A 144,179-nucleotide genomic window follows, 5' to 3' on the forward strand; every position below is an offset into this window, starting at 1 on the left:
GGAGTTATCTTTACGTTCCTTTTCAGACTCTCTAAAATTGAAAAGGACCAAGTTGTCTTTGTCGTTAAACTCGTTAAAAAGATTAATAGCGACATACTTGTCTATAGACGAGAACGAGTTTCACTATCGCTAGGCTCGTTAAAACATAGCGATGGGTTTGCCCGAAGGGCAAATTATAGAACAAGCATATGTTATCCTCCATAATGACTGGGGAAAATTGGGAACGAAACTTAAAGAAACTTTGTTGGTAGCAAGTCGCTCTTGAACATGACACTTCCACTCCGTGTCTGAGTCGGGTTGGGTTGTTTCATTCACCAGTCACATCACCATGGTCACGCCATACCATCCACATTTGGGGTTAATGCTACCAATCCATCACATCAGTGTCGCCAATATGTTCAAGAGAAGTCATTCAGAGAGTCCACCTGTGTCTCACCCACTACCATACATTATACTCCATTCTTTCATGACCGCCACCCTGAACCTTATATCACCAGATCGTTTTCACTTCCATTAAAATCATTTGCTCCGTTCCGTGTCATTGATGTGGGATTCATTAAGGCCCTCTTGTGACAGATCACTTCTTGTCGACATCAGCTCATTATCCAAGAAGTTGATCTAGGAACACCCCATTCAGTACTTTGAAGCTTGCATGCCTCAATGGCAGGTTTCTCACTTCCGACGACAGGTTTACATCAATGGCCTTCGACCGAAAGATTTTGCATGGTGTTCGACGCCAAGTCCTTTATTCACACCACATGGATTGTACTGCAGTACCTTGAGGGTCATTATCATTATCGGTGATTCCTCTCGTGCTTGTTAACAGTTTACATCATTGACTGGTAATCAAGCGATGTCTTTCCATGTTCGACTTCAGAACATTTCTCACATGGATCGACTTGTACTTCGAGCGAAGATCGGACGAGATTGAAGACCCCGGATCTAGTTTCATCCATCTGGGCTGCGATATATATTCAGGGAAATAAAGACATTAAATGTACATCATTGCTGCATAGATAATCATCCACTCAAAAGGATGATGGCTATATCAGAATCATCACTCTACACTCAGACGATTTTCTGTCCTATGTACATGAAAATGAATTTATAAAGCTGAGCATGGGAATTCCTACCTCAGCCAGATCACGAAAATATTATGAAGATAATGTTTTGTATTGTATCTTATTACAGGTCTCCTCCCATCATTGAAAGAACTTCAGATCCTGATAATAAAGCATTTCACCCGACATCAAAAGATTAACGGCCTCATGCTTTAGGGGGCAACTGTTATAGACATTTTTGGGCCCTACAACCCCAAGCATGAAATGTCCATAAACCAAGGGCTCCTAAGTCCCTAAAAGTGTTGTTCTAACCCCTAAAGGAACAAGGTCAACAGATTACAACTTCTCCCAGAAGTTCTCCATGAGAAACTGCTCAGAATTGGTCAAAACAGGATCATTGCAGTTGCTCTACTAGCTAGGTGCGTTGCATCTCACCCAAATACACTTTGAGGGTGTGTTGCATTTCAAAAGTCCATTTTGTGGGGTGCAATGGGCGAGAAATGACAAATGGCAGTATCATTCCGCGAGGTGGAGAGGCAATGGATGCTCCCAGAATCTTCTCCTATGACACTTGCCTCACTGAATTCGACCAAGGATGAGTAAGAGGCCATCAGTCTCCAAGTGGAAGCAAGAACTATCAGAGAGAAGACACTAATCAAACCACAAGCTGACTCATCTCCCTTACAGATATCTATATATGGATCCCTCATCCCAGAGATCCAGAGGCTGGAATTTTGCATATTGTAAGGAATTGTTGTTAGTTTCTTGAGACAAACATCAGATTGTTGGGTGATCTAAACTTTGTTTGAGGTGAAGAGGGGCTTCTTTGTTGGGAGGTTGATGTTGGGTCAGAACAACTGGTTTTAATTCCTCTCATCTCTTTTCTTGTTTATCAATAAAATCTATTTGAGTTTTCCTCCATGCTTTTGTGTAATTGATGCTTGTTACATTTGTATGGTCAATTTACATCTGATCCTAAATTGTTTATGATTATAGACCTATGTCTTTGTATAGTGCTATGCTTCTGTGATCTTACAGGCACTTTGTGAAGCTGGGCGTGCAAGGGAGCAGGTAGCTGAGGACTATCAAATAAGAGAGGGATCAAATCAGGAGATTAGCGCAAGACAGAGATTGGTCTTTCTATTCCTCTCTATCTATAATTCATAAAGGAAAAACAAGAGTAGATTTTCTTTGTTTGTTTCTAAGGCAGCTGTCACACCTTAGTGGGATAGAGCAGTTCTATATAGACACTTTTCCCTGTAGCAACAGGGACATCGAGTGACATATCAAAATGAAACACTTTCAGATATAGTCTGGAGGTATCCCACTTATGATAGAGAGATGTATTCCGTTTTGCAGACTTGCCATCAATGGAAGCATTAACTTTTGGGGAAGGAAACGGTCATCCACACAAACCACTGACCCCTGCAGTTTATATAGATGCAAGGGAAGTTACAGAATTTTTGGCATCAGAAGTGGTCCACAGACCTACAAAAGTTCCATTTAAATATCAAGTATAAGAAGCGAAACACCAATAATGTTGCATATTTCCTCAGCTGACCACCGATTGAGGTGTTAAATACCACTCTCAACTCTTATGGGCACAAGACATATGATTGGCCGCATCTCTACAAAAGTGACTCAGAATTCAGCCACACATAACAGTTCATATTGGAGGTTCCGTAAGTTCTAGATTTTCACCTCCAAGATGCACTGTTATGCCACCTAGGACACCTTTGTGTTCCTTCAAGTGAGTGTTCCAAGATGATCTGGGAAGCGCACTACAGTAGAGTCGCTGGGCATTTCGGGGTCAAGAATTTAGTGGGAGTACAATAGAAGTAAATATATTGGCCGAATCTTCGATAGCATGTTAGGAATTACGTAAAATCATGCACTTCCTACTCCATTACCAAACCAACCATCAAGAACTAAGGCCTTTATACTCCGCTGCCTACCCCTAGTCAACCTTGGGAATCCATTTCCGTGGATTACATGTTGGGCCTTTCTTTTACTAAGCATGGAAATGACTGTGTTTTAGTTGTCATGGACAGATTATTGAAGATGTCCATTATGGTGGATTTCAAGAAGAGTATCACAACAAAATCCACTACTAAACTCTTGTTTGAATGAGTGTGGGTACACTTTTGGATCCCCCGGTCTATCATCTCAGATCGAGTGATTAGGGATCAATATTTTAGCTAAAAAATGAAAGTGCTCAGAATTGCATCAGACCTAAATAAATGGATAGAGTTCTTCTCTAGCTTTCTAATGCCAAAAATAGTTCCAAAAACTAACATCGTATGCAAATGTTGGAGCTTCTACAAGTTTGGTAAAAAAACAAGCCCCAGGACTAGCATCCACCCCATGTGACCAAGTGCCCAAACCAGGAGCTAGGAGCCAATTGTTAAGCGGGATTAGCATGCCACTAATTAGTTTATCATTTAATTAATCCATAATTACGTTTGTAGAATTTATGGCTGATCCACTAAATCCTAAATGGCCACCAAACTTGGCGGACTTAATTGGCAGTTCTCCAGATTTAGAGGAGGTTTTCTAGGAAAAATTGTTTGAGCCATAACTTACTCAATTCGGAACCAAATTTCAAAAATGAATAGTCGTTTCTAGCTAACTGGCATGCTAGAAATTCATTGCACTAGGTTTCAGAGGAAGAGGAGGTCATATATAGGTGGTTTTGTTCACTTGAATATTTTTTAAGCCAAAGGCCACCAGGTGTTAGAGGCCATTCCCAGAGCATTTAGTAACCAAATTGAGTAAAAAAATAGTCATTTATAATAGAATTAAATGTTTTAAACTCATTGGAATAGGTACTAATAGCATTAGATGCTTGTAACAACAATTTGAGCACTATTGAATATAATACAAATGACCACACTATCAAGATGGACGGAGGAGATGTAGCCCAGAAGGGGTGAATTCCTTCAACAAAAAATTGTGTATTGAGCTCTATTTTTTGTGCTTACTTTTTTTTAATATGCTTATGTTCATACATTTAAATACATTCTTTCACAAACACTAAATTTCACCAAGTTAGATGAATTGACAATCACATGCTCATGGATAAACTCTTTATGGATAAGCAAACCAAAGCAATGAAAATTTTATATATTGAAATGATACTAGCATAGAATTAACTAGAAATCAATTTTTGATCAAGTTGGTATTGGAGCACAAGGTTGCTTTTTTCATTTGCTTGAAGGGTTTGATAGTTGCAATTGTTGTTATGATTACAAAGTTGAAGTTGCAGAGAGGAGAAGGGAAGATACGAATAGCTTGTCTTGATATTAGGACAAGAAGGAAGAAGGTTGAGAAGGCACCATCCTCACCCAAAGGACCACTCAGGGCAACACCTAAATCATCTCAAGTTCCATCTCCATCATTTGAGATTGAAGAGGCACAAATTGCACAAGAGGCTGAAGTGATTAAAGAGGTACAATCAGTATAAGTTTTTGAGCCTGAATCCATAGCCATTATGTCTAAAGAAATCTAGCATTAAGGTTCCTCTTCAGAAGAGGAATAATTCAAGAAAGATTTCTACACTTTGACTGAGATGGTTAAAGTCCTATATGAAGAGAGGAACACTAGAATGGTTGGAGAGAGTTCTAAAACTCCACATGGAGAAGGAAGCTCAGAGAACAAAAAAGATGAAAAGAAGGATTCGGAAGGGAATGGTGGAACTCCACCTCAATATCCACCATCCTCATCATCTTCCTCATCATATTCACCATCTCACATGACATCATCTTGCACAAACACCACTGCCCATAATCATTCCCAAACCCCAAAAGGAAAAACTCCATTACTAAAATTGGACATGAAATTCAAACTTCCCATGTACAATGGAGAAGTGAATGCAAAAAAGTTGGACAATTGGATTTGACAGTTGGAGATATACTATAGAATTCAAAACCTTTAAGATGATGACATAATGATTTAGTTGAGGCTAGAAGAAGATACACAAGTTTGGTGGGAAGAAAGTACTCAAGAGGAAATGCGAATCCATGGTAAGATCTCCATTTCTTGGGTTGAATTTGTTTCTGCTATTAAAATAAAGCTTTATCGTTTAGCCTATATGCAAAAAGGCATCATGAGTTGGAAAAAATTTAGGCAGATTAAAGGCCGAACAGTCCAAGATTATACACAGGAGTTTAGGAAAAAGGCTTTGTTATTAGGAGTAAACTTGAATTCACAAGGCACACTCTTGAAATATATTGGAGGTTTACATTCATATTTGTAGCATGCTATCCTTATGTTTAACCCAAGCAACTTAGATGAAGTATGTCTGAAAGACACACCTCTTGAGACAAGGGGAAAACAAAACATAGAGGAGAAAGGTGAAAGCGAGGGTAAGGGAAAAGAGAAGGGAGGAAAATGGAAGGGAAAGAAGAATGCAAGTATAAAACAAGAGAAGGAAAAACTCACATGAAAAAATTGTTCAAATACTAGCCATGATGAAGACATTGTTGGAAACTTCATTGAGAATTAAATCTAGATAGATTGAAAGCCAAAGAGAAGGGAAAAATTGTTTCTATAGCTGAAAAATATTTGGGGTCAAATTCAGGAGATAAGACAAAAATTACAGCTATGGGTTTGAAAGGTCAGCATGTTGAAAGTACTAGTTCCTCAAATAGTCACAACAACACTCCAAATGAAGAAAAAAGGGAAGAGCTGTTCACTATCAGAGTAATATCAAATCATACCAAGATTGATGCACTCTTTGATAGTGGATAAAAACCAAACCTGCTTTCAGAAGACTTAGTTAAAGAGATTAAACTTGAAACCGTACCACACCATAAACCAAGGATAATTTTAGGGGCGAATGTTCGCCCTTTGGCGAAATTAAGGGGTTTTAAATTTTTAGTGGGTGAATAGTTTGTATCATAGTACATTTTTACAAATCACCTCAAATAGCCCACCTTATTTTAAGGGAGAGGGTAAAAAAGGTAAATTTAGCCCTTGAAATTAGGACTTACAACCTTCCATTCGCCCATTTTCAAGAATAGGTTTTATTTAAGTTAATCCATTCGCCCATTTTCAAGAATAGGTTTTATTTAAGTGAATCCTATGGGCCAAATACCATATTTATAAAAGAGGTATGGTAAATTAATAAAAATATAAATAAATGAGAGGTATGGTAAATAAATAAAACATTTTTTTATATTTACTCCATAAGTCACCTTATATACATGTAAGGGTGTAAACAAATAAAAATATAAGTAAAGTGGAGGTATGGTAAATAAATAAAACTCATTTTTATACTTACTCAAAAGGTATGGTAAATAAATAAATAAACTAGACGTATCGTAAATAAATAAAACCTATTTTTATATTTAGTCCATAACCCTTGTTCTATTATGAAGGCTCAAGAAAGAGGTTTTACTTAAGTGAATCCTATGGGCCAAATACCATATTTGTAAAAGAGGTATGGTAAATTAATAAAAATATAAATAAATGAGAGGTATGGTAAACAAATAAAACATTTTTTTTATATTTACTCCATAAGTCACGTTATATTTACGAACACTAAAAAAATGGGTTATATTTAGGTGAAACCTATGGCCAAAATACTATGGGACAAATACCATGGACTAGATTGTTATTAATACCATGCAAAAAACCATTATTAATAAAAATAAAAATGGCACATGGTATTTACCCATGGTATTGACCCATGGTATTGACCCATGGTATTCACTTGGAATGTAGCCTATTTAAATGGGGGAATTAAACCAGCACGTAGCCTATGCTAAGATTCACTAGGACTTTAAAAAGTTTTATTATTTAGTGAAAGACTCGCCAAGATCTTACAAGATTTTATAATTGAGTAAAATATTCTAATAAAAATAAAAATGGCACATGGTATTGACCCATGGTATTCGTCTCGAATGTAGCCTATTTAAATGGGGGAATTAAACCAGCATGTAGCCTATGCTAAGATTCACTAGGACTTTACAAAGTTTTATTATTTAGTGAAAGACTCGCCAATATCTTACAAGATTTTATAATTGAGTAAAACATTCGCCATTCCTGGTGAGAGATTCGCCAAAACATTATATATACATATTATATTATTGATAAAATCGCCTTCCATTTTTCCTATATACCATGGAGATTCGCCCATTTATTATATTTATAAATTTATGGGGGGTTCTTAAAATTTTCCTTGCCATAAACCATATCCTTTGGGCTGGAGAGTTAAGGATGCCAATTTACAAGTTTCAAGGAAATGCATTTTTAGATTTACTATTACTACAAAATTTGTTGATGAAGTTGAGTTAGACGTGGTTCCACATGACATTTTTGGAATTATCTTCGGAATTCCATATTTGTATGATAGGAAAGTAGTGTTTCATCACTATGAGAACAAATATCATTTGTTTGAAGATGGGTTGAAGTATATTATGAGGGCTCATTGCAAGAAACTAAACATTTCTTTAGTTAATTCAAGGAAAATGAAGAGGCTAGTGAATGCAAGTCATAACTTGACATTGTTGATGATCAAAAAAGAGATGTTTTGAATCATATTTTTCATAAATATTCTTATATTTACAATGAGTTGTTTCAGAATGATAACAGGTTGCCTTTGAAAGAAGGTGAGAAACTTTTGCAGCAACCAACATTGGTGTTGAGAGATGTTGAAAACAATGTGTCAGTGTAAGAAGTTGCAAAGGCACAAGAGAAGAGGAAAAATTAGATTGGAAAAGAAGGCATGTGTTTCACAAATGTTCATTGGTGGTTTCCAAAAGGCACATTACAATGGTAGAGAAACTTGCGCAAAAGTCAACTCAAGTACAAGGCAAAAGCACCGAAAAATCACCATAGAGACAAAGTGCAAGGGAAGAAAGGTTCCAAGTTTCCTTTGATTGTTGACCAAGGTAGGAACAATATGTTTTCTGCAAAATTAGATTGTTGTTCTACAAATTTAGAAATATTGCAGCATGACGGTATCAAAGACAACAATAGATGGTTGTCAGAATCAAGGAAAATTTGACTTTCTATGAAAAGCTCCAAATGATAAAATTAGGAAAATTTCAACGGTTAAATACTGGAAGGATGAGGGAGTAGTCCCCTCATCAACATAATCAGTGATCAAGAGAGTTTTTGGGGTCTAGAAGGCTTCTAGTGGGGAGGAATGATCAGGGACTAGTATTTTAGCTAAAAAATGAAAGTGCTCAGAATTTCGTCATACCTAAATCAATTGATAGATTTCATATCCATCTTTCCAACACCAAAAATAGTTTGAAATATTGACATCATTTGAAAACATTAGAGCTTCTGCATGTTTGGTAAAAAATAAGCCCCCGGGGCCAACGCCCACCCCATGTAACCAAGCGCCTGAACTAGGAGTCAGGGGTCAACTATTAAGCGGGATTATTGTTCCACTAATCAGTCTATCATTTTAATAATCCATAATTAAGTTGATGAAATTTATGGCAGAGCCACTAAATCTGGAACAACCACCAAATTTGGCAGACTTAATTGGTAGTTCTCCAGATTTAGACGAGGTTTTCTAGGAAAATTGTTTGAGCCATAACTTACTCAATTCTCAACCAAATTTCGAAAATTAATAGTCATTTCTGGCTAATTGGCATGCTAGAAATTCATTGGAGTAGGTTCTTGAGGCATAAGAGGTAATCTATAGGTCTTTTTGTTCACTCAAATATTTTTGAAGCTCGAGGCCACAAAGTGTTGGAGGTCATGACAGAGTAGTCGACAACCAAATTGATTAAAAAAATAGTCGTTTATGATAGATTTGAATGTTTCAAAATCATTGGAGAAGGTACCAAGAAAATTGGATGAATGTAACAACAATTTGAGAACTATTGAAGCTAATACAAAGGCCCACACTATGAAGTTGGAGCAAGGAGATGTAGCCCAGGAGGGGTGAAATCCAACAAAAATTTGTGTATTGAGCTTTGTAATTTGTGCTTACTATTTTTTTATATGCTTCTATTCCACCATTTAAATTCATGCTTTCATGTTCATGCAAAACAATAAATTTCACTAAGTTATATGAATTGACAATCACATGCTCATGGATAAACTCGCAATGGACAAGGAAACCAAAACAAAGAAAATTTTATATATGGAAATGATACTAGAATAGCATTAACTAGCAATAAATTTCAGATCATCGGGATAGGAGGTTCCTTAGTACATTTTGGTCAAGTCTTTGGTCTATGTTCGACACCAAGCTCATTAAGTCCACATATTTCCATCCCCAAACTGATGACTAGACAAAGGTCGTCAACAGGATGATCATACAGATTCTATGCATGTACAACTCCAAGCATCCACGAACATGGAATGAGAGCCTCCCTTATTTCCAATAAAACTATAATCTAGATCTCCATAGCTCGACTGGCCACAACAATTTCAGGTGGGCTTGGGATTCCATATGCTATGTCCCATTGATGTGGTCATATATTTGCAACTACTCAGGAAGATTCGACTCATGTCCAATATGAAGTCGACAAGAAAAACAATTTCATTTAGCACATTCAACACATCTTCCAATAGGTCCTTGACATTTTGGAGAAATCAAATATCAAGTACAAGTAACGACATGATCAACATTAGGTGCTACATAAGTTTCAGGTGGGTAGCAAAGTATGGTTTCATTTGAAAAAGGAGTGCCTTACCGAAGCTTATCAGAAACTCGGACCACTCTAATATGATCCTTGCACCATTACCAAGGTTGTGGGGGACAATCCATTTAAGCTCAAAATTCCCCCATTCCTTGGCCTACATCTAGTGTTCAATGTGGACCACGTTCGACCATACTACCCATCATTGTTGGACACCTCAAACATTACAGAACAAATCACACTTATAGAGTTAAATCCATACTGCAAGGAACGAGCCACAACTGATGGGACCTTGGACACAAAGAAAAAAACACCCGACAACAAAGAATCCAACTATATTGAGTTGTCAAAGTAGGCCAACTCCTTCATCAGGGCAAGTGGCTCACTAGGGACCAAGTTCAGGAAAAGTTTCCTCATCTCATGGAGGAACTCAATGAAATGGGGACCATTACTTCCTAAGCGAGGAGGAATGATCCAGGTTCATATTGGTGGCCACCCGCCTATTGAACTTGGACCCCCACCATTGTTTCATTTAGTTTTATGGTCTCCTTAACTGTAGCACGATTTACTATTTTTGGCAGTTTTTCAAGTCCTGAACTTCCAGAGATGTTTTAAGGCCCTAAATGACTTTTTTTGGGAAAATCATGTGTAATGATGATAATTTTTGAACTTAATATTTAATGTCAAAAATTTTAGTCATGAGATAGATCTTTCTAACGAGGTATCATACACATCAAATGGAGATCATATCCCAAAGAAGGGCCTTGGTTGCTTAGGCATATAGGGAGAAGAGTCAATTTCACCAACTACGATGGTGAATGATATTTGTAAAGACTTTATCATTTTGTCTAGAATTAATAAGATGATACATAATCTTCCTACAACATGGTACTAGATCAAATATCATTTACTCGTGGTCATAAAAAATATAAAAATGTCCCCTAACTATCAATAGTTGAATGGGATAAGATTGCTAAGGTAAGGAAGAATTTGAAAGAAATTCTTACTATGGAATTCATCAACAACTCAAGCAATCCATCCTATTCAACCAGTGCAATCTGTAACAAATCAACCAAAATATTAGAGTGAGGTACCCTTGATCAGAACTCAAATGCCAGTGGTGAGGATGTGTGGGGCCCATAGTCCTTCTCATACAGGAACATTAAATAAAGTTAAAACTTCAAATTCGTGAAGCTGACAATGATTTTTATGTGATAAATCTGAAATTAAGTTGTTTAGTTTTAATTTTTTTAAGTTTAAGATAGTTATTTACCAAATTACTATTTAAAACCTTGTTTCTCGTGGGGGGGTTGTTGAGAGAAGATAAATTCTTGATTTTTCAGAAATGATTGTACATGTTACATAGACTTTTTACCTTGTGAATGAAGTTACTTTGAATTTTTTACAAACCGTTATGTGTAGGTGTTTGTATATGACAATTAAAATGATGAATCAGGGACTTGTTCCTGTTTAGTATTCCTTTCTATTTAGTAGTTTCATGTTCTGTTATCTATTTTATCGAATTGAATGATTGAATAGTAGGCATTTGATTGACACTAATTTTAGAAGTCTACCTCTAAGATTAACGATTTTTTTTTTTCTTATTTTATCCATGATTTTTACCCTATTTAAATGCTCTATAATTTGCTTGTTTCTGAGATATTAGTTAAACTCTGAAATCTACATGTTTCTCATTTGTCTCCATGATTTTAGAGTCTCAATATTTAATATTGAATTCGCCCATCATAGGAGAATTCAATCGATAAATTAAGTAATATTTGTACCTATTGCAATAATCTTACGTTATTATTCAATTTACTTATCATCCCCCATACATGTATTTGTTTTATTTATTTTATGTTCTCTATTAGGTTCTATTCATTTTATTTTAGTTTAAATGTTTGGGGTTTAGCGTACATGCATGACTTGTATCGTTCAACAATTGCTATTGGCTATTATTCCTTTTGTTAATGCGATGATATTACTATGACATTTCAAACTACTATTATCTGACCTTATTATATTTTCTTTATTGAAAAGCATATAAGAATTGTTAGGGTTATCCCCTGTGGCATACTAGTGGTCAACCTAGAGTGCCTAGAGCAGAAGGGCTTCTAAGTTCTCATTGAATGTGTCCTTAAGTTGTTCAATTGTTGGAAAAAATTGAGCACCAACAACAAGAAATTAGCTAATAAAATTTTTACCAAATTATCTCAGAAAGATGGCTCTAGTATCATTTCTCATAATAAGCAAAATGAATAATAGCAAACAAGATGTGGTCTTCCTATTTTCTTATTTGAACATGAAGAGGAATGGTGCATAGATAGCGGATGCTCTCATCACATAGCCGGATATAAAGACAAGTTTTAGTTTCTCAAGAAAAACAAAGATGGTAAGGTGATTCTTGGAAATAGTTCTCCAACAAAAGTTATGGGAAAAGGTAGAATCAATCTTGAGAAGTATGCAAAAGTAGTTGATTCATTATTAGTTGAAGGGCTAAAGTAGAATATTCTAAGTGTAGGTCAAACAGATAACAAAGGATGAATAATTGTATTTACATAAACTAAATGCAAAGTTATAGATGAGGAAACTAGAAAGGCTATAGTAAAAGGATGCATAAATCTGGACAAATTATATGTGTTAACAAAGAATAATTCAGGCATGAGGTATAGTTCCTCTTCCTCTTGAGATTGAAAATAAAAGAAGATAGTTACCATTCCAGTATATTTTATGACTATAGAAGTGATGTGAGGCACATCACCTCATGAATATCTTGGTGATAATTCTCTATCTTGGTTTGATATTCATTTGATGATGATTATACTACTAACATTGCATTGATGAGATAACAGTGAACACGAATAAGTATGATCAGGGAAGATTTTAGGGGTTAATATTCTCAGGTGGGTTAATTTTCTATGCTTTTTTCCTAACACTGATTCGCCCAAAATTTATATCATAACATTATTTTACCTTAAAAATCACTAAGGTGTTATAGAAACTAAATAAATTCATTATAAATTTGATTATTTTTACAAATATATCACAAGACCTTTTATAGTTTGCATTTAGGGACTAGTAAGATTCGCCAAGGTTTTTAAACTTTAAGATAAATTTCCATCCTTAGTATTTTCCATGAGTATGATATATTCAGGGGGATTTGTTCGCATGAAAGCTTCAACATTTTACTTTTTGTATGAGGATACTATGAAAGATAGTCACGTATATATGTGAGTATTGACCTAGAAAGACATGTATGTTTCTATGAGATGAATAAACAGTGGGATAGACTCAGGGGTGTTTCCGATATGCTTCAAATAAGTTATTATTTGGCTTTCTGGTTTTGATATTGACCTTTTGTAGAATGTCAATAATGCTTAGGAATGATGGTTGGTTCATGTTGGTTCATGACATGTTGCAAAATGTTATTTTTGTTGTCATTCTATGATGAATTTGTTGATTGATGAGTTGGATATGATGGCATGGGTTCAGGGGGAGCATCTGCTATGCTCCTAATAGTGCATTATTGGCATTATGATGTCTAAAGCATTTCTTATTACATAATGGCTTATGATTGGTGATGTATATTTGATGTTGCTAAAGACACATATGTTGTTGAAATCCTAGATGATGACTATATATTGCTTAAGTTGCACTTAGTGAAGACGATCTTACATGATACACTTGATTAACAAGATGTGCATGCTATGGTTGATGATTCACTCACTACTTTTTTACATTTATATTTTTTTGTGACTTTGTCTTCAAATATGCATGGGTTACATGTGGTGAAGTTATATGTGATTCCTATATATTAGATGAGCTACATTTAGAAAACTTTTCGCTGTAAAAAATTGATTAAAAAAAAGATACATATGTGATGTCCATTGTGTATACGACAATGGTTACCGATGTTGTGATGGAATTTATAATGATTGAAGGTTCTCATTTTTCACACATGATTTTGATACATATGGTGATGTATATACTCCTTATGGATTGTGACTCTTCTTATATGTGAAGAGAGAATGCTGATATTGATGATATGAGATCAATGATATGAGTTACTAAGATAAATTGATTTCTCAATCTTATGCTATGATTGGTTTATGATGAGTTCATGATTTAACCATTATTCTTGGTATCTCTCATTCATGAGAAGATATATACAAATTGTTGTCAGTATGTCATGGGTTATCAATGATGGATGGATTCCATATAGGGATCTTACAGATAATTACTTGATTTGAATTTTGATGAATTTGCTTATGGTGTGATAATTCTACTTGATACCCTTGATGAAGTATATGCTATGATGATCATTGATGTTGAAGGTTCTCATTGTCTTGGATGGATGCTTGAAGAAAAATATCGATATTGCTACCTATGGACTATAGCTCTTCCTGTATGTGGAAAAATCACATTAAATGAAGTCAAGAGGATGTTTATTGATATGTTGTTACCCTAGAACTTGATTGGTGATGCTTGGAGACAATGCACTTTCTGTCACACGTTAATGATATTGGAGCTACATTATCATATCTTAAATATTGGTGATGAAGATGTTCATTCTTCCATCTATGTTGTTGAAATTAGAGGTTTATGTTCTAGGCTCCTATATGTTGTACGATGGTTACTGATGACTATAATAGTGTTTCTACCTCATGATGGAGGTTAATTTCTTTGGTTAAAAATGCCATCTGTGTCTCTTGATGTAAAGGCCATATAAAGGCCCATGTTGTAAATCATTGTACAATTCAGTCATGTATGGGATATTGAGGTCAAGTCATGTAATCATATTATGTTGGGACATTGGTGTAATGTTCGGTCAAATATGTAACCTAATTATGTTGGGTTATTTATGTAATCATGAGTCATTCATGTTAACAAAATTCATATTTGATTGAGTCGTAAAATATTGTGCTTTTATTGTATATGTTCAGAGCTTTCAGGATATTCCTAAGGGGAGCATGGTCAATATACAACTTCTATGTTCAACATATCAGCCTTAGAAGTGATCCTCTCTACAAAGGGGAAAATAAGCCTTCATTCGACATTGGCCAACCCTTTGCCCTTAATGTCAAAGGGGGAGAGAAGCTTGGTGTTTGGAAAAAAATTCTTCATAAATAATCGTGGAAAATAAGGCTGGTGTGTTTTTAGATGTGTTTGTAGTTATTTATAGGTGGTGAACGAACACCAAAATTCTTTCCATTAGGTCCAAAGGGGGAGATTGTTGGCATTATGGCTAATGTGTTGTCCTTGATTTCAAACTACTTGATAAAGATGTCAACATTATGGTAATAGGATCGTTATGCCGGATGGTATAGGTGTCATAATTGATATGGAAAAAGGAATGTAAGTTTACAGCCAAATGGTTGTAGGGGTAAAGTTTGAGAAAGTATACATAGGTCTTGTGAAGCAAGGTCACATACATGCTCATGTATTAAGAATCAAATTTTCCCACATACTTTGAACCATGGTAATTTGAATACCAAGGATCTCTACCATGGTATTGGCCCATAATAATAGGTGTGTCAATGATTATTTAATCTTGTCAAAGAATACTTACAAAATAACAAAGGTATTTACCTAAGGTATTTCCTAATGCTAATGCTATATAAGGAGATGGATATTAAAGCATTAAATGTGCAACTGATGGATTGTTTATGAATGGTTTGATATGAAACAAGTGTGCACCAAGGAAAATGGAGATGGATATGATCTAATAAATCTGAAATAAATACATATTGCTTAATATGTTTATGGTTTGATCAATCTATGATGATCTTATAATGATGTGTGACTATAATAGTGTATATGGTAGGAATTTGTGTTTTACAGATGTTTTGTTGTGCAGCAAAAGTATAATTTAGTGATTTCATATTTGTGTGCTAGTTTTACTCAGGTTAGTAGGGTACATACATAGATATGCTTTTTCATATCCACATATATATTTTGTGAAGTATTTTCAGTATGTACAAATCTATACGTGGGTGTTGTGAATCGAAAGCACATACATACATTGATGTGTTTTGTGAGGTAACATACATTTTCTAGGGTTTTGTAATATGGATTGTTGATGATATTTGATCAATTCTATTCTGATTGCTGCTTTTTTTTTATGATGTCTCTATCATGATAATCTAATTTTGACAGTACTGGTTGGGTTGATTTTGTTATCGAATGGAATGTTTATTAGTAAATATGCTACTCTGTTGTGATGTGTAATTGGCTCAGTGATCTATGATTGATTCAGTATAATAGTGTCTGAGATTCAACTCTCTATATATTGAGATTTGTACACGGGTCTTCTTCATAGGAATCATGTGCATATGCAGGTGTGCTTCATAGAAGTAGCGTATACATTTTCACATGTGTTTGATTAGGGTCTACAATGACAACACTGGGCTTCTGTGATGAGAAGCATATGGTCTACTATAATTATCAGTGATAATGCACTGATATGATATGATATGATTTGGTTGGATCTAGATGCATTGGTTGACTAAGATTTAATGATTGATTTGATGATTCAGTTGGTTAAATGATTGTATTCTTTGATTGAGTGATTGGTTTCAGAATTGTTACCTGGTTTGAACTTAATGATGGAAGTGGGTCCATTCTAAAAAATGATGAAAGGTGGCCTAGAGGTTTTATGTTTTCAGTCAGTTGGATCTAGTATGAAATATTATGAAACATGGTCCACAAGAGGTACTGAGGGTTGGAGCCTTCACTAAGGCGGCCTAATCTTTCTTCCAGTAGTAGGTGGATAATTTATTTAGGGGGTAGGATCTCCCTTCCGGTAGGATACAGTAAATGAAACTACAGGGTTGGAGCTCCCTTCCAATGAGTGCTAGAGAATAAGAGAAGGTAGTATCCTTCTGCAGGTGTGTTCCTGCGTACTAGTAAGTGTTTGTGCCAATACAATCTTGTAAGACTATTTTTTTTTATATAATAAAAAATAATATAGGAACAACAACAACAATGGTTTTCTCCCACATTGTGTTTCCACCTAAAATATTGGTGGTCATGTGGGCTGATATGTTTCTTATGTGTTGGTGATCTATCTTCTCTTTATTATTTCTTACTGAATGAATAATGAAGTAATGATGCACTAATAAACATGAACATTTAATTAAATAAATGATAAATTAGTTAATTGGATATACTCATTTTCTTTTATCAAAATAACGCACATACACTGGTTTCCTAAATGATATCTTCATACATAAATTGGAATGAGAAATTGAAAAGTTGAAGTATGTTTAAAATACTGATTCACCCCGCCCCCCCCCCTCTTAGTATTCCTTCCCAATGCCTACTTAGATACTATGTCAACTATTGACCCAAATAAGCTCCACGTATATGCCTTGAATCCTTAGGTGAAACAAACCATGAAATTGAATTTAGAACTTGGTCTCTTTCAATTGCACTAGTACCAATGTTATGTCATTCCAATGCTACATAATTATTTTCCCATTACAATAAGATAGTACAATTTGAATTTTGTATTGATGTATGTCATCTAGGCTTCTTTTTTCCTTCCTTTCTAGAGCCACTGGATTGACTTACAAATGATTCATTTATTGTGTAGTTAATTGTTGTTTCAAAGGAGGCAAAGATTCAGAAAGCACTAGTTATCTCACATACCTTGAATAGGAAAACAAATGTATGAAAGGAACTATAGAAGACAACAGTCTAAGAGTAATAGTAAATGTTCAAACCACCCATTTGATTTATCAATGCTCCATGTACCTTAAATGTACTAGTCTCAAGAGGAAAACCACTGAGACGTGAAACATATTGACATAGATGAAGTTTTTCACTACACAAAGGACAATCCCATTGCAAGTGAATGTGAAGCATTTTGCTCATATACTTCTTCATGCACTTGAGGCTTCAATAGCTCATTGTGATGTGCCACGAAAACTAATATTGATGGGTGCGGCGAAAAATTTGTAGTAGTCAACATGTTGACTACTAATGAAAATTGCACACATGCTATAATGCATCCTCTTCCTATATTTTCTATCGTTCATGATTTCACATCACTTTCATCTCCATCAATGGATGCCTCGGTCATAAACAACTTGTTACAGTGGTAGTGTAAATTGTTTCTTGAATTGCCTTGAGAAACTATGGACATTTCAAAATGTTTTTTTGTCATTGTATCCCAATTTTGAAGAATTCCTACAAAGCCCCTTACCATTAGGAATATAGCACATTCTGGGTGTTGGTGTCTTATACTCTAAAGTTCCATCATAATACTTATCTGAATCATTGCAATAATGAATGGGAGTGACCTGATCAATGAATAATGATTTTCCTACCTAATTGGTTGTAGCCATGACAATATTGAGAACGTCACCATTATTAACGGTTTTTTGTGCCTCTGAAGTTGAAGGACCATATAAGTTAAGTTGTTCCAAATGGTATTTGGCATCAAAATTAACCACTTATTCATCCTCTTCCACATTTTCAGTAGGAATGTGAGGTTCATTTATTTTAATGTCATGTTCTTGTAAAAAATCAAGTTCATCAAAGAAAAAGTATGAACAGTTCTCCAATGTGTATCCTTATTAACACGCTGTTGTCCTTTTGGACTTGCATGGATCTTAACAAAGTGAGAATCAAATTAGTTTTCAAGAGTGTTTCCAGAATTGATGAATTGAAAGAGTAATAACCAACATGCAACGTATATTTCTTTCATATTATTTTAGAGATAATGCTAGGAAACTTCTATAAAAAAATGTAGCTATCTCCACTTCCATATATCACTTGTTTTAGGTTGGCCATAAATATTTCTTTTGTATTCACTTCTGCATGCCTTGAAGCATGACGTACAATTTATGCACTTGCAAATTCATAAATAAGAAAGAATTTTTTTTGAGTAAGAAAAAATAGTATAGCTTCCACTTTCATCCATAGCATAGGGAAAACTGAAAGGAAAAACTCGCTCAATCATAGCCCAAAGAAAAATATTTATAGGCACTGTGAAATATTTTCATAACACTTCTAGAAACTATGATTTCATATCTTTGAAAGGTGAAGCAACTTAACTCTCTGCCAAAATAGTCTTTCACTGTATTAACATGTCTGCAACGTTCAAGGAATGATATCCCTCATCTTGTGTTGGCTTAGGGGGTCCTGACCCAGGTTTCTAGTTAGCTACACCAAACATTAAAACTCTACACTACTGGACCTCTCAGCAATAACCCATGTAGCAGAGGTTGCAGTCTCACTCGAAGTAGTATGGGTGGATGAGAGAACCAAGTTTCTATAGCTGGAGACTAGTGTAATGTCTTCGAGTGCCTGAGATCTGCCTTCACACAGGTCGATAAATACATAGGCTTGCTGCAACTCTGTTAGAACAACCTTCAGACCTTCACGAAGGTCTATGATCAGTCCTTGTGGACCTTTAACAGTCGATTTTCCTAACGCGCATCAGAGAGCGGTCCTAAATTAGTGTTCACACAGATTTACTTAAGTCATTAGTAAAGATAAGAGAAATTACCAAAGTCATCATGAAAGTGTTTAAACATATACTCCATACATTATTAAGACATATTCAGCAGAATAATGTAACATTCAATCAATATCTCATAAAACAAATCATTCATCAACATCATATAACATTAACAGAGATAAAAGGAAGTACTCAGGAATTCTTCAGAAAACTGTCTTTATTGATATTCAATTGAGGATTACAGACTCAAACTTTCCTGTGCACATAGCTACAAGGTTCCACACACTTAGTTATAGACTCCACCTAGGCCTCTACACGCTGAGGCGCAAAGCCTTTATTTCCCTATCTAAGTGCAAGAAGCAGAGCCTTCCTACCCTAGATTGTGTCCTACATTCTTCGATTGATCCAATTCTCTATCTTCTTTTGATATCATTCTTCTTACTCGTTCACTAATACTCACTATTTATAGACTTTTCATACAATGCCATGGTCTGTAGACCATGGGTGAATCTCAAAACTGACTCAAAGATTTACATGAAATAAGGGGCTAAGCCCCTTTGACTCCTATAGAATTATGCGCTCTGCATCCACAAATCATAGAGACCTTGCATTATTTACAAAATTGTACCAAATTTTGGGTTATCTTAACTGCAAACTAACCCAAGGGACCCCATCCCAACATGCCCCCAATAAAAATATCGTGATTTTCCCTAGAGTGAATTTGTTGGCACCACGATCTTACTGTGAAGATCCCCCAGCTCCATCTAGATTACTGCAACTTCAACAATTCTCTTTGCCACTTCCTGTTGAACCTCCTCAATGAATTTTTCAGTGGCTCGTGCTTCTACTGCTAGTCTCATCATTTATTTTGTCTGTTGCAGTCGCTTAAGCTTGTCTTGAATGGAAGTTGTGACCTCATAAGCCTCCTCCAACCAAGGTTGTAAACTAGCTTTTAGCAAGGCCTCCTTCTTCTTAGCTTGCTCTATTAAAGCCAGTAGTTGTTTTCCTTCTTATAAAGTGGCAAGGAGTTGTGTTGGTACTAAGGTATGGGTAGTCATCCTGACCTCATCATATTAGCGCTACATCTCCCTTACCTCCGTGTTCAATGTTTGTAGGTTTAGATCCTACTGCAGATTGGTCTATAGCTCCATGGCATGCTTTAGGAGTGTCACACAGTCAGTGACTGTGAAATCCAAGGTAGCCATGCCATCCTTTATAGTGATTTCGTGCTTCTCCTAGACCTCGGGTTGAGTCATGGGCTACAACTTCAATTGCAGCTCAGGAATCTTCATGTTGAACTCAAAAGTTACTCATCCAACTTTTGCTCTAGACTCACACATACCAACACTAACATTGTGACTTTAGATTTTGGTTGTGCCTCTTGCAAGATGTGAAGCTCGGGAACTATCTTGCATTCCTTTTCTACCACTGAATCCAGATGTGAATTACTCACCTCAAGTGCCTCCTTTTCCTTCAGAGCCTGCATCTTTTCAACAAACATTTCTTCATTGTTGACTTTGTACTCACTGAGGAGGTTGAGGACGCATTGCTCCTTGGTTCTCAGTTCATCTACCACCCCATTATGTAGTGAGTGGAGGGTTTCGTTGGAGATCGTTGCTATATTCAGTCCTATGTCCTTGATTGTACTAAGTATAATAAAATCCTCAATGAACTCTGCGTCAATGGACCCATTTGGAAATGGTATAGTTCTGAGATCCAGGGTCCTTACTTGCTCTATTTTTTGGCTTCTCTCGAGTGTCAAGCTCGCTTTCTCCATGGTAACTTTTCCAATGCCCACCTTTATTCTTCTTGTTTGGATCTGCAGCTCGCATACATCCTTCTGCATGTATTGTTGCTCAAACTACTACAACACTTCTGTCGTTGTATCCCTGACTCTATCACCAATCTCATCAAGGTAGCCTTCTGTCAAAACCATGGAAGCAGGTTGTGTTTTATCATATTTCTACCTTTTTCATGTTCCACCCTTCTACTCCTTGGCACATCTTTTCAAAATAAATGGGGTTCTCTACCCCTCATCACCTCCATCGCCTTGTCTTCAAAGCTCTTCTTCCTCTGTCTCCACTGAAGGTGACTTATCACCTTTCTGTGACATGTGTTTTTCTTCCTCTTCCTGCTCCTTAGTAGCGCGTTCTTGCTCTATTCAGTCCTACTCTACAACTTCCCTATTTTTCTATTCTACTAGGGTACAAAGAGCTTTCTTAGTGGGCTCCTTTCTTTTCTATGCAGTAGAATTTTCTCCACCCATGCCTGTTCCAACCTCTAATTCTGACGAGGCATGCCACTCCGTATGCCATGTCACTACGATCTCCTACACGTTTGTTTCTGACACCAAATAGGGAAACTGGTGCCATTTCTGCTCTGGATCCTTCCGTGCTTGGATATAAACTCTGTGAAAGTCAGCCTTGAATATCTCGTAGGATAACAGCTGCGTGAACGAGGTTGGGGAAAATAAGAAACGTTGATTGATTACCATATGAAGATCCATTTCCACAAGAATCCTAGATATATTTGTCTCTGTAATCCACATGGAATCCTTTGTAGACCATAAGGAGGTGAATTGCACTACCTCTGGTAATCCTTCCTCGAGAGAAGGAAATTGGCTATCCTCGAGCAATCTCCATGCAATGAGAACAATTCACAGTAAAAACGAAGCATAGTGGAACAACTTTGTTTCATATTGGGCTTCTCGGCAGTTCGCTAGAAACTCCTGACAGAGATGGCTTGCCCAATTAAATTGTGTGCCTTTACCACACTATGCAGCAACGGAAGCACTAGTGCCAAAAGTTGCTTGTGCGACATTTTCTCATAACCTTCCCTTCTATAATATGGGCAGTGAATTAAACTACCTGGTGTTAGGGTCCTATAATAATAGGATTCATAATTTTGAATTGACTATGGTTAGTATTGTAATATTGTACATACTTTTTATTTTTCAAAATGTTTTCCATATTAAAAATTATAAAATGTGAAGCGGGTATGTCCTAAAAGAATAATCAAAGGACAAAAAGAAAGAAAAAAGATAAAAAAAAAAAAGTGAAAAAGATGTACCCCAAAAAGAGATAAAAATAGATCATGAAGTGTGCAAATTCAAATTCGACTACCTTTTTACTTTACATTGCAAAATAAGATTGTGTGCAGCTTGTCCAAAATGACACAATCGATGGTGGTCAAATAGTTTAATCTTGACTCGTTCATGCTTTAAATTTCATGTTGATAGCTAGAGAATAAAGATCTAGCCAAACTATTTAATCTTGGCATATCAGTAGTTAGGTAGAGTATAATAATGAGCTCATCTATTCAATCTGAGCCATTGGAAGTTATAAGGTTAGAATTAGATAGTTTTCTTATTAAAAGAAAAGGAAATAAAGGGTCAGCAAGCTCAAATGCATGAATTGAGATGAAGAGAAAATGTTAGGGTAAATAAAGGGTAGGTAGAAGAAGTTTTGTAAAGTGCACAAGGTTGCTAAGTCAAAAGCACATTCATTATGCTTAATCCTACTTTTTAGGTGCAGGAGGAATTGTGAAAAAGAAAGGGTATTCACCAAAGCTTAATTTACTAATTTCCCCTCATTTTACTAGACCCCCCACATACTTATTTCCTAATTTCCCCTCATTATCCCTTCATTACCTGTAAATAACATTTCCCCTCATTTTGGCCTTTTACTGCTTGGTTTCACACGTTTCCCTAGATATTAGCCTTCAAAAAATCATCCCCCTTTTCCAAAACCTCTTTCCCTGGTGTGAAACTCATTCCCATTACAAATACTACATTCCCCCCTTATTAATTTCCCTTTTTCCCCTTAAAAATCCACACAATCCCTTTATCCTAAGTTTTTCCTAAAGTCTCGCTTAATAAATCCCCCATGTTATAAATTCCTCGACACCCTTTTTGACCCACCAACCCTTATTGCAGTTAGAAATCCCCACCATATAACGTATAGTCGCTCCTTATTAACCTACAACTTATATTAAATCCTGACATTGTTTATTAATTAATTACAAGTCTTTGTACCCCAGGCCCCGCGAACCAATTTCCCAACTCCATCTGTGCAACTCAACTACGTGATATCCCTCTAATCTTCCATCCCCAAATCCAATGGCGCACAGCCATATCACACGAATTCATTGTCTGATAGTTTACGGCTCGAGAGAACGCGAGATTTGCAGTTCTGGCCAAACATTGTTGTGATACGTGGTAGCACAAGGTTATATCGCGTGCTCGTGAAAAATATTGGTCGCCATCCAAAAGCGGTATGATATTGCACAAAACCACCTCCCTGCCTAAACCAAAAAATACCCATTGTTTGTTCAATAAATTCCATGCCAAAATGTAATGGTTATCCGTCAAATGGCCGAAAATGCCCCATTTTACTTTTTTTACTCGTTTTTGTTGTAAAACTCTACTAAGCCAATTGTGATAGCTAGAACCTTTGAGCTACCAATTTAGCCACCTATCTCCACCTGAAGACATTGCAAACAACAAATTGAAGCAACAAATACCTAATTCAAACTTCAGTACCCTCTGCAGCTACCACATAACCCCATCTTCGCACCAAATCGCCAATTTCCAGGTATTCTTGGAAAAACTAGAATGAGTAATTCAATTCAACACACCAAATTATGGCTTCCCAAACCTCTCCAGATGTAAGACCAAAGAAAACGCCTCATTTGGATATTGACCACCTTGCATTAGTCAACAAATAATTTCAAATCAAGGACACTGCTTGCCCTGTCTACCTACCAAAACTTTACTGCTGGAGTAAAGAAATTTTTTTGAACCAGAATGATCACATTCACCTATGGGAGTCCACTTTTCCCAAGTACTTTTTCCCAGAATTACACCCATTCCATAAATCGTCCACTTCTACCAAGTTTACTACATTCCCAGTCAAAAGAGCCATGGTCACCACTAAAAAATAAGTTTCATTGACCATCATTGTAGAATCCATTAATCAAATGTTGCAAATCTAACTAAGCCCAAATGAGACTGCACATTCAATTGAAGGATTACTTGACCTCTATACCAAGTTATACCTTCCCAAGATGGCCTAGATTTTTCAAACTTTCATCATAGAGGAGTCTCAAACTCCTACAACAAGCCCTGCATATGATGGCACCATTTTTTCTGAGAGAGGTAGAGAAATCATTACCATGCTCTCTTGCATTATAGGGTATACGTCTGATGAACATGTGGATGAGGTTGTCCTTTCTTTTGTTTCTATATTTTTCCCAGGCAAGCCTCCTGCTACCATTTACAACTATGCTTAGATTATAGTAGATATAATCCATTAGCTATTTATCAGACTACCAAATGAGAGTCTCTTCAAATACTCTTCAGTTTTGTTTCAAATGTTCCTATATTATCAGCCAGATAAACTTCCAATCAACATTCATAAGTTAGACACCAAAGGAAATAAAATATTAGTCATCTATTGGACAACATTGATAAAAAAATACTCCACTATTTTTTCCTATAAAGATTTCATTGATTCATTTGTCCGTCCAATTATAAATATTCTAACTAGTAGATATCAACCCAGGATCAATCGGAAGATTAAATTTTCTTTACTGTTGACAAAGAACAGTAGAGTGGGAGACTAGCATCTATACCAGGACCACACAGAGATAAGGATATATGGATGCCAACAAGCTCCCTACAAACTGCTCAAACACCTCCCCATGATGATATTTGCATTAGAATACATTAGGAAGATTATAAAATCTGATGAAGTCAATTTCCTATCAGCTAGGAAGAAGACCCAGTTCAAAATGGAAATTCAATTGGGCCCCTTTATTTGTAATACTAGGGAAGTTGGACTAGAGGCAGACAAGATTTTACAGCAGATGGATTTCAAGAATAGTTTTACAGGGCAATATGACCCTCATGGAGTCATAAATAAACTAAGGTTCAACCTCAAATTAGGTCCTTTCATACATCATCCCAGGCTAGACATTTTGAGATTTTCCAACTAGTGAAAATGGTTTGAAAAAACTTTGATAGATATGGACAAAACTGTAGTAGATGTGGAGACTACGTTATTACATGTGGAAAATCAAACTGATACTAGTTCCTTTCTGCAAGTTCCAGAACTACAGCAACAAATGACTATCACTCCCCTCCTATAGACTCCAACAAATGAAGAAAGGAATGCAAAAAGAACTAGGGAAGAAGGTTCTAGTTTAGCCATGGAAACTAGAGATGATCAATTTGAGATCAGTTACAGGAAAAGGCCCAAGCTTAATCTTGTCATTGAACAAGAAGTCACCATTAGCACATTGGAAATCACTGACAATGAATTAAAGGTCTGAAGGAATAAAGGCCCAGAAGCTTCAGAAGAAACACACTGAGTTTCTACCTCAAACACCCAACTTATTGAGAAACAACTCAGCATTGAAGTCTCTTCATCCAATAAACCAGTGGATAAAGAGAAAGATATTAAGGAGAAATACAAAGAAATTAACTTCAGTAATGACGCACTGAAGGCTAAGACTTATGCCTAGTACTTCAAGTAGAAACCTGCAAATTAAAACAGATTAATGTAAGCCTTTGACATTAGAACATGTAAAATGAAAATGACATTCACATAGCCTATAGTCTAGTAGCCCAGACCTTCAGCAGACTACAGGAAAACAAATGTTGAGGTTTTGGCGAGAGATGTTCACTCCATTGACCAAATTGAGTTCCACAAGCAAGTAGGTGAGATGATACATTCCACATGACAAATAAAGCTATGGCTACATACAAAATTCAATGTTTATTGAATAATATCACTGCATAGTACAAGCTAGAAAAAGCCTCCTCACAGGCCAAGGACAGCAAAACCAAGTCACTTGAAGACTTGGCGATTCAGCTTGGGTATAATTCCATTGATGTCAAAGATGCAGAGAAATTAATAAAGAAAAAGAATGAGGATATTGATACAATAAAGAAACAGTTCAGGTTGCCTCATTTAGAGCATCCACAAACTGAGGAGGTCCTTGAAAGTCAAACTGAGCAGGAGGAGATGATGGACCTCATTCTTCAATTGAATGATCTATTGAAAGAAATGGAGAAGCAGTTGGACAACTTAATACAAATGAAATAGGCTAGCCTTGAGACTGATGCTGCCACTACCATTCCAACAATCACTAAAACAATATCATCTACCTTGGTAGCTTCATTGGTGCCCATAGCACCATCGGCTACAACACTTCGAGTTGCACCAACATATACATCAGCAATAGGTTCCACAACAACATCAACTCAGCCAATTAATGAAGCTAGAAAGTTGGTCAAAGCAATGGAGGACATGTCCATTCAGACCTCTAAGATAAATCGAGTCAAATTATAACAGTTAAGGAGTCTAGAGGATGAGAAAAAAATTTCCGAAATTATGAACAAGGATGAAGTTCAGAAGTCAACCAGTTTGACTGAAAGAATGAAGAGCTTGGAAAAAGAATTGACATTAAAGGAGCCACTTGGTCAAGCTAAACAATATTTATGGGTGAAAATCATTGACTTTGTCAATGATATTTGGCCATCTATACAAGTCATCTTTGAACAAAATGACTTAGTCAAATAGGCTACATAAGCAATTCAAAGAGTTAAGGCTAAACTTGGAGACATGCCCGAAGAAGCCACTAGATTAATCCACTTCCTTAACTCTAAAAACAAATATGAATCGTAGGAGCTAAAGATAGATGACAGGACTACAACCATACTAGAGGTGAAAAACTTGCTCACCAAGAGGAATTTGATGATGAAACTTGAGGACAAATTTCAAACCATGCAGCTGCCTATAGACAGGTTCATGGTAAAGTTGGATGTCTTAAGGTAAAAAGGTCTGCCGAATCCTTTGGTTATAAATGACAAATTGATGCCACCAAAAGACTGCAATAGGATAATCAGAGAGGTGGCAAGAGATGAAGCCAATAATTCCTCTATGAAGGGAATGCCTACATGAAAGGTTCTGTAACAAACATTTGAGATCCTATTTTACCTCCAGCATGAGGTAAAACACCATTTTTTAAATAAACCCACCTTTGCCAAGTACACAGAAACAGATGAAATCTATAGGAGGATGGTAGATATTCAATTACCAGATGCAGACACATGGGAAAAGTTAAATGACTTACTGTAAAAATGCATAATAGAAGTGAAAACAACACAGCGAAAGAAAAGTGATAGATCAGCTAGATGAAATATTATCAGGTGAAAGTGTAGGGCAGAGTAAAAAGAATAGCTAGCATGAATACCAACAATAAGGTATAGAATAAATAGGACAAGATTAAACCATAAAGACAACACAACTAAATAAACAGGGACAATATACATCAACTAAACATATGTCTCTATCTTCTTGCATGAAGATATTTCTTTTCCTAGATTAATTACCAAGAAATAATTCATAATTCAAAGTATTGGGTGTGGATTGCTAGACATTTCTATAGTTGTACTAATCTAAAACCTAAGGGTTCACTGTACCATTTTTCAAGTCAGTAGACTGGACTAAATAATAAAGAGATTGCATTACAGGATTCATGTGTTGAGATACTTCAGTGAAGTATTTTCTTTTTCAAATTGTTATTTTCTTATGTATTTCAAAAACATTCATGTTATCCAAATTGAATGAACTAATTGGAAATTTATTTCATAATTTGTTTAAGTACACTATGTCTTCAATAGTTAATCATTTTAATTCTTTCTTTTGATATCTGGATCTGAGAATCCTTAATTTCTCTCCCATCCTGATTGACCTATTTCACTTCCTTCATTATCTGGTTTAAAGAACCCTTAATTTCTCCTTGGATCCGACTGAAATCCATTTCACCATCTAGCCTTAAGATGTGAATTTACTCAACTACTGTGCCCTATAAACATTATCTTCAGAACTTAATCTAGTCCTATTTGCTTGACATTTGACCCCATATCCCATTGGTAAAAGACATCCCTTTATCCATCTAAGTTAGTGATCTCACCACCAAAAATAAATCAAAACCCAAGCACAATCATAACTATCCTAAAATCAACTAACTAAACAATGTTAAATCATAAAGAGAGAGCTCTCTTCGAGCATTAGGAAGGCTAGATCCTAATCTCAAAAATAGGTTTGTGGTTACCTCTATCATTTATTTCATAACAACTCTAGAGAAATGTTGGAGTGGTAACATATTGGTGACCATACTGGGGACCAGTCCTCAGTGTAATAAAACTTTAAAGAAATCTTAAATCTTCCCTTTTGCACCTTAAGGTCATTTTAGAGTTGTTAAAAAGTTTCACAAAACAATTAAAAAATTAAAAGTCTGCCTTCTAGGAGAACACAATATACCAGGGCAAATCCAGATCCAAACCCTACCACAATAGTCAATGACCCTGATAGAATTTTAAGAAAATCAAAAAAGATAGATACTCTTGGAAATAGTAGTCAGTTAGTTAAAGAAAATTCACTCCCCAAAGAATTATCAAGTTTAGATGATATTCAGTTTGATATATCATTTGATCTTTCTTTGTTTAGAACAAAATCAGAAAATTCAATTCATGAAACTCTTATAGACCCTAATTTTATTCAATTTATTGAGTCAAAAAATGTGCCTATACATCCTGATTTAGATCAAATTGTTTTAGATACTTTTGATAAACTAGAAGCTTTAAGCTCAGCCTTGATAAGCCATATAGACGATCCCTATCTTCAACAATCAGTTGAATTAGCTTCCCACACTACTGCTGCCTCTGAACTTTCTACAAAGTCTTCAAAAATTGTAAATACAATTTCATTTACTACCACCTCACCTATAATATCTACCACAGTTCATTCCCCTAAACCATTCATACTTCAGATTCCTCTCTAGCCAAACATTTCAACTCCATCTAGTTCATCTACAACCACCTCAAGTCCTTCTTCAAGCACCACTACATTGCCCCACAGTGAAACCAAAATCTCAGCCATGGCAGACAGATATGCACCTTTGGTTTTACCAGCTCAAGTAAATGCCATGCCCCAAGATTACCAAAAAAAATATTTTTATTTGATGCTACTAGTTAGCATACTGTCCAACAGCATGTGAATAAAATGACTGATTATTTTGAATTACATGAGATTAATGAATTTGAAGTCCAAATGAGGTTATTTGCCCAAACATTGACAGGAATGTTAAAAAATGGTTCAAAGGTTTACCTACTAATCATATTGCATATTTATATTATTTTCATAAATTGTTTATTGATATATGGGAAAGAAAGAAAAACCCTCTGCAAATACTATCTGAATATGAGAACATTAGAAGAGCTCCTAATGAGTCTATTCAGGACTATTGCACTAGGTTTAATAATATCTACAATGCAATCCCTACTAATTTTAAACCTCCACCAAACCTAGCATTAATCAAATTTCCTGATGGTTTTGACACTGACATGTCTTACCAGTTGAGGGAAAGAAACCCAGAAACATTGGAACAAATGAAAAGTAATGTTGTTAGTGTAGAAGCATATTTATTAGCTAAGAGAACTAGGATGAGAAATGAGAAAAGAGTTGTCATTAAAGAGGAAACCTCCACTTTAGATGGTAAAATAGATAGTCTAGCTAAAAGTGTAGTAAGGATAAATGATAGATTAGAAAAAATGAAAAGAAAAACTCAGTGGGAAAATCAACAAGCACCCCCAATTAGAAACCCCAAATTTAGGAAAAATCCTAACACTGGAAAAAATTCTATACCTAATTAATAGATTATACCTCCTTTCTAGGAAAACTATGATGAGGGTTCACAAAACCATGAAGAAGAGGAGGATACCTAGATAAATCTATTAGGAATTAAAAATGAAGATATTATTTTTCTTACTCAGGAAGAACGGGAAATTTACATGTTACAACAATTGAAATTAGAATGTGGGGTGTCCTTTGACTACAAACAAGGCTATGAATCTACTAATTATGATGTCCACAAACTGATTCAAATTGGATCCATAAAAGACTATTGAGGACCTTGACTTTATCGAGTTGAACAAATCCTTGAAAATTCCAAAACATGGATCAAAAACGCCTTAAACCAGTGGCAATGTCTGCCAACGTAGAATGACGAGGACCTCGGTCAAAGTGCACTGATCGAGGTTGATAGAGGTTGCGCAGGAGGTCAAAGCAGCCCCTGGGAGCCCCGAATCAGGAAAAGGAGGCGATTTTGATGCGCGATTCGCTGGGAAAATAGGGACAAAGTGGAAGAGCCTTAAGCACCTGGTCGTGTTGGGAGACGGAGAACCGTGGGCGGAGAAACAAAAAAATACTAAAGGACAAAGGCAAGGCGTGCGCTATGGAAAATTGGTGGTATTGATCGGGGCGCCTTGAACGGTAAGAGGTTTTGGAGGAGAGTGGAGTGATCCCACTCAGTGATCGACACGTGGCAGTGGAGGTGAGAGAAAAACCATCATTGATCGCGCGCTATCGGTCGAGCAAGTCAACCGCGCTCGACGTGCATATGACGTTGGATCTAGAGGACCCCAGATCGGACAGCTGAGATTGCGCCCGATGAAGGAAGCTGAATTGACAGGGATTAATGTTACACTAAAAAATGTCACCATGACTATTTACAGTTAGGATGACTCTATCAACAGTCATACTACCCTCTTAGGCAAGTCTTATGCCTCTGCTCTTCATGTCAAACTCCAAAAAAGAGAGAAAGTCTTTCTAAATGTATTTATCTCTGGGGACGCAGGTTCTCTTAACCTTACATGCGGGGACGCACCCAAGGTTCACAAAAGCTGCGTCTTTGGACGCTCTGTATGTAAAGGTGCAGGTGCGTCCCCCTGAAAAGGTTAAAATGCACAAGTTTCATCTTTAAAAAGTCACTTGTGGTCATTTCTAGAGCATTCTAGAAGGTTGTTCGACGTGTATTAAGCGCCTCCAGATGGTTCATGCACTCCTACCAAAGAGGAACTTATCCCATCAATAGGGGAGCTATCCCAACCAGAGAGGGGGTTATCCCATTGATGGTGGACCTGATTAACTTCCTCTTGAGCACTATAAGTACAGGCATTGGGTCAGAAGAAGAGAGGTTGAAAGCTATACATTTCTAAGGGTAAATGCTGCAGGAATTAGGACTCCCATTTAGAAGCTTGTGAGGAGAGATTGCCATCTTTACTTGTTCTATTTGGAAGTGGGTGAGCTTTGTCAGAGTAAAGGAGAACTCTTGTGGACCCTGGAAGGAGCTTGCACAACACCAAGGCGCAGGTTGTAATGGTTCCTTTTGATTACCTTTAATGCAAATTAGTCCATTCTTCTCAATAACTTGTTGTTTATGAGTTATTTCATGTACTCCTTGGTCTATATGTTGAATATGCTTTGTTTTATGTTATAATCAGGTGCTATTTAATGGTTTGACTATTGGTGATTGCAGGTTTTGGAGAAAGGGAGGAGCTCATCCAGATCAACAAAGCTTGGACTTCTACAACAGTGTTTGGACAAAGGTAAGAGCCACGTACTTGATTTCTCATATAATAATGCATGTTTAGAGAAGGATAGCTCTACTTTGTTTTGTTTGTCATTAGAATGTCTTAGACTTCTAGGAAGGTCGGTTGTGTCCGCACTATTGACTGATTCCGTGTGACAAATTGGCACTCTAGCAGTTACGCTTAGGGGGCATCAAGCACAGTTTTCTCTTTGTTTCAAGCTTGTGTAAGAATGAAACTACTTTGAAGCATAGTTTTTCTCTGTTTCAAGCTTTTGTAAAAATGAAACCTATCTCGAGTCAATTTTAGTTATTTTCAAGACTCGTTAAAGTCATGAAAATCCCGAGATTATTTTTCTATCTTTCATTCTCGTAAAACAAATGAAAATGCCGAGTTCTTTCCGTCTTTTCCTGCTCGTAAATTAAATTGAAAGTCGGCCATATGAGCACATTTTTATCATTTTTTCGAACTCATTAAAATTTACGAAAAAGTGAAAACCATCAGTACATTTTTATCCCTTTTTCGAACTCGTTAAAACTTACAAAAAAGTGAAACCTCAGAGTCATCTTTTAAGCCCTTTTCTGACTCCTAAAAAATGAAAAGATTACCGAGTGTTTCTTTTACACTCGTTAAAACGGAATTAAAAGACGGTCCCCTTATAGCTCTTTTCTGACCGTAAAATCAGGAAAAGATTGCCGGGTTTTTGTCTTTTCAAACTCGATACGGAAATAAAACGACGTGTTCTTGATCGCTTTTTACTTTTCAGGTCAGTGGCACTAATTATGAAAGTACTCCTTGGTCGCAAGATCAAGCGGTTCCCCCAGGTATTATTTTATACTTTTTCGGGCTTGAGGGACACAAATCTACGAAAAAGTTCAACTTGGAGTCTTCTTAAGTTTTTCAGACTCTCTAAAATTGAAAAACGCCGAGATTCTCCTATACTGGGCTCGTTAAACATTTCACAGTAAAGGACCTGTTCAATTACAAACAGGAACGAACCACTCCTTCCTAGGGTTCGAATCAAAACTAGGTTGGACTCGTCCGAAGGATGAGCTTATAATCAAGCATATGTTATCCTCCTCAAGCTTGTTAAAAATAAAGAGGTACTTGCCAGAAATGGTGGGGGAAAAGAGAGAAGAATGAGCCTATTTGTTACCTTTTGTCTCAGAAGAAACTTTATTACCACTCTTGAACACGACACTTTTCATTCACTTGGGTTGGGAAATCCTTTACCTCACAGTTGATCAAACCACTTTGAAAGTCTTCAGCCGGGTTCCGGGGATTAACTTTGAGTCGTTTATCACCAAGCCATCTGTTGTTTCGTTATGTGTTCAAGAGGTCTGCAAGCAAAACTTTCATCTGCAAAATACTTGTCATCCATTTGACCATCCCTGAGTCAGTCCTTACAACAACATTTCTTCAACTTGAACAATGATTTCGTGTTGCGGGCTTGCCTGCAACGAGTCGCTTTCTATCGACATCAGCACATTATCTAGAGAGATGACTTAGAAATCGTCAGTACCTTGAAGTCTGCATGCATCAATGGCAGGTTTCTCGCCTTTGACGTCAGTTTACATCATTGACTTTCGATCAAAGGATTCCATGAAATGTTCGACATCAACTCATTCATTCACATCTCATGGATTGTACTGGGTACTTTGAGAACCATTGACATTACTGGTGGTCTCTCTCACGCTTGTTAACATTTACATCATCGATTGGTAATCAAGTGGTTTCTACCATGTTCGACATCAACTCATTTATTCGCATGGCTAGAATCGTACCAATTCGAGAAGTAGAAATGAAGACCCTGGATCTAGTTTCCACCATCCAGGCTGCGAGGAAGTTTTGTATTCATTATCTAAGTAGACTAATCATAAACAGATGGCTGCGCCCATACTGTGTCTACAAAAGTCTATGATTATGATGTACTGCAAGATCATTCCTGTATCAGAGTAGTTAGTCTGTTAGTTAAGGTTTTAATCTGAGTATGGGAATGCCTACCTCAGTGATGATATAATCTTATACATGTATTTTGTGTTGAAAATTGCAGGTTCTGACCAGGCTCTCCACGAGATAATCCTTGAAATGATAAAGCGCTTCACCCTTCCTAGATAATACAAAACCCTAATCTATTTCAGGCTTCGCACTTTAGGGGGCAATCTGTTACACTAAAAAATGTCACCATGACTATTTACAGTTAGGATGACTCTATCAACAGTCATACTACCCTCTTAGGAAAGTCTTATGCCTCTGCTCTTCATGTCAAACTCCAAAAAAGAGAGAAAGTCTTTCTAAATGTATTTATATCTGGGGACGCAGGTTCTCTCAACCTTACCTACGGGGACGCACCCAAGGTTCATAAAAGCTGCGTCTTTGGATGCTCTGTATGTAAAGGTGCAGGTGCGTCCCCCTGAAAAGGTTAAAATGCGCAAGTTTCATCTTTAAAAAGTCACTTGTGGTCATTTCTAGAGCATTCTAGAAGGTTGTTCGACGTGTATTGAGCGCCTCCAGATGGTTCATGCACTCCTACCAAAGAGGAACTTATCCCATCAATAGGGGAGCTATCCCAACCAAAGAGGGGGTTATCCCATTGATGGTGGACCTGATTAACTTCCTCTTGAGCACTATAAGTACAGTCATTGGGCCAGAAGAAGAGAGGTTGAAAGCTATACATTTCTAAGGGTAAATGCTGCAGGAATTAGGACTCCCATTTAGAAGCTTGTGAGGAGAGATTGCCATCTTTACTTCTTCTATTTGGAAGTGGGTGAGCTTTGTCAGAGTAAAGGAGAACTCTTGTGGACCCTGGAAGGAGCTTGCACAACACCAAGGCTCAGGTTGTAATGGTTCCTTTTGATTACCTTTAATGCAAATTAGTCCATTCTTCTCAATAACTTGTTGTTTATGAGTTATTTCATGTACTCCTTGGTCTATATGTTGAATATGCTTTGTTTTATGTTATAATCAGGTGCTATTTAATGGTTTGACTGTTGGTGATTGCAGGTTTTGGAGAAAGGGAGGAGCTCATCCAGATCAACAAAGCTTGGACTTCTACAACAGTGTTTGGACAAAGGTAAGAGCCACGTACTTGATTTATCATATAATAATGCATGTTTAGAGAAGGATAGCTCTACTTTGTTTTGTTTGTCATTAGAATGTCTTAGACTTCTAGGAAGGTCGGTTGTGTCCACACTATTGACTGATTCCGTGTGACAATTAAGCAGAGTTTTAAAGAGATTTGGAGTCCATTTGACCACCACGATGGAGAAAGAATTCATACATGACGTAACAGAAGAAATGAACAGATGGAGCATGCTGGCACCAGTTAGATGGAGACATAGGCCACTACCAGAGCATTTGTGCTAACGCCGAACAAGGGAATTCCAGGCACAACTTCAGAAGGTGAATTGCCGCAGGCAGGAGAGGAACTAAACAGGCATAGGGATCGAATTACTAAAGCCATGAGTAGAGACAGTCATAACAAAGATAGAAAGGGAGAGACAGAGAGAAGATAAGAGTTAATTAGAAACCCGAATTGAGAGGAGTCGAAGCAACTAAGGGAGATAGTGAACAAAGAGAGTAGTAAAGCCAAGAGGAGGAAACAGATGGCCGAGCTAACCACAAGCAACGTCGAGCACCAGAGAGCTTTAAGATTCAAGCCTTCCCATAGAGGAATCTATCTGGATCGAGCATCATAGTTGGCTTTTTCTACTATAGACGAAGGGTCACAGAGTTGTTAGGAAGAACAAGAGTTTGGGTAGTCCGAGAGGCTTGGGCAATCCAAGAACCACCCTGCCAAGGAAACCTGCTTCAGGAGAACTCGCATTGTGTCCCTGTATTTGTAATTCTCTACTTAAAGAAACATTAAAACAAGGCCACCACTGAGAGCTGGATCGAAGATGTAGCCCTCGAGAATAGGGTGAACTCCTTATTAAAAATTCTTGTGTCTTTGTGTTGCTTACTGTGTTTCTCTACTATCTTTCCACTTATTTTCTGTGTATTGGCAATCTGATCGATCTGTTGTTTCAATAACACAAAACACACACACCAACACATGAGTCTGTAATACCTTTTCTTTAATAAATTTTCAAACTTAGGTCACTCATAGGCTGATTATCAGATCAAGTGGTATTAGAGCTCTAGGATGTAAGGTTAGACAAGCTTGTGTTGGTTTAGCTGTGAATGCTCACTAGATCAAAGCTCACATTAGGGACAACAGAGTTGGTGGAAACTAATCCTGAAATTGGGAGGGTCTCATTCTCAGAAGACAATGTCAGAGGAAGGTTCTATAGGGCCATAACTTCAATTCATAAAGAGTTTCCTAGCTATAAAGTCTATGGTAGAAGAAATGTATAGGGACTTTAGAATGCATAGGGATCAAGATTCATCAGGCTCTAAACAAGATAAAGAAAAAGTTGAGTCTCATTTCCATGACCACTCCAAAGGAAAGGGGAAAGGGGAAAGCTTTCTCACACCTCCTAATAGCCCTGTGCATAATAAGAAAGCATCTTTGATTAATTTAGATGTTAAATTTTATTTTCCTATATATGATGGAGAGCTAAATGGTAAAAATTTGGACAATTGGATAAGACAAATTGTTGTGTATTGCAGGGTACAAAACATAGACTCAGGCAAGAGTAAGATTCAGCTGGCAAGCCTACGCTTAGGAGGCACTGCCTTGGTTTGGTAGGAAGGTAGAACCCAAGCTGATATGAAGAAGCATGGTAAGACCATCTCTGTCTGGAGTGAATTTGTTGTTGCAATCAAAAAGTAGTTCTATCCATTGGCCTACATGCAACAAGCCATGATGAGTTGGCAAACTCTTCGGTAGTTGAAAGGGAAAAGTGTACAAGGCTATACTCAAGAGTTCAAAAATAGAGCCTTGATGTTGGGTATCTCATTAGACTCACCAGAGACTCTTCTGAATTACATTGGTGGTCTACATAGCTACATGAGTGTTGTGAGGAAAAATGCCTATGCAGGACGATCCTATCCACCTAAGGTGTGACAGTGCCTTAGCAACAAACAGAAACAGCTATTCTAGTATTCTTCTTTTATGAATTAAGAATAAAGAGAGATAGATGGACTAATCGGTGTCTTCCGTTTGTCCCTCGATCCGATCTCTCTTCTCTTTGCGGGTTCCCAGCTACTTGCCTTCTCACTCACCCAGCTTCAAGAGGTTTCTGCAAGATCACAAGAAGAGAACACTACACAAGACATGGATTCATATTCATAACTAGTTCAGGATTAGAAATAAACTAAACATAATAATGCAATCATACATCAAAGATAAACCAGTATATAGGAGAAACCAAGATAGCTTTATTGATGAATAACAAGGTTCAGGAAGAGATACAACCCAGAGGGTTCCAATCCAGCATCTCCTTCCCAGCAAATTAAATTCCTATCTTCACCCCCTTCAAAGCATTAAGCACCCAATAATTCCGGTCTCAAACCAACAACAATTCTTTGCAATAACAAAATTCCAGCCCCCAGATCTCATGGAGGAGAGATCCATATATAGATTTTTGGAGAGAGGATGAGTCAGCTTGAGATCTGACTAGTGTCCTCTCCCTCTGTTAGTTCTTGATTCCACTTGGAGTTTCTTGCTTCCACTTGGAGATTGGGAACCCCTTACTCATCATAGTCGAATTCACTGAGGCAAGTGTCATTGAGGAAGATTCTGGAAGCTTCCTCGGTCTTGACACCTGTTTAGTCAATTTAATGTCTTAAATTTCTCTACATAAATTATCAATCCGGGGATCGTAAACTGATGAAGTGTGGTGCACTATATGTGCTTAGTTAACCTTTCTCTTACTTCGTTGTTTTATAGTTTATGTTGTTTTTGGGGTTTTGTTCTTGTTAGTTTCCTAAAGTGTCTAATGCAAATGGAAATCCTATTCTAAGGTCTTAAGAATACTTTTAAAGGACAAGTATGGATAAAGATTTCAAGACAAGGCCTATGTCCCTAATGGTAATTTCCAAAACTTAGCACTTCAAAAGAACTTAAAACATGTTATTGATGGAGTTAGTATTTAAACAAAAGTGTAAATATACAACTAGTTCAATCAAAATAAAATGCAATAATCAATTAATGAGAGAATGACTATGAGACCCAGTATCCTTGCTGCTTCAGCAAAAGGACAAGATGATTCTATCATGTCATTAGTTCATTAAAAGGCTATGTGCATCACTAATCTACAATCAACTTGAAAGCAATTTATGTACAGCTAATATACATGAGAAAAATGTAAAACAACAATAATAAAAAATCCTTGTTATGTACAGCTAATATACATGGTAAAATAAAATGCAAAATTAAATGACAACTATACAAGGAAGGGGCCCGCTACTACCTATGAAATCAAATGCTTAAAGGAAAATAAAGACATCAAATAAAGGACTAATGACATCGACCCAGTATCTCTGCTGCTGATTTAAAAAGAAAATGAAATCTAAGTGACACTACATAAAGGAGACAAATCACACTACTTTAACCTTTTCTTAACCTTTTTTCCTTTCAGCTAGATTTATCATGTGAGAACAGTTATGAACAAGTCAGCAATGTGAGTCTTAAAGCAAACTAAACCAAGCTGTACTAAGTGATATTTTGGCTCCAATAAAGTTATTTGATTATGGAAAAAGAACCATCAATAGATGAACAACTTGATATCTAAGAGCAAAAGTAAAGTGCAAGTTAAAGAAATGATACTAATAAAAATCAAACTACAGAAAAATAAAGGTCAGCAACATAGACAAGATGATCACACATGCCACTAGTCATGAAATCAAAGCAAATTTTAACACACTTGCATGAATTAAAATTGCATGAATGAAAAATCTAATCTACCTTACATTCTACAAAGCAATATTTACAAAATGAAATCTACTCTACCTTACATCCTAATGTGCTCCATGACATCTACTTCACATCTCCTTCCATGTTGAGAACATCAAAGCTTTATTCAACTTCTTCAAAAGTACAAAGTACAACAAAGTTCTCCAAAGCTTTCAAAAGCCATCAAGGAAGAACTACAAAACAAGCTTAAGCTAAAATAGACTAAGAAGACTAACAAATGAAGGAGAGAGATATCCTATTTATACAAAACGATGAGAGCCATCTCATTAATGAGAATCCATGAATCTCTCCCTCTACCTCTAGAGTCCTAATCATAATAGGAACTGATAAGAGTCTTTTTAAAGTTACAATACAATTAGGAGATGTGACACATATCCTCATGATCCCATGATTCTTTCCACTCAAATTCGAATTTGGCCTTGGGGTGCCACATAAGGGTCTTCTAGAAGTCTCTTTTCAACCTACACATGTCAACAACCTCAACCCATTTGTTAGGTATAAGCATATGCACATTATTTTCTAATGTTTAACCAAAAATTCACTTAAAAGGCTTAGAAATAATAAATATTGGAAAAACATAAAGGTGGCCCAATGATAATGAAAGTGGGATGAATGTGGTGACATAGTAGTGAAATGGAGGTGAAATGGAGGTGATATAATGGACATAATAGTGAAAGTATAATGCAAATGAATGACATTTTCAAGACTCAACATACCCCCCAACTGAAGCTATTGCATGTCCTCATGCAATATATATTACATTAACTCTTTTGATCCTTGAGCTTTGGCTTAACTTTGCATGATATCATTTGATAACTTCATATTTCTGCAAAGTGTTTCACTTGAATTGCAACATGGTTGGTTCTTGTGTTACAACCAATTTTTTTTTTTTTTTTTTTTTTGTTGCCTTCTATTTTGATCTTTGAACTTTGCATAATTATATTTTGATTATTGTTGCAAATTATATCTTTATTGGATTGCATGATGGTTGGTTCTTATGTGACAACCATGATTTTGTTTGTATCCAATTTATCCTTTAAGCACTTTTTCAAAAGCCATTGTATGCTCATAATAGCAATGTAATAATTAATATATGTTGGAAGTATGTGAACTCTTGAATATGATATGGAAATGGCAAGATATGAATATGAATGTATCCCCCCCCCCCAACTGATGATATTGGCAATTTTATGAAATGAGGAAGAGAAATGTTTTTTCAACAATTATCATTCTAGCTTTTTATGGAATTCTATGGTCAAAAGTTAGAAAATGACGTACCTTCACTTACCCTTTGGAATGGATGAGTTGTATGTGTGGTGGCTGAAAAATTCTGATCATATTCTTCTTCAAGTGGCTGAACAAAAGGAGTCATGGATAGAGAGATAAGATGGCTTTTTATTGCTTCTACTAAAACTTGTTGAATCTACTCCAAAATGCTAAAAATAATAGTCTTCATGTCTTCAAAACTCATTGGCACAATTCCTACTATGTGAAAGGATGTTCTGATGTCAAACATAGTAGGAAATTGTTGGCTTAGTGGCCATTAATGGATGCCACTAGTCAACACGAGAACTCTCACAATTGATGACAATGAGAGTCAAGATTCCTAAACACATCTTGCTAGGTACGAATGAATTCGCTGATGTCGAGTCACCTAGAAGATCTAACGAACAAGGGACATTAATGTATTCCCATTGTTTGTCAGCATGAGGACTTGCCATTAAGGCATGCAAGCCTCAAGGTGTTTTTACAAAGAACTTAGACTCAAAGGACTATGGACTCAATAATTTGCATTGAAGCAGGGCTTATTTGCTGAATGAAAATGACAAGGAATGGAAAATGAAAATGGAAAATGGCAATGGAGAGTAGCAATGGAAATGGGCAATAAGCATATGAATGAGCCTCTTGCTTTTATTTGTGGGTTATGAATGGACAAAAAGAGATGGAAAGTGTATGTGAATGGAAAATATGGAGTGAAATGAGATGAATGGTTTATTATGAAGTATGGATGTGATGGATGGATGTGATGGAGACAATAGTATCTGAAAGTTTTTCAATTGTTTGGATCTGATTTTGCATCAACATGTTTCCACTTTGTTTCTGATCATCCTCTTATGAAACAAATTGGTCTCTTAGAGAGACACCATTCTCTTGTAGTCATTTGTCCTTCCTCCTGAAACCTGCAAAAAAACTAATACTTCTTCTGCAATGGAATGTAAGATTATCAAAGGAGAGAGGTGATCAATCTCTCTAGTTATGATATTTACACACAAAACTAAGAATTTGTATTAATGAAACAAGTTTTCAAAGGAAAAATCAAAACAATTTATACCTGCTTTGGAATTGATTCCTCAAGTTGATGTTGTTTCTTTTCAGCAATTTATTTCATTATTTGCTATTTCAAACTCTAGTGATAGATTTCTCATTATATAGATCTTGTTGAGATCTTTCCAACGATACTTAAATCATCAAAATCTGATTTTGTATGAGAAAGATAGGCTGATTTGAACAATGAGGTCTTTCTGGCTGCGGAATTGGACTTTAGCTACGGAATGTGCACAGTTCTGTAGCTAAAAATCTTGGATACAAAGTTAGCCATTCATTTTTCAACATCAATCCAAAATTAATAAATACCTTCAGAAAAGTGAGAAAATAACTTGTTCATTTCATTGATTCAAAATTATTATTTTTTTCTTGACATGCAGTGACTCAGTGTGGCGACTCAGTGTGGCGACTTTGTGATAACACACAATTTGACTTCCCTTTGACCGGGGTCTTTTTCATCAAATTTGATTGAATGAATAGGACACCATCCATGTACCAACATTCCCCCAGCTACCCATGTAACTTGTTTTTCTTGATGACACCTGCAACCTAGAGTTTAACAAAACAGCTGCGGAAAGTTTGAGCTGGCTGCGGAAAGCAGTTTGATCAATTTTTTTTATTTTTTATTTTATTGTCTGCAGAGCAAAATAGTTTTATTGGTGAAAAAAAAATAGTCTATAACCATTATCATGACTATTTGACCCTTTCATAGACTTAAGCCCTTCTGGTTCTGGTTTAGTTCAGTTTGACCGTATTTGCCTCTTCGTTGACCACGGGTTTTGATGACCGGTTTAGATGAGCTGCAAGGACACACACCATGTCCTTGATCCCAAAAACTTGCCCATGTGGCTCTTCTACCCAGAGGACACCTGGAACATAACATTTAAGAAAACAGCTGCGGAATCTGAGGTTGGCTGCGGAAACTCGGATCAGCTGCGGAAACTGGTGCGAGCTGCGGAAACTGGTGCGAGCTGCGGAAACTGGGGCTGGCTGCGGAAAGTGGGGCTGGCTACGGAAAGTGGCTAAAACAGAGTGTAGAAAGTACTGTGAAATGGAGTGGCTATGCGTGGAAGAGGAAAAAAAAATGTGCCCCTTTAAGACAACTAACTTAACTAGTGCAATTCACGATTCAGCTCTGCCAAGCTTTGTTTGGAAAACTGCCATGTTTTGTTGAGTCTTCAATCTTGGAACCTTCAACTCCTTTGTACCCGATAAATAGCTTGTACCAGGAACTTCTGAGGCCTTAGTGGTTTTGGCATCCATTGGCAAGCTACTGCAACAAGTTGGTTCTTCTTTCGCTAGTAGTAATGATCTTGTACCATGTCATTGGATGGTGATTGGCTGCCTTCACCGATAAACATTGTTGAACTATGCAATTTACACGTTTGAGCTGCAATTAACTGATTTGACTTTCACTTCAAATAAATCACTTGAGTTTGACGAATTTTCAGCAAAGCATGTGAGGTGTATGGTATGGGTAGAGTAACGGCGGGAACCTTCCAGATCTGATGACTGTGTACACATCTCATCAAACGGTTGCAGATATTACGGTCACGTCTCAAGAGTAAAATGAATAAGACTATAATTAGGCTTGAATAACAGCACATAGATGACTCCTATTTGTATTTCTCCTCCTCAGACACGCGGAGTTAATCAATTAATCAAACTATCAGTTAATCAATTCAAATCCAGTTTTTTTTTTCACGCGGTGGCAAAAAAGAGGCTCTAGAGAACCGAAGATTTCTCCCTGACCGCCACAAATTTCTTCGAACGTTTTCTGGGTTATCTAACTAACCCACCTGGCAAGAAAACCTATGTTTTAGTTTTTTGAAATTCGTCTCCATTTGCGCAAATCAAACGTTTGAAGTTTGACGTTTTTTCTGTGTTTACGTTTTTCTGAGTTTACTGTTCTCTGTTCTGCATTCTTTCTGAGTTGATGTTTTTATTGCTTCATTCGTTGTTTTTGTTTGATCTACTGTTTTGCAGGTGTGTTACACAGGTTCAAAACATCCAAATCATCCAAATCATTCAACCCCCTGCATCTCTATACTTCACAATCCGTACTGTTTGCACACATGTCTTCTGCAAATCCGATAATCAGCTAATCATGAGTTTCATGACTCCAACTTTGAAAAAGGCCCTAGTTGACTTGTATGTCATTGATAAACAGTACGAGAAAGCTTTTGCAATATATGCAGATCTAAGGAAACCTGGCATATTTGAATTTATTGAGGATCATAATCTACATGATGCTTTGCAAGATAAGGCATTGGCACTCATGACTTAGATCCAAAAAGGGCAGTTGCCTTACTAGTCCAACAAAGAGAGTTTATTAAACCATCTGAAGTGGTCTCACAGTTGTGGAAGGCTGGGAATAATAGCACCTACAGATATTTATTGCATGAATATTTGCATGCACTGTTTGAAACAGATCCTCATGCAGGCAAAGACTTTCACGGCCTCCAGGTGGAGCTTTATGCAGAATATGAACCCAGGGTGCTTCTCCCTTTCCTACGCAACAGCCAACATTACTCTCTTATGCACAAGACACCTCGTCTAATTGACTTTGACAACAAGCGATCATTTTTCCGCTCTCGGATTAGACAACAGTAAAGGCAATAGTCCATTCATGAAGATTTTGGGAAAGCCTTTGGGATACATGACAACAGATGAACAACATCGAGTTATGAATATATCTTGGATGCCTCTTCGCCACTCCCCCATGACAATGAAAATATCCTCAGTATGGTTTGGGGGCTCAATTTGCATAGTATGTATTTCAATTCTATCAGAAATAACGGATCCCTCTTCTTGCACATTTGAATCATGCACAGAGGCCACAGCGAAAACTAGGAATGGAGATAGCCATAGATTGCTTTTCTTCTTCTTCTTTTTTTTTCTTCTCTCTCTTTTTTTTTTTCTTGAATCAATTGAAGTGATGAAGTTTATTTTGTCTCCTATTTTTTCTTAACAATTCTTTTTCTGATCCTCCAGATCACACAAAGTGCAGGAGGAGAGCATACTCAAGAATTTTTTTTTTTTTTTTTTTTTTACTCAACAATCCTTTTTCTCATCCTCTAGATCACACAAAGTGCAAGAGGAGAGCATACTCAAGAATTATTAATCTTTTTTTTTTTCAGATGTAAGAAATAAGGTCTCCTAATTACACTTCCCCGGCAACAACGCCAAAATGTTTAGTCAATTTAATGTCTTCAATTGCTCTACATAAATTATCAATCCGAAGTGTGGTGCACTATATGTGCTTAGTTAACCTTTCTCTTACTTCATTGTTTTATAGTTTATGTTGTTTTGGGGTTTTGTTCTTGTTAGTTTCCTAAAGTGTCTAATGCAAATGGAAATCCTATTCTAAGGTCTTAAGAATACTTTTAAAGGACAAGTATGGATAAAGATTTCAAGACAAGGCCTATGTCCCTAATGGTAATTTCCAAAACTTAGCACTTCAAAAGAACTTAAAACATGTTATTGATGGAGTTAGTATTTAAACAAAAGTGTAAATATACAACTAGTTCAATCAAAATAAAATGCAATAATCAATTAATGAGAGAATGACTATGAGACCCAGTATCCTTGCTGCTTCAGCAAAAGGACAAGATGATTCTATCATGTCATTAGTTCATTAAAAGGCTATGTGCATCACTAATCTACAATCAACTTGAAAGAAATTTATGTACAACTAATATACATGAGAAAAATGTAAAACAACAATAATCAAAAAGCTTTGTTATGTACAGCTAATATACATGGTGAAATAAAATGCAAAATTAAATGACAACTATACAAGGCAGGGGCCCCCTACTACCTATGAAATCAAATGCTTAAAGGAAAATAAAGACATCAAATAAAGGACTAATGACATCGGCCCAATATCTCTGCTGCTGATTTAAAATGAAAATGAAATCTAAGTGACACTACATAAAGGAGACAAATCACACTACTTTAACCTTTTCTTAACCTTTTTGCCTTTCAGCTAGATTTATCATGTGAGAACAGTTATGAACAAGTCAACAATGTGAGTCTTAAAGAAAACTAAACCAAGCTATACAAAGTGATATTTTGGCTCCAATAAAGTTATTTGATTATGGAAAAAGAACCATCAATAGATGAACAACTTGATATCTAAGAGCAAAAATAAAGTGCAAGTTAAAGAAATGATACTAATGAAAATCAAACTACAGAAAAATAAAGGTCAGCAACATAGACAAGATGATCACACATGCCACTAGTCATGAAATCAAAGCAAAATTAAACACACTTGCATGAATTAAAATTGCATGAATGAAAAATCTGATCTACCTTACATTCTACAAAGCAATATTTACAAAATCAAATCTACTCTACCTTACATCCTAATGTGCTCCATGACATCTACTTCACATCTTCTTCCATGTTGAGAACATCAAAGCTTTATTCAACTACTTCAAAAGTATAAAGTACAACAAAGTTCTCCAAAGCTTTCAAAAGCCATCAAGGAAGAACTACAAAACAAGTTAAAGCTAAAATAGACTAAGAAGACTAACAAATGAAGGAGAGAGATCTCCTATTTATACAAAAAGATGAGAGCCATCTCATTAATGAGAATCCATGAATCTCTCCCTCTACCTCTAGAGTCCTAATCAGAATAGGAACTGATAAGACACATGTCTTTTTAGAGTTACAATACAATTAGGAGATGTGACACATATCCTCATGATCCCATGATTCTTTCCACTCAAATTCGAATTTGGCCTTGGGGTGCCACATAAGGGTCTTCTAGAAGTCTCCTTTCAATCTACACATGTCAACAACCTCAACCCATTTGTTAGGTATAAGCATATGCACATTATTTTCTAATGTTTAACCACAAATTCACTTAAAAGGCTTAGAAATAATAAAGATTGGAAAAACATAAAGGTGGCCCAATGATAATGAAAGTGGGATGAATGTGGTGACATAGTAGTGAAATGGAGGTGAAATGGAGGTGATATAATGGACATAATAGTGAAAGTATAATGCAAATGGATGACATTTTCAAGACTCAAAAACACCTTGCTGAATGAACTTGCCATTTCTCAATTCTCGCTCAGCGCACCCTGGTAGTGCTTCTACCTACGTTGCAGTGCATGTAGCCAGTGTTGACTTTGCATTTCATCGCAGACAGCTAGTGGAGCCTCTGAATTGATCCTGAATTGACTTGTTTTTGAGCAGTTTCTGGTGGAGAACTTCTGTGAATTGCTGTGGTTTGTTAGCCTTGTTCCTCTAGGGGTAGGAACAACATGTTTAGGGAGTTTGGATCCCTTAGATTATGGACATTTCATGCTTATAGCTGTAAGGCACAAAAATGTCTATAACAGTTGCCCCCTAAAGTATGAGGCCGTTTATCGGGTGAAATGCTTTATCAGGAGGATCCGAAGTTCATTCATTGCTGGGAGGAGACCTGTAATATAATACAATACAATACATTATTTTTCATACTGCTTTCATGATCTAGCCGAGGCGGGCATTCCCATGCTCGGGTTTATAAATTCATTTTTCTGTACATAGAACAGACAATCGTCTGATGGTAGACTGATAATTTTGATGAAATTATCATCCTTTGGGTAGGATGATTATCTGCTGCAACGATGTACATGTTAATGTCTTTATCTTTCCTGAATATATATCGCAACCCGGATGGATGAAACTAGATCCGGGGTCTTCAAACTCGTTCGATCTTCATTCTAAGTAAAAGTCGATCCATGTGAGAAATGTTCTGAAGTCGAACATGGAAAGACATCGCTTGATTACCGGTCAATGAGGTAAACCGTTAACAAGCGCGAGAGGAATCACCGATAATGATAATGACCCTCAAGGTACTGCAGTACAATTCACGTGGTGTGAATAAATGACTTGGCATCGAACACCACGCAAAATCTTTCAGTCGAAGGTCATTGATGTATACCTGTCACCGGAAGTGAGAAACTTGCCATTGAGGCATGCAAGCTTCAAAGTACTGAAGGGGTTGTTCCTAGATCAACTTCTTGGATAATGAGCTGATGTTGACAAGAAGCAATCTGTCAAAGGAGGGCCTTAATGAATCCCACATCAATGACATGGAACGGAGCTAATGATTTTGATGCAGGTGAAAACGATCTATGACATATGATTCAGGGTGGCGGTCATGAAAGGATGAAGGATAATGTACGGCAGTGGATGAGACACGGTTGACTTTTCTGAACGACCTCTCTTGAACATATGGCGACACCGATGTGATGGATCGGTAGCATTACCCCAAATATGGATGGTATGGCGAGACCATGGTGATGTGACCGGTGAATGAAACAACCCAACCCGATTGTGGTACGGAAGAAAAGTGTCATGTTCAAGAGCGACTTGCTACCATCAAAGTTTTCTTGAGTTTCTCCCAATTTTCCCCAGTCATTGCTGACCGGTACCTCTTTATTTTTGTCAAGCTTGAGGAGGATAACATATGCTTGTTCTATAACTTGCCCTTCGGGCAAGCCCATCGCTATGTTTTAACGAGCCTAGTGATAGTGAAACTCGTTCTCGTCTAAAGACAAGTTTGTCGCTATTTAATGCTTTTAACGAGTCTAACGACAAAGATAACTCGGTCCTTTTCATTTTTAGAGAGTCTGAAAATGTACGTAAAGTCGACTCCGGAAGTCCTTTTTCGTCATATAATCCCTTAAGTCCGAAAATGTATAAAACAATACAGAAGGGATGAGTTTTCGATAGTTTTAACGAGCCGAATAAAACAAGCGCTCGATCGTTTTGTGCAATAATCCCTCAGGTCCAAAAAGATTAAAATCTAGAGGAGGGATAGCTCTTCCAGTCGCTTTAATGAGCTAGAAGGCCAAAACTCGGCAATCTTTTCATATTTTACAAGTCAGATGAAAAGAGCTTAAAGAAGACTCGTCTTTTGAGGAACGAGTGATAAAACGGGTTAGCAGCTGATTCCAGGTACGGGTTGGAATTTTCCAATCACGGCAGTGTCACAAGGATGGCTAGTGAAATCACTCTTCGCAGCTGTTCCTCAAAATGGGTAAACAATCAAATGGAGGTGAATGATCGGCCAATGGAAAAGTGTAGGTGATGGTGCAAACACGACCAAGGCTTTAATGGCTGATAATGTTACATTCATGGTGGTTATTTACCGGAAGATAGTTCATTTTTTAACGAGCTTAAACGTGGAAAAACACTGCTCAGTCTTATGTTTATTTTTAACGAGCATGAACTATGTGCTAAAACTGCTCAATGCGGGTTTATTTTTTAACGAGCTTGAACCCTACGGTAACACTGCTCATGATAAGTTTGCACGCCCCCAGCATAATAACGCAAATCGAGGTGCATGCCCCCAAGCTTCATTGCATTCAACTCGGTGGTTGGAATGAAGGTTTACCTTTGAGATTTGAAAAGGGGATTTGTTTCATTTTTTAATGAGGTTGACACAGTAAAAGAACTATCCTCATGACTCCTTGTTTCATTTTTTAACGAGGTTGACACGAGATAAGAACCGTCCTCGGAGTCCAAATCCATTAGATATAGAAGGTTTCATATTCCACTGTGGCTACTTCTACCAGATTACTTGGAGGCGGTAGGGCAAAAGTACCCATTAAGGCAGGGGATTTTAGGAGACCTACTCCGATATTTTGGACCGAATGATTGCTTCCATGGATCATTGGAATGCTTCCAGTAACTTGAGAACCATTGGGGAGGAAGTTTTGTTGATCGACGATTGTAATCCCTCCTTGGAAAGGGAATGCAATATTTCTAAAATAGGTCGACACAACAGCTGCCATGGCATATATCCATGGTCTTCCTAGTAGGATGTTGTAATCAAGATTTCCATCAATGACTTCAACATCAATTTCTATTGTTTTTCCCCCTAGTTCAACTTTCAAGTTATTTAGGATACCATATGGGGTATATTTCCTTCCGTCGAATGCTTTTAACTTCGTCGAAGATGGCGACAAGGTCGGAGATCCTAAAGTTTTCCAGCAACTCATCGACATAATACATGTAGATTCCCCCTCATAAATAATTGTTCGATGAACAATTTTGTTGAGGGCTTTCACTTGAATAAGGAAAGCTAGTTGGGGTGGTAACTGAGGATCATATCCTCTATGATTAAAGGCCACAAGATTGGAATCTATTGGGTCAATTTCACCTATTTCTCATAATAAAGCTTGCTCTTGGGAGAGGCAATTTTGCGGTACCTCAAGCGTCGACATACCGGACGACGATTGGGCCAGGTCCTCTATTATATTATAATTCTGTGCTATTTTTGCATGAGGATTAAATGTCGACTTGTATACTACTCCCTTTGGCGACTTTATCATTTTTTCAGGAATGGTGGGTGGCACAACTTTGGTCAAAGTTGTTGTCGAACTACTAGGTTGTTCATTAGCCTTTTTATTCGACACTTGTGGATTCCCGTAATCTTTATTCCTCGTCAAAGCATCATTTTTCTGCTTTGATACAGACAACATAAGCACTTGGGATCGGGAAGCATTTTGATTAGCAACCAGTTCGGTTCCCAGGCTTGGAAACGGATCAGTCAACACAGCTGAGGTTTTCGAACTCTTAAAGTATCTTTTAAGCTCAGCTTTGTATGGACAATCTGCTGTCCAATGATCCTCATCGCATATATGACACCCCGCAGGGGGTTCCTTTTTCTCCCTTTCTTTTTCTTCTTGCCCCCTGGTTGCTTCAGTTGTTTGCCCTTGTCGTCCGACACGACACATACTTCCGAGGCAAGAAGTTCCTCATTTGCATTTTGACCGGAAATCTTACGGTCCTTTTTAGATATAGCCTTTGTCGATTTCATGTCTGTTGCGCCAATCACGCCATCGCCGGCATAAGAGTCATTGTTTGATTTAGGAGGAGGAGGAATTGAGAATTCCGGTCTAGGGGCGTCAGGTATTTTGTCGTAGAGCGTGCCAGACTGAGTATAGACCAAGTCCAAATATTGCGCACGAGCGATGACTTGCTCTTCCGTTACAACTCCCCCCTTTGCCACATCTTTCGTGATTGTAGGAAGTAAGGATTTGATAAACCATTCAGCTAATAGCTGATCGGGAACGTATGTTCTTACCATCCTACGATGACGTCGCCACTCATGTATATGATCAGATATGTGAGTGGCCGTTGTCTGTTTGAAGTTGGTTAGGAGTGTCGTTCCCGTTTCATACCTTATCGGTAATTGAAAATGGGTTAAGAAAGTCGTGGCTAAGGTGCTGAAGTTGTCGAATGAAGCTCTAGGCAATTCAATATACCATTTTGCCACTGTACCAGTTAACGTCCTCTGAAAAAGGCGAAGCCTAATCGAATCATCGTTTAGGGTGTTTGATGAACACCACAGATGAAATGTCATCACATGATTCGACGGATCTTCACCCGGATTTCCATTAAATTTAGGAATATCTGACGGAAGTTTATGCGGAATCGCTGGCCAACAAGGGGCATAAGCAATTGGATCATTCGTCAGCCGGTTTAAATCTGGTAATTCTAGAGTTGCTACAAAGGGCAACTGTTGATTCAGGTTAGGCGGAGCATACCCAGGATAAGATGGAATCGCCTGAGCAGTGGGTCTTTGCATACCATCATAATGTATTTGATGCTGGCAACTTTGACAAGGTTGATGGGCATAACCATTATAATATGGTTGTTGATAACCGCTTTGGAAATGCGATTGCCCATTACTTACAAAGACTTGTTGCTTAGGTCCTTGATATGATTGCTGGAATGGGGGTTGTTGAGTTTGAACCCGCTCTGGTTGTTGAACCATTTGCGGTTGACCAATACTGGATGATTGACCAAGATGAGGAGTCACAATACTTGTTTGATCCTGAGTCGCTTCAGATAAGGAGGCACTAACCTGAGGTTGTGATTGAGTCGTTGAGACAAGATGCTGTTGTATTGCAACCTGAGAAACTTGTGGTTGACATACAACAGGTAACGCTTGTACTTGAGATGCAGTCACCATAGCAGGTATAGTGGGAGTATTCGACACAGGGTGGACTGGTTGCATTGAATATACAACCCTTGGTTGCTGAGGCAGTATTGGTACCCAACCGCTGGATGTAATTCCAGTTTGACCTGAACTTTGTTGTAAACTCTCATATGGTTGTTCTCTGGGAGGGAACAATGAAAAGGCATACTGCCCTCCATATGGTGGCAATCCAGTACTTAGAGGGTAGATTGGCCTTTGAAGACACATTGGATCGATTTGTTGAGTTTCAACATAAGAAATACCAGATGATAATCCGGATGAAGAAATAGGAACTAACCATGTCGTCGAAGCAGTCCCTGATGGGACTTCGGCTTGTTGTTGATAACTTGCCGGGACAGATGGTATACCATTGAACATCATTGGAGTAGCATTAGGAGGTTGTGCCACTGCTGTGTCGGACGACACAGTCCTGGATGTCGACGGTTGTTCAAACATATCTAGTCTATCCAAAAGATTTTCTAGCGATTCTACAAGAACTTACGATGAAAAGAGACTAACTTCGAAGATCAACGAGGGAATGGTGATGATTATTCCGTTTAAAATAAATTTTAACGACGCTTGGACACAACTTGCTTTTTCAATTTTAAAGAGTCGAGAAAAAGCTAAAGATGACTCTAGTCTCCTTCGATGTTTTAACGAGCCCGAAGTGACAAATGCTCGGATGGACATTTTCCGTTATAGAGTCTGAAAAAGGCCAAAAGGAACTGCTCTGGAATTCTAGGTAGAGGGTGTGCCAAACTTTTCGCAAAACTGCAGAATACTTTTTAAGGTACGGGCAGTCAATCTTCCTGAATTCTGTGTTCAGTGCATTGCGATCAGTAGGGTGGCCGACACGGCTTCCTAAGGATAAAGGTTTTATAACTATAGGGGTCTCCCAATATATACTCGACGGTAGGTGGGAGCACAATCTGTACTGGCGCTATCGTCCCTCAGGAGGAATCACCCACCATCAACGAGATCGACAGTCACCAGGCTTTACGACGCCAGAACACGTCTCTAGCCTAGACCTCTATGTTGTGCATTAAGTTACAAAGCATTGTTAAGTTCATTCAATTTATTTTAGGTTGATCTTTCTTAGAAGTTTGCCTTTTTGGATCAGCACGAGATGTATGATACAATTACTAAATGCAGTCTAAAGATGATAAGCAAATTTTATCTCTTTTTCAACTATGAAAATCCTAGCTACAAAGGGAAAAGAAAGACACCATCTTTTCTCAAAGAGCAATCAGCACACTCTAATGCACTTTTCCTAAATCAAGCATGCAAACTATCAAGATGCAAATGCACAATGCAGGTGTTTGTTTTCCGCTTTCTTAATATTGATGCCTAAAAAGAAAGCTTTTTGTACAACTTTGAATTTGCTTTTAAATGACAAATACAAACAAGTTTACTTTTTCGAAATCAGAAAGGGTAGAAGAGATTACAACACTTAACGATTTTTGAAATGAATACTTGTTTCGACACTTAAAAGAGACAAACTCAAACCAAAAGCAAAAGTAAATGTATAATCAACTCCAAACAGCCAATGAACTCTCTCCTAAGATCACAATCAATAGATCTGAATCAAGGGCTACAGGATGATTATTTCACTCTTGCAAATGAAAACTGTAAATGATGCCACAAACACATAAAAACACTCATAGTCTTTTTGTACAAAAGGAGGCTGAATTTAAGCAGAGAAAAGGAGCTATCAGACAGGTACCTATGCTGGTTACAGGCTGCAAAAAACAGAGATCAAAATAGGGCAAAACAGAGCAGAGAACCCCAGCTGCACAAGGCCTAACTGGATCAACGCACCCTCAACACAGGGGTTTTGACATTCAGCGCAGGTAGCCTTCACGGGACCTGCGTTGAAATACAGAACCGCTTCACAGGGTCTGCGCTGAAGGAGAAACGAGAGTTTCTCACTGGGTTCTGGGTCACAGTTTGCTGATTAATCTACGGTTTCAGGCCAAATAAAAGCAACAAGCAAGGTACAATCAAAGGGATGCTTTGAGGAAGGGCTAAGATCTATCACAAAGGATCATCAAATCATTTGTGAGTCCATTATTCAGGTCACAGACAAATCCAGTGATTGGATCCAAGCAGCAGCTGTCTACTTTGCATCTGAGAATAACAGATGCAGTTCGATTGTAGCTGTTGAGTCTATGAAACAAACAATGATAGAAACACAAATAAAATGACTAAACAGATCTCCCCAGTGGAGTCGCCAATTTGTTGTGGGGAAAAATGCCTATGCAAGACGATCCTATCCACCTAAGGTGTGACAGTGCCTTAGCAACAAACAAAAACAGCTATTCTAGTATTCTTCCTTTATGAATTAAGAATAAAGAGAGATAGATGGACTAACCGGTGTCTTCCGTTTGTCCCTCGATCCGATCTCTCTTCTCTTTGCAGGTTCCCAGCTACTTGCCTTCTCACTCGCCCAGCTTCAGAGGTTTTTGCAAGATCACAAGAAGAGAACACTACACAAGACATGGATTCATATTCATAACTAGTTCAGGATTAGAAATAAACTAAACATACTAATGCAATCATACATCAAAGATACACCAGTATATAGGAGAAACCAAGATAGCTTTATTGATGAATAACAAGGTTCAGGAAGAGATACAACCCAGAGGGCTCCAATCCAACATCTCCTTCCCAGCAAATGAAATTCCTATCTTCACCCCCTTCAAAGCATTAAGCACCCAATAATTCCAGTCTCAAACCAACAACAATTCTTTGCAATAACAAAATTCCAGGCCCCAGATCTCATGGAGGAGAGATCCATATATAGATGTTTGGAGAGAGGATGAGTCAGCTTGAGATCTGACTAGTGTCCTCTCCCTCTCTCAGTTCATGATTCCACTTGGAGGTTCTTGCTTCCACTTGGAGATTGGGAACCCCTTACTCATCATAGTCAAATTCAGTGAGGCAAGTGTCATTGAGGAAGATTCTGGAAGCTTCCTGGGTCTTGACACCTTGCTGGATGAACTTGCCATTTGTCAATTCTCGCTCAGCGTGCCCTGGTAGTGCTTCTACCTGCATTGCAGTGCAGGTAGCCAGTGTTGACTTTGCATTTCAGCGTAGACAACTAGTGGAGCCTCTGAATTGATCCTGAATTGACTTGTTTTTGAGCAGTTTCTGGTGGAGAACTTCTGTGAATTGCTGTGGTTTGTTAGCCTTGTTCCTCTAGGGGTAGGAACAACATGTTTAGGGACTTTGGATCCCTTAGATTATGGACATTTCATGCTTATAGCTGTAAGGCACAAAAATGTCTATAACAATGAGGCATACCATCTTCATGTTTAATCCCACTAGTACAGATGAGGTATTTATACAAGCTACTCATCTAGAAGCTAGAGGAAGGAATGGAAATCCAGAAGTTGGGGGACCATCCCAACCCATTGTAAGCAAGAGCAAGGAGAAAAGGAAGTAGAAGTGGAAAGCAAGGAAGGCTAACACTGCACAAAAAGGCAAAGATTCATGCACTCGCTGTAAAAAGGAGGGGCATGATGATGAGCACTGTTGGACTCTACATCCAAAGTTGAGACCTAAGAAGTCCAAGGGTAAGAAGAAGAATACTGCTGCAACTATTCAAAAAGATTTGGGGTCAAACTCGGGAGATGAAACAATCATTGCAGCCACAGGTATAAAAGGTTCTTTGCTTTAGAGAATATTGAAACCAAGAAGCAGGTGCAGGAGTTGCTCGAGAAAGGATTCATCAGGCCTAGCACATCACCATGTAGGTCACCCATCATCTTGGTGAGAAAGAAAGATGGCTTTTGGAGAATGTGCATTGACTACTGAGCACTAAATAAGATAACAATCAAAAATCATTATCCCCTTCCTCGCATAGATGATCCTTTAGATCAATTGAAGGAAATTGTTTATTTCACCAACATGGATTTGCACAGTGGATACCATCAGGTCAGAGTTGCAGAGCAAGATGCATGGAAGACTGCTTTCAAAATAAAGCAGGGATTATATGAATGGCTAGTTATGCCTTTTGGCCTAACTAATGCTCCTGCTACTTTCATGAGATTAATGAATGATGTACTCAAACCTTTTTATAATGATTTTGTTATTGTGTATCTGGATGAAATTGTGAATTTTAATAAAACATGGGAAGAACATTTAAAGCATTTTAAGCAGACATTAGATGTTTTCAGAAGAGATAAACTTTATGTTAAACTCTCCAAATGTGAATTTGGCAAAACCTTTCTAAATTATTTGGGTCACATAGTAGGGGGAGGTAAATTGAAAATAAATCCCTCTAAACTGGCAGTCATTGTAAACTGGCCTAAACCCCAGTCTACTGCAGAAGTGATAAGCTTCTTAGGATCAGCACAATATTGGAGGAAGTTCCTTTCAAATTTTTCCTCAATTGCAGCTCCCTTACATGATTTGATAGGATTGAACAAGGTGTTCTAGTGCGGAGGCAAACAGCAAAAAGCCTTCGACACCTTGGAAGAAAAGATTAGTACATCACCTGTACTAGCATTGCCAAACCTACAAAGACCATTTGAGGTCCAAATTGATGCCAGTGACTATGCCAAGGGAGCAATGTTGACAAACCACGGTAAACCCATATGTTATCATTCTTAGACTTTTAATTCTACAGTAGTTAACTATGCTACCTATGATAAAGAATTGTATGCATTAGTTCAGAGTGTGAAAAAGTGGAAACATTACTTAATGGGGAAAGAAACAGTAATATACGCTGATCATTAGCCACTTCAATATCTACACTCGCAAACTAAGTTGCAACAATCAATACATTACAGATCGATGGGTTTTCTACAATAGCTTAATTTAGTCATCATATATAAAAAGGGCATACATAACAATGTTCCAGGTATGTTATCGAGACCCATTATAAATGCATTTACCATACTTAAGCATAATTCTGTGCTGCATGAAAGCTACATAGAACAGTATGCTCAGGACACGGACTTTCAAGATGTATATGCAACTTTGTGTCAAGGCAAAAGAGTAGAAGAATTGGACTATCATGTGAAATATCGACTCTTATATCATTATGGGAAACTCTACATTCCACAAACTGAGAGAGTAAAGATAATTAGGGTAAGTAAAACAGTTGCACAACTGCAAAGGTTTTGCTATTGGCCGAAAATGAATGAAACAGTTTCTAGATATGTAAACGGGTGGGCTATGTGTGCAAAAAGCAAGCCCAACAATAGAAAACTAGGGTTATACACTCCATTACAAGTTCCTTCTCAGACTTGGGAAAGCATTTCCATGGATTTTGTTGGAGGACTGCCCAAATCTAGGAAAGGTCATGATTATCTGTATGTTGTTGTGGATAGATTCAGTAAAATGTGTATTTTGATACCCTGTAGTAAACTGATTACAGCTGAACAAACTGCAAAATTATTTTTTGAACATGTATGGGTTCATTTCGGATTGCCCACTTCTATTGTATCTAATCGAGACACCCAATTTATGGGAAAGTTTTGGTCAAGTCTATGGGAACTCATGGACACCAAGTTAAAGAAAAGCACAACTTTTCATCCACAAACAGATGGCTAGACAGAAGTAGTTAACAGGACGGTGATCTAGTTACTGAGAGGATATTACAGCAAACACCCTAAGCTTTGGGATGAACACTTGTGCTATGTGCAACATGCTTACAATAGAGCCAAACACTCTTCTACACAGAGATATCCTTTTGAGACCTACTTTGGCTTCATACCGAGGTCTCCTTTGGATTTTGTCTTTGGTAAAGTACCATGGTTGATAGACATAGTGATGTGGAAAGGGAAACTAGGTTCATTGAACAGATCCATGAGATCCACCAAGCAGTACAGGAATAGCTGGAAAAGAGCCAGGCAAAGTACAAGGCTAAGCATGATAAGCATCAGATGGAGAATAGTTTTCATGTTGGAGACCAAGTCTGGCTGTATATCAACAAGGACAGGATGCAAGGTGAAGGTAAAGAGCTAAAACCTATCAGGTATGGACCCTTCAGGATACTTGAGAAAGTTGGTGAAAATGACTTCTGCCTTGAGCTACCAGCTTACATGCACATCTACTTAGTCGTAAATGCAGACTGTTTGAGGTTGTTTGAACCTTCAATGGTTGAGGACCCTGAAGAGCCGAGTCAATTACCTTCTGTTGACGACCTGCTACCATAATATCTTAATGAGTTGCAGGAAGATACAGTGTTGGATAGGAAGGTAAGGATCACACGCAGTGGACAAGTGGAATACCTCAAGATTGGGCTTAATGGTTCGAAGCCGAGTAGTGTGAAGTGGATTGAGAATGGACAAGTGAGACAATAGTTTCCTCACTTAGTCGATGCTTGAAGAAAACCAACTTTTGGTGGTCCAAAAGCTTTTTCAGTGAGAAGGTCGTGATCCGAATTAGATCCACAAAATACTGTCGAGGACCTTCACTATATCAAGTTGAACAAATCCTTGAAAATTTCAAAACAATGATCAAAAGCACCTTGAACCAGTGGCAATGGCCGCCAACGTAGAACGAAGAGGACCTCGGTCAAAGCGCGCTAACCGAGGCCCATGGAGACTGCACAGGAGTTCAAAGCAGCCCCTGGGAGCCTCGTATCGGGAAAAGGAGGCGATTTTGATGCATGATTAGCGCTGCACTAAGGGAAAATAGGGCCAAAGTCGAAGAGCCTTAAGCACTCGGTCGCATTGGGAGCCGGAGAACTGCGGGCAGAGAAACAAAAAAGTGCTAAGGACAAAGGAAGGACCCGCGCTCTGGAAAACTGATGCTATTGATCGGGGTGCCCTTGAATGATAAGAGGTTTTGGAGGAAAGTAGAGTGATCCCACTCAACGATCGACATGTGGCAGCAGAGGTGAGAGAAAAACCACCGTTAATCATGTGCTATCGGTCGAGCAAGTGAACCGCACTTGACGTGCGTATGATGTTGGATCTGAAGGAGCCCAGATCGGATGACCAAGATTGCACTTGATGAAGGAAGTGGAATTGATAGGTATTAAGTTGAGTTCTGAAGAGATTTGGAGTTCGTTTGACTTCCACGGTGGAGAAAGAATGGATACACGATGTAACGGAAGAAACGAACGACAGAACATGCTGGCACTAGTTAGATGGAGGTACGTGGCTACTACCAGAGTGTTCGTGCTGATGTTGAACAAGGGAATTCCAAGCATAGTTGCAGAAGCTAAATCGCCACAAGCGGGGAGGAACCGAATAGGCATAGGGATCGAATGACTAAAGCCATGAATAGAGATAGTAGGAATAGAGACAAAAAGGGAGAGATAGAGAGAAGAGAAGAGTTAATTGGAAACCTGAATTGAGAGGAGTCCAAGCAAATATTGGAGACAGTGAACATAGAGAGCAATAAAGCCAAGCAGAGGAGACAGAGGGCCGATCTAACCATAGGCAGCATCGAGCACTAGAGAGCTTGAATATTCGAGCCTTCCCATAGAGGAATCTTTCCGGATTGAGCATCACAGTTGGCTCTTTCCACTTTAGACCAAGGGTCACAGAGCTGGTAGGAAGAACAAGAGTCTGTGTACTCCGAGTGGCTTGGGGAATCCAAGAACCACCCTGCCAAGAAAACCTGCTTCAAGAGAACTCGCATTAAGTCCATGTATTTGTAATTCTCTACTTAAAGACACAATAAAATAAGGCCATCACTGAGAGTTGGACCAAAGATGCAGCCCTCGAGAATAGGGTGAACTCCATATTAAACATTCTTGTGTCTTTTTGTTGCTTACTGTGTTTCTTTGTTGTCTTTCCACTTATTTTCTGTGTATTGGCAATCTGATCGATCCATTGTTTCAATAACATAGAACAAACACACCAACACATGAGTCTGTAATACCTTTTGTTTAATAAATTTTCAAACTGAGGTCACTCATAGGGTGATTATCAGATCACAAACAATATAGACTTAGAAGCAAAAAGAATAATGAAATTCCCATTAACAAATCAATCCAAACCCAAACTAAGAAGATAAGAGAAGCTCCTGTGATAAAAGTTTTGCATATTCTCCCTAGAGGAACTCAGGAGCCTTCCAACCCAAAAATTGTAGATATAACTTCAATTGAAACTCAAATTGAGACTGTTACTCAGACCATTCGAAATAAGAGAATTCAAAACAAAAGTGCTGAAACACAAATTGAATTACCAAATGCTGAAAAAGAAGATATAACTACACATACCACATTTTCTAAGGAAGATCTCATACAATCAAGCAAAACTCAATTTCCATTTAACATTAAGATTGAGATAGCCAAATTTAAAATATTTGTTCCTTTGACCGAGCTATTGAAAAATGAATCATACAGGACACAAATGACAGAAACATTAAACATAGGTGGAGGAGAAGATGTTGTAAAACTTAATGATGATCAACCTGAGTTGTTATTTTGTCCAGAAGTAAATGAAAAACACAAACAGCGGGGTATCCCTCTATTCTACATTGGCTTGAATGTTCATGATAAAATCTTACATAATGTTATGCTAGATTCATCGACATCACATAACTTAATGCCTAAAGCAATCATGGAGAGACTAAACTTTGATATCACTAAACCATACAAGGACCTCCTTTCCTTTAATTCTAACCAAGTCAGATGCCATGGCATGATTAAATATCTTTTTGTGACTTTAGTCCAATGCCCAACAAAGAGTATTGTCATGGACATAGTAGTTGCTAATATCCCACCCAAGTAGGTAATGTTGTTATGTCGCTCACGGGGTGAAAAATTACAGGGATCTATCCAATTGGATATGTCATATGCCACCATATATGTGTTTGGTCAACAAAGAAAACTTTACAGAGAAACATTAACGAAGTGTGTGGTAAGTAGTTCAGAAAAACCATAGAATTGCCCAATTTACTTCATGCATTTTGATATGGACTCATTTATCCCATGTTGTAATTCAGACAATAACAAAAATGAGATCACAACTGTAGAAGAAAAGGCACCTGATAGTGAGAACATTTTTCATGAGTCTCTATGGCAGCTAGATTTTGATGGTTCTGTAAATAGATTAGGAGCAGGTGTAGGAGATTGGATTCAAAACATGGAAAATGATAATTTTGAAGGCCATGCCTTTAGATTAAAATTTAAATGCACAAGAAACATGGTATAATATGAAGTTTTAATCTTAGGACTACAAATTGTTAGAAATCTTGGAGCCAAGAGAGTTTATATCACAAGAGACTCATAATTGATTATAAAAAAAATTAAAGTAGAATACCTCCATGAATAATTGCAAACTTATCCAATAGAGAGAGATTGTCCTAGAATTGATTAAGGACCTTCTTGAAACTAATTTTTCTGCCATTCCTAAGAAACAGAACATTCAAGCTCATAGTCTAGCCACTTTTTCTAGTACCTACAAATCACCTTTTCAACCCAACCACAAGTACACTACAGAAGTGAGACATAGGCCTGTTATTCTTGACAATTTGAAATATTCGCAGATTTTCTCACAAGATTCCCAAATCTATGATTTCATGAATTCTGAAGGAGAGTTTCAAATCTGTAACATAGATACTGATTGTATAGTAGATAATAACATAGATAGTGAGACAGATATAAATGCTTTAGACACAGATAAATCCACTAGTTCCACTAAATTAGAAATAGATAACTTAAAAAAGGTAGAAATAAAATAAATAATGAATGATGATCGTGAAATTTTAAACCTTAAAAATAACTTTTTTCCTAAGGGATTAGTCCCATTAGAACATTTGTTTGATTCAAATGATGTAGCTAGGAAACCAAAAATGGAGCCTCTAAGAGCAGACATAAAAGAATGTAACATAGGAATTGAAGAAAAACACAATCTTATCAAAATATCCAAAGAATTACCTTCAGATGAAACCCTTAAATACATAAATTTGTTCAAAGAGTTTCAAGATGTCTTTTCCTCGAGTTATGAAGACCTTAAGTCTTATGATACCATCATTATTCAACATAAGATACCCCTCAAACATGATCAGAAACCCTTTAAACTAAAGCTTAGGAGAATTAATCTGGGTCTTATGCCACTAATTGAAAAAGAAGTGAAAAGGATGTATGATGCACAAATCATAGCACCAATTAGATATTCTAATTGGGTCTCTACTTTAGTCACTACTAGGAAGATAAAATGAGAAATTATAGTGTGTGCTGATTTTAGGAACTTGAACAAAGTGTCATTAAAAGATAACCACCCTCTCCCTAAAATGGATCACATTCTCTAGAGGGTAGTAGACTCATCCAAAATTTCACTGCTTGATGGATTTTATGGATACAACCAAATCATAGCTCAACCAGAGGATCAAGCAAACACTGCATTATTGGGTTGTGTTATATTCTTTCCACCACTAGACCACGTAGTTAACCATGGGTTAGAGGGGGGGAGATCACAGGGGGTTTGAGGGGCACCCGTAACCCAACTTTATGGGGTTCGTGCAAACGTCACAGAAAATTTTGGTTTTGGACCCTATGTTAGGTTGGACAGACCCACCTATGGTTTTGTGCATGATTTTTGCACATGTTTTTGGATGCAATGGTTTTCGGTCCATGGCTTTGGACGCGATGGTTTTTCGGTCCATGGTATTGGATGCTTCGGCATGTATAAATATGTACTATAACATTGAAAGGAACATAATGAGAAATCGAGATGGTAGTCCTCATTTTGGGATCAACAGAAAAATCTTTGTGTATATGTGTTTTATGTGTTATGCTCTCGCATTGTTTATTTTCTGTGTTTTAGAATTCATATGCAGGTAATTTTTGTACAGGGTTAAAACTGAAATTTGGTATCAAAGACAAGTGTCAATATTGGGACACCTTTGTTGCTGAGGGGTTTTTCTTGGGCTTGTGGTAGACCCTGTTCAGTGGGATATCTTCAAGATTCATTCTGGTGGTAAAAGAAGGTGGTGAGCAGTGGAAAGATAGAGATCAAGAAATTTAATGGTCAAGGTTTTGAATTGTGGAAACTAAAGATGGAGGATCTATTGGTGCATAAACATCAATGGATCAGGGTAGATAAAGGTACTAAACCAATGGGAGTGTCTGATGAAGAATGGAAGAAGTTGGATCAGAAGGCAAAGAGCACAATATGATTGTGTGTCTCAAATTTGGTATTGCTAAATGTATCAGGGGAAGCTACACCAAAGGCTTTGTGGGACAAGTTAGGGACTTTGTACCAATCTAAGTCTTTAGTGAATAAACTGTTCCTGCGGAAAAGCTGTATAACCTGAGGATGAAAGATGGAGACTCAGCAACAGAGCATCTAAATGAATTTAATACTGTGATAAGTCAGCCAACATTTGAGCCCCGAGGGATAGCTCAAATGGTCGAGTTCCCGTTGCAAGTACTCTCCCGGATTGGGAGGTCACGGGGTCAAATCTCCTTGACACCCACGGGGTTAGGCCTGATATGGCCGACCGGCAGATCCCTTCGGGTGGAGCTGCCCCGCTTCTCTATGTGGACATAGTGGCCACTCCGATGCCCGTGAACCATAGTTAAAAAAAAAGAAAAAAAAATTCTGTCAACATTTGTTGATATTAAAATTTCAAATGAAAATAAGTGCATCAGTTTGTTGCGTTCTCTACCAGATTCGTGGGATTATCTAGTTATTACAATAGGTAGCAATGCAAATGCCTTGCATTTTGATGAAATATACTAATCCTTGGTGATGGAGGAGATGAGACTGAAAAATATGGAGAGTCAGAATGGTGATGCCTTGTCTATATGAGGATAGTCCCAGAACAGAAACAAAAATATGTCATCAAGTGGGATATCCAAATCTAGAGGGAGATCTAAATCTCCAAGAAAACCTATAAAGGTGGTGTGCTGGAAATGCAGAAAGGAAGGGTACTACAAAAGGGACTGTAAATCTAAAGCTCCTGATAAAGGAAAGGGACGTGATGATGCTCCTTCTATAGAGGTGAGAACCACCTCAGATGAAGGTGGGGATGTGTACTTGGCCTCTTCAAGTACACATGTCGATCATGAGGCATGGTTGATTGACTCAGGTGCATCCTTTCACTTCACTCCCCATAGAGAGTGGTTTTGCGAGTATTAGAAATACGTTGGTGGTAATGTCTTATTAGGGGATGATAGGAAGGCTAGAATCATTGGTCGTAGAAAAGTGAAGTTGAAGTTGCAAGGTGGAAGGGTTAGAACACTTCCAGGTGTTTTGGATATTCCTGCATTTGCTAGAAATCTGATTTCTGTAAGCAAGTTGGATGATGCAAGTGTGAAAATAGTTTTCGAGAAGGATACCTACAAAATGGTTCGAGGAGCATTGTTATTGATGGGTGCAACAGTTCTCTGGTTCCTGAAGTGGAGCAGAAAATCAGTGGTCTCTGGAGAGAAGACCATGTTGTGGCATCAAAGGCTTTGACATATTGGAGAGAAGGGCCTTCGAATACTTCATGGTAAATGTATGGTATAAGGTATGAGTCATAGCTCTCTGGAGTTTGATTTCTATGAAAATTGTGTATATGGGAAGCAGAATCGGGTGAGTTTCCCCTCTGGTAGTAAGAGGGTGAAAAAAATACTAGTGCTTGTGCAAAGTGATGTGTTTGGACCTGTGAAGGTTCCATCATTGGTTAATTCTGTGTACTATGTATCATTTATAGATGACTTCTCAAGGAATACATGGATATATTTCCTTAAGAAGAAATATGAAGTCTTTGACAGGTTTAATGAATTTAAGGCTCTCATGGAAAATAAAACAGAGAAGAAGAGAAAGGTGTTGAGGACATATAATGGTGGAGAGTTTTGCACCAGGGAATTTAAAGAATTTTGTAAGAAGTGTGGTATAGCATGGTAGAAGACTACTCCATATAGACCTCAGCAAAATGGAGTTGCAGAAAGAATGAAAAAGATGTTGATGGAAAGGGCAAGAAGCATGCCTAGTGCTGTTGGGTTAGGATAGGAATTCTAGGCAGAGGCAGTGGATACTGCATGTTACCTGGTCAATAGGTCACCTTCATCATTGTTGGAGGATAAGACTCTACAAGAGGTATGGACTGGTAAGAAACCCTCTCTTTCACATCTAAGGGTATTTGGATGTGATGCATATGTACATGTTCCAAAGGAGGAATGAACCAAGTTGGATAGTAAATTTGAAAAGTGCATCTTTATTAGGTATAAGGATGGTTTAAAGGGTTATAAGCTTTGGAACCCAGTAACAAGGAAGGTTGTGTACAACTGACATGTGGTGTTAAGAAAGGTGAAAGATGTACCAAAGGAACCTGAGAAGATAGAGTTTGAGCTAAAGGAGGAAGAATCAGACTCTACAATAGAGGAGGAATCAGAAGATGAAGAGCCAAAAACTTCGGTTGTGAGAAGATCAGTTCGAGTAAGAAGGCCGCCAGAGAGGTATAGTCCATCTGATTTCTATTCAGATTTTTCTTTGTCTGTTACTGATGATGATCCCAGAACTGTGAAGGAAGCAATGGACACAGAGGATGGAAAACTATAGACGGAGGCCATGGTTGATGAAATGACATCTTTGTACAAAAATAAGGCTTGGGATCTGGTGGATTTGCTGACTGGAAGGAAATCCATTGGCAGCAATTTCTCAAGAAGGTAAAAAAGTATTACAAAATATGCAAAATGAAATTGACAAAATCAACTATTGACAAAAATGAAGAAGTTTCTCGACTTAAAAACCATAGTGAAAAATTTCTGATGCAAATTAAGATACTAAGGAAGGATAAGAAGTCATTAGAAAACCAGGTGAAACAACTTATCAAGAAGGAAGCATCAAATGTAGGAATTCAAGTTGATCACAAAACAACACATACCGATTCAGTGAATGTCACGACTCAAGAAGAAGACAAGCAAGTTGAAGAAAAGATGCGCGTGGATGTTGCAATTCAAACGATGAACATCCCCAATGAATGTTTCATAACAAACTCAACATCTTCGCCAGAAGAAAATATAAAAATTGTCGCATGGCCAGTAAGGGAAAATCAAACAAAAAAGGCTCCATATCAACATCTGAATCATGAGAACAGAAGAATCAACCATGCTACATATTTGAACAAGGCAGAACCGAAACAACAAACTGATGTTCCGGATAATAGTGATGTAATCTCAATCTAGTGTTATGCTAACAAGTCGTCCCAAAATTCCAGTGATCAGATTGCTATACAGAAGATTAATCTGGGATGGTCTGATCCCTTCTCAGTTCGACAATTTTGTTTGTCACTTAGAAGATCATATCAACTTGTATCGATGAGGATGACTATTCCAAAACAGAAAGACTTTCAACGCCGAAAAAGAGATCAAGCTTTTTTCATCAACAAGCTTTGAGGACAAAGCTTTTTGAGGAAGGAGGCAATGTAACGAATAAAATATATAAATGTAATGTAAAAGATAATAATTATAAATAATAATTAAGTTAAGCTAATAATTAGGTTGAAGATGCATGTCTAATAGGACATGACTCTTCATGAAGAGACGCTTGCGTGATATATAAGCAAGCCTCTTGTTCTCATTGTAAATCATTATCATTATCATTCTTATTCTTATTCACATATTTAATATAATATTTATATCCTTAATGGATAATTTGATATTCCAAGTCTTTTGCAGTAATTAATCTTAAGAAGGAACTTTGTTCGCTTCATGTTCAAAGAGAAGACAAATGCAAAAGGAATATTGGAGAAATACAAATCTCAGTTTGTAGTAAAAGGTTAGTCCCAGGTGCTAGGAATTGATTTTGATGATATTTTTTCTCCTATTTCCAACGTAACTTCTATTAGATTACTTTTATCTGTTGTTGTTGATTTTGATTTTGAGGTAGAACAGATGGATATGAAGACATCATTTCTTCATGGGGATCTAGAAGAGGACATCTACATGAAGAAACCTAAAGGCTTTGTGGTGAAGGGTAAGAAAGAACTGGTATGCAAGTTAAGGAAGTCTCTGTATCGGTTAAAAAAGTCACGAACGATGTGGTATCAAAAATTTGATAAATTTATATGCGGACTTGGCTTCATGAAAAGCAAAGCATATCAATGTGTGTATTTTAAATTAATTGGTGACCGTGTTATTTATTTGGTCTTGTATACGGATGATATGTTGGTAGCTGCAAATGACAAAGAAGTTATCGAGGATTTGAAGACCCAATTGTCCTCCAAATTCGACATGAAAGATCTTGGTGCTCCAAAATATATTTTGGGCATGGGAATTAAAAGAGATCGGGCAAAGAGAAAGCTCTGGTTAAACTAGAGGAAGTATGTCGAGACAATATTGCAAAGGTTTAATATGTAGGATAGTAAGTTGGTGAAGATTCCTATTCCTATAGGTGTGAGGTTATCTACTAAACAGTGTCCCAAGACACAAGAAAAGGAAGAGAACATGTCCCATGTTCCATATGCAAGTGTAATTAGTAGCCTGATGTATGCAATGGTCTGTACTAGAGCAGACATTGCACATGAAGTGGGATTATTGAGTAGGTTTATGTCAAAACCAGGGAAGGAGCACTGGATAGTAGTGAAGCGGGTTTTCATGTATTTGCGTGGCAGTACTGATTATGGTTTGTGCTACCAAGGAAGACTAGGATTGGACAGAATGTTGAATATTCATGGCTTTGTTGATGCAAACTGGGTTGGAGATCAGGATTTATGTGTATAGCCTATTTGGAGGTGCAGTCAATTGGATGAGTAAGAAACAATTTGTAGTGGCACCATAAACTACAAAGGCAGAATACATGGAAGCCACTCATGCAAGCAAGGAAGCAGTTTGGTTGCAGAGATTGTGTTCAAGTATGGGGTTAGTACAAGAAGCTATAAGGATAGACTGTGACGGCCAAAGTGAAATTTTCTTAGCAAAGAACCCTTCATATCATTCAAAGACAGAGCACATTGATGTTAATTATCACTTTGTGATGGATATGATAGAATACAAAAAGGTGTTGCTGGTAAAGGTGCACACTTTGAAGAATACTGCAGATGCATTGACAAAATCCTTGAGCTCTTAGAAGTTCTTTTGGTGTAGAGAAATAATGGGTATTGTAGGGTTGGATAAACAAGCTCTCTTATGGCCCCCTATGGAAAGAAAACAACAAATGGGAGAATGTTGGGCTGTGTTAAGCCCTGAAAAAATTTGGTTTTGGACCCTATGTTGGGTTGGACGGACCCACCTATGATTTTGTGCATGATTTTTGCACATGTTTTTGGACGTGATGGTTTTCAATCCATGGTTTTGGACACGATGGTTTTTCAGTCCATGGTATTGCATGCTTTGCCATGTATAAATATGTATTATAACATTGAAAGGAACATAATGAAAAATCAAGCTAGTAGTCCTGGTTTTGGGTTCCAGGGGAAAATCTCTGTTTATATGTGTTTTATGTGTTATGCTCTTGCATTGTTTATTTTCTGTGTTTTAGAATTCGTATGCAGGTAATTTCTGTACGGGATTAAAATTGATATGCATTTACTACTCCTTGGGGTACATTTGAAAGTGCAATGGACATAAATTTTGCAAAATAAATCCATGACCTTCTAGTTGTTTACCAAGATGACATCACAATGTTTTCAAAATCAGATAATGAACATCTAGACCACCAAAGAAGAGTTTTCATTAAATGTAGGAAATTTTGGATTTCCTTGTATCCCAAAAATACAAACTTTGGTTTAGAAGAAGGTGAACTCTTGGGACACATTTTATCAAAAGATGGAATTAGAATATATCTAGCTATAATAGAGGCAATCCTGAACATTACTCATGCTAGAAACATCAAAGAATTACAATGCTTTCTAGGAAAAATAAAATTTCTTAGGAGATTCATTTCAAACTTAACAGAATTAATCAGAGAATTAAATAACATGTTAAAGGAAGATTCAACACTTAAGTGGACAATAGAGGCTAAACAAAATTTTGAGGCAATCAAAGAATCCCTTACTAAAACACGAGTCCTCATATGTTCTGATTTCCAAAAGGATTTTATATTTTTTTCTTTTGTTTCAGAACATACTATTGCAGCAGTCTTCTTGCAAAATAATGATCAAGGTTATGAGCAACCTATTGCATTTTTCAATAAGTCTTTGACAGATGCTACACTAAAGTACAACATAATGGAAAAATTAGCACTTGCTTTAGTAAAAGCTATTAAATATTTCAAAGTGTACATCTTGTAATCACATATCATTGCTTATGTTTCAAATTCAGTAGTAAAGGACATTCTAATACATAATGGTCCTCAAGGAAAGAGAGGCAAATGGATTGTTACTATTTTGGAATATGACATAGAAATAAGGCCTACAAAACTTATCAAAGGCCAAGGTTTAACCAAACTCATGGCTGAATCGAACTGTCAGGCCTTACATATAAATTTTGCTGGTGCCCTAGATGATCAGGAAGAGATGGCAAATCCATAGATTAGTGAAGCTTCCATATATTCATATTGGTATGATGATATTATATTTGTTTTACTAAACATACAAGCTCCTACTAGTTTATCTAGAACTAAAAGTAGATTTTTGAAAATGAAATCAATGAAATATTCTATCATAGATAATGACTTATTTTGGAAAGATAATGGTGGCATTTTATTGAATTGTTTATTGAAAGATGAAGTTGACAAAGTTATGCAACAATTTCATGCATGATATTGTGGAAGACGCCTATATTGGAAAACTAGTGTTGATAAGATTTTAAGGGAAGGTGTTGGGTCCCTATAATACTAGTGATTACCCCATTACTATTATAGTTATACTCCTTATTTATATTGTTGTGCCCCTATTACCCCCATATTGTTATTCTTGTGCCCCATAGAATCCCTCTATTGTTATTTTTGTGGCTTTATATTATTATTGTTAGGTCGGCTGGATTATATTGTGACTCCTTAAACTTCTATATATAGAAAGGAGGTTTTGTCATTTGAATCATCCAAGAATTGTTCATTTATGTAATGTAAAGGAGGTTTCCCCCTCGAAGAGGCTGAATTCTAAGGCGTGGATTTATCTTTTCTATCTTTTCTTGAGCTGGTTTCATAACATTTGGTATCAGAGCTTTGGATTCTAGGGTTTCGCTGCTCCAAACAGGTCATCGTGGTATTTTCGCTATAATTTTTTTTCTGTGACGTTTTAGAAGTCGCAAAAAAAACCCATTTGAGAATAAATCGTGCAAAACCTTGGATCTGAATTTCAGAGATTTGTGCATGATATTTTCGGAGATATGATCTGAGGAAGTTGGTCTTTTTGCAGACTCCTGAATTACATTCAAAACAGGTGACCCGGGGAAAATTGTCATAACTTTCTCTCTGGGAATCAGATTGAAATTTCGTAAGAAGGTACAGAAAGAGGATGGACTTTAGTTTCTTTTATATCTTTTTTAGAACCAAATATCGAAAATTGTACACGTGGCACTTCATACAACTTCTCTCTTCTGGAAAGGTCTATAATCAGGTCATCTTGGGAGATTGTGCATAAATGTTTCTTGGAGAATCCAATTTGGATCAGACTGGTGGCATTGGAAAGAGGACACAGAGAGCTACTAGAGGTCAGAAATTTAGAACTAGATGATTGGAAAGTACAGAGATACATCAGAGGCAATACCAAGCTCCTACAAAGTGAAAAAAGGTGTGTATATTTTTTTAAATTTTTGGTTAAGCTTGGTTTGAAAATTTATTTTGAAAGAATTCAAAGGGCATAGTAGAGAATTATTATCGGTAACTGATGCCCTGAGGAAAGAAAATGAAAACACCTAGTAAGGAACCTGAAAGCTCTAGCATGACTCATGAAGAAGAGGAAGAAATGCTACATGATATATCAAAATTACAAGAACAAGTGCAACAAATGTCAAGCTCACAAAAGTTAACAGATGCTAAGATAAATGGCATGGAAGCTAAGATAAATGGCGTGGAATCTAAGATGGACAATTTGAAGATAGATTTGAACACAAATTTGAAGACAGGCATGGCAGATTTGAAGACAGATTTGACAAATTTTCTACAAGAAATACTTACTAATGGTGAAAAGGTAGTAAAGGGAACTCATGATGAGAACAAAAGAAATGTTAATCATGATTCCATAGATGCTAATGTTGGATCGAAGAATCACCATATTCCAAAAATCGATATGAGGAAGTTTGATGGCAAGGATCCCGCCACATGGATATTACAGATGGAGCAATTCTTCGATCTCAATAATGTGAAAAACGCACAAAAGGTACGTATGGCAACTGTATATTTGGAACCAAATCAGTTTGTATGGTATTAATGACTTTGTTCTCGTAAACAATTTATCACTTGGGCAATTTTTACAGAAGAATTGATAGCACATTATGAGGATACAAAAAGCAACACTTTTTTTAGCCAATTGATAAGTCTCAAACAAAAGGGTTGAATAATGGAGCACATTGAGGAGTTCCAAAAATTGAACATAAGGGTAAAAGATATTCCAGAGGAGCATAGGATTGATGTGTTCATAGGGTCTTTAAAGGATAATATCCAACATGATGTTCACCTTTGGGAACCTGATTCATTAGAGAAGGCATTCAGGTTAGCAAGAAAAATGGAAAGCAAAATTATGGCAACTAAGAAGCATACCACTCACAAATATAAAGACGGAAGTGTTGTTGCCCATAGTCTCCCACAACCTACAAGGTTGACACCACAACAATTGGAAGAAAAAAGAGCAAAAGGGATTTCTTACAAGTGTGATAGCAAATACACAAAAGGTCATAAGTGTGTTGAGAAGAAATTATTCTACATAGATTGTGAAGAGGAAGAAGAAAAGGAGCAAGAAAGGTCAAAAGAAGAGGATATATTCCAGGAATAAAGCCTAGATGAAGAACAAATAAATCCGACCATATCTTGTAATGCATTGGCAGCAATTACCACTCCTCAAACCATCAAGATAGAAGGACAAATCAAGAAGAAAAAGGTAATAGTGTTGATTGATTCAGGAAGCACCCACAATTTTATTCATTGTAGGGTAGCAAAAGAATTGAATTGCTTCCTATATCCAGCACCAGAGTGTCAAGTGATGATTGCAAATGGAGGAATAGTAAATTTCTCTGGAAAGAGCCATAATATCAAGCTATCCATGGGAGAATATGTTTTGACTAGCCCAATGCTTTCCATTCCAATGGGAGGTGCCGATGTTGTACTAGGAGTCCAATGGCTACAATCCTTGGGTACAATAACTTTCAATTTTCAAGAACTTTTCATCAAATTTTCTATGGAAGGAAAGGAAGTTGAATTAAGGGGTATTGCAGGGAAACCAGGAAAGGTAATCAGCTCTAATGGCATGACAAAGCTTCTAAAAAAGGAGCAAAGAGGTGTAATTGCACAATTATGTTCGCTAGATGTTTCCACATTGGAATCATCTATTTCTCCAGATCTCCAAAAAGTCCTGGACAATCATTCCAAGGTATTTGAGACTCCCAAAGGTCTCCCACCTATGCGTGATCATGATCATGCTATTCATCTGATTCCAGGAAGTGTTCCTCCAAACATCAGGCCGTACAGATATCCCTATGTCCAAAAAAGTGAAATTGAACGTATGGTTGCAGAAATGCTAGAGGCTGGTATAATTCAACCGAGTCAAAGTTCTTTCTCAGCTCCAGTAGTATTGGTGCACAAGAAGGATGGATCATGGCGCATGTGTCCGGATTATAGGGAGCTCAACAAGCTCACTATTAAAGATAAGTTCCCCATTCCTATCATTGATGAATTACTGGATGAATTGCATGGATCAATTTACTTCACCAAGTTGGATCTTCGTTCGGGATATCATCAAATCAGAATGAAGATTAAAGACATTCCGAAAACAACATTTAGAACTCATGAGGGTCATTATGAATTTTTGGTCATGCCTTTTGGCCTTACCAATGCACCTTCAACATTTCAAGGTTTGATGAATTCAATTTTCAAACCATTCCTTAGAAAATTTGTGTTAGTATTTTTTGATGATATACTAATCTACAGCAAGTCTTGGAAGGATCATGTTGAACATGTTGACAAGGTGCTACAACTATTGGAGGAGAAACAATTATATGCAAAAAGATCCAAATGTTTCTTTGGAGTCCAGGAGGTGGAATATTTGGGTCATATTGTATCTCATGAAGGAGTTAAGGTAGACCCTAGCAAAATTAAAGCCATTAAGGAATGGAAAATCCCCACATCCATAAAGCATCTGCGAGGATTTCTTGGGTTGACAGGGTATTATCGCAAGTTTGTTAAGAATTATGGGAGAATAGCAGCACCTCTAACAACATTATTGAAGAAAGATTCATTTTCATGGACTCCAGAAGCAACAAAGGCCTTTGAACATCTTAAAGAGGCAATGTGCCAAGCACCGGTCTTAGCTACACCGGACTTCACAAAAACCTTTATTGTGGAATGTGATGCTTCGGGAAATGGAATTGTTCTAATGCAAGATGAAAGACCCATTGCTTTTGAAAGTCGTCCAATCAAGGGAAAGTTTTTAAGCAAAGCTATTTATGAGAAGGAAATGTTGGCAATACTCCATGCACTTAAGAAATGGCGACCCTACCTAATGGGAAGACACTTCAAGTTAAAAACGGATCATGATAGCGTTAAAAACGGATCATGATAGCGTTAAAGTGGGTCACAAAGATGTTGGGTTATGACTTTGAAATCATCTACAAAAAAGGGAAGCAAAATGTGGTGGCAGATGCACTCTCAAGAAAGGATGAGGATGTGGAAGCATTGTTGTGTGCCATTTCTATTATCCAACCAGATTGGATAAATGAAGCAAGGGAGGAATGGAAGAATGACGAAGAAGTGTGGGCACTTATTCGAAAGCTACAACAAGATTCCAGTACTTCTGATACATTTAGCTGGCAAAATGATTCGTTATGGTACAAAGATCGCTTATACCTCTGTAAGAATTCCCAACTAAAACAAAAGATTCTTATGGAATTGCACACTTCTCCCTTAGGAGGGCACTCGGAATTTTTAAAAACTTACCACAGGGTTAAGGAGGAATTTTTTTGGAATGGCCTTAAATCAAATATTCAAAAGTTTGTGGCGGAATGTTTGGTTTGCCAACAAAATAAAGTTGAAAAAATTAAGACACCGGGTCTATTACAACCTTTATCCATTCCAAGCCAACGTTGGGAGGAGGTTTCAATGGATTTTATCACAGGTTTACCCAAGTCTGAGGGAAAGAGTGTCATCATGGTGGTAGTTGACAGAATTACCAAGTATGCACACTTTTGTGCATTATCACATCCATTTAAAGCCAGTACAGTTTCTACTGCATTTATGGAAACAGTTCAAAAGCTACATGGAAACCCAAAGATTATTGTAAGTGACAGAGATCCCATTTTCACTGAAATTTTTGGAAAGAATTATTTTCTTGTCTTGGTACTCAGTTAGCTCATAGCTCATCTTATCATCCTCAATCTGATGGGCAAACTGAGATAGTAAACAAATGTTTGGAAGGATATCTTCGTTGCTTTGTATCTGATAAACAAACACAATGGGTCAAATGGTTGCCTCTGGCTGAATGGTGGTATAACACTTCCTTCCATACAGCAACAAAAATGACCCCATTTATGGCACTTTATGGGTATCAACCACCATCCATCACATCATATTTAAGAGAAAATTCTAAGGTTCAGGCAGTGGAACATCACATCGAACATCAACAACAAGTCCTCCAACTCTTAAAGCATAACCTCGTGTTGGCACAAAATAGAATGAAACAACAGGCAGATCAACATCGCAGTGAAAGAAGTTTTGATGTAGGTGATTGGGTATTCCTACGGCTACAACCATATAAGAAAATGTCCCTAAAGCAAGCTAAGAAGGATAATAAATTATCACCAAAGTATTATGGTCCATACAAGGTGTTGCAAAAGATTGGTACTATGGCATACAAATTGGAGCTTCCTGCAGCTTCTCGATTGCACCCAGTTTTCCATGTTTCATGTTTAAAGAAGGTTATAGGCGACAAGCTCCCAGTTCAAACAATATTGCCAGAACTTGACGAGGAAGGAAAAATTATATTGGAACCGGAAGCAGTCACAGAAACAAGAACTCGACAGCTACGAAATCGATCAATTTCAGAGTATCTTATCAAGTGGAAGAACTTATCCGCTGAAGATTCCACATGGGAGGTGAGAATTTTATGCAGAAGTATCCATAATTACTCAAACGTTGAGGACAACACTTTTTTGAAGGAGAGGGGCATGTTGGGTACCTATAATACTAGTGATTACCCCATTACTATTATAGTTATACCCCTTATTTATATTGTTGTGCCCCTATTACCCCCATATTGTTATTTCTGTGCCCCATAGAATCTCTCTATTGTTATTTTTGTGGCTTTATATTATTATTGTTAGGTCAGCTAGATTATATTGTGACTCCTTAGACTCCTATATATAGAAAGGAGGTTTTGTCATTTGAATCATCCAAGAATTGTTCATTTATGTAATGTAAAGGAGGTTGCCCCCTCGAAGAGGCTAAATTCTAAGGCGTGGATTTATCTTTTCTATCTTTTCTTGAGCTGGTTTCATAACAGAAGGTTTCTACTAGCCCACCCTTTTTGCAGATATCAAGAAACATTTGACTTCCTATCACAAGTGCCAAATATTTAAAGGCATAAGGAAACTCTTACCATTACTTCTCAAACCCATCTCCACAGAAATGCATTTCTAACAATGGGGTTTAGACTTCATTGGGGAAATTCACCCATCCTCCTCAGCCCAGCATAAATGGATTTTAACATCCACTGATTACTTTACTAAATGGATAGAAGCCATCCCTTCTAGACAATCTATAGACTCTGTCATCATTTCTCTCCTTGAGAACAATATCCTGTCAAGGTTTGGATACCCACAAAAGCTCATTACTGATAATGCAGATGCTTTCAAATCCAAGAAAATGGTAGACTTTTGTAACTAATATCACGGGCTTCTGGTTTCAGATTTTATAAAAAACTCTGAAGAATGCGCAAACAGTATAAGTCAATACCTGTTACTCGGTGCATATCCAAGTTCAATCCAAATCGTTGGCAAAACCAGCATCGGAAAAGGCGGTGATAGCTGCTGTGTAAAATTAAAGGAAGTAAACCCTGGAAATTACGCAGGTGCTACTCCTTCTTCACAAGCAATGAGCGAGATATACCACGCAGATTGTTCAAACGTTGTAAACCTAAAAAACTGCGCAAGTATGTCAAACAACGCTGGTTATTCAAGTAATGAAAGCCGTGGAGACTGCGCAGATTACTCAAGCACCCCCAGAAACTGCGCAGACCCTTTGGATAACAGTGGTATCAGCCACCGAGTTAGCAATCATGAGAGTTCAAATAAAGATAGTGATGGTGATAATAAATACGCAGAGGTGATTATAAATGGTGAGATATCTAAACCAGAAACGTTGAATAATATTGACACAGGTAATGATAACTCATCGGGCAGGGCGCAAAAGAATGAGAACGATTTCAGCACAGTTGGCTCGGATTCTATCGATAGGATGCAGGTTCCCAGAGAAAGTGCGCATGACCGAGTCAACGATTTCTATGATGGTGAGAAAAGTCAAAAATTAAACATTAAAATTGACAGTTTTATCCAACAAGAAATGGTAAAATGTAATGGGCTTAGCAAGGGTGACCAGGAGGTTTGTGTTGACGTGGAATGCAAAAATAATACCCCAGATAACAGAAGCAATCAAGATTCAGTGAACTCCAAAGACAGCAAAGAAGGAAAAAGTATGTCTTCAGTAAACACATGTGAGTCAATATCAAAAAGAAAAGTGGTCAACCTGTCTTCCCAGGAACTTGACCCGGTAGCCGTTAATGTTCTCGGCAAGGGTATGGGGTTTGCAATGCCCCCTAAAAACCTCCCCATTGAAAAGATGATTTGTAGCATAGAAGATGGGATTAGAAACCTCCCTCTGGAAGACAAAGAAACATTAAGGCAAGAGTTTTCTCTCATCATGAGAAAAGCCAAAACTCCCAAAAGCAACCTGAGTAAGGAAGAGCAAAAAGCTTTCTGGTCCTTGCGGAATAATGACAAGATAGTAGTTCTTAAAGCAGATAAAGGAGGAGCAGCGGTTATCTTGGATAAAGAAGACTATGTACAGAAAATGAATGATCACCTAAATTGTGGCAGTTATAAGAAGCTAAGCATTAATCCCATGCCCAAAATCATGAAGGATGTAAAAAAGATAATCTCAGATTCCAACCTTGACGAAAAATTGAAGAAGAAATTAACCCCCTCCTGTGAAACCATCCCTAGAATCTATGGATTACCCAAGATCCATAAGGAAGGGGTCCCCCTTAGACCGATAGTTAATACTATTGGCTCCCCAACCTATGAGCTTGCTAAATATGTCGCTAAAATTCTAAAACCCCTTGTTGGAAATACTGATTCCTTCATCAAAGACTCCCAGGACTTTGTGAATCTTATTAAAAATGAAAGGATGGAAAGGGATGACATCCTTGTAAGTTTTGACGTGGTTTCCTTATTCACGAAGATTCCTCTTGATGAAGCCATCCAGGTTATAAAAGATGTTACTGATCCGGAGACTGCAAAACTGGCCGAAGTCTACTTAAGGTCAACTGTGTTCACCTTCCAAGGAGATTTTTATGAACAGACATCTGGTGTAGCAATGGGATCGCCCCTCTCGCCAATTGTGGCCAACCTATACATGGAATATTTTGAGAAGAAGGCCCTGGAATCTTATCCTTTAAAGGCAGCTTGGTGGAAGCGTTTTGTCGATGACACCAATATAAAATGGACACATGGTAAAGCAGAACTTGACAAGTTTTTCATTCACCTAAATTCCATCTCCCTTGAAATAAAATTCACAATGGAGCTTGAAGAAAACATGAGCATCCCATTCTTGGAAATTCTTATCATCAGAAAAGAGGATGGCTCTTTGGGCCATAAGGTTTTCAGGAAGTCAACCCACACAGAAAGTTACCTCCATGCGGATTCCCACCATCACCCAGCCCAAAAGTTTGGCGTTCTGAACACTCTTGCCATTAGAGCCCTTCGAATTTCTGACTCAGAGCATATAAACGAAGAAAAGGGGCATTTGGTTTCAACTTTTAAGAATATAGGCTACAAAGATCATGAGATTAAAAAAGCCATAGAGAAAGCTGAAAGGAAGTTGTCATCTCCCAAATCTAATGGGCAGGACCAACCTCAATGTGGTAAGGTTTTTCTACCTTATATCCATGGGGTTACAGACAAAATGGCTAAAATCCTAAGAAAGAAAAACATTATAACACAATTCTCAGCTCCTGGTACTATCAGGCAAAGTTTGAAGTCTGTTAAAGATGATATTGACAAGCAACAACTTAAAGGAGTCTATAAAATAGACTATTCTTGTGGAAAAAGCTACATAGGTGAAACAGGTCGCTCCCTCCAGACAAGACTCAAGGAACATGGCGCTCACATCAATAATGGAAGATCTCATACCTCAGCCTTGGCAGAACACTCCTCAAAGACTAAGCACCACATCTGCTTGGAAAGCGCATCAATTATCGCAAGGGAAGAGCAGCATCAGAGACGAAAAATCAGAGAAGCCCTCGAAATTTTGAAGCATCCTTGTAATCTGAACAGAGACAATGGTATGGAGATTAGCGGAAGCTGGCTTCCCCTGATCAGTGAAATCAAAAAGCGTCAACCCATCCCCAGGTAAGCCTTCAAGCAGGTTAGTTTTTCCCTCCCCCTCCTATTCTATTATTATTGGTCAGTACTTTTTATGTATTTCACAATTAAAATTATTAACATTAGAATATTTTAATATATTAATTTCTACATAACGATTAATTAATATATTAATTATTATATTAATTAATTATAAATATTAATTATTTATAATTATTAATATAATTTTGTTCATATATTAATTTAATTTATATATAGAAATTGATATATTTCCTTAGTATTTCTTCAAGAATTAATTTATGATCCCTTCCTTTATTATAGCTGCTCCTTTAACCTAATTATTTCCTTTTTAAGACTTTAATATAATAATTTCTATATAATTATTAATTAATATATTAATTATTATATTGATCAATTATAAATAATTATTATTTATAATTATTAATATGAATTAATATATTAAATTAATTTATATAGAAATTAATATATTTTGGTTCAGTCAATCTTTTATCAAAAATTTTAGTATTAGTTCTTTTTCCTTCTTATTCTATAGGTTATGAACCTTGTTATTAAAATTAAAAATTTTAATAAAAATTTCTATTAAATAAACAAAAATAATTTTATTAAAAATTGAAAAATAAAATTTAAAAATAAAAATTAAATTATAATAAATTTAGATTCAGCCGACCTGTGCTGCTCCTTAAAAATGTTACCCTCATGAGTATTTATCCTTTCCATTCTGCTCTTCTTTTATCATCATTCTCATACCCTGATGATGGATCCCATTTGGGATTCGAAACGTTGGTGTAAAAATATTCTTACTGTGGATTCTCCGGTCAATAATTCAAAAGGTACAAACCACAGATCTCTTAAATCCAAAAAACAAATATCACATTACCCTTGGCCATTCCACTACCTATTACCCTCAAGGTAATGGACTTGTAGAATCTTCAAACAAAAGCCTTGTCAATATCATCAAGAAACTGCTAAAAGACAACAAGAAGACATGGAACAAAAAGTTAGTTAATGCCTTATGGGTAGATAGACTAACTACCAAGAAATCCATTGGTACATCTCCTTACTAGCTAGCATATGGAATGGATCTTGTTTTTCCATCCTCTTTAGGAGTGCCAATGATGAAAATGATCCAAGAGCTGCAAGTAGAACCGAATGATATCCAAAGGAGGATAAATCAGACAATACATTTCCAACAAACCAGAGAAGAGGTCTATGTCAAATCACAAGTGATCCATGATAAAATCAAAAGGGTTTTGGATAAGAAAACCAAAGCTGATGATTTTTACGTAGGTGATAAAGTACTCAAATGGGATTCTAGAAGATAAGAGAAGGGTAAACATGGTAAATTTGATTTCCTATGCCAAGGCCCTTATATCATTTATGGTTACAGAGGTAACAATGCTTTTTTCTTGAGATAGTTAGATGGAATAGATCTACCTGGAGGACCAGTCAATGGTAGAATGTTGAAGCACTACCTATCAACATATTAACAATAGTTCATTTCTTTACTTTTCACATTGTATATAATGTTTCAAAGTTTAGATTGGATTGGATGGTAATCTCTTGAGGTTGAAGCCCGGAGAGAAGGCCTTGAGCTTTGAAAGGTTGAACATCATATGTATGAATAAAGTAGATCAGAGAGGAGCAGTTACAAGGCAACCACAATCACAGTTTCAAAGGCTACTATTATTAAAGTTCTTGACATTTTACCATGAAATTCCATCCCCATGTGGAGCCACTGTTAGGTTCCTATATTAATAGGATTCATAATTTTGAATTGACCATGGTTAGTCTTGTAATATTGTACACACTTTTTCTTTGTGCAAAATGTTCTCGATATTAAAAATTAAAAAATGTGAAGAGGGTATGTCATAAAAGAATAATCAAAGGGCAAAAAGAAAGAAAAAAGATAAAAAAAGGGTGAAAATATGAACCCCAAAAACAGATAAAAAATAGATCATGAAAGTGTGCATATTCAAATGCCACTACCTTTTTACTTTACTTTGAAAAATAAGATTGTGTGTAGCCTGTCCAAAATGCCACATCCATGGCAGTCAAATAATTTAATCTTGACTCATTCATGCTTTAAATTTCATGTTGATAGATAGAAAATAAAGATCCAGCCAAACTTTTTAATCTTGTAAGATCAGTAGTTAGGTAGAGAATAATAATGACCTCATCAGTTAACAGATTCACTGTCTGTATCCCATGGATTCACTGTCCAATAGTTAATATCCTGAGATCACATGAGATTTGTTGTTTTGGCTAGACACTATTCTACTCCATGGCAGAACCATGTTATATCATGTGCTCACAAAAAATACACCCGCCATCCAAAAGTGATGCGATATCTCACAAAACCACCTCCCCACCTAAACCAAAAACTACCCACTGTTCGTTCAATAAATTTCATGCCAAAATGTAACCATTATTAGTTAAAATGCCGAAAATGCCCCATTTTACTCTTTTCGCTCGTTTTTGCCATAAAAGTCTTTGAAGCTAATCATGACACCTAGAACCTCTGAGCGACCAATTTAGCCACCTATTACCACCCACAAATGCTACAAACACCAAATTGAAGCAGAAAATACCCAGTTCAAGCCTCAGTACCCTCTGCAATTACCACATAACTCCATCTCCACACCAAATCGCCAATTTCCAAGTATTCTTGGAAAAACCAAAATGGCCATGTGAATTTGAAAAATGAATAGTAATTATTGAATGGTTAATTAATTAAATTAATAAATAAAGCTTCATAAACTGAAGAAAGACTTTTTGTGCATCCAAACCATTTTTTACAGATTGAAATTACCCTCCCACTATCCATAGCTAATAAACCTTACTCCCAAAGCCACAGAAAGAGTAATTCAATTCAACACACCAAATTATGGCTTCCCAAACCTCTCAGGATGAAAGAACCCTGTAGAGCCCTAACCTGGACATTGATCGCCTTGCATTAGCCCACAAAATAATTCAATTCAAGGACATCGCTTCCCCTGCCTACCTACTAAAACTCCACTCTTGGAGTAAACACAAGTTTTTAAACTAGAATGATGACTTTCACCTATGGGAGTCCAATTTTCCCAAGTACTTGTTCGTAGAAGTACACCCATTTCCAGAAATAATCCACTTCTTCCAAGCATGCTACATTCCCAGTCAAAGAGCCATAGTCACCCCTGACTAGCAAGTTTTATTCATCATCACTGTGGAATCCATTAATCAAATGATACAAATCCAGCCAAGCCCAAGTGAGACCCCACTTTCAATTGAAGGCTTAATTGACCTCTATACCATGTTATACCTTCCAAATATGGCCCATACTTTTCAAAATTTCATCATAGAGGAGTGTCATACTCCTATAGAAAGTGCTCTATATGCTACCACCATTTTTTTTAAGAGAGGCAAACAAACAATTACCATGCTCTATGGCATTCTATTGTATACCTCTGAGGAACATGTGGATGAGGTTCTTCCTTTCTTTCCTTTCTCTCTTTTTCTTAGGCAAGCCTCCTACTACCATTTACAACTATGCTCAATTTATAGCAGACAGAATCCATGAGCAGTTTATCAGACTACCAAATGAGAGAGTCTTCAAATACTCTTCGGTTTTATTTAACAATGTTCCTATATTATCAATCAGATAAATTTCCAACCAACATTTAGAACTTAGACACCAAAGGCAATCCAATATCAGTCATCTATTGGACACCATTGATCCAAAAATACTCCACTATTTTTTCCTATAAAAACTTCATTAATTCATTTGTCCATCTAGTTATAAATATGCTAACCAGTAGCTATCAGCCCAGGATCAATCAGGATATTAAAAGAGTTTTATGTGGCAATATGACCCTCATGTAGTCATGAATAAACTAAGGCTCAAAGTCAAATTGGGTCCTTTCATACATCATCCCAGGCCAAACATTGATAGATTTTCCAACCAATCAGAATGGTTGGAAAACACTTTGATAGATATGGAAAAAATTGTAGTAGATGTGGAGACTACATTATTAGATATGGAAAAGCTGATTGATACTAGTTCATTTCTATAGGTTCCAAAACTACAAGAACAAATTACTATTACTCCCCTCCTACAAACTCCAACAAATGAAGACAAGAATGCAAAAAGAACTAGGGAAGAAGGTTCTACTTCAGCCATGGAAACCACAGATGACCAATTTGAGATCAGTTACAGGAGAAGGACCAAAATTAATCTTGTAACTAAACAAGAAGACACCATTGAAATAGTGGAAATCACTAACATTGAAGGAATGGTTGGAAGGAATAAAGGCCTAGCAGCCTCAGAAGAAACACAACAACCTTGTACCTCAAACACCCAACTTATTGAGAAACAACTCATATTGAAGTTTCTTCATCTAGTAAACTAGTGGATAAAGAGAAAGATATTAAGGAGAAATACAAAGAAATTAAGTTGAGGAATGAGGCATTAAAGGCTGATACTTATGCCCAATACTTCAAGCAGACACCTGCAAATCAAAACAGATTAATGTCAGCCTTTGTCATTAAGATAGGTAAAATGAAATTGACATTCATGCAGCCTAGAGTCCAGTAGCCCAGATCTTCAACAGACTACACGAAAACAGATTTGAAGGTTTTGGCCAGGGTTGCTCATTCCATTGACCAAATTGATTTCCACAGGCAGACAAGTGATATGATCTATTCCACCATGACAAATAAAGTTACGACAATGCACAAAATTCAAATTTCATTGGATAATATCACTACATAGTACAAGCTGGAAAATGACTCCTCATAGGCCAAGTACAATAGAGTCAAGTCACTGGAAGACTTGGTGATTGAGGTTGGGTATAATCCCAATGATGTCAAACCTGCAGAGAAATTAATAAAGAAAAAAATGAGGATATTAGTGCTTTAAAGAAACAATTGAAGCTACGTCATTCAGAGCATGCATAGACCAAGGAGGTCCTTCAAAGTAAAACTCAGCAGGAGGAGATGACGGACCTCATTCTTCAATTGAATGATCAATTGAAATAAATGGAGGAGGAGTTGGACAACTTAATACAACTGAAATAGACTAGCCTTGAGACAACCACTGCCATTTCCATTCCAACAGACACTACATCAGTACCATCCACCTTGGCAGCTTCATTGATCCCCACAACACCACTATCTACAACACTTCCATCTGCAACAGCATCTACATCAGCAAGAGGTTCCACAACATCAATAAATCAGCCAAGTGATGAGGCTAGAAAATTGGCCTTGAAGCAATGGAGAACATGTCCATTCAGACCTCTAAGATAAATAGACTCAAAGAATAGTTAAGGAGTCTAGAGGATTAGAAGAAAATTGCCCAAAATATGCACAAGGATGAAGTTCAGAAGTCAACAATTTTGACTAAAAAAATGAAGAGCTTGGAAAAAGAATTGACATTAAAGGTTCCACCTAGCCAAGCTAAATAATAGTTATGAACCAATATCATCTACTCTATCAATGATAGTTGGCCATCTATACAAGTCATCTTTGAACAAAATGACTTAGTCAAAGAGGCTACAGAAGAAATTCAAAGAGTTAAGGATAAACTTGGAGACATGCCTGAAGAAGCCACCGGATTAATCCACTTCCTTAACTATGAAAACAAATATGAATTGGAGGAGTTGGACATGGCTGATAGGACTGGCACCATATTAGAGGTGAAAAAGGTGCTCACCAAGAGGAATTTGATGATGAACCTTGAGAACAAATGCCAAACCATGCAACTGGCTATAAACAGGTTCATGATAAAGTTTGATTTTTTAAGGCAGAAAGGTATGCCAAATCCTTTCGTGATAAATGACAAATTGGTGCCTCAAGAAGACTACAATAGGAGAATCAGAGAGGTGGCAAGAGATCAAGCCAATAATTACTCTATGAAGGGAATGCCTATAGGAAGGGTTCTATACCAAACATTTGAGAACCTATTTTACCTCTAGCATGAGGTAAAACATCTTTTTGTAAATAATCCCACCTTTTGCAAGTACATAGAAGCATATAAAATCTACAGGAGGATGTTAAATGTTCAATTACTAGATGCAGACACATGGGAAAAGTTAAATGACTTATTGTGAAAATGGACAGTAAAAGTGAAAACAACACAGTGAAAGAAAAGTGACAAATCAGCCAGATGAAAGAGTATCAGGTGAAAGTGTATCAGTTAAAAGGGCAGAGTAAAAAGAATAGTGAGTGTGAAGAACAACAATAAGGCAGAGAATAAACAGCATAAGTTCAAAGCATAAAGATAGCACAACCAAATAAACAGGGACAACATACAACAGTTGAACATCTCTCTCTATCTTCTTGCATGAAGATATTTCTTTTCCTAGATTAATTCCCAAGATAGTTTGGGATATTTTGTAAACTATTTTGGTATAAACACTTCATAATTCAAAGTATTGGGTGTGGATTGCAAGACATTTCTATAGTTGTTTTAATCTGAAACCTAATGGTTGACTGTACCATTTTTCAAGTTAGCAGACTAGACTGAGTAATAAAGAGATTGCATTACATGATTCATGTGTTTAGCTACTTCAGTGAAGTATATTATTTTTCATTTTTTTATTTTCTTATGTATTTCACAAGCTTGCATGTTGTCTAAATTGAATAAATTAACTAGAAACTTATTTCAGAATTTTTTTAAGTACACTCTGTCTTGAACAGTTAATCATTTTAATGTTTTTTTTTTATATCCGGATCTAAGAATCCTTAATTACTCTTCCATCCTGGTTGACCTCTTTCACTTCCTTCATTATCTGGTTTAAGGAACCCTTAATTTCTCCTTGGATCCAATTGAAAACCACTTCACCATCTAGCCTTAAGATCTTAATTTTATTAGCCACCTTGCCCTATAAACACTATCTTTATAACTTAATCGAGTCTTGCTTGCTTGACATTTGACCCCATAGCCCAATGGTAAAAGACATTGTGCTATCCATCAAAGTCAATGATCTCACCACCAAACCTAATTCAAAACCCAAGAACAATCGTAACTAGCCTAAAATAAACTAACTAAACAAAGTTAAATCATAAAGGGAGAGCCCTCTTTGAGCATTAGTAAGGCCATATCCTAATCTCCAAAGTAGGTTTGTGGTTACCTATATCATTTCTTTCATAACAACTCCAGAGAAATTTTGGAGCGATAACACTTAGTATGTTATGGAAATAATGGAATACCCTCGCAACTTCTTGATGGGGTTGTAATCCTTCTTCATATTCTCTACAAGATCTTTCTCCCTAGTCTTCCCTCTAAACTCCTTAGCTAGGTTCATGCCTTTGTAAGGCAGCCACGTGATTCTGTGAAATAGCATGTCTGTTATGGGAATAGGCTTCCCTATCTGGCATAAACATCCATTGTGCACCAATGCAAGGAGTTGGTGCACACATATCATATTAATGGGACTGTGATGATAAAGTGGCACCCAGAATAGATTGAAAAACCTTTATTACTGGACATCGCAGACCCATTCCCTCGTCTCCAATGTTGTAACACATGATGCTTCATAATAGACATTTGACATATATTTTTCCTTCACCAAATGTGGAAACTTAGTGTGGTCTGCAAGGTCCCAATCCTCCATTTCTAACAACAAGATCCTCTAGTGCCGAGGGCATTCAAAAGGGACCTGCTCAGGTAGCAGGGGCATGGATACAATAAACTTCTTGGTATCTACATCCTTTGTGACCTTTGTTTTTCCCTTCCATGGAGGGATATACTTAGGTAGCCTTGTCATGGGTTCCACTCCTTCATCATGAATATCCTCTATTCTTTGTAATTATTCTACCTCTTGGTCCACTACTCTATATTGCTGCTTATCCTTCTTTCTCTTTGCATGTGTGTTGGTATGCTTCCTTGGGGATGCGTGCACCAACACTGGATTCTTCTTCATTTCCTTTGCATATTTTTTTGACATGGCTAGTCGATTTTCTCTAGTAGGGGTATGCTTCAGCCTAGGAAACCTAGGCATTGTAGGCGCAATAACCAGAGCTTCCATACTTTCAACTTCTTGGTAGTTGTGTCAATGACAGCATTACCAGCACTAACAGTCTCAACAAGGATTGTTGCAGACATTTTCTCAAGAATAAGCTTTTGGTTTATCTTAGGCACTTCAGAAAACACAGGGCTCACAACTAAATCTTGCCAACCCGCTCGGCTCATAGGAAATAGACAAAGAAATTCACTAACAATTTTTAGAGTCCAAAGTGTTCTCTATTGGACTAGCATGTGTAATTTATAGGGAGTTTTGAATTCAAATCCGATGACCCCTGATAAGAAATGATATTTTGGCAACAGATCTTCAACGATTTTTTCCTTAATTGCCGCCACATCACTCCACTTAACTGTCTTTTGGCCTTCAAGTCATGAATAGTAACTCCAACAATCATTTTCTTGTTTTGCTGCATGGTACCTTCCCCCATGGTGTATCTTCGTGAGCGTAGCTTCATAGGATGCATCTTTATTATTTTCTGCGCAGCCTATTTGCTATGTTGTCGTCCAAGCTGGGGCAGTGTTTTTTATACTTCCACTCTCCCTTGCAACTTCCTGGAGAACTAAGACTATCCTGCAACCATATAGTCACTTTGTAGGAGCCCCTTTCATTCTTCCCCAGAAGGGTTCCCCATTCAACTTCGCTAGCTAAACTGCACCTCCATTTGTAATTTCTTTGACAACATATGGCCCCAACCAATGCATATGTATTTACCCAGAAATTTAGTAAATTTACGATCATATAAGAGGATAAGATCATTTACCTTAAATCTGTGAAGCTTTATATGGTCATCATGCCACAATTTTTCGTATTCCTTCTATACTTGTTGATGGAATCCTCCCAAAAATTGATCTTCTTCAAGCTCCATCAGTTGCGCGAGTCATTCTGCCAAGGTCTAGCGATACACCATATCTTCCAGAGATTCTATGTGCAGACTAGGCATAATGTACTCCATCAGCATTACTGTTTCAACCCCATATACTAATCTGAATGACATTTTCCTTGTTAGCTTATTACAAGTAGTCCTATAAGCCCACAGTACTTCAAGTACATGCACATCCTAGTTATTCAATTGCATGTTGTAGACCGTTGTCAGCACATTCTCCAAAATCTTGTTAAAGGCTTCCATAGTATTTTTTTCCTACAGGTGATATGGTGTACTATTCTAATGGTAGACATGGAATTCCTCAGTTAATGAGTTGACCATTTTGTTCAGAAAGTGCGTACCCTGTCACTCATCAACACTTTCAAGAAGCCAAATATGGTGAAGACATTCTCACATAAGAACTTTTATGTTGTAGTCCTTGTACAATCTTTAACTTGTTATGCCTCCACCCATCTGGTTAGATATTACATCGCAGTGATAATATAGCATGCACCCGTTTTCTTTCTAGGGGTATATATTGGCTGAGTAAAATCAATCGCCCACTTCTCAAAGGGATGCAAAGATACTTGAGCATGTAGTGGTATCTCATCTCTTCACGATAGTCTACCAGTTCTTTGACATGCATCACACACCTTACAATATGCCTTGGAATCCTTGTGCAATGTTGGCCATGATAACCAATGCACAAAATATTATGTGCAGTTTCCTTGCCTGCATAATGGCCTCCCACAACTCCCCCACGGGATTCAACAAGAATTCTATCCAGCTCAAATTCGGCACATATCTTGGCAATATTTCATCAGCACCCACGTTATACAAATGTCTCGCAATAACTTAAAAGTCGGCTGTGTGCACTACTAATTCCTTCTTCTTCTAGCTTGTATATACTTCTGGTGCCATCCCCGTAGTCGAGAAGTGAATAACGTCTGAAAAATGGTCATCTTCTACATGCACCACAAAGAACTGCACAATTCGCAACCCTTCCTCCAGATTATTAAGCTCCTCCCTTGTTTTGATCTATGACAGATGGTTAGGTCCCACACTTAACCTCCCTGGCTTCACAATCACTTCCAAGTCATACTCCTCAAATAATAGCAACCATCTGCAGATCTTCCCCCCAAGCATAGGCTTGTTATCCAAGTATTTCAAGCCAGAATGATCTTTGTATATCTTGAAATGACCTCCTAATAGATAATGCCTCAATTTCTATAGCACGTATGCCATGGCCAATCATTTGTGCTTAGTCGTTGAATAAATTTTCTCTATCTTCGATAACTTCCTACTTGCGAAGGCTATAGGATGGTCCATTTCTCCTTCACTAGCATGCGTTAGCACTGCACGCAATGCAATGAAAAAGGCATCCACATGTACATGAAACTCAATTTTCCAATCAGGGAATACCAAGATTGGCGCAGTGACCATCTTTTATTTCAACACATCGAATTTTCCCTGACATTCTTCGTCCCAAAAAAATGTTAGATCTTTGGGAAAAATTAGAAGTGTTCTAGCTACCCATGTGTCTCGTCCACTTCAAAATTCCCTGTTAATCCTCCATTGTGATTTTCCTACATCTGATTCTCTCTCATTGAACAACGAGGGATACATAACTAATTGTTCCTGAACAACAAACCATCATGTAACATAAACTCCTACCATGGGCTACTACCTCTACTCATATTGTTCTTGCCTACTCCAAAGGCCTATGAGAAATTAGCATCATCCTCATACAAGTCCTTCAAATAATCAAACCTCAAAAGTATTTACATCGCACTCTTGCATGATCAAACTCCTCATGCTCAAAGAATCGATTACCTTGTCTCTTGTCCACTCACATGCTTCAGAACAGAGGTAAAAATTTATATGAATTCCACCCACTTGGAATGATTATGGTTCAACTTGTACTTCTGCATTATATATTGTAAGGGAAAATTGCCAGAGAAAAAAACAAAATCCATGGGCATTACATAGTGCCTCCAATGCTTCAAGACCTGAACCACCACATAGAATTCCTTGTCATAAGAGGATTATTTTTTCTTTGAATTATTCAACTTCTCACTCAAACATGTAACAAGTCTTCCTTCTTGACTGAATAATACTCCAATGGCTATACCACTAGCATCACATATGACTGGGAAACGTTGATTGAAGTGAGGTAGTTTCAATACTATCTTCTTAGTGATATTTATGTTCAAGAGATGGAAAATTTCTTCGCTATGGTAGTCCAACAAAATGGTTTCCTATCCTTCTAAGTTCTTTCAATGATAGGTGCAAAAATAATACTAAAATTCTTAATGAATTTATGATAGGATGGAGCTAAACCATGAAAAATCCCAACTTAAAAAATGTTCTTGGGTGAAGGCCAACTTACAATCGCCTCTATTTTCTTTGGATCCATTTTTACCATCTCCTTTGAAATGTCAAAGGCTGAATATATCAATCAAGACCTCATGAAAATAAAGTTCTTCAAGTTAATCAACAATTTTCCTTGTAGCAACCCTTCTAGAACATATCTTACATGCCTAAGGTGTTATTCCTTTGTTAAACTAAACAATAAAAATATCATCCAATTAAGCAATAACAAACTTACTAATGAAATCCTTCAGGAACTCACTCATGAGCCGCATGAAAGTACTTGGCACGTCTATCAATCCAAATGGCATGACTAGCCATTCATATAGTTTTCTATTTGTCTTGAAAGTTGTCTTCCATTCATCCCCTTCTCTGATCGAGATATGGTGGTAACCACTATTCAAAATCAACCTTTTAAAGTAATATTCACCACTCAAACAATCCATCATGCCATCAATCCATGTCAATGGAAATATGTACTTGATTGTAATCTTGACGATTTCTCTGAAAGTTGTGCACATCCTCCATTCTTCATCTTTCTTTTCACTAAATATCATAGGGACAATGCATGGACTCAAGCTGTCCCTTATCAATCCCTTGTCTAGTAATCCTTGAACCTACTGCCTTTTCTCTTCATTCTCTTTGGGTGTCACACATTAAGAATATTTATTCATAAGGCTTGCTCCTAGTATCAGGTTTATGTGATGGTTGATAATTCTCTTAGGTGGAAACTAACTTGGAAAGTCATCTAGCATGAGATCACTAAAAGCATGGTACATTTCCCGAATCTCAATAGGTAAATCTACAATTTCAATATGCAGAAGCAGTACCTTGGGTTCATACCACTGCATATCTAACCTCTTCTTTCTCCATTTGTTGTAGAATTTCCTTTCCCCCAAAAATATTGCTTTTGAGCTACTTCTCACATTTTTACTTTGTTCCTTCAGTGGTATAAGAATGTGCTTGATAACATCCTTTTCAAACTTAAACATGTCGTTCTCTCAATCATGCACCACTTTTCTATCAAATTTACAAGGTCATCCCAAAAGTAGGTGGCAGGAATATATTGGAATGGTGTCAAAAACTCTCTTATCCTTATATATCTGGAACTCCACTTCACTCTGCTCACTCACCAACAATTAATGAAATTTCTGCAACTATGACACTTTATATGGTGTTTGATGCTTAAGTTTCTTCAAACCAAATTTTTCCACCATTTTTGTACAAATGAGATCTTTAATGCTTTCACTTTTAATCACCACTTTGTAGAATTTTCCTCTAGCCTTGCAAATAGTCCTAAACAAGTCTTTTCTTTGTGATCGTTCAATAGCCTCCTTGGTTGGTTTCAACAAGACCTTATTCATAATTAAATCTTTTCCTATCTATGGTGCATTTTCTGCCAGAGGTGCCTGTGATTTTTATGCTTCCAACTAAGCTACATATGCATCTCTCTATCCTCCCTTTTCAATCTCAGGACACTCAAAAGATCTGTGACCTAACTTCTGACATTTATAGCATTGATATACAATCTCTTTTCCTCTTCCTCTACCTCTACCTCTTCGGTAAGGTCTTCCTCCTCTAGAGTCACCTTCTTTCTCTTGTTTTTATTGTTGTTTAGGATTACTGGCATCATTCTTTTGAGTTGAAGTCTTCCCTCTTTCATTTGTCTATCATTTTCCTCTAACAAAACCAAGAACTCTAATTGAATTATTATTTCTCATTATATTGTATTCTTCCTTCAAGGAAATTTGGCATGCTTCTTCCGTTGTCATTGGAGAAATCATGTTGATTTCATCTTTGGAGCTTCAATCCATTGATATACTTTGTTTTATTATTTGGGGTTTCTACTACATAAATTTCCCTCAAAATTCACCCTCTAAAACTCCTAATTAGACCATGTAGTTTTCAGAACCCTTTCTTTGAGGTTATGCACATGTCTATAGAAGGATAGATGATAGTCTTTCGAAAGAAACTTCCCCTACATCTTTCCTATAATCATGTCCTAAATTTTTGTCAATGGTTCCCCTATTTTCTTCTTTTAGCCTACATATTGTCCCACCACAATGTAGCATGGACTTTCAACCTAGTTATAATAAATTTTACCAACTTATCTTCTTCAATCTCAAACTCGAAATAATTATCGAGTTCACTGATCCAGTCCATCGAATTAAAGTCTACTAGACTGCCATCATAGGTATACAACTCAGGTTTTTGTCTCAAACTTGAGCTTAACATTGACCTTAACAATTTAACTTTTGAAGCTTCATCCATAGGTGCTACTCTTTCTGTTATAACTTCTTCCTCTGATCAACTTAGATCTCTAGCCTCAGGGTCTCACTTCCTTCTAGTCTACATGGCATTTAAATGATATTACAACCTCTATATATCTTATTAGAGTTCTGAATTAGCTTTGGGACTCCCTCAAAAACCTTGTACTCTCCTTACTCACTTTTCTGTCTCCCTTTGTTGTAGACAACACCACCAATTTCAAATGCAACTCTACCAAACATATGGCTCTACCTAAAAACCACTCCGATACCAAAAATTGTTGTCACAGGGGAGACTCAAAGGAAGGACTGGCTCAACCATAGCCCAAAGAAAACTATCTCTAGATGCTGTGAAATAATTTTGTAGCGCTATGAGAAACTCTATTTTTGGCTTTTGGGAAGGTGAAGAAGCTCAACTCTCTGCCAAAATGATCTCTCACTGTATTAACATGTCTCCCACGCTAGGGAATGATGTCCTTCGTCTCCCTCACCAAGGATTATGCTCATTCTCCCACCAAAAAGGCATGATATCAGAGGCTCTATTTCAGCACACAACTTACTCAAATTCCCACACATTGCTACTCCTGAATGTCATGGAACATTCAACTGCAAGTTGGGTGCTGTTTTTGGTAGGATTCCACAAAATCTGAACAAGTAAAATCATTTAAAGCTTCATGCACAAATCATTAACTAAGTATATGGAATAAGTATCGGTTCCCAAAGGTAAACAACACACATGAACGAATTTACTACTAAACACAGTTCATTGCATACAACAGTTTCGTTCAACCTCAGGATTTCGATTCAAATTGAGTTGTATCACTTACAGTCCTATTGTTAAAAAACTATGTCATTCACATAGGAATGTAAATCTCTTTGTTTTCAAAAAAAGGAAAACATATTAGAATGCAACAGTAGGACTGCAATTGAATAGAGAATCATGAGCCCTTTCTTCTCCTTCCCCTCTCTGGTTTTTTCTAGGGATTCATTCACTTTTGAAAAAGACCCACATCGGATAGCAAAAGGTCACTAGTGATGACTCATTTCATATTCTATACAAGCTATGAAGTTAGAATCATACTTAGTGATGACTCATTTCATATTCTATACAAGCTATGAAGTTAGAATCATACTTACAATAGAAAACATATCTCCACTTATTAAAAAAAATGAAACTTCCCTAAATTAAATATTTAGAACTCTAACAAACAAGCAAATCATTTTCCACCATTAACATCTGACCAATCCACCACATAGTTAAGATCAATCCACGTATTGACCTCTCAAGCTTAGTATAAATATCCTTCATCAATCCACACAAACCTTGATTGGCTGACTAGCATTCCCATCTTGTTCGAACGACCTTACAAGTTTATGAGTGGTTGTTATAAACAACTTAAATTTTTTCATTTTGTCCCATTTTTGAAGTGAACTTTTCTGTGTGGTCTATATTCATTTAATGTAAGGTGTCACGAGATGTAAATTCTTGTTGATAACATATATTCTTGCATACACAATCTATTGATGCAATATTATGGAGAACAACAGATTTGTCAGCACTGCAGCTCAATAGTTTTGAACTATACAAGAAAATTTTACAGTTGTCATGGATGATGAATCATCAACTAAGGTTTCCAGAAAATCAAACCCCCTACCAACATCATAAACATGGATTATCATGTCCCTTCCACCATAAGCTAAAAGGAAATGATTTTTGTATCCTTTTCCAGCAATTGTATTTTTACACACGGTGCTAAAATCTACTATAAGGATATTTGCATCACGTGTTCCTTGAAAGCATGTTAGATAAACTGTATTTAGATTATAAACATGTATATTTTCACTGCAATCACCAGCTTCCAGGTAGTCTCCATCTCCACTAATATCTACTGAGTGAAAACCTTAAGTTAGATCAAGAGATTCTTCTGGCTTAAACAATTTCTTGATAGGATCCCCACTTATCTCTAAATATATGACACGAAATGTGTCCTTTCAATAAGATTTAATTGATTTAATTCTACTGCGTGGGCTTCAAAATCAATTTATTTAGTGTTCATCCCTAATTCAAGATCCCATAACCTTATTGTACCATCTGTAGAAGATGTCACGAAAGAGCCTCTATTAGAAACCACAATACTAGAACGTAGAAGTAAAAGGATTACAATAGGTATTAAGGCATAAATAGGCTAAGTTATTTCTATGCGAAGGCCTATAGGAGAACCTAAAATTTTAAGGCATGATGCAGAAGATATAGACATAGATGAGATTTCTCTTTGACTTTCAAGACACACATGATTTTCTTTAACTTCCAAAGTTCTTATTCATGATTGGTGAAATTTTTGTGTTAGTCTGATTTTTGCAGCTAATGTTCCATTTTTCCAGTCCCAAAGACAAAAAAAAACATCATGAGAAAAACGAACCGATAAAAGACACTTCCCATTCGGTGAGATATCTACATTTATGCGCTTTCAAGTAAATAATGTAAGACCTAGTCGAAGAATCCCAAATTATTATAGTCGGTTTATGACCTAACATGGTGTCAGGCATATCATTCTATCCATCTGATCTAAATTAGAATTGAGAATCAAGTTTGTGATAAATAATTGATGTTTCTATGTATGATTCAGCTATTTTATTATTCTGCACCTTTAGTGACTGTGGAAAAGACCGAATGTTTTGCCAATCTATGATAATTCATTGATGCTGCTATGAATGATTGAGCTATCTTATTATTCTGCACCTTTAGTGACTACGGGAAATAAAAAATGTTTTTTCGATTTGTCCTTTCCTGAAACATGAGAGATTATGAGTTAATTTGACTAGTCTCGTTAAACCTACATATGCATCTAGAAATGATGGTCTGTTGAATTCATAGTGATCTAGTACTATCAAGTTTCCTTTAAGAATAACACCTGATAATGACAAGCTTTCTAGTTTGATTGCAACCTTTCCCAAACCATTGACATTTAAACACATCAATGAACTATGAGTTAATTTGAATGGTGTCTTGCTGAACGTGCATATGCATCTATAGATGATGACCTGCTAAATTCCTATTGATCTACTAGCATTGATTTTCCGTTAATACTAACACATGATAATAGAAATATTTCTATTTTGATTGCAACCTCACCCAAACCCTAAAAAATTGAAGACATCAACAAGTGAGGGGTGAATATATACTATATGGCTTCACTGGTTTCCTAAATTAAATCACTTTCATGAGATTGGTGTGGAATGATGGATATCAGTTCCAACTTTTATTAATAGAGGAACAAAGCATCTAAATATAATGCACAAAACTTGGAAAGATAAAAAAAAGTATATCATTACAATGGTTCATTCGTGAATCCCATTCAGTGATGATTTGATCTAAATAATGCAACAAACACATCCGTGAAAACTTGGAAAATCAAGGGGACCCAAAAATTTTAAATCTAGAAGGTGAAATTTTTTTAGGGTGTTGTAACCACTATAATAGTTTTCCAGAAAACATAAGATTAAGGTTCAAACCCCTCTAGCAAACATAATATTAAGGGTCAAACCCCTCCAAGATAATCACCAAATGCGTTATCTAAATATGATAAGATTAGGAAACCAAATTTACCATTTTAAGGGAAAAAACAATTATAGTTCTCTCCAACAAGCGAAAAAAATGATAGTAGCATAGTGGAAGATCTTTTTGAGTATGCAGAAAGACATCTCTGAAACTTATAAATCCCCAAGTATAGTACCTCGAGAAACCTCTGAGGTTGAGTTTAAAGGTTCTTTAGCTCTTCCGGTGTTAACAATGTAGTAGAAGTAAAGCTCAGAAGGAAAAAATAGAAAATCAGGAAGTTGAAATTCAAGGTGATCAAATGGATTATTTTGAATACGTGCATAGAAAATGGAAATAAGAAATTTAAGGAACAAACCAAGAAATTTCAAGAATAAATTAAGGAACTTGAAGATCAACAAATAGATGCACAATATGTTTGAATTTAGACAACCAAAAAGAAAAAAAACAACAATATAGCCTAGATGGACGTAGGTCTCAGTATATTGGTCGAGGAAGCTCAACTTTCCTAGCAGTTTGAAAATATTGACAATTTTGATTAGTTTTGGGGAGTCTTTGCATGGGGACATGAAAATGCTTCAGCGTGGGGTATACGTTAGATCCTTTTTTAAACTTAACCATCATACCAATTATCTTTATGATTTTGACCATTAGTTCCCTTGACAAATATTTTGTGGTAAAGTTCTTCATTTTGGAAAACTTGTAAAGTTCTTAACGAATTAATGAGAGCTTTAAAAGTTTCCTTTTTTCCTCGTGAAGAATATCAGCTTTATTTTGTACTATTTTATCCATTTAGTACTTTATTTCCAAACACTATGTATATAGGCATGCCAAATTGGTTTTGGTTACATGAAGGGTGAAAGGTTGACTACCAACTTGCATCAAAACTTATTGGTCTATGCATGTTCCTCCCTTTCACATCATAAAGGGTCCACATCAATATCAAAGTAGACATTCCAATACTATGTATGATTCACTATGTTATTCATGTGCGTTCCAATTAAACAAACACCAACAATATGAAATGTTTATTCATATTTTATTCAGAATGTAATTATGGTTAAAATGATATATCTTGTTGAATTGAGGTTCTGTGATCCATATCAAGTTTATGATATATTTTTCAGCATAAATCACATGGAATTTCATTTGTTGACACATTTTGAACCGACCAGTGTGGTTCATCATCAGGACAAGTTGAATTAATAGATCTCTCTTTGTGTATTAAATAGATAAAGCACAACATCCAACGAGTAAATCTCATGACCAGGTAATAGCTAAAATTGACAACGGCTAGATTTAACTGGTAAACAATTAGTTTGGACGGGATTAGGGGTAAAATTTAATTAAATAAGTTAATTTTGTTAGTTATATTCTTATTAAAATCAAAGTAAATGGATGAATTTTATAAGCTTATAATTATAAATATATATTAAAATAGATAAATTAAAATAAATTAATTTAAAATTAGTAGTTAATTAACAAAGTTATTAAATATAATTATTAGAGTAATTAATAGTTAGTTGTAAAAATTATTAAATATATGATGCGTGAGCATAGGACTCCGAGGGGAAAATCTCCCAAATTATTCCAAAAAATCCAAAAAAATCTACAGGCAAGGGAGTGGGGTCCTTTAGCCTGCAATTTCCATGTTTTTCTTAGTTAAAATTAGAATAAATCTAGCAATAAATCATGCTAATTGTAACAGAGCTTTCAAGCTTTAAATCACCTGTAAAGCATGCTTTTCTTGTATTGGATAAGGACGAGAGGGCCTATCCTTAATTATAAATAAAATGGCAGCAAAGCTCTCATCAGACAGAGGAGAGGGGCGAGTGCCTTAGCGTTAGTTGGAAATTTTGTTCCCTTGGTGTCTCTTCTTTAATGATTCTGTAAATTGCTTGCATAACTTATTTTGTTGAATCGGTGACTGGACTTCCTCGAGCTGCCAGTACTTTATATTAATTACAGAAATCGATTCCCTTTCTTTTTATGTTATTACAGGATTGAATTCCAGTTGCATATATGCCTCTGTCTATACTTAGAGTTCTTATGGCTTTATTAATTGATTGTAATGGATTTACAACTTTACAACGGTCTTGATTCTTCAATGGCGCATATGGTTTGATATCGTAATTGTTCTTGCGATCTCCATTCAATGGTTTTAGTGAAGTAAAAAAATCTATGACCATAAGCCCAACCTCGTGGTGATAATATATGCTGGCATAGTGCTCTGTTCATAAAGACCTGTGGCGGAAAGGAGTATAGTGTAATACAGGACGAGTTCCAAACTGGAACGAACCACTATAAATTGGTGTTTATATAGTTCGCGGAGTCCGGCATCGCAGGGACAGCAAGTTACCAACTGTATCAACTGCGAAAAGGCGGAACTGGCGAAGTCTTAACCATGCAGCAGAAGTGTATCGGGTCCGTCTAAAGACCTTTGTTGAAGCGGAACTGGCGAATTCTTAACTACGGATCATAAGTGTATCGGGTCCATTCTAAAGACCATCGGTTGGGCGAATGCGATTTATGTGTACATCGACGGGAGCCAACGTAGCGACGGGGACATACAGCTGTCAGTCCATAACAACGAGCCTTTGCCTATATAACCTCCGCATATACACATCACTGGTGTGATATATATTTATATGAGCCTTGTCTATGGTAAGGCCGGTGTGGTATATAATAGAGCCTTCGTTTGTAGTAAAAGTGCCGTGGATATATGTGTGTAAAGTAGATATATATATGTTGTGCACATAGGCTTCAATGGAGTATCTCTTTTAAGAATTTCGTCAAAGGCCCGCTTTGACGGTAAGCCTCAACAGTGGGTTTGTTTTTTAAATGAAATAATAGTTGATGACTGATGCGCTCAGGCCTGAAGAGAAAGAGATTGATGAAGACGTTGAAGAGCTTGTTGGCGGATTAGGGAGACTGTCCCTAACGCCTGCAACCCCGCCATCATTAGTGGTATCAGAGCCCACAACTAACATTGAATTGAATCTCAGGAGCAGAAGAAGGATGGCTTTCAGAGTTGGAAGAGGACAAGGACGTGGTGGAAGAGGACGACCTGCTGCAAATGCTGAACTAATGGCAACAGTAGAAGAGTTGCGAGCTAGAGTGGATGCTTTAACTTCAGATAGAAATATAGATGATGGAGATGTCAATGAGCCTGAAATGGAAGCTGCTGAAGAAGAAGAAGAAGTTGTACAGGTTACTCCTGAGATGAGATTCTTTCAGTCAGTGTTGAAGTCCACAGCCAGACCATGGAACCAGTTAGTACCAATATACCAAGGAGGATTGAATCCAGAAGAATTGATCGACTGGATTAACAGCACGGAGAAATTCTTCGATTATGAAGAAACAAAAGATGAGAAGAAAGTCATGTTTGTTGTCACCAAGTTAAAGGGCCATGCAGCACTCTGGTGGGATGGTGTGCAGGTGCAAAGGAAGAGACTTGGTAAGAAGCCAATCAAGAACTGGAGCCGAATGGTAGCAAAATTAAGAGGTAAGTTCTTGCCAAGTAATTATCAGCAAACATTGTTTAGACAAATGCAAAATCTTAGACAGAGAGCTTTAATAGTAAAAGAGTATACATAAGAGTTTTATAAAGTGAGCATAAGAGCTCGAGAAGCCCAAGACACAGATGAAAAGGTAGCTAGATACATGAATGGCCTCAGGATGGACATTCAGGATGAGATAAGTTTGCTGTCTCCTAAAACAGTAGAGGAAGCTTATCAGCTATCACTGAAAGCCGAGGAAAAACTCATAAGGAAGCAGTCTGCCAGAGGGAAAGAGACTTTCAGAGGAAGTCAAGGTGGTAGAGGAGGATCTACAGCACCTAAAGAAGGAGCTACCAGTAGCTCAACCCAACATGCAACCACAGGAGGTGATGCAGGAGGCAGAGGGAGTTTTCCAGAGGAAGAGGAGGCAGAGAAATAAGATGTTACAGATGTAACAAGCTGGGACACAGAGCTTTTGAGTGCCCAGAGAATGCAGACATAAAGCAGAGGAATGCAATTGTTGCTCCAGCTGAAGAAGAAGCACCAGCGGCAGCGGTAACAGAAGAAGAAGATGCACCAGAAAGAGGAGAATCTCTGGTGGTTAATAAAGTCTTACTTAAGCCAATGAAGGAGGTGGCTGCTGAACCGCCACAGAGGAAAGCTTTATTCAGGACAGTGTGCAAAGTCCAAGGGAAATGTTGCCAGATGGTTATTGACAGTGGCAGCACTGATAATTTGGTATCTACAGAAGTAGTGGAGAAATTGAAGCTGAAGACAACGAAGCATCCAACACCGTATAAGGTGTCATGGTTACAAAAGCGACATCAACTGTTGGTAAGTGAACAATGTGAGGTGGAATTTCAAGTGGGCAAGTACAAAGACAAAATTGTTTGTGATGTGATGCCCATGGACGTGTGTCACATATTGCTTGGAAGGCCTTGGCAATATGATAGAGGAGCCATACATGACGGGAAGAGAAACATCTACAAGTTTGGGAAGGATGGTATCAATCATACATTGTTGCCTCTGCAAGAAGAAGATGAGCCAAGACAGAGGACTAATTCAAAAACTCTGTTACTTGGGAAAAATGAATACCTGGAGCAGATGATAAGTATGTCGTTGAGTCGTGAAGAGGAGATCATTGATGATTTCTTGAGTTATTGGGTAAAGCCAGACCAGTTGGATAATGTAGTTGATACTTTTGATGTGGTTACAGGGGCTGAGGAGGATATGCAATCTTGTGACGCTGCTACAGCACAAGAAGAAGTTCTTATGGATGCAGGAGAAGTGGACCAGTCTGTAGCACGGATAAGTGAAGCAACAGTTGAAACTGTTGAACTCTGTGATTCTCAAATTGACAGTTTGTGTGTGAATGCAGGGACTGTAAGTGATGATGAAATGCTGCAACAATGCCATAAGGAAATTGCATTGTTAGAATACTGGTTGGAGAATCCAAGATATGACAGAGAGATTGCAAGTGAAAAAGTTCAGTACAGGGGACAAGAACAAGAAGGCATCATGGATAGTGTCATGAATTTTGCTAAGAATTCGGATCAGCATGCTGATATGCTGGCAGAAGAGAAGGACAAAACAGAGCAACCACTTGAATTATTGCCAAAAGGAGATAAGGCCCAGGAGCCTTATGTTTTTAATTTTAACATGTGTTTTGTGAATGCAGGTATTGTCGCCGGTGCTGAGAAACATTTGACTCAGTTGAACAGTCAAATGAAAGGAAAAGAAGTTCTCTGTTCCAGAAGACAAGAGGGGGTGGATGATCGGGTGGCAGTCAGAACAGAGACCAGCATAGAAGCAAGAAATCAACAAGCAACCGTACAGATAGAGAGAGTAAAAACTGAGCAAGCTTTCTTAATTCAGCAGACAACAAGAAATCAACAGCTGGGAGATTTATTGGACCAAGAGATCGAAAGCATCAGAAAAATAATGATGACAGTATCCCAGAAGAGGTTAACAGCAGTAAAACAAAGCAGAAGCAGCAAAAGAAAGATAACAGAAGATTATGAAGGCTTAGTCAGTGCGGCGATGCAACATAAAGTGTGGAGACCTAGAGAAGAACAACAAACAGAAGCAGTGATAAGTGGAAAATGGCAGCACAAGATATGGGATCCAAGGAAACATAGATCTGAACACATGATCGGGAGATCATGAAAATTTTCTACCTTGGGAGTCTGATGCGGGAGCATAGGACTCCGAGGGGAAAATCTCCCAAATTATTCCAAAAAATCCAAAAAAATCTATAGGCAAGGGAGTGGGGTCCTTTAGTCTGCAATTTCCATGTTTTTCTTAGTTAAAATTAGAATAAATCTAGCAATAAATCATGCTAATTGTAACAGAGATTTCAAGCTTTACATCACCTGTAAAGCATATTTTTCTTGTATTGGATAAGGACGAGAGGGCCTGTCCTTAATTATAAATAAAATGGCAACAAAGCTCTCATCAGACAGAGGAGAGGGGCGAGTGCCTTAGCATTAGTTGGAAATTTTGTTCCCTTGGTGTCTCTTCTTTAATGATTCTGTAATTTGCTTGCATAACTTATTTTGTTGAATCGGTGACTAGACTTCCTCGAGCTGCCAGTACTTTATATTAATTACAGAAATCGATTCCCTTTCTTTTTATGTTATTACAGGCTTGAATTCCGATTGCATATATGCCTATGTCTATACTTAGAGTTCTTATGGCTTTATTAATTGATTGTAATGGATTTAAAACTTTATAGCGGTCTTGATTCTTCAATGGCGCATATGGTTTGATATCGTAATTGTTCTTGCGATCTCCATTCGATGGTTTTAGCGAAGAAAAAATCTATGACCATAAGCCTCAACCTCGTGGTGATAATATATGCCGGCGTAGTGCTCTGTTCATAAAGACCTGTGGCGGAAAGGAGTATAGTGTAATAACAGGACGAGTTCCAAACTGGAACGAACCACTATAAATTGGTGTCTATATAGTTCTTAGAGTCCGGCATCGCATGGACAGCAAGTTACCAACTGTATCAACTGCGAAAAGGCAGAACTGGCGAAGTCTTAACCAGGAGCAGAAGTGTATCGGGTTCGTCTAAAGACCTTTGTTGAAGCGGAACTGGCGAATTCTTAACTACGGATCATAAGTGTATCGGGTCCTTCTAAAGACCATCGGTTGGGCGAATGCGATTTATGTGTACATCGACGGGAGCCAACGTAGCGACGGGGACATACAGCTGTCAGTCCATAACAACGAGCCTTCGCCTATATAACCTCCGCATATACACATCACCGATGCGATATATATTTATATGAGCCTTGTCTATGGTAAGGCCAGTGTGGTATATAATCGAGCCTTCGTTTGTAGTAAAAGTGCCATGGATATATGTGTGTAAAGTAGATATATATATGTTGTGCGCATAGGCTTCAATGGAGTATCTCTTTTAAGAATTCCGTCAAAGGCCCGGTTTGACGGTAAGGCTCAACGGTGGGTTTGTTTTTTAAATGAAATAATAGTTGATGACTGATGCGCTAAGGCCTGAAGAGAAAGAAATTGATGAAGACGTTGAAGAGCTTGTTGGCAGATTAGAGAGACTGTCCCTAACGCTTGCAACCCCGCCATCAATATATAAATATTAGATTAATAAATAAATAGTTAGTTAAATTTTTATATATTTATAAATAAAAATAAATTAATTATAAATTAATAGTTTTTTATAAAATATATTAAACATATAATTATTAGAGTAATATAAGGGTTGGAAGGAATATTTTAATAAATAAAATTAATTAATCGTTTATTTAAGGGTTAAAAATAGTATATTATCATAAATTAATTTCAAGATTATTTACCTTCTCATACTTAGAAAAAAAAAACTAATAGTATAAAATAACCATATCTCCAATTATATCAACCCCGCTTTAAAGAACAAAGGCCACAAGAAGCAAGAGACAAGGGGAATTACTTACAAAACAAGAAAAATCTATATTAAGGGAGGGGAAGAGAGGAAGAAAACGACTAGGAGGAGAGGGCTGGGACCCAGCAACCTCTAATCTTCCAGCCATCTTGGGTCCCAACCCTCTCCTCCTAGTCATTTTCTTCCTCTCTTCCCCTCCCTTGGTATAGCTTTTTCTTGTTGTCTTCTAAGTAATTTCCCCTTGTTTCTTGTTTCTTGTGGCCTTTGTTCTTTAAGGTGGGGTTGATATAATTGGAGATATGGTTATTTTATGCTATTAGTTTTTCGTTTTTTGTTAGTATTAGAAGGTAAATAATCTTGAAATTAAGCTATGATAATATACTATTTTTAACCCTTAAATAAACAATTAACTAATTTTATTTACTAAAATATTCCTTCCAACCCTTATAATACTCTAATAATTATATGTTTAATATCTTTTATAAATAACTGTTAATTTATAATTAATTTATTTTTATTTATAAATATATAAAAATTTAACTAACTATTTATTTATTAATCTAATGTTTACATATTTAATAATTTTTACAACTAACTATTAATTACTCTAATATTTATATTTAATAACTTTCTTAACTAACTACTAATTTTAAATTTATTTATTTTATAATTTATTTATTTTAATATATATTTATAATTATAAGCTTATAAAATTGGTCCATTTACTTTGATTTTAATAAGAATATAACTAACAGAATTAACTTATTTAACTAAATTTTACCCCTAATCTTGTCCAAGCTAATCATTTATGAGTCAAATCTAGCAGTTGTCAATTTCAGTTGTTACCTGTTCATGAGATTTACAAGTTGGATGTTTTTCTTTATCTATTTAATACGCAGATCGAGATCTGTTCACTCAACTTGTCGTGATGATGAACCACACTCGTTGATTCGAAAAGTGTCGACAAATTAAATGCCATGTGATTTACACCGAAAAATCTATCGTAAACATGACATATCTTGGTTGTATTTTGTTAATGATGTAACTACTTTTACGATCTGATCCATGCAAGCATAAGGGTTGGTTATTTCTCTCTAGTTTAGGACTTTTTATAAAGTCCATCAAACTCTGTAGTGAAAGGCTAGAGAGAGGGAGTATGCAACTATAATTTGTAAACTAAAGAAAATATTATATTTTCCCTTTTTGCATTATAAAATGTGTTCTTCCATATGGTTGTGATATAAGTATTGTATTCCTTTTTGATATTGTAGTATTAATACAATCATCATCTTTTTGATATTGTATTATTAATACAATCATCATCTTGATCCATGGTATCCTCATGTTAGTGATATTGTGAGTTTTATTAGCTCACCTACATAGATTGTGAAGGGCCCAGAACTCTCGTTACAACTTGTTTAAGTGTACATGAATTTTACATTAGTTAATTTCTTTGATATCAATTTAGATCATAAGAGTTAGCCTTTAGTAACACATATAATATATGTGTGACTAGATACATATGTGGGTGCTTAGTGCTTTCATTACTTAGCATGATTTAATAATTTTTTATTTGAATCCTAGATACCATGATTTGGATTTTATAGATTAGAATCTTTGTATACTTAGCTTATTTAATTGATTATTCCCTGATATTTAACTTTTGTTAAACTTTGTTCTATTACTCATTGGATAATTAGGGTTTGCAGAGATTGATTTGCTATTAGCTTTGTTTTACTCTTGAAAACATAGAAAATTGTTCTCATTATATTATTACTAAGAAATTTATTTTGTAACGAACTAATCGATCACTAAACATGAAAGACATGAATGTTTGATACAAAACATTGTCTTCTTGTGTCAACTCTCACATTATTCTAGAGAGATGTTTCAAGTATTATTGAAGAGTTTTCTAACGATGTGGTTGAATGTATGTGAACCCTAAGACAAGAGTTAGCAGAGTCACACTTACAAAGAGATAGTGTCTCTTAATGAAAAGGTGCATAACCCACCGTAATGCTTTCTCTATTTTAGATGCAACCATACACATAAGTTTGTTGTTGTTCTTTAATCGACAAAATCCCCTTTAGTTCGTTGGTTGTTATACATGTTTTGAGTAACATGTGGACGACAGACAAACAAAACTAGCTTCAATGATAGCCTCTCACAATCTCCCCCTTTAGAATAGATTTTATATTACTTTTACACTTCTACATTTGCATTCACCCTTTCTCCATTCTTAACATGAACCTTATCCCAATGAAGTGAAAGACTTCTTTCAAGGTAGAACAAAAGAATCAAAATAGAGGTGCCGACTATAAGTTGAGTTGGTTATTTTCTCAAATAGGTTTTCTTACTAGTGTTTTAATCTATTTATATATCTAATTCCAATAAGGAATGTTTGTCTTGTGAGATCATAGAGAAGCTTGGGATTTAGACAATAGTTTAGTCTTTAAAGCTTTACTTGCACATATGGTGCTTACAATTCAAAAGTATTACGAACCAAGTTGACACGGGGTATGTTGATAACCATTAATTTTCCTAACAATTTTCATCCCCACCAGTGAAGAACCAAATTCCATAGTGAACGATTAATATTTGTTGAAAAATAAATCATATATTTTGAGCTTCTACAGGTGAAAACTCTTCCCATTGAATTTATCCATATCTATCTTCGAACAAATGGCCATATTCTTTGACCATAATATGTACTTCCACAAATATACCATTGTAATACAATATACCACAACCCCAAGCTAAACCCCTTAGCCACAAAGGTGTCAACATGAAACCAAAATTACTCTGATACAAAATGTAGATTTTAACGCTATATATTTAATTGTGGGAATCCGATTCTTAATAAAACAAAAAGTATGCAATGCGAATCATATATTAACAAAAATATTTTATTTTGGAAACCCAAACTCGGAAGTTCAACAACATTTTTTCAATACATTCTTCCATATAATATTATAATACAATATATACATATACATATACATACATACATACATACATACATACATACATATATACATACATACATACATATATATATATATATATATATATATATATATATATATATATATATATCTTATGACATCTGTAAATTATTAATCGATCTATCACATATTATAATAAATCATGTTTCCTTAACTAAATCTACAAAATCATGAGCAAATCCATCATGCACCACAAAATTGTTAAAGGAAAAAAATTGTGTGCTGAAAACGACAAAAAATGCATGCAAAAAATCATGCATTTTTTTCATGGGAGTTGCTTCTAAACCTGTGAGTAAGAGGGATTCTGCACTTTTATGAGATCTCTCTAACCCTACCTCTATTCATGTCACAACATACAACATGTGGGGATAGTCGTGCAAATAATATAACACATACCCAATAATTTGTTGATCAAATTAACAAGGGAATGTTCATACATGGCATCTTTGCACTTATATAATTTCTACACTATTTGGAAGCCTATTTTAGAGGAATAACTCAACCATTGTATTTCCGTTTTTTTAGCATATCTTCATAAAATCTCAGTCTAGAATTTGTATATTGAATATTATTCCAATACTAGTTTACATACTAGTTCTTGTTGTCTTAGGAGTACAATTATTCAAACTTGTGATTAGGGGAATGTTACGTTTTATGTACTTGGACAATCAGAAAATTCAAGACCTCATTTCTATGAGTTTTGATTCCAGTCTAATGATTAGGGGTTGTCACATCATATGTTAGTGAGATCTAAATGTAGAAATAGCTAAATTGGAATAACACAAGTTAACATTATGAGATAAACAAATATGTGTTTAGTATTGCTCAAAACATTTTTCACTAAGGTTTCTCTTGTATCACATTCATAATTTTATATTTTATCATATCTAATGGGTACAAATGATATCTTAAACCACCACAAAAACCCTTGAGAATAAATAATAATCTATAAGTAATATGATTGGTGGTGAATTTGTTTAAGAAGAAGATTCAATCGCTTAACTCCTAAAACCTCCAACTAAAAAGAATACACCATGTGAAAACTCCCAAAACATTATTACTATGATTAAATAACTTAAAAATAAATTAACAATGATATTATTGAGGGCCGCATTCTACAGCCTAGTGTGAAGGCATCGTGTAAGTATATTCGCACCTTTTAAAATAAAAATAAAATATTCTCTAAATAGAAAAACAATGTTGGCTATAATAAATAAATAAAAATTATGCATATTTAATATAATTTCATGTAATCAGAAGTAAAAAATATGTGAGTATACTTTTCAAAAATATTTTAACACATGATATCAACTTCATACATATTCATATATAGAAAAAGATATGTTATAAAGAAAATATATTAATGTTGTATAGAATAAAATATGGAATGTGGATTATGATGAAAATATTTTAATATGACTTAATATTCATATATTAAAAACAAAAATACTATTTTAATGTGTGTGATAAAATCATTTAATGCGCATGCTATGTAGTCTCTATAACATTCAAGAATACAATTTCAACAATAAAAAATTACACAACTTTTTTTCACTCTAAAATAAATTGCACCTAAAGATTTTGATCCTCTTAATTTTCCTCTTAAAACTATAAAACTATACCTAAAACCTCAATAATACATACCTTGACATTCCTATGAAGACTACATCTAAAGCCTCAATAATACCAAAAGGTTCAAGCCCTCACACTACTAATTTACAAACACCCAAAGTGAGGAAGGCTTGGTTTTTAGCAAGATAATATTTTAGATAGAAGTCATTTGGATTAATCACATAGTTAGGATTTGGTCGACATTTCGAACCAACTAATGTGGTTCATCCTTAGGACAAGGTGAGAAATCAATCATTTAGAAGGTATAAATAGCATAGATGCATCATTGACCAGATATGGCCGTTGAAAACTAGCTATTGGTAATTTAGTTAAAAATTTTATTAAAGAAAGGGGAAGGGGAGATATCTGTTAGAATATTAATTAATTAGTTAAATACTATCCGTTATGCATTAAATAGATATAAAATATTATTTTTAAAATTGTTGAATTTATATACTACATATTGTTAGGGGATGACTTATTCCCATAAAGTATATTTAGTTGAAAACTAATTACTGGGATTAACTCAATTTTAAATTATTTAATAATATATTTTAATAATTATTTATTTCTTATTATTATTATATGATTATTGATTGATGGAGTGAGGATAATTAGAGCTAGAACGATTTAAAATTATAAAGAAACAAAGAAATAGGTTAAAAATAAAAAATAAATAAACAAATAAAGAGGAGATGTTAACTACAACAGTTGTAACAAATAAATTAAGAAAGAGGAAGTTCAAAAGGAAGAATAAGAACTAAAATTTAAGGGGATTAAAAAAAAGAGAAAGGAGAAAAGAGACATATAGAAAAAGGTTGCTAAAAGATATAAACTACAAAGATTAAACGCAATAACTAAAAGAAAGGAAAAAAGGGGGAAGAATGAAGATACCCAAAGGAGATAAAGAAAGAAGGGCAGAGGATAAGAATGAGAAAGGGGAAGAAAGGGAGGTGGAATCATGAAGAGATTGTTGGAATCCAACTCTTACTCAATTTCCAACCATCATCCATATTGGGGATTCTACCATGCCTCTCAATCTCAATTGCTTCCCTCAGTTTCCTATGATGGAAATGATCAACCCTCATAATGACTTTGGATTTGTCAATGCAGACATGGTGTTTAGATTTCTCTATATATTCATCTAGGGCTGATGCACAGGAGCGATTCTGTCTAATGTCTGAGGCATGCTCATTGATCCTTTGCTTAATAGACCTCCCTGTTTCTCTGATATAGGGGATACCACAAGCGTAGGGAACCAAGTAGACCCCGTTCATTTCCTCAAGGTCAATAGGGTCTTTAATAGATATAAGAGAATTCTTAATGGTGTTGAGAGGTTTGAATGAAGAAGAGACATTATACTTTCTTGTAGAAATTCCCACTATAGATCAACAGATTATGCAATAGACTAAAGCAAAATACAAGATCTACTTCTACAACAAACATTGCGGAAGCTTAATCGAATATGAGCAAGATCAATGACAACACATATAACTGAGAATGAGAAATAAATCACATGAAACACAGAAAATACCCTGGGGAAAGCCTCAGCTAAAAACCTGGATCTCTATATTATCATACAAGTGGAAATATGTCCAGATTACACCAAGCTTTAGCTCACAAGCTGTCCAGCTCTTGGTACAATCCCTCTCCTGCTCATATATAGTCAAAGGCTTCTCACAAACCTTCTACTCTACCATCCAAGCCTCCTCTTTCCTTGCACAATTTTTCCTGGGGTTCAGTGCTTCCACTTCTGTGAATTCCCACCTCACACTCCTCACTTTGCTCAGAAATAACTACACAAACCTAAAGGAGATAATTCCTTCTGGATTGGATGAGCTTCCTATATTGGAAAAAATTCCTCCAACTGATAGTACATTTTCCCTTCCTCTGATCTCAACTGAGTCTCTGAATGAACTGACATGCATGAGTTATCTATGAGAGAATATTTAGTTATCTAGAGAGAAGCAATTACATGCATGCAAGCATTAACTAATTGAACTCACAATTAATTCAACAAACAGTTGGAACTAATCTAACTAGACTTAACTAAGTTAACTGAGCTAACTAATTACAACTCATCCTTATCTCTTTAACTAAGGGATAAATTCCTTAATCAATGGAGAAACTGTTTCATGTCTTCACATAGACTTCATGTTTGACTTTCTCCAACTAACTAACTCAAGATGAATTAATTAATTACTTTCCAAACAACTGCTAAGATCAAATTCAAATTTTACTTCTCAATTTTAGTTTAAGGACTAACTAAAACTGGAATCTATCCCAAAATACTATTTATAGCAAAGCTATTTTTAGCACTTCAATTTTTCATTCCTTGTTGATATGTCAAACATTGGTACTTGAAATGCTATTTATAGCAATGATATTTATAACATTTTTATTTTTAGCATTTCTTGTTTCTATTTCCAACACTCCCACTCAACAAGAAAGGAATTCAACTCGAACCCAATCTGAACCTTTGGAATGTTCTACATGCAACACTTCTCGCAAGTGTTGTTGCTCTAGAAACTCTAGAAACAAAAAAAAATTCCCAACTGAACTCCTTGTTGGGCTAGAAACACCCTTTGATGCTGAAGCTCCCCCTCCTGCTGACAAGTCCTCCCTCTGTGACCTCTGAGCTGCTATAACAATCTAGGCATCTAGCACCGTTACACACCTCTCTACGGCATCCTACACTGGTGCAACACTCTTGTGCCTCTTGCATTGTTGTAGCCTGCTAGCTCTGTGCTGTATTAGGACTCTTGCACTATAGCTCTCTCTGTTGCTCCATTCGCATCTGTCTCTACCCACTCAGCCAGTCGTGCTACTCTTCATCGCGGCTCCCATAGCAAGGTCCAATCAAATAGGATGGGTACCTCAACGATCCTGCCCCTATTTCAACATTCTTGAGGCTATCACTTCACATTGCCCCACCTCACACCTTGAGGTATGGTTGCATGTGAACCCTCTGCCCACTTGGCTCGAAATTCCCCCCTACTAGAGGTCTCTACATGAGTGGATGCCTCCACTTGATCTCCTCTCTTCATATCCAGTCGTGGCTACTCCACAACTTCCTAAAGCTGCTTAACCAATTGTGGCTCCTCCACAATTGTCTATGACATCTTCTGGCACTTCATGTTGAGAGGTAATGTAATATCCCTCAAAACCACCAAGTATCCAACATTTGGCTTGCTCCTCAAGTCTTTGCATGCATCTTGAACCCCAAGATCATACAATTTTTTAGTTAGCACACCATTTTGTTTCATCTTTCCAGCTGTCACGAAATCTTCTGGAAAAAGAGCTGATTTTAAATCATCGACACCTCCCTCATCTAAACTCTAACTCAACCGATTTTTTTTTTTTAATTTGGGTCTTTTTCTGCAAGGAATCCAGATCTGCTATTTGTTTCCGAAAAGTTTTCATAAAAAATTTCATATCTGCTCTGAAAACTCGCGGCCTAATTTTTTTTACTTTGATTTTTTTTCTTCGTATACTATTCACTGTTGCGATCACCTTTGCTCTGATACCATGTAGAAATTTCCCATTGTATATCAACAAATTATGTAATAGGCTGAAACAAAATACAAGATCTACCTCTACAACAAACTTTGTGGAAGCTTAATCGAAAATGAGCAAGTTCAATGAGAACACAAATAATTGAGAATGAGAAATCAATCACATGAAGCACAGAAAATTACCCTGGGGAAAGCCTTGGCTAAAAACCACGATCTCTGTATTATCATACAAGTGGAAATAAGTCCACATTAGACAAACCTTTAGCTCACAAGCTATCTACCTCTAAGTACAATCCCTCTGCTGCTCATAGATATTCAAAGGCTTTTCACAAACCTTCTCCTCTGTCATCTAAGCGTCCAATTTCCTTGCGTAGTTTTTCCTGGGGTCCATTGCTTCCACTTGTGTGAATTCCCACCTCACATTGCTCATTTGGCTAAGAAATAGCTGCACAAACCTAAAGGAGATAATTCCTTCTACATGGATGAGTTTCATACATAGGAAAAAAATCCTCCAACTGATAGTACATTGTCGCTTCCTCTTATCTCAACTAGGTCTCTGACCGAACTGACATTCATGAGATATTTATGAGATAATATTCAGATATCTAGATAGCAGCAGTTACATGCATGCAAGCATTAACTAACTAAACTCACAATTATTTCAACAAATTGTTGGAATTAATCTAACAGGAATTAACTCAGTTAAATGAGCTAACTAATTACAACTCATCCTTATCTCTTTAACTAAGGGATAAATTCCTCAATCAATGGAGATACTATTGCATGTCTTCACATAGACTTTGTGTTTGATTTTATCCAACTAATTTACTCAAGATGAATTAATTAATTATTTTCCAAAGAGCTGCTAAGATAAAATTTGAATTTTACTTCTCTATTTTAGTTCAAGGACTAACTAAATTTGGAATCTATCCAGAAATACTATTTATAGCAAAGCTATATTTAGCACTTCCATTTTTCATTCCTTGTTTTTATGTCTAACATTGGTACCTGAAATGCTATTTATAGCAATGCTATTTATAGAATTTCTATTTTTAGCATTCCTTGTTGCTATTTCCAACACTCCCTCTCAATAAGAAAGGAATTCAACTCGAACTCGATCCTGAACCTCTGGAATGCTCTGCATGCAACACTTCTCCCAAGTGTTGTTTCTCTAGCAACTCTAGAAACAAAAAAAAGTTCCCAACTGACCTTTATGTTGGGCTAGAAACACGTTTGATGCTGAAGCTTCCTCTGCCACTGACAAGTGCTCCCTCTGTGACCTTTGAGCTGCTACAACAATCCATGCATCTCGCACTGTTGCACACCTCTCTATGCCATCCTGCACTGATGCAACACTCCTGTGCCTCTCACATTATTCAGCCTGCTCGCTCTGCTCTATCTTGGGACTCTTACATGATACCTCTCTTTGCCACTCGATCCGCATCCATCTCTACCCGGTCAGCCAGTCCTACTACTCCTCATTCTGGCTCCCTTAGCAAGGTTTGATCAGAGAGGCTGGGTACCTCAAGGATCCTACCCCTATTTCAGCCTTCTTGGGACTATCACTTCACATCGCCCCACCTCACACCTAAAGGTCTGGTTGCATGTGATCATTCTACCCACTTGTCTCGAAATTTCCCTCTACTGGAGGTCTCTGCATGAGTGGATGCCTCCATGCGGTCTCCTCTCTTCTTCTCTAGCTGTGGCTACTCCACAACCTCTTGAAGTTGCTTCACCAATTGTGGCTCCTCCACAATTATCTAAGACTTCTTTTGGCACTGCATGTTTAGAGGTAACATACTCTCCCTCTTAACCACCAAGTATCCAACATTTTCCTTACTCCTCAAGGCTTTGCATGCATCTTGAACCTCAAGATCATACAAGTTCTTGGCTGGCACACCAATCTCTTTCATCTTTCCCACTGTCATGAAAATTTCTTGAAGAAGAGCTGATTTTAAATCAACAATATCTCCCTCATCCGAACTCTGATTCAGCATTTTTTTTTTTGTTAATTTGGGTCTTATTCATCAAGGAATCTAGATCTACTATTTGTTTCTAAAAATTTTGCATAAATTTTTTTAGATCTGCTCTAAAAACGCGTGGCCCAATTTTTTTTAATTCTAATTTTCTTCTTCGTATACTGTTCACTGCTTCGATCACCTTTTCTCTGATACCATGTCGAAATTTTCCACTGTAGATTAGGAGATTATGCAATAGACTAAAGAAAAATACAAGATCTACTTCTACAAAAAACTTTGCGAAAGCTTAATTGAATATGTGCAAGATCAATGACAACACATATAACTGAGAATGAGAAATCAATCACACGAAACACAGAAAAATGCCGTAGGGAAAGCCTCAGCTAAAAACCCCGATCTTTGTATTATCATACAAGAGGAAATATGTCTGAATTACACAAAGCTTTTTCTCACAAGCTATCCAGCTCTCAGTACAATCCCTCTGCTGCTTATAGATAGTCAAAGGCTTCTCACAAACCTTCTCCTCTGCCTTGCAAACCTCCTATTTCCTTGCTCAGTTTTTCCTGGGGTCGAGTGCTTCCACTTGTGTGAATTCCCACCTCACACTACTCACTTGGCTCAGAAATAACTACACAAACCTGAAGGAGATAATTCCTTTTGCATGGATGAGTTTCCTATATAGGGAAAAAATCCTCCATCTGATAGTATATTCTCCCTTCCTCTGATCTCAATTGGGTCTTTGACTGAACTAACATGCATGCAAGAATTAACTAACTATTGGAGAGCAGTAGTTACATGCATGCAATCATTAACTAACTAAACTCTCAATTAATTCAACAAACTGTTAGAACTAATCTAACCGGACTTAACTCAGTTAACTCATCTAACTAATTACAACTCAAATTACAACTCATCCTTATCTCTTTAACTAAGGGACAAGTTCCTCAATCACTGGAGAAATTGTTGCATGTCTTCATATAGAATTCATGTTTGATTCTCTCCAACTAATTAACTCAAGATGAATTAATTAGTTATTTTCCAAACAACTACCAAGATCAAATTTAAATTTTACTTCTCAATTTTAGTTCAGGGACTAACTAAAATTGGAATCTATCCCAAAATACTATATATAGCAAAGCTATTTTTATCACTTCTATTTTTCATTCCTTGTTGCTATGTCCAACACTGGTACCTGAAATGATATTTATATCAATGTTATTTATAGCATTTCTTGTTGCTATTTCCAACACTCCCTATGTAGGTTTTTACCCTGTACAGAAATTACCTACATACAAATTCTAAAACACAGAAACTAAACAATGCGAGAGCATAACACATAAAACACATATACATATATATTTTCCCTTGGATCCTGAAACCGGGACTACCAGCTTGATTTTTCATTATTTTCCTTTCAATGTTACAATACATATTTATACATGCTGAAGGATCCAATACCATGGACCGAGAACCATCACGTCCAGTACCATGGACTGAAAAACCATTGCATCCAATACCATGGACCAAAAACCATCGCATCCAAAAAACATGTGCAAAAATCATGCACAAAACCATAGGTGGGTATGCCCAACCTAACATAGGGTCTAAGACAAAAAATTTCCGGGGTGCTGCCCGGGACCCCATAAAGTGGGGTTATGGGTTTCCTTCAAACCCCCTATTAACTACATGTAAAGAATATAACAAAACCCAACATTCTCCCACTTGTTGTTTTCTTTCCACAGGGGGCCACAAGAGAGCATAGTCATTTTTCCAACCTTGAAATGCCCATTGTCTCTCTACACTAAGAGGCACATTGTTCAGTAGATAACCTCACACCTACATGAATAGGAACCTTCACTGGTTTATTATCCTGCATATTAAACCTCTATAGTATTGTCTTAACATACTTCCTCTGGTTTAACCAGAGCTTCCTTTTTTCCTGATCTCTTTTAATTTCCATGCCCAAAATATAGTTTGCAGCACCAAGATCTTTCATCTCAAATTTGGAGGAGAATCGGGTCTTCAAATCCTCGATAATTTCTTTGTCATTTCTAGCCAGCAACATATCATCCACATACAAGACCAGATAAATAACACGATCACCAATTAATTTAAAATACACATAGTGATCTGCTTTGTTTCTGATGAATCCAAGTCCCCATATAAATGTATCAAATTTCTGATACCACATCCTTGGTGACTGTTTTAATCCATACAGAGACTTCTTTAACTTGCATACTAGTTCTTTCTTACCCTTCATCGCAAAGCCTTCAGGTTGCTTCATGTAGATATCCTCTTCCAAATCGCCATGAAGAAATGCTATCTTCACATCCATCTGTCCTACCTCAAAATCAAAACCAGCAACAACGGATAAAAGTAATCTAATAGAAGTTACCTTGGCAGCAGGAGAAAAAATATCACCAAAATCATTTCCCAGCACCTGGTAATAACCTTTTTCTACCAACTGAGCTTTGTATTTATCTACTTTTCCTTTTGCATTTGTCTTCTTTTTGAACACCCATTTGCTGCCAATCGGTTTCCTTCTAGCTGGCAACTGCACCAGATCCCAAGCCTCATTTTTGTGCAAAGACACCATTTCACCAACCATGGCCTCTTTCCAGAGTTTTCCATCCTCTGAATCCACTGCTTCCTTCACAGTTCTGGGATCATCATCAGTAACAGAAAAATCAAAATTTGAACAGAAAGCAGATGGACTATACCTCTCTCGCCGCCTTCTTTCTCGAACTGATCTTCTCAAAGCTGAAGTTTGTGGCTCTTCATCTTCTGATTCCTCCTCTGTTGTAGAGTCTGATTCTTCCTCCTTTAGCTCAAACTCTATCTTCATAGGTTCCTTTCGTCGGAATTCATGTTTAATAACATCTTTCACCTCTCTGAACACCACATCTTGGTTGTACACAACCTTCCTAGTTACTGGGTTCCAAAGTTTATAACCCTTTAAACCATCCTTATAACCAATAAAGATGCACTTTTCAGATTTACTATCCAACTTGGTTCGTTTCTCCTTTGGAACACATACATATGCATCATGTCCAAATACCCTTAGATGTGAAAGAGAGTGTTTCTTACTAGTCCATACCTCATGTGGAGTCTCATCCTCATACGCTGATGAAGGTGACCTTTTGACCAGGTAACATGCAGTATCCACTACCTCTGCCCATAATTCTTGTCCTAACCCGGCACCACTCAACATGCTTCTTGCCATTTCCATCAACGTCTTGTTCATTATTTATGCAACTGCATTTTACTAAAGTGTAAATGGAGTAGTCTTCTCCCGTGCTATACCACACTTCTTACAGAGTTCTTCAATACCTTGCTACAAAACTCTCCACCATTATCTGTCCTCAGTGCCTTTATCTTCTTCTCTATTTGACTTTCCATGGGAGCCTTAAATTCTTTAAACCTGTCAAAGACTTCAATTTTCTTCTTAGGGAAATATATCCATGTATTCCTTGAGAAGTCATCTATAAATGATACATAGTACGCAAACTTACCCAGTGATGGAACCTTCAGAGTTCCAAACACATCATTGTGCACAAGCTCTAATATATGCTTCGCCCTCTTAGCACCAAAGGGGAAACTCACTCGATTCTGCTTCCCATATACACAATTTTCATAGAAATCAAAATCCAGAGAGATATTACTCATACCTTCTACCATACCTTTACCATGAAGTATTCAAAGGCATTTCTCTCAAATTTGTCCAAGCCTTTGATGCCACAGCATGCTCTTCTCTCCAGAGACCACTAGATTTTCTGCTCCACTTTTAGGAACCACAAAACTGTTGCACCCATCAACAACTGTGCTACCTTGTATCTTGTACAGAGTTCCAATCCAAACTCCCTACATCAATAATAGTGCTCCCTGAACCATCTTGCAGGTATCCTTCTTGAACACTATTTTTACACCTGCATCATCTAGCTTGTTTATAGAAATTAGATTTCTGGCCAATGCAGGAATATATAGAACAACTGAAAGTGTTCTAACTCTTCCACCTTGCAACTTCAACTTTACCTTTCCGTGACCAATGATTCTAGCCTTCCTATCATCCCCCAAGAAGACATCACCACCATCATATTTCTCATACTCGCATAACCACTCTCTATGGGGAGTGAAGTGAAAGGATTCACCTGAGTCAATTTACCATGCCTCATGATCTACATGTGTGCTTGAAGAAGCCAAGTACACATCCCCACCTTCATCTGAGGTGGTTTTTTCCTCTGCAGAAGGAGCCTCATCAGATCCCTTTCCTTTGTCAGGAGCTTTAGATTTACAGTCCCTTTCAAAGTGGCCTTCCTTTATGCATTTCCAGCACAACACCTTTATAGGTTTTCCTGGAGATTTAGATCTCCATCTAGATTTAGATCTCCCACTTGATGACTTATTTTTGTTTCTGTTCTGCGACTGTCCTCGTACAGACAAGGCATCATCATTCTGGCTCTCCATATTTTTCCATCTCATCTCCTCCGTCAGCAAGGCTGAGACTATTTCGTCAAACTGCAAGGCATTACATTGCTACCTATTGCAATAACCAGATTATACCACAAATCTAGTAGAGAACACAACAAACTGAGGCACTTATCTTCATCAGAAAATTTAATATCAAAAGATGCTAACTGGCTTACCACAGTATTAAATGCATTCAGATACTCTATAATTGAGTCTCCATCTTTCATCCCCAGGTTATACGGCTTCTTCCGTAGGAACAATTTATTCACCAGACACTTAGATTGGTAGAAAGTCCCTAACTTGTCCCACAAAGCCTTCACCGTAGCTTCCCCTGATACATTAAACAATACTGAATCTGAGGCACACAATCATATTGTGCTCTTTGCCTTCTAATCCAACTTCTTCCATTCTTCATTGGACACTCCCATTGGTTTAGTATCCGGATCTACTACGATCCACTGATATTTATCCACCAACAGATCGTCCATATTGAGTTTCCACAACTCAAAACTCTAATCATTAAATTTCTCGATCTCTATCTTTCCACTGCTCGCCATCTTCTTTCACCACCAGAATCAATCTCACAGATCTCCCATTGAACAGGGTCTACCATAGGCCTGAGCAAAACCCCTTAACAACAAAGGCATCCCCTTGAAGCCAAAACAGCTCTGATTCCAAATGTAGGTTTTAACCCGTACATAAATTACATGGATACGAACTATAAAACACAGAAAATAAACAACGCGAGAGCGTAACACATATACACAGAGGTTTTCCCCTGGATTCCAAAACCGGGACTACCAGCTTGATTTTTCATTATATTCCTTTCAATGTTACAATAAATATTTATACATGTTGAAGCATCCAATACCATGGACCGAAAACCATCACATCCAATACCATGGACAGAAAAACTATTGCATCCAATACCATGGACCGAAAACCATCACGTCTAAAAAACATGTGCGAAAATCATGCACAAAACCATAGTTGGGTCCGCCAAACCTAACATAGGGTCCAAAACCAAAATTTCCCAGGGTGCTGGCCTGGACCCCATAAAGTGTATTTACAGTTGCCCTTCAAACCCTCTATTAACTACGTGGAAGGAATATAATACAACCCAACACCCTCTCAACAAGAAATGCATTCAACTCGAACCTAATCCTAAACCTTTGGAATGTTCTACATGCAACACTTCTCCCAAGTGTTGTTGCTCCAGCAACTCTAGAAACAAAAAAAAAAAAGTTCCCAACGTAACTCCCTATTGGACTAAAAACACCCTCTGATGTTGAATCTCCCTCTGCCACTGACAAGTGATCCCTCTGTGACCTCTCATCTGCTACAACGATCCATGCATCTCGCACTCTTCCACACCTCCTTGTGCCATCTTGCACTGGTGCAACACTCCTGTGCCTCTCACATTGTTATAGAATGCTAGATCTGCGGAGCCTTGGGACTCCTCCACGGTAGTTCTCTCTACCGCTCCATCTGCATCCATCACTACCCACTCATCCAGTCCTGCTACTCCTCATTGGGGCTCCCGTAGCAAGGTCTAATCAAAGAGGTTGGGTACCTCAAGGATCCTGCCCCTATTTCAGCCTTCTTGGGACTATCATTTCATATTGCGGCACCTCACACCTGGAGGTATGGCTGCTTGTGATCCCTCTACCCACTTGGCTCGTAATTTCCCCCTACTAGAGGTCTCTACATGAGTGGATGCCTCCACTTGGTCTCCCTTTTGGTTCTCCAGTTGTGGCTGCTCCACAACCTCCTGAAGTTGCTTCACCAGTTGTGACTCCTCCACAATTGTCTGAGACTTCTTCTTGCGCTGCATGTTGAGAGGTAATGTACTCTCCCTCTCAACCACCAAGTATCCAACATTTTCCTTGCTCCTCAAGGCTTTGCATTCATCTTGAACCTTAAGATCATACAAGTTATTGGCTAGCACGCCAATCTCTTTCATCTTTCCATCCATCATGAAATTTTCTAGAAAAAGAGTTGACTTTAAATCAGTGATATCTCTCTCATCCGAAGTGTAATTGAGCCAATTTTTCTTTTGAAATTGTGTAATTTTCCACAAGGAATTTAGGTCTGCAATTTTTTTCTAAAAATTTTGCATAAAAATTTTCAAATCTGCTTTGAAAACTCGCAACCGAAATTTTTTTAGTTCGAATTTTCTTCTTCGTATACTATTCACTGCTTCGATCTCCCTTGCTCTGATACCATGTGGAAATTTCCCACTGTAGATCAACAGATTATGCAATAGACTAGAGCAAAATACAAAATCTACTTTTACAATAAAATTTACGGAAAGTTAATTGAATATGAGCAAGATTAATGACAACACATATAACTGAGAATAAGAAATCTATCACATGAAACATAGAGAAATACCCTAGGGAAGGCCTCAGCTAAAAACCCAAATCTTTGTATTATGATACAAGTGAAAATATTTTTGGATTACACAAAGCTTTAGCTCACAAGCTATCTAGAACTCAGTACAATCCCTCTACTACTCATACACAGTCAAAGGCTTCTCACAAGCCTTCTCATCTGCCCTCCAAGCCTCCTATTTCCTTACGCAGCTTTTCCTGGGGTCTAGTGCTTCCACTTGTGTGAATTCCAACCTCACACTGCTCACTTGGCTCAGAAAAAACTTCACAAACCTAAAGGAGATAAGTCCTTCTGCATGGATGAGTTTCCTATCTAAGGAAAAAAATCCTCCAACTAGTAGTACATTATCCCTTCCTATGATCTCAACTGGGTCTCCTACTGAGCTGACATGCATGAGTTATTTATGAGAGAATATCCAGTTATCTAGAGTGCAACAGTTACATGCATGCAAGCATTAACTAACTGAACTGACAATTAATTCAACAAATTGTTAGAACTAATCTAACTGGACTTAACTCAGTTAACTCATCTAACTAATTACAACTCATCTTTATCCCTTTAACTAAGGGATAAATTCCTCAATCAATAGAGAAACTATTGCATGTCTTCACGTAGACTTCATGTTGAATTTTCTCTAACTAATTAACTCAAGATGAATTAATTAATTACTTTCCAAACATCTGCTAAGATCAAATTCGAATTCTATTTCTCAATTTTAGTTCAGGTACTAACTAAAATTGGAATCTATCACAAAATACTATTTATAACAAAGCTATTTTTAGCACTTCCATTTTTCATTCCTTGTTTCTATGTCCAACACTGGTACATGAAATGCTATTTATAACAATGCTATTTATAGCATTTCTTGCTACTATTTCCAACACACCCTCTCAACAAGAAAGGGATTCAACTCAAACCCGATCTTGAACCTTTGGAATGTTCTTCATGGAACACTTATCCCAAGTGTTGTTACTTCGGAAACTCTAAAAACAAAAAAAAAAAATCCCAACTAACCTTGCTATTGGGCTAGAAACATCCTATGATGTTGAAGCTCCCTCTACTACTGACAAGTGCTCCCTCTGTGACCTCTGAGCTACTACAACAATCCATGCATCACGCACCATTGCACACCTCTCTATGCCATCTTTCACTGCTGCAACACTCCTATGCCTCTCTCATTGTTGTAGCCTGCTAACTCTGCATTGTCTTGGGACTCCATCACTTTAGCTCTCTCTACTGCTAAATCGACATCCATCTCTACCCACTAAGCCAGTCCTGCTACTCCTAATCGAGACTCTTGTAGCAAGGTCTAATCCAAGAGGTTGGTTACCTAAAGGATCTTGCCCCTATTTCAGCCTTCTTGGGACTATTACTTCATATCGCGCCACCTCACACATGGAGGTATGGTTGCATGTGATCCCTCTACCCACTTGACTCGAAATTTCCCCCTACTAGAGGTCTCTGCATGAGTGGATGCCTCCACTCAATCTCCTCTCTACTTCTCTAGTTGTGGCTACTCCACAACCTCCTGAAGCTGCTTCACCAACTGTGGCTCCTCCGCAATTGTCTGAGAATTCTTTTGGAGCTACATGCTGAGAGGTAATGTACTCTCCCTCTCAACCACCAAGTACCCAACATTTTCCTTGCTCCTCAAGGCTTTGCATGCATCTTGAACCTCAAGATCATAAAATTTCTTGGCTAGCACACCAATTTCTTTCATCTTTCTAGTCATCACGAAATTTTCTACAAAATAGTTGATTTTAAATCAGCGATATCTCCCTCATCTGAACTCTGATTCAACCAATTTTTCATTTGAATATGGGTATTATTCTATGGGGAATTCAGATCTTCTATTTGTTTCTGAAATTTTTTCATAAAAATTTTCATATCTGCTCTAAAATCTCACTGCCCAATTTTGTTTTACTTCAAACTTTCTTCTTCATATACTATTCACTACTTCGATCACCTTTTCTCTGATACCATGTATAAATTTCCCATTATAGATCAAAAAATTATGCAATAGACTAAAGAAAAATACAAGATCTAATTCTACAACAAACTTTGTGGAAGCCTAATCGAATATGAGCAAGATCAATGAGAACACATATAACAGAGAATGAGAATTCAATCACATGAAACATAGAAAAATACCCTGGGGAAGGCCTCCGCTAAAAACCCTGATCTCTATATTATCATACAAGTGGAAATATGTCTAGATTACACATAGCTTTAGCTCACAAGCTATCCAGCTCTTAGTACAATCCCTCTGTTGTTCATAGACAATAAAAGGCTTCTCACAAACCTTCTCCTCTGCCCTCCAAGCCTCCTATTTCCTTGCGCAGTTTTTCCTTGGGTCTAGTGCTTCCACTTGCATGAATTCCCACCTCTCACTACTCACTTCACTCATAAATAACTGCACAAACCTGAAGGAGATAATTCCTTCTGCATGGATGAGTTCCCTCTATAGGAAAAAAATCCTCCAACTGAGAGTATATTGTACCTTCCTCTGATACCAACTGGGTCTCTCACTGAACTGACATGCATGAGTTATCTATGAGAGAATATTCAGATATCTAGAGTGCAGTAGTTACATGCATGCAAGAATTAACTAACTGAACTGACAATTAGTTCAACAATCTATTGGAACTAATCTAATTGGACTTAACTCAGTTAACTGAGGTAACTAATTACAACTCAAATTACAACTCATCCTTATCTCTTTAACCTACAGATAAATTCCTCAATCAATGGAGAAACTGTTGCATGTCTTCACATATACTTAATGTTTGATTTTATCCAAATAATTAACTCAATATGAATGAATTAATTATTTTCCAAACAACTAATAAGATCAAATTCGAATTTTACTTCTAAATTTTAGTTCAGGGACTAACTAAAATTGGAATCTATCCTGAAATACTATTTATAGCAAAGCTATTTTTAGCACTTCCATTTTTCTTTCCTTCTTGCTATGTCCAACATCGGTACCTGAAATGCTTTTTATAGAAATGCTATTTATAGCATTTATATTTTTAGCATTTCTTGTTACTATTTTGAAAAGTCCCTCTCCATAAGAAAGGCATTCAACTCGAACCCAATCCTAAACCTTTGGAATGTTTTGCATGCAACACTTCTCCCAAGTGTTGTTGCTCCAACAACTCTAGAAACAAAAAAAATTCCCAACTAACCTCCTTGGTGGGTTAGAAACACCCTCTGATGCTGAAGCTCCTTCTATCACTGAAAAGTGCTCCCTCTGTGACCTCTAAGTTGTTACAAAAATCCATACATCTAGCACGATTGCACACCTCTGTGTGCCATCCTGCACTGGTCCAACACTCCTATGTCTTTCGCATTGTTGCAGCCTGCTAGCTCTACGCTATCTTGAGACTCTTGCACTATAGCTCTCTCTACCACTCCATCTGCATCCATCTCTACCCACTCAGCTAGTCCTACTACTCCTCATCGGGGCTCCCATAGCAAGGTCTAATCAAAGAGGCTGGGTACCTCAAGGATCCTACCCCTATTTCAGCCTTCTTGGGACTATCACTTCATATCACCCCACCTCACACCTGGAGGTATGGTTGCATGTGATCCCTCTGCCCACTTGGCTCGAAAATTCCCCCTAATGGATGCCTCTGCATGAGTGGATCCCTTCACTTGGTCTCCTCTCTGCTTCTCCAGTTGTGGACACTCCACAACTTCCTGAAGATGCTTCACCAATTGTGGCTCCTCCACAATTTTCCAAGAGTTCTTCTGGTGCTGCATGTTGAGAAGTAATGTATTGTCCCTCTCAACCACCAAGTATCCAACATTTTCCTTTCTCCTCAAGCCTTTCCATGCATATTGAACCTCAATATCATGCAAGTTCTTCGCTAGAACACCAATCTGTTTCATCTTTCCAGCTATCATGAAATTTTTTGGAAAAAGAGCTGATTCTAAATCAGTGATATCTCCCTCATACAAAATTTGATTCAGCGAAATGTTTTTTTGAATTTGGGTATTTTTCCACAAGGAATATAGATTTTATATTTGCTTCTGAAAATTTTGCATAAAAATTTTCTGATCTACTCTAAAAACTCGCGACCCAATGTTTTTTAATTTGAAATTTCTTCTTCGTATACTATTCACCGCTTCGATCACCTTTGCTCTGATACCATGTAGAAGTTTCCCATTGTAGATCAATATATTATGCAATAGACTAAATCAAAATACAAGATCTACTTCTACAACAAACTTTGCAGAAGTTTAATAGAATATGAGCAATATCAATGAGAAAATATATAACTAAGAATGAGAAATCAATCACATGAAACACAGAAAAATACCCTGGGGAAAGCCTCCACTAAAAACCTTAATCTGTGTATTATCATACAAGTGGAAATATGTTCAAATTACACAAAGATTTAGCTCACAAGCTATCCAGCTCTCCATACAATCCATCTACTGCTCATAGACAGTCAAAGGCTTCTCTCAAACCTTCTCCTCTACCATCCAAGCCTCCTATTTACTTGCTTAGTTTTTTCTGTGGTCTAGTGCTTCCACTTGTGTGAATTCCAACCTCACACTCATCACTTAGCTCAAAAATAACTGCAGAAACCTGAAGGAGATAATTCCTTCTGCATGGATGAGTTCCCTATATAGGGAAAATATCCTCCAACTGATAGTACACTATCCCTTCCTTCGATCTCAACTGGGTCTCTGACTGAACTAACATGCATGAGTTACTTATGAGAGAATATTTGGTTATCTGGAGAGAAGCAGTTACATGCATGCAATCATTAACTAACTGAACTCACAATTAATTCAAAAAACTATTGGAACTAATCTAACTGGACTTAACTCAGTTGACTGAGCTAACTAATTACATTTCAAATTACAACGCATCCTTATCTCTTTAACTAAGGGATAAACTCCTCAATGAATGGAGAAATTGTTGCATGTCTTCACATAGACTTCATGTTTGATTTTCTCAAACTAATTAACTCAAGATGAATTAATTAATTATTTTACAAACAAATGCTAAGATCAAATTCCAATTTTACTTCTGAATTTTAGTTCAGGCACTAACTAAAATTGGAATCTATCCCGAAATACTATTTATAGAAAAGCTATTTTTAGCAGTTAAATTTTTCATTACTTGTTTCTATGTCTAACAGTGGTACATGAAATGCTATTTATATCATTTCTATTTTTAGCATTTCTTCTTACTATTTTTCTTGTGTGATCAAACTACTCCTGCTCAAAGAATTGAGTACCTTGTTCTCTTGTCCACTCATATATTTCAGAACAAAGGTAAAACTTTATAGGAATTCCACCCACTTGGAATGATTATGGTTCAACTTGTACTTTTGCATTATATATTGTAAGGGAAAATTACCAGAGAGAAAAACAAAATCCATGGGCATCAAATAGTGCCTCCAATGCTTCAAGGCTTGAACCACCACATAGAATTCCTTGTCATAAGAGGAGTATTTTTTCATTGTATCATTCCACTTCTCACTCAAATATGCAAAAATTATTCCTTCTTGACTGAATATTGCTCCAATAGCTATATCACTAGCATCACATATGACTGGGAAACACTAATTGAAGTCAGGTAGTTTCAATACTAGCTTCTCAATGATATTTTTATTCAGGAGATGGAAAATTTCTTTGCTAAGGTTGTCCAACAAAATCATCGTCTATCCTTTTGAGTTGTTTCAATGATAGGTTCACAAAGAACACTAAAATTCTTAATGAATTTATGATAGAATGTATCTAAACCATGAAAAATCCCAACCTAAAAAATGTTCTTCGGTGAAGGCCAAGTTACAATCGCCTCTATTTTCTCTGGATCCATTTTTAGCATCTCCTTTGAAATGTCAAAGGCTGAATATACCAATCGATAACTCATGAAAGTATATTTCTTCATGTTAATCAATAATTTTCCTTGCAACAACCTTTCTAAAACATACATTACATGCCTAAGGTGTTCTTCCTTTGTTAGACCGAGAAATAAAAATGTCATCCAAATAAGAAATAATGAACTTACTGAAAAATCCTTCGAGAACTCGCTCATCAATCCCATGAAAGTACTTGGCGTGTTTGTAAATGCAAATGGCATGACTGGCCATTCATATAGTTTGCTATTCGTATTGAAAGTTGTCTTCCAGTAATCCCCTTCTTTGATCCAGATCTGGTGGTAACCACTATTCAAATCAACCTTTTAAGGTAGGCTTCCCCACTCAAATAGTCCATCAAGTCATCGATCCATGTCAATGGAAATATGTACTTGATTGTAATCTTGTTGATTTCTCTGAAATTTGTGCACATCCTCCATTCTTCACGTTTCTTTTGACTAAATATTGTAGGGACAACGCATGGAATCAAGTTGTCCCTTATGAGACCCTTGTCTAGTAACCCTTGAACCTACTTCATTTTCTCTTCATTCTCCTTGGGTGTGATATGGTAAGAAGATTTATTCAGAAGGCTTGCTCCTAGTATCAATTTTATGTGATGGTTGACACTTCTCTTAGGTGGAAACTAACTTGGAAAGTCATCTACCATGATATCACTAAACGCATGCTACATTTCATGAATCTCAATAGGTAATCTACAATTTCAATGTGATAAAGTAGTACATACCACGACATATCTAACCTCGTCTTTCTCCATTTTTTGTAGAATTTCCTTCCCTCCCAAAAATATTTCTTTTGAGCTACTTCTCCCATTTGTACCTTCTTCCTTCAGTGGTATAAGAATGTGCTTGATACCATCCTTTTCAAAGATAAACATGTTGTTCTCTCGATCATGCAACAATTTCTATCAAATTTCCAAGGTCGTCCCAAAATAAGGTGGCAGGAATCCATTGGCATGGTGTTAAAAACTCTCTTATCCTTATATATCTAAAACTCCACTTCACTCTACTCAGTCACGAACAATTGGTGACCTTTCTGTAGCCATGACACTTTATATGGTGTTTGATGCTTAAGCTTTTTCAATTCAATTTTTTCCACCATTTCTATACAATTGAGATCTTTAATACTTTCACTTTTAATCACCACTTTGTAGAATTCTCCTCTGGCCTTGCAAAAATTCCTAAACAAGTCTTTTCTCTATAATCGTTCAATAGTCTCCTTGGTTGGTTTTGATAAAAACTTATTCACAATTAAAGCTTCTCTTATCTATGGTGCATTTCCTACCAGAGGTGCTTATGATTTTGATGCTTCTGATTAACATACATATGCATCTCTCTATCCTCCCTCTTCATTCCCAATGTTAGCACCTAAATCTACCTCAGGATGAAAGAAGGAAAAATTCAAGGTAACCACAAACCACGCTCAGTCTGGTAGCTAGCACTACTAGAAAAGGAGAGGGCTCTCTCTGAGTCACACTCAGTAAATAGATGAACGAAAAGGACCGAGATGACTTTCCAACGAACAATTTATCTTAGGCTAGTAAGTGAAAATGAACATAAGGGGGGATTTTTGTGAATGAATGTGTTTCTGGGATGTTATGGGACCACTGGACCTCAATCAACAGAGAACATAACATAAAGGCACAGATTATTTCGTGAGGCAAGGTAGGCGGAAAGCATAGCAATTTTAGTTTTAAGATATGGCGGAATGGAGAGATTGATTAAGAAGGTGAAAAGGGCATGAACAACATGAATACTTTTCAGCAGAAGAATGAACACTGTACATGAAATTTTCCCATAGGTAGAGCAATAAAATTCAATTCTACCTAATCTCATTCGAAAAATTTCACTAGAAATGAATATGAAATGAAATATGGAACATAACAAGATACATATGAAACATAAGAGACACGCTTGCTACACTCACAACCACAGGAATCTCATGAAACAGAGCCGCTGCCTTTCATTAATTCTCTGTAAAAATATACAATGCAGAAACAAAGTTTCTTTCCCACAGTCTCCTAGAAGTTACAAGCTAGCCAACCCCTTGCAAATAAAAATGTATACAATATATAGAATGTGTGGAGAAGAGGCGTAATGCCGAGGGGTTGGGAAGTTACTCAAATCATTTCGAAATGGAAATGGAGAGCCAACCATCAGCTACAGGTGCAGCGCTCTCAAGCATGACATTTGGCGTGTGGTGACCCTTTGCATTCTTTGCCACTTGGATAGATGCCCATCTGGGGAGGAAAATTTTCAAAAGCTGCCTTTCGTGCCAAAAAACCGAAGAGTGGATGACCAGGTCCACTTGGAGAAGTCGTGACCCGAAATTTCATGAAACAGGAGCAAACTGGGCAAAATTTCCTCTGTGCGCCGCGCACTTTTCTCTTTGCGTCATGCTACTTTGGGGTCTGTTTTCGGGCAGTTTTAGGAGTCTAAAATGTGCCCAAGTGGGCTATTTGCAAAGTGTGGCCTGTCCAATTTCTAACCCCATTGGAATTTCTGAATTTGAAGCTCATTTACCCCTCCAACACTTCATTCTCCCAAGAGTGCTTTCTTTGTGTCCAAAAAGTGGCAGAGAGACCATTTTTGTGTGTTTTTTGACCTTTAGGAGACCCAAAACTTATCAAAATTTCTTGCCCAGATACCAGTAGATGTATTTTTCAATGTTGAATCCAAATATGTAAGCCGTTCCTCGATATGAGGTCTAGAATTTTGGTGCCGCGTAGGGTGCGTGGCGCACAGGGAGAAAATCCCTATTTTTCGCCCAAAAAATTTCCCTGTGACCAAAATTTGCCCAAATTTTTTGAGATTTGGGCTAGAATTCCTCTATGAGGTGCCTTGCTAAGCCAAGGAAGCCTCAGCCAAGATTCTGAGCCTATATCTCTCTTTTTCCCTTTTTGCCCTTTTTGTGGCTTTCCTCATTTTTACTTTCAAACTCCTTATTCGGGATCTCAAACTCAAGTTTCGTGCCTTGTAATGACAAGCCATGTATGTTAGCAGTGTGTTTTCATCATTGGCCTTGTTCACCATGTTGTGCAGGTGCATGTTAACTCTCCCAAGAACAAACTCACGATCCTCCATAACCTGTTGCTCGAATGAAGTGAATTCAATCCTCCTTTGCTGGGCAGTTAGGTGACCCTCATGGATGTTCTGCAGCTCCATGATCACATGCTGGTCTTCCAGCTATTTTTCCTCTGCTCCAAATACCTAATTTTCCATTTGGCCATATCCAACTGGAGTGTCAAGGAGTGAATCTCTGCATCTTGCTCCTGGAAGATCTCTTTCAGCTGTGCATTTTGTGGACGTGTATCTGTATCATCATCATCACGAAGGAGAATGATTCTGGTCTTTCATTCACCTGGTGGCACACATGAAGGCCCCGCCTCATGCTTGGGCTTCTTGCCCTTGTCTCGTACCTGTGCCTGTAATTCCGATGTAGGAAGCGAGGACCCTTCTGCCCCAGGTGGAGATAACACTCATTTTGTTGCCGCCAAAAAAGGCCTGGTGCTTCGGATAGCCTCTCTGAAATGTGATGGAAAATGGCACCACAATGGTCTCATGGCGCTCATGCTGATGAGAAGGACCACCTAGCTCATGATTGACCTTCGATACTACCTGTGGAGCGCTGAAGAAGTCACGGGAGATGAAGTCCTCCCAAGCAATGCCTTGCAATCCCAATTGATGGTCCACAAAAATCTGGATAAGGGCAAAGTGATATATGATGTTGAGCTCCTATCGAGGGGTCTTGTGCTGCATGAACTTCCTCATCCTCTCTATGTTCCTGCAAATGAAAAATGGGAGGTTCATCATACACACCCTGGTAAAGTGCATGAGCAACCTGATGTGATATGCATAAAGGCGAGAAAACCTCCCCTCACAACTAAATTATTTCATGATCAATCTCATGAGCGGGCCATAATCATCTCTCAGAAATATGAATGGGAAAGTTGTTGTGAGCTGACTCAAACAACTGGCCTTTATGTAAGGCTCATAAAGTTCCCTCTCCACCTTCATCTTCTTGTGCCACTTTTCTCCAACATTCGGTATGCCTGTTGCCACTGATATGGTTTCGGGTGTCAATGTGAAAGTGACCCCTACCAAGATTGACTGTCCTCCATGTAGGTGAAGTGCAAACAGACGGGCCAACTCATGATGATGTCTGACATTTGCAACCCTCTGACAAAATTTGAAACATGCTAAGTGCTGGAAACAAGACATAGCGAGAGGGCATGCCTGCAACTCAGTGAGGGTGTTTGGTTCATCCCTGACATGTCTGCCACCCCTAGGTCTCCTAGGAGCTTGTTCTCCTGAAGCTGTGTCACTGTGATTTTCCCCCTCATAGTCTGATGAAGTTCCCAATGCCATTTTTGTTGTTTGTACTCTGAATTTCTTCACCGCCCTCTGAACCCACTGAACTGATAGATTCCTTGCAAATCTGTCACCAAGGGGACAATAAAATAGGGAGTATCAGGAGGGGAATGATGAAATAGGGATAGGGATTAAGAGGAAAAAGGTTATCAGGGATTTAGGAATATTTTTGGTATAGCGTTGATGGGGTAGGGTTTGAATTCTGAGCCATAGGAATGCAGGGGGAAAAGGAATATGATTATAGTGATGTTAGGGTGATGCTTAGGGGAAAATGCTACAGGGGAATTAGATGATAGGGCTGTGGTAGAAAGATACTTTGGAAACACTGGTTACTGTAGCAAAACCCTATTTTCTCGATTTTATTTGTGTCTCCCTTTGTTTATTTTCAAAAAAAATTGCATTCAGTTCACAGCCTCCAAATCATGGTATTCTTCTCAAGATTTATGCCAAGAGTGAAGGTAGTTTGGTCTACCTCTTAAGTATGATAGGCAATCGTGCCACTTAAGGAAAATTGGTACATTTTTGGTCTTGTAAGTCTGTGCGCCGCGCGCTCTGTGTGCGTTGTGCCAGTGGCAAATTTAGACTGTGAAACGGCTTCCAGTGCGCCGCACATAATGAGTGTGTCGCGCCACCATGTGTGTGCGCTACTCACTGTCAAAGTCACCCAAGTTTGCTTGAGAAACAGGAAAGGGGGTTTAGGGAAGTTTTAGGGTGGTTCTCTTTAGGAGGCAAGGTGGAATAGAGGTGACTATGACGAGGAGTGAGGGGACAAGGGGGAGGGGAAACAAAACCTTGGTGGCATCATTGCAAACGTGCAACCACATTCATCGCTTTTCTTGGTGATTGTTTTTATGGATGGCCAAATGCGCCTTGGATATTATTCAACCTCTTCGCGAATAGCTAAACATAGACCAAATTGATGGAGAAGAGGGGTCATAAAGCCCACCTCTTGTTCTGGTAGCCTTCCCCAAGATTTGAAGCGGCTTGAAATTTTTTTTATGCTTCTCGACTGTGTGCGCCGTGCGCTCTTCCCAGTGTGCCACGCGCCTTGTATGCACTGCGCCTGTGGTGATTTTACGATGCAGGTTGGTTTCCAGTGCGCTGCGCGCTGTGTGTGCGCCGCACGCCCTGGTGTATGCACCGCGCTTACCAAATCACCTCCCAACTCACTCAAACACTCACCAATCTCACTCTCCCACCTTTTGCACTATCCTTCCAAGTCTTCAATGGCACAATGGCTTTTCTTTGGGCCACAATATGTATTTATAGGCTTGAGAGAAACTGGATTGATTTTTTCTTCTATGAAAACCCACTTTATAATGTTTTTGTTTTGCACTTTTTTATTGACCTTTAAACACATTGATTTTCACTTTTTCCTTGAAATTTTGGCTCAAATGATGAAATCTTTGGCACAAATTTGTAGGGACTATATGACGGAGCATCTGGCTTTGAAATCCTTGACTGCATTTGAAAATGTCAATTCTCAATTTTTTAGAAAAAAATTTCATAGTTGGCCTTGTTTGACTTTTCTTCAAAAGAAAGTTTTGAAGAAAAGTCGATGTCTCTTATGGCGATGATGAAGATTTCTGCACTATAGGTGTATAAGATCTCCCTCTGGCCTACATGGCTTGTTTCTGGACATGTTTTTCAAAGACCAAACCGATGAATTTCTAGATCCAAACCATAAAAATGACTTTGTCCTGTAACATGACCAAACCTTGACTATCATGAATTTGATTGATTTTGGACCAAGACCTGAACCAGCAGAGGCCCAACATGAGGGGAAATGAGTAGCATGACTTTCTCCGTCAGATCATGACATGTCCCTACTGAAATGCAACTGAGTGAATGAAGCGAGACACCTAAAATTGAAATGCACAAAGAGCTTTGATCTATGACAGAGGGCTGACCAAACTGACTCTAGCATTAGCTCCAATGGAGGATGGTAGCTCCTTGGAGGTGCCAAGAACAGTAGATCTCTAGAGGAGCTAGACAGTTCCTCTTGGTCCATTGGGCTATGGAGTCATCATTTGATAAACAGCACAAGACTCTGGCTTATTTTCAAAACTGAAGTAACCAAGAAATTGACTCAAACTTGACAATTGGAATAACTCAAAAACTGACTGTACATATTGAAACCAAACTAAAAATAAAAATGGTATTTACAATGACAGTGGAAGCAGCGTTGATAGATCAATAATGATACCGCTTGAGCAACCGACCATTGATCCGCCCTCCAGGACAGTCTTCCCCATTCATTTCCTTCAGCAGAAAGGAATTTTGACCGCTATATGTTGCAATTTTGAAAGGACCCTTCCACAGATTTTCGAACTTTCTATGCTTGCCTTTCTCTTCATTCATTGCATTCCACTTCAGCACCACATCATCCAACTAAAATTTGTCTACTTTAGCTTTTCTGTCATAGATTTTCTTTATCTTCTCCTGCAACTTGGATATGTTTTGGAAAACTTCTTCTCTTGTTTGCTGCAAGTGGATGATTTGATTTAGCCTTCTCTGCATGGGATCCTCCTCACTACCTGTCTCCTGAAGAAGTCTGACCACCAGGGCAGCAAGGGTGGCTGGGAATACTGTTTCTACTCCATAAACCAGCTCAAATGGTGACATACCAATAGGCCTTTTCTGACTGACTTGATCTGCCCAAAGTGCATGAACCAGCCTCTTGTTCCAGCTCTTCTTGTTAATTTCTAGCAGCTTCTTGATGATTTTGACAAAAGATTTATTCGAAGATTCAGCCAATTCATTTCCTTGTGGATGATAGGAAGTTGAATGACCTAAAATGATGTGATATTTGTGACAAAATTCTACCATCCTTTACGATTTGAAAGTTGCTGCATCATCGGTGATTCTTTTGTTTGGACAACCAAAGCGAGACAAGATGTCATTTTCAAGAAATGAGATGATTACCATGTCCGTCACTTGTCTGGTAGGTGCTGCCTCAATCCATTTTGTGAAGTAGTCCGTGGCTGTAAGGATCCATCTATGCTGTCCAGAAGATGCGGCATGAATTTCCACAATGAAATCCAACCCCCACTGCTAAAAAGGAGCGCTCACTTCGATAGGCTTGAGTGGAAAAGGTTGTAATTTCTGTTTCCCCTTGAAAATTTGACACTTATGACAGTGCTTTACCATCTTATGCACATCAACAAACAAAGTAGGCCGGTAGTACCCTGCTATGAAAATTTTATTAGCTGTTGATTTCCAAAAAAGATGACCACCACACTCTCCTCTGTGGAAATCTTCCATGGATTTCTTTGCCTCCTCTTCCACCAGACAGTTTAACAAAATGCCACCAGGATCTTTCCAATACAATGTAGGATTAAAAATACAAAACTTGGCAGCTTTCAATTTAAGTGTTCTTGCTTTGTTTCCAGCCATGCCGAGCGGTGGTGATAGATTTTTTAGCACACATATTATATCATAATACCATGGGGACAAAGCGAACATTTCGGATACCTGAACTGAAGTTCCTTCCTCATTCTCATCGGACATGGAAGCGATCAGATTTATGTCTAATGCATGCACCTTTGATTTAGCCATTAGTTTCGCAAACCCCTGTCCTTTGATAAGCTTTGTAGGCTTTATCTCCACATCGTATTCTAGCAAGGCTGCGATCCATTTGCCTCTTCTCCCTTCCGGATCAGTATGCACCAAAACATCTTTTATAGCAGTATTAGGAACATACGCCAGAATGTGAGAGTGTAGAATGTAGACCCGGAAATCCTTCAATGCTTTCACCAATTCTAGAGCTTGTTTTTCAATGATGTTGTACTTTAATGCTACATCCCTTATAGCTCTGTTGAAGAATGCAATGGGTCTTTCATGATCATCCCTTTTCTGCAATAATACTACTGCCATAGTGTGTTCGGAAGCGAATGAAAACAAGATGAAATCTTGAGTGTAATCCGGGCTGACTAGAACTAGAGCTGAAGAAAGGGCCAATTTGACCATGTTGGAAGATTTTAAAGCCTCATCCATCCATTTCACTTGGATGTCCTTCTTAAGCATGTTGGTCATTTCTTTCAAGTGTTCCGCGAGATTAGGTACAAAGTGACGAAGAAAATTCATCTTACCATTGAATGATTGTATCTCCTTTTTGTTCCTAGGCAGATCAATTTGCTGAATTTCTTGGACACGTGCTGGATCTATGCGGATGACATCTTTTGAAATGATATGCCCAAGTAATTTGCCTTCCTTCATGGCGAACAAGCTCTTCTTAGGATTCAGCGATAAACCATATTTCCTACATTTTTGAAAGACAATTTTTAGGTGATGCATGTGCTCTTCATATGATTTTGAAAACACCGTCAAGTCATCCAAGTACACCACCAAAAACACATCCTTCTCATTTGCAAACGCTAATTCCATTGCACGCTGAAATGTTGCACCTGCATTTTTCAAACCGAATGGCATTTTGGCATAGTGAAATTTTCCCCATGGAGTTGTGAACGCTGTCTTATCTCTATCATCTTCATGGAAAAAAATTTGGTTATATCCGGAATAACCATCAAGCAGCGACATACGAGATGCCCCCACTACTCACTGAAGTATATGGTCCACCTTGGGCAGCGGATAGTTGTCCTTCAATGAGACCTTCTTTAGATTTCTGAAATCGATGCATAGGCGGATCTCACCGGTCTTCTTCCTTACGGGTACCAAATTAGAAATCCAATTTGAAAATATGATGGGCACAATGATACCTGACTTGTACAACCTATTTACCTCTTTTTCAATGGATGGCAGCAACTTTGGATTGATCCTTCTCAGCTTTTGTCTAAATGGTTTTTTATTGGGCTTGATAGGTATTGTGTGTTGAATGATATTTGTATCATAGGTCTTCAAATCTGAATAATCCCAAGCAAATACATTTGCAAATGAAGCCATCAAATTGATATATTTGTCCTTGATTTTTGGTGGTAGTGTCTTGGACAATTTTACCAATTTTGGATTTGTTGTTGTACTGATGTTGACTACTTCTACACCTTTCTCCGTGGGCTGCAAATTTGGCTAGCAGGCAACATCATCCTGATCGAAAAGTTCTTCAAGGGGTATCAAGCCTTTAGGAATGATGTTATTCTTCAGTTGTAATACGTCCATTTGATTGATCTGCACTTCTTTTGTACCATTATCTTTGCTTTCATCATTTTCCACATCGATTAAGGTTTCTTTGAACTTGCCTTCGTTGAGCAGAAAATCCTTAATCTCTTCATCATCTTGGAACACTTGCCAATGTCGCTGATTGTCAGGAATGGTTGGATGGTGCTTGACATGGATCTCAAATTTGTTGCTAGAGTTCATGGGGATCTTCAAGCTGCTTGCTACCTTGGCAAGAGCATCAGCAATACTATTTTGGATTCTTGGCACACATGTCAAGGTGTATTTGGAAAATAGTTTCAATATGTCCAAAACTGCATTTCGATAGGCCCGCATCCTAGGATGTTTTGCTTGATATTCACCTCTGACCTATTTTATTACTAACTCAGAGTCGCCATATATTGAAATCCTCTTTGCATTCATATTTCTAAGAATTTTCAGGCCAGCAATCGGAGCTTCATATTCAGCCTCATTATTGGAACATTCGAAGGCTAGCTTGTAGGAGAAAACTCTCATGCTGCTAGGTACTTTGTTTGGGGCGGAGAAAGGACTGCGTACCCAAATTCCAACACTATCTCCATCATTCCCTACTGCTCCATCAAAATCCATGGTCCATAAGCCTTCTTCTTCTTCTTGCAAGTGTTGAAAATCCTTTTTCTATCCATTGTTTGTTTGCCGTCCATTGTTTTCAACTGATTTCCCAAGCTTTTGTTGCTTTTCTTGTCTTTCTTTTTTCAAAATCTCTTTAAAATTTTCTGTTATCTCTGGAATGTCATCTGCTTCTACTATCTGACTATCTATTACATTTAAACTATCTGAAAACAAAACAAAAAACTCTAAATCTGTATGTACATAGTTTACAGGATGATTGATCGGTTTCTCCTTGCTTGTGATAATATACTTCATCTTTTCTTCCCGATATAGTTTCCTCATTGTTGGAAATAATACTGAGATGGGGGGTGAATCAGTATTATCAGATCAATAAAACTTTTTCAATACTCATAAACATATACGCTACTTTAGTTAAGTGAACCAGCGTGTACACGCTACTGTGTCTAAAGCAACCAGCGTATAACCAGAAATCTTATGATTCAGTTAGTTTATCTTCAGTAAATGCATCATGACATTATTAACCATATTAACAGGTGCAGTATAACAGAACAGATCATCACACAAAAGCCACACACATGAACACAATGATATAAGGTGGAAACCCAATGTGGGTGAAAACCACCTGCTGCAAGTCGTCTCTATCTTTCTTTAATAAGAAACTTCAGTTTACAATATTTTGTACTGGTGCAGCCTTATACCAGTACGCAGGCTACAACCTATAGAAGGCTACAACCTTCTCTCGTTTTCCAAACTCTCCTGGAAGGGATCTCCAACCCCCTTTGCTCTTGTACTAGCTAAGATACTAGTACGTAGGTGCTGGCCTACAATCTTCTTTCCTTCAGGTACCACTTTTCATCAATTTTCAGACTGGATACTCCTAAAGCACAACATTTCAATCTGAAGACCACGATTCATTCACTTTTCATAGCAAATCATAGAAGCACAAAACAACCAATACTAGCATCATCAAACTTTGAATCACTGAACCACTGAAACCCTGTCAACACCCAGTCACCAGAACACAGAGCAGACTAGAGAACCCTGCAATAACAGACAGACCCAACCGCAACCCAAAAATTAAGCTTCAAAAGATATACGCTACTTCAATGAAACAAACACGCGTATACACGCGCTTTTACCGAAGCCAACCTGCATACAGATCTAAAAATAATTTCTCATAACTTGCAGCTGTACCAGTCATCAGTCATACTTAGAACATAACATTGCGTCAGTATGCAGATCTAAAAATATGCGTAATCAACCATATACTGATAGTTCATTTCAAACAATTTGATCCCGATCTATCCTTCCATCAACCGATGTGATCTCTCCTTAGCTCAGATCAAGCAATGTATCATCAACCCAGAACCTGCATACTAGATCTCTTTCTTCATTAGATATTCAAGACTTTTTCAATACACTAGGCTAGTGATCTTCTTCTCCTTATATAGCATTAGGCCCTCCTCAATACCACCGGCCAAAACCATAGTAATACAATACCATCAACTTCAAAACTCGGGATTAACACGACTGTCGAGATACCTTGGTCCAGAAACATAGGCTCAAGTATCGAGGACTAACTACCACTGACCAAAGGGAAGCTTCTCGACATGTACGCTTTTTTCTGTTCATAAAACTGCGTGTATACGCGACTTCGTATATAGCAAGCCTGCGTATCCGCGACTTAGTATATAGCGTACCAGCGTGTATACGCATCTTGGGCTTAATGAACCTGCATATATGAAATTTCTCTTCATTCTTGTAGTCTGGACTGAGATCTGTCATCAAAGAGAGTTGCCATCAAGGACAACACCTGTACCGAAGTGCCACAACTGTGCCAAAATGCCAACAATCTCCCCCTTTGGACTTGATGGCAACCCCAAGATCCTTAGAATCATTCTCCCCCTTTGTCATCAAGGGCAAAGAGCTGTGCTCCCCCTGTGAATGTGCTGATATCTCTGCTCTGCTATGCTGAACATGCTCCCCCTGACTGTAGGCAAGATCTGCAAAAGATGTTCTTCAAAAAGAACCAAGACTTATACATCATAAAGGACCTTCCTATCACCAAAAGACTCAATACATACATCCATACTCCCAACCAAGAGGGGATACATCAGAAGATAACAACTAATTACATTACATCATTCATCCCAGGCATAGTGGGGAAACCAACATAGGCCGTTACATGACCTTGACACCATAGAAGAGATATCACAAAAGAGATACATGACATAGAGACGAAAGAACTAGACCAAGACTTATGAAAGTCACCGGCAGCATCTGATAATCATCTTTTTAGATCAGCAACCAAGATTTCCTTTTGTGCTCCTTCTTCAACAATAATTGTGAACTAGGACCAAAAGCATATAAATGCCAACAATGCTTTATTAGACTTTAAGCTGCTCCCCCTGAAACTGTGCCTACTGCTCCCCCTGAAACGGTGCCTAAAGGACTCTGTCATACCCATCTCAGACCTTCTCCAATCAGAATCTGCCCTTGCTGTTCAGAACTCCATATACGCGACTTCACCTGCATAAATCAGCGTATGTACGTGGATATCCCTTATACAACACGCGTACACCAACTTTTCTTTAGAACAGACAAGCTTCAACAGCAGGATGAAGCATCAACTACTCCCAGCTTCTGTCTGAGATATTCAAAAGTCTCCCTGGGCAGTGGTTTTGTGAGAATATCAGCAACTTGTTCTATAGAAGGAACATACTCCAACTTGACCTTTTGTTCAAGCACTTGTTCCCGGAGGAAGTGATACTTGATTGGTATGTGCTTGGTCTTTGAATGCATGACTGGATTCTTTGAAATGTTGATTGCACTTGTATTATCACATAAGATAGAGACAGGTGGAGTGTGTTGTGGGGAAAAATGCCTATGCAGGACAATCCTATCCACCTAAGGTGTGACAGTGCCTTAGCAACAAACGAATACAGCTACACTGGTTTCTTCCTTTATGGAATGTGAAAGAAGAGAGATCAATAGACTTACCGGTGTCTTCCGTTTGTCCCTCGATCTAATCTCCCTTCTCTTTGGGTGTTCACAGCTACTTGCCTTCTTGCTTATCCAGCTACAACTTCCTGCAAGATCACAAGAGAACAGCTACTTGCGACAAGAGAACAGCTACTTGAGACAAGAGAGGAACACTACACAAAGACAGATGTTCACATTCATAACTAGTTTAGGATTAGAAATAAACCAAATACACTAATACATTTACACATCAAAATACATCAGCATATAGGAGAAACCAAGATAGCTTTATTGATGAATAACAAGGTTCAGGAAGAGATACAACCCAGAGGGCTCCAATCCAGCATCTCCTTCCCAGCAAATGGAATTCCTATCTTCAGCCCCTTCAAATAATTAAGCACCCAATGACTCCAGTCTCAAACCAACAGCAATTCTTTGCAATAATAAAATTCCAGCCTCCTAGATCTCATGGAGGAGAGATCTATATATAGTTATTTTGGAGAGAGGACGAGTCAGCTTGAGATATGACTAGTGTCCTCTCCCTCTCTCAGTTCTTGAGTCCACTTCGAGGTTCTTGCTTCCACTTGGAGATTTGGAACCTCTTACTCATCACCAGTCGAATTCCCTGAGGAAAGTGTCATTTTGGAAGCTTCCTGAGCATTGACACCTTGAGGAATGAGTCTGCCACTTGTCCAAACTCACTCAGCGTAGGTAGCTAGTGTTGGAGTTGACATTCAACGCAGGTAGACAGTGGAGCCACTGACATTCAGCGCAGATGGTCAATGGAGCAGTTGACATGATCCTGAATTGACTTGTTTTTGAGCAGTTTCAGGTGGAGAACTTTTGTGAATTGTTGTGGTTTGTTAGCCTTGTTCCTCTAGGGGTAGGAACAACATGTTTAGGGACTTTGGATCCCTTAGATTATGGACATTTCATGCGCAATGTTGTAAGGCACAAAAATGTCTATAACAGAGTGCAAGTGATTTGAAAATCCTGCAAGGTCTGCATCATCCAAAGAAGTTTTGTGCAACAAGATGCTGCAACCACATATTCTGCTTCAGCTGTAGATAAAGAAATCTAAATCTGTTTCTTGCTGAACCAAGATACTAATCTGGAACCCATGAAGAATGCACCACCACTTGTGCTTTTCCTGTCATCCACACTTCCGGCCCAATCTCCATCTGTGTAAGCATGAAGAGTGAGATCTGTATCTCTAGGATACCATAGGCCATAGTTTTGAGTCCCTTGAAGATACTTGAAGATTCTTTTGACTGCCTGAAGATGAGTTTCCTTTGGGTTGGCTTGAAATCTTCCAACAATTCCTACTGCATGCATAATGTCTGGTCGGGTACCTGTCAAATAAAGCAAACTCCCAATCATGGATCTATAAGTGGGTTGATGAACTGCTGCTGATTCATCATTTGTACTGAGGCTACATCCTGTAACCATGGGGGTACATACTGGCTTTGAATCTTCCATGCCATACTTCTTCAAGATCTGCTTGAGGTACTTGGTTTGAGACAAGAAAATACCTGCTTCATTTTGTTGGATTTGCAATCCAAAAAAGTATGTCAATTCTCCAAGTAATGACATTTCAAATTCTTTCTGCATAACCAAGGCAAAGTTTTGACTCATAGCCTCTTCATTGTTGCCAAAGATAATATCATCTACATACACAACAAGTATTAGCAATTTGTTATTTTCAACTTTCATATGGAGATTGATATCTGCTTATCCTTTTGAAAAGCCTTGTTGGTGAAGATATTTGTCCAACCGATAGTACCAAGCCCTTGGAGCTTGTTTGAGACCATAGAGAGCCTTTTTCAATCTGCATACAAGGTTTGGATCATTCCCAAGAATGAAACCATCTGGCTGCTCAATGTATACTTCTTCTTCTAAGTCTCCATTCAGAAAGGCTGATTTCACGTCCATTTGAAATACCTTGAAGTTTTGAAAACTTGAGAGAGCAAGGAACATTCGGATGGCCTCAAGTCTTGCAACAGGAGCAAAGGTCTCTTCAAAATCTATTCCTTATTGTTGTGCATACCCTTTACAAACAAGTCTCGCCTTGTTTCTAATTACTTCTCCATTTTCATTCAATTTATTTTTGAAGACCCATTTTGTCCCTATGACATTCTTATCTTTTGGTCTAGGAACCAATTCCCAAGTGTTGTTCTTTTCGATCTGCTCAAGTTCTTCATCCATTGCTTTGACCCAACATTCATCTTTGCATGCCTCTTTCACATTTTGTGGTTCAGTGGAAGAGAGTAATGCCAAATAGCTTGAAGCTTCTGCAATTGTTCTTCTTGTTTGTACTCCTGCTTCTTTTTGTCCCACAATCTGAGACTCTGGATGATTCTTCTGGACATATCTGGATGGAGTCTTCTCTTCTATTCTTGTCTGCTCCTTGTTATAGACATTTTTGTGCCTAATAGCATGGAGCATGAAATGTCAATAATATGAGGGATCCAAAGTCCCTAAACATGTTTTTCTTACCCTTAGAGGAACAAGGTCTGCAAACCACAGCACTGAAAATCAGTTCTCCACCTAAAAACACTCAAAAACAGGCTATTTCTGGATCATGTCAGCTGCTCCACTAAGCATCTGCGCTGAATGTCAACTGCTCCTCCTTGTACCTACGCTGAAGGTCAAAATCAATGAAGGCTACCTGCGCTGGGCGAGATTGGCCAAGTGGCACAGTCATTTTGCAAGGTGTCAACTGCCCAGGAAGCTTCCAAACTGACACTTGGTTCAAGGAATTCACCCTATGATGAGTAAGAGGGTCTTGATCTCCAAGTGGAAGCAAGATTCTCCAAGTGGACTCAAGAACTGAAGATTAACTAAAGTGGGAGAGGACACAAGTCAGCTTCAGGCCAGTCTCAAGATGACCCATCCTTTCTCCAAATCTCCTATATATAGAGCTCTCTCATGAGGTCTGAGGAGGCTGGAATTTTGTGCAAGTAAGGAAGTGCTGTTGGTTTGTGTATAGAGCTATTGGGTGTTTTGCTTGAAGGAGGTGAAGAGGAGATTTCTTTCAGCTGGGAGGTGTTGCTGGATTGGGCCCATTGTGGTTGCAACTCTCTCAGAACTTTACTTCTATTATCAATAAAGTATTTGAAGTTCTTCTATCTGCATGTGTCTTTATGATGAATAGATGCTTGTATATTTGATTTATGCTAATCCTATAATCGATTATGGATGTATGCTTCTTGTAGTTTCCTTTTCTTGTGCTTTTACAGGATCTGTGTGTAGCTGGGCCGGTGAAAGGGCAAAGAGCTAAGAGCAAGCAGCAAGGAGTGAAGACTGGATCGACTATTAGCGCAAGATAACGGTTAGTAGATCATCCTTTTCTTCCCTCTCTCATCTCATAAAGAAGAAAATTTGAATAGCTTTGCATTCAGTTGTTGCTGAAGTACTATCACCTTCAGAGTGGGATAGAGGCATTCTGCATTAGATACTTTTCCCCCCAACACTCCTCTGGTTCTTCTTGAGGTTCTTCTTCTTCTTGAGGTTCTTCTTCATCATTCTATCTTTGAGGGTAGCCTTCATCTTCTTTGATGTCTTCATGATGAAGTTTCCTAGGAATGTATCCCTTCTCATCAACCACAACATCAATGTTGTCAACAATTCTGCCAAGTCTTTTATTGTAGCACTTGTATGCTTTGCTACGTGGAGAATAACCAAGAAGAATGCCTTTGTCTACTCTTGGTTCAAGTTTGCCAAGTTGCTCATCAGTATTCTTAATATAACATTTGCTCCCAAAGATTTTGAAGTGCTTCACCGAAGGAGTCTTACCACACCAGAGCTCATGAGGAGTTTGAGTGTTGTTTACTCGAACATTTGTTTTGTTGAGAATAATAACCGCAGCATGTGCAGCTTCACCCCAGAAAGTTGCGGGAGTACCTGATTCATCAAGCATAGCACAAGCCATTTGTTGGATTGTTCTGTTCATTCTTTCCACAACTCCATTTTGCTGAGGAGTTCTAGCTGTAGAGAATTCTCTTCTAATCCCATGTTCTTCACAGAAATCGAAAAATCCATTTGAGGTAAACTCCCCACCTTTGTCAGATCTGAGGCACTTAATCTTGTGTCCTGATTCATTTTCAGCCAAGGCTTTGAAGGATTTGAATTTTTCGAATGCTTCATCTTTGTGCTTCATAAGTCCTAACCAGACAAACCTGGAGAAATCGTCAATGAATAATATCAAATATTCTTCTCCTCGAGGTGTTCTTTTTCTGAATGGACCACATGTATTTGTATGTACTAGCTCAAGAGGCATGCTAACTGATCCTTCCTTCTCAGGAAAATTAGTTCTGGTTTGCTTTCCAAACTGACATGATTTGCATATGGTGTTGTCTGGAATTTTGATATCTGGAAGATCACGAACTGCCTGATATTTGCATGCTTTCCTTATTTGTGGAAATCTTAGATGCCCCAACCTCCGATGCCATAGCCAGTGTTCATCATTCTTGCTCAAAATACATTGTTGTTGTCTTTCTTCAAATATGTATAGATTATTTGGAGTCCTTCTTCCTTTGATCACTGTTTCACCTGTATCAAGATCATGAACACAACATCCATTTGATCTAAATATTACCTATGTTCCTTCATCGCACATCTGACTGACACTCAGAAGATTATGCTTCAATCCATCAACATACAGAACATTTCCAGCTTTGACCTTCTCTTTCAACGGAGCAACACCTTTTCCTTTTATGGCTGCAGAGATATCGTTTCCAAAAGAAACTTTCTTTCCCTTTTCTAATGCGGTATATGATTCAAGTTTTTATTTGTCCCCTGTCATATGCTTCGAACATCCGCTGTCAGTGTACCATAGACTTTCTTGACCTTCTGTATAAAAGGCTATCCCACGCCTTTCTGGTTGCGGTTCCTTTATTCTCCATGTTCTGACATTTGAGGTTTGTTCCTTCTGAGTTGTCTTCCAGAACCTGCTCCTGCATTCAGAGTCTTCATGACCAAAGTTATTACAAATAGAGCATTCAACTTCATTTTCAAGAACCGAAAAGTTGTTATAAGTCCTTTTCATGGTTCCAGTCATACTTCTTTGCTTTTGAGCTTCTCTAGTCATGATTGTCTTGTAGGCAACACATTGAGCTGCTTTGTGACCGAAGTTATGGCAAGAAAAGCATTGGCCATTAAAGAAATTTCTCTGATAATCAGATCTATCATCCAACCGATTGTAGCTTCTTTTGACATCCATTCTTGGGGCAAATTGGAAAGATTTTACCTGTGGCTGATTGTAGCTTCTGTTTCTCCTTAAGGCCGCTTGTCCCCGAACTTCTTGATAGTCTTTATTTGTTCTTGAGGTAAACAGTCCCTGATTCACCTGATGACTTTTATTTGGTCTTTGTTCGCTCCTCCTTGCTGCATCAAGATAACTTTTAGAGGTAGAAGCTTGAGATGTTTCTCCATTATATCCCAGACCTGTCTTGATCAGAGGAGAATGCTGCACATTGATAATCTCATCCAAGGTTTCAGATCCTTTAACAAATTTAAGATTAATTGCTTTTGTTTTCTCAATCTCCTTTCTAAGAAAAACAATCTCACATTCCAATTTTTCAAGATGTTTTTCGTTTTCTGCCAGTTGACATTGTAGAGAATCAATAATAGCACTTTTCTCTTCTAAGAAAACTTTGAGATTATTCATTTCTTCATAAAAGACTTCTACATCTATAGCATCCATGTAGTCATCATCTTCAAAAGCCATTAAAAGTTTATATCTATAACCCTGTTCATCTTCGTCACTATTTGAAAGACCATCACTATCTTCATAAGTGTAATAACTTTTCTTCTTTTCATTCTGTTTCTTGTTCCATTTAACAGGTTCCTTTCCCTTGTCATTCTTATCTTTGTGAGGACATTTGGCAGCATAATGACCTACTCTTCCACAAGCAAAGCATTTAAAAGGTAACTTACCTCTAAACCTTCCAGAACCCCTTTGAAGATTTCTGACAAAATTCGATTCTTCTTCTTCATCTTCTGGCACGTGACTTGCTTCATAATAATCTTCTTTTCCTGAAGCCTTGAAAGCAGCTTCTCTTCTGTCTGATGGACCTCATTTTCTCATTTCATAAGAAGTTAGAATTCCGTGAAGCTGAGACATAGTAAGAATTCGTAGATTTTCTTTTTCTTCTATTGCAGACACTTTAGATTCAAATTTGGGGGACAATGATCTTAGAACCTTTTCAACCACAATAGCCTCTTTTATTTCTTCACCCAAGTTTTTCATGCAATTAACAATCTCATCTACCCTAAGGAAATAGTTAGCCACACTTTCATCATTATACATTCTGAGGGTCTCATACTTAATCCTGAGAGTTTGAAGTTTAGCACGCTTTACCTGTTCGTCTCCTTCATAGCTCGTGACAATTTTGTCCCATATTTCTTTTGCAGATTTATAGTGCATTACCTTCAT

This window comes from Pinus tabuliformis, chromosome X, assembly GCF_031772625.1.
Source record: "Pinus tabuliformis cultivar Carrire ecotype Pingquan chromosome X, CPIR1, whole genome shotgun sequence".
Classification (NCBI taxonomy): Eukaryota; Viridiplantae; Streptophyta; class Pinopsida; order Pinales; family Pinaceae; genus Pinus; species Pinus tabuliformis.